We start from the raw sequence: 137,973 nt of genomic DNA on the forward strand, positions 1-137,973 counted from the left end.
AAACTTGCTTAATGTGATTTTTTAAGTAAATTTAGCAATTTTTCCCAAGTGGTCTCTTATCCCCCTACTTTTTTTTCTTTTGCAAGTATATAGAAATTAATTACGTATTTTTTGCTTTAATTAAATTTTGAGTTATAATTTAAACACCTTTGACGGTTTAATGTATTAGCTATTTCGCAACGAAAGGACGGCAATTGAGGAACCGCCCCGGGCTGCAAACTCTGTAGCTACGCCACTGCATATAGCGTAATAAAGGAGATTGAGGTCTAGTGAGTAGAGCGTCCACTCTAAAGATGATATGTCAAAAACAATGCGCCTTGCACCACTCTTGTCTTTTTAGCCGTACGAAATGGTATGGAGTCAAATTGAAATGTCAGTATATTGCTGTGCCGAAGCGCTCTTAGGTCCACAGAAGTACAACAGCTTCTAAAATGTCCTGGTACATTTTTTGATTCCTTTTAAAGCCTTCATCCGCAAAAAAAAAAAAAAAAAAAAAAAAAAAAAAAAAAAATATATATATATATATATATATATATATATATATATATATATATATATATATATATATATATATATATATATATATATATATATATATATATATATATATATATATATATATATATATATATTAATTTGAATTTTTGTCATCTTGAATTCAAATTATGTTTTTCGCAATCACGAGCGTGTGTGTGTTTGTGTAGGTGCATGTGTGTGGGTGCGTGTATATGTGTGTATGCATATGCATGTGTAGCTTATGAGCAGCAAGTGTTATTCGTTTTGCATAGAGCAAGGGACAAAATCCCATAGCAATTCACAGGGAAATGCACTTGCAGTTCAGACCTTTCCCTTAGTGATTTTTACGATTTCGGTCCACCGAAGAAGTTTCTGGCAGGACAGAAGCCAAGAACGCGGTCCGACGGTGATTCCACAGGCAGCCGGAAGAATTCTACGACAAGGGGAATCTCTAATTTAGTGCTGCGATAGGACAAATGTCAGAACTGGTATGGTGAATATGTGGAGAAATAATGTAAGGTACGTAGTACGCTACGTATATTTTTAAATACATGTATGTACCTGTTTTCGGCGAATAAAAAATAGGCGCAAAGACTTTTTGATTTGCTCTCGTATTTTCTAATAAAGTGAGAGACAGAAATAAATAAGACGCTCATTAAACTGAAATTACTTCCATTCGCTGATGCAATATTTGTCCTTTTTTTCGCCGCACCCTGTATACTGCCGTGTTAAGCACAAAAGTGGAATCTACAGTTGAGCTCAAGCTGAGATATTGTGTTTCGAAGTTTGGTTTTCCATACATTCGCGTGTGATTTAGATGTTTTTTTGTTTTTTTTTGAATTTTTTAGCAAAATAGTTCTTGATAAAATGCCCTTTCATTTAATAAGTAAAATACGAAATAGAGAAAAAGTTGGTTATAATAACTCAGTTTTGTTCAAAAGTGTAGGTATGACTACTTTTACTATTGTGCTTAGCACAGCCGTATGCCGTATGAATAAACTGAAACTCCACTTTAAGTTTTGGTTCAGTTTTAGAAACCATTACGCAGTTTTGGTTTGGGGTTTCTGTTGGAAAGAAAATGAAAAACCAATTTAGTTTTGATTTGGACTTAGACTAGGTTGGAAAAAATCAAAACTCAATAGCTTTCATTTTCAAACAGTAAAATTACATTGTGAGGAAGGGAAATCATACTTATTTTTCTTTCAAACAATATCAATCATGTTTGAAAGTCAAAAATTACAATTATTATTTCAAGTTTCAAAGGCAATCTAAAAAAGAAAATGTAATTGTTATGATTGGACACACCTCATCAAAAATTATTAGTTGAACGACGACATGACTTATTTGTAGTGTTTGACCAAGAAAGCTCTCAATTATAAAACAAAGGGTTTTTTTTCCTTCAAATTAAAAAAGATATTTGGATTGCATATATTTTTTAATGCTTAACCCTTTATATGTTCCCAGAAACACAGAGGTATTAAGAAATCCTGTTTTTATTCATAAAAAAAAGTAATTTTTTCCCGAAAAGAACCGGTAAAAAAGCGGTTTTTTTTCCACCACTTCAAAATTTCTGGCAATTTTACATCTCTACTCTAGCGCAAAAGTACATGAAACTTAAAACATACGCTAAAATATAGTTCACTTTTTATTTTTAGTATTTCTTTTTTCTCATTTTTTTTTTCAAAAAAAATATTGAGAAAAAAAAATTTTTTATTGCACAAAACTTACAGATTACTGCCGACACGTGTTTCAGCGTTTCAGGGGACGTCATTTTCAATTTAAAAGAGGTGAGCATTTATAGATGAAAAAACATCCGACAGAAGCTTTTCAGGTCTTTCATCCATAAACTCACTTTGGCAATGAAAAAAGCGTTCCTATTGTACCGGCGAAACACGTTTGCAGTAATCTGTAATAAGACATTCAGGAAAGAGTTCCGATCCCCCTAGAACGTCCCTTAAGAGGGTGCCAACCTTGACTCCCAAAAGGTGCAAAAATAAAAATAAATTTAAAAAAAAAAAAAAAATGAAAAAAAAAAAAAAAAAAAAACCGAAGGCGCTGAAATAAAAAAACGAAGACGCAAGGGGGGGGGGGGAAACCTACGAATACGACACAAAGGCATACCAAATTCTAAAACGCAAAAAAAAAAAAAAAAAAAAAAAAAAAAAACAAGTGCACAGGTTTGAGGGCGCTTAAAATGTAAGAAAAAATAAATAAATAAAAGAAAAAAAAAAGAATCGGAAGCACGCATGTTCGAGGGCGCAAATCAAGTAAAATAAAATAGTATCAAGAAGAAAAAAAGAGTTGATAGCGGATGAAAAAAAAAAAAAAGGCAAAAACAAGGCGCACACGCTCGAGGGCGAAAAAAAAAAAAAAAAAACGAAACAGTTCAGGTTTATTTAAAGGTGAAAAAAAAAACACAGGTGTGCAGGGTACAGAAAAAACCCCGAAGACGTTCAGATTCAAGAGTAGTAAAAAAAAAAAATTAAAAAGAAGAAGAAGAAGAAACAAAGAAAAAAGTAATGTCGCACAGGTTTAAAAGAGCAAAAAAATAAATAAATAAAAAAAAGAAATAAAAAACAGATTAAAATGAAATTAATTTGAATTTTTAAATTTTGAATTCAAATTATGTTTTTCGCAATCACGACAGGACCCTACTCATTGGACTTATTGCCACCAGAAACGACTCCTGTCCCCCCAAGCCTGCCCTTCCTTCTGGGGGTTACGTGTGTATATTTGGGTATTTGTGCGCAGGCGCACGTGCGTGCATGTGTAGGCTGGTGTGTGTGCATAGACCTGTGTGTATGCACTTAGGCGTGTGTGTATGTGTGTAACGGCTTGTGTGTGGGAGTGTGTATGTGCGTAACAATGCGTGTGTGTGAGCGTGCGTGTATGTAGGACATGGACGCCGCCGACCAGGAAAAACGGCTACCGGGGCGCGCCTGTAGAGGTCGGTGGTGCTGCAGAGGCCACTGGTCCAAGCTGAAAAAGGAACCGGAACGCCAAGGACCGTCAAATAAGAACAATAAGCAATCGTGATTGCTCAAAAAAAAAAAAAAAAAAAGGCTCATAGATTTGAGGGCAAAAAAAAAAAAAAAAGAAATTGGAGCACACGTTTGAGGGCCCAAATAAAATAAAATGAAAAATTTCAATAGTGCAAAAAAAAAAAAAAAAGTGCACAGGTTCGAGGCGATATATTAAAAAAAATAAAAATGAAGGCGCTCAGCTTTGAAAGCGCAAGAAAAAAACTAAATCGCACCTACTTAAAGTCGTAAAAAAAAAATTAATTTGAATTCTGAATTCAAATTATGTTTTTCGCAATCACGAACTGCGACAGGACTCTATTTATTGGAGTTATTGTTTCTAGAAACGGCTCCTGCCCCTATTCCTGGGCGGTTACGTGTGCATAGTTGTGTGTGTGTGTGTATAGGCTTGGGTGTGTGCGTAGACCTGTGTGTACGCACGTAGGCGTGTGTGAGTGTATGTGTGTGAAGTCGTGTGTATAGGACATGGACGCCTCCGACCAGGAGCGTCCATGTCCTATACACACGACTCCAGTCCCGACGATAGCTCGGGACTGGAGGAGCCGCGCCTGCAGAGGACGTTGGGCAGTGGTTCCGAGCTGAAAAAGCAAATTCACACACATTTGAGTCAGCTGAAAAAAAAAAGCGAATGCGCAAAAAACAAAAAAACAAAAAAGGGCACGTAGAGGTCGCACAAGGGCGTATCAGCCCACAGGATGATGGGCCAGTTCGCGCTAGAGTCCCTAAATGAAAACGTAGTAGGGACTCGAGTCCGCACCTGTCCCTATACGTCCCTATATAGGGACTCTATACGTCCCTACTCAGTATAGAAGAGTGGTTGATTACTGGCCGCTTCACTGTGACGTCATTTTCTAACCGAGAGAAGTTAGTTTAGCCTTTAAGTTATCATCTTAGTTCATCAGTCACAAAACATCTAAACTTTATGAGATATGTTTTTCGGTTTTCGCGCCAATCCACGAAATTTGTCAACAAAAACAAATGAGCTAATGTTTTTAATCAAAAATTTTTAGCTTTCCAAAAAGTTATATTTAATAATCTCGTAGAAATCATCATTGAAAACTGCTTCTACGAAGAGAATGCGCCCATCATCTTCTCTTGAAAAATGCGTTCCCGAAGAAAAGACTATGTCTAATGTGAATGTGTCAAATGATCTTGTTTCTGGTGAGTTATCACCGTCAAAATCTAAAAGGAAAAAACGTCGCATTGATATGAGTGATTCGATTTCAAAGACAGTTGTTAATGGGGAGAATCAATCCACGTCGAGCAAAGAATTAAAACTTTTTCCTATTTTTATGACTTCACGCAATTCCTCCGAAAAGTCGAATTCCCAAGTTTTGAATAACAAAACTAACTCTTGCACTGTAAACAATGCATCAGACCAGTTATCTTGTGATAGTACTGTAGTGGTGCAGACAAATGCTGGGAACTTACTCCCCAAGCGTAAAAGAGGTCGCCCAAAAAAAGTTATTTCTGAAAACAAAAAAGCAGAAAAGTCGATGGATGACGGTCCTTCGTGCGACATTAATACAGCATCGTCACTCAATAAACGAGGAAAGAGAAATAAATCTAAAGATAACCATGTTGAAACTGAGAGCACAGTAAGAAAAGAGATAGAGACAAAACTGACAGATGCCAGTGTATCTCTTGGTAAGGATACATCAGAGCTACCAAAGAAAAGTAAAAGAGGTCGAAAAAAACTTGTACCTCAAGTCGATTCTGATGAGGCTGTTGGTGAAAATGCCAATTTATCTTCTAAAGGTAATACAGCGGTCCTACTTAAAAAAGGTACAAGAGGTTGTAAGAAACTTGTTTCTATGAGTGGTTCAGATGAGGCAGGCAGTTTATCTTCCAAAACCAATGCCTCTGTATTACTAGAAAAAGGTGAAGGAGTTTATGAGGAACCTCTTTGTAAAAGTGAACCTGGGGAGACAGGAGGCAAAGAAATCTGTTTATCTTCTGAAACAAACGCCTCAGTTCTAATGATAGAAAGTGAAAATGCTTGCAAGGTACTTATTTCTAAAACTGAATCTGATGAGGCAGAAGGTAAAGAAAGTGAATCTTCCAAAATAAATGCTTTAGTTTCACTAAAAAAAGATGAAAGTTCTTGTGAAGAACTTGACTCTAAAAGTGAATCTGAATCTTTTGAGACTGGAGGCAAAGAAGCCGGTTTATGTTCCGAAACAAATGCCTCAGTTCTGCTAAAAGAAAGCAAAAGTGCTTACGAGAAACCTATTTCTAAAAGTGATTCTGAGTCGAAAGAGACGGGAGACAAAGAAGTTGGTTTATCTTCTGAAACAAATGCTTCGGTATTACCAAAAGAAGATGAAAGTGCTTGTGAGAAATATGTTTCTGAAAATGAATTTGAACGTGATGAAACAGGAAGTAAAGAAGTTGTTTTACCTTCCGAAACAAATGCTTCCGTTCTACCAGGAGTAGACGAAAAACTTCTTTCTAAAAGTGAATCTAATGAGGCCAAAAGCAAAAAAACATTGGAAAAGTTAAATGAAAAAGAAATACCGACAAAACAAAAGGATGCCAATTTATCTCTTGAAAAAAATGAAGCAGATTCCAGCTTATCTTGTGAAAAAAATGCATCACGTACCAATTCAATTCCTGAAAACGAGACAACAGATGCCAATACGTCTCCTGAAAATGCATTTGTTCTACCGAAAAAAAGAGGCCGCAAGAAACTTGTTCCTGAAAGCAAATCTAATGATACAGCAAGTCAAGCTGCCAACTTATCTAATGAAAAAACTGCAACAATCGTATCAGTAAAAGGTAAAAGGGGTCGCAAGGAACTTGTTTCTAAAAATGAAACTGTTGTAACAGAAAGCAAAGAAGCATTGACAAAATTAAATGGAAAAGAAGTGTTGGTGGATGAGGATACCGATTTATCTCTTGAAAAAAATGCATTAGTGCTTCCGAAAAAAAGAGGGCGCAAGAAACTTGTTGATGAAAGCAAATCTTGTAAAATAGAAAGTAAGAAACCCTCTGGAAAATTTGATGAAGCTGTCAACTCTGACAGTACGATTACTAAAGTTTGTAGAAAAAATGATGCTCCAGAGATAATGCTACCTGCTGTCAAAACAGATCGCAATAAGTCCTTAGTTGATGCACCAAAATTTTTTCCAATATTTTCTTGCTCTAATAAAGCATCAGAGAAATCTGTTGAATCACCGAAGCAGGTTTCCTCTGCTGAAAATATTGATATTGTGTCCAAAAAAAGGCGAGGAAGAAAGAAGAAAAAGATGACCCATATTATTGAAAGCATACCTGAGCAAAAAGACAATTGTTTGAATTCCACATCCAATATGGATCACAATCTAAATATTGATCATGATTCCGATCTTAATCCCAAGAAAAGACAAAGGAAAAATGAGAACATATCAGACATCTTAGAAGAAAATATTTTATCACATCGTAGATCAAGAAGACTGATGAATGATTCTAAAAATAAAAATCAAGATTTAGAGGAATTAGATTGTGATGAAAAGGTATCAAAGCGCAAGTTAAAGCCTAAATCGAAACAAGCATTAGCCAGTATCAAAAAGGCTAAGAGTATTGTGAATAAGATTAAGCAGCGAAAAGTAAATAGTCCTGTGCCTTTAATGCAAGACTGTCCCTTAATAAAGAAGTCAATTGCTTTAGAAAATAAAGTAAAGAGTAATGCAAAACTATTTCCAATATTTTCTTCACCCTCCTCAGCTGAAAAAGGTAATGTATCTGAAATCATTAAACAGGATGGAACAAACAAGAGTAAAAATAAATGTAAAGACAAAAACCTTAAAACTTCCAGGAAATCAGATGATTCCAATATTGTGAATAGTAAAAAGAAGCTTAAAAAAACCATTAAAGATCAAAAAATAATAGACATTGACTTAAGTGATGATCATGTAGAGGAAATTGAGAATGATGTACTAGTTATTGATACAGATTCATTTGATGATCAGGTGCAGAAAGATAAAAATGATTTGCAAGTTATTGAACTTCCATTTGTTAATTCAACTGTCGATAAAGTTGTTGCAGATGTTCCATTCAAAAAGACAAGTACAAAGATATCTGTTGAACCAGAACTTGTATGTTATCCCACATTTAGCCACTGTAATCCAACTTGCATATATGAAACAGTCGAATCTTTAGGAAAATACATTGACAAAAATAAATGCAATGAATCTGCTGAATTGACTGCATATCACCAAAGCGGATGTTCGGTTGATTCTTCTGAAAACTTAAATCGTGACAATGATCCAACTGGAAATGAAAATATATGTTCAGAAACCACTGGTCTGTGCCCTAAAGATGAAATTAAATGTTTTGAATCCACTGATTTGTGCCCTAAAAATGACGTTAAATGTTCAGAGTCCGCTGTTTCGTCCATGGAAGGTGATGAAGGGCCTCAACAATGTGACAGTTCTGATCTTGAAGATAAAAATTCCAAAAGTAAACCTGTTAACAATTATTTTGACCTTGATGAATCTGGGAAAGGGTCAAAATTTAAATTTGTAAATTCATATAATGCTGCTGATACTGATTATCTAAAAATACCAACCTGGGACAAAACTGCCCATTTGCTCGATGACGAATGTTCAGAACATTTAAATTCCAAAAAGGAGGCTGTCAACATAAATGTTGAGTCAGATTGTGTTTTTGGAAATGAATTAAATCAAAATATCAGTGATAAAAAGCACGAACAGTTGTGGACAGACTTCATGTGTAGTTTTGGTGAGGAGAGCTACTCGAACCAAGTAGTCGTCAATGAAATCAAATCATGGCTATCAGAATGGAAATGCAAATTTAATAAAAATAGCAGGAAAAGTCAAGATGAGGACAGCTCAAGTAGTTTTTCATCCGACAGCTGCGATTCTGATTGTTCATTATCTAATAGTATCATCATTTCTGGTATTCCTGGTAGTGGAAAAACCAGTATGGTATTTTCTCTTGCTCATCAGCTAGGGTTTAAAGTTTTGGAAGTGAACGCATCAACATGTCGTAGTGGTCGTAACATTTCTCTGCGTCTTAAAGAAGCACTCGAATCCTATCACGTGGAAAATATCGAAGTGATGGAGGATGTATCTAAAGAAGAATGCAGAAATGATGCTAGTTCTAAAAGGAAGGATGCGAAAATAAAAGAGCTAGGTTCTGTAACTGCTGAAGGTACTCCCCGGGGCAAATCCAAAAAAAGAACTAAGAAGAAAACTGCAAAAGATTCTGAAACAGATGATGAGGATTGTGGGAAAATCGTTAAAAAGAAAAGGACTAAGAAGAAAATGGATAAAGATTCTGAAATGGAAAATGATGCTTGTTCTGAAGTCTTTGAATGTAATAAGAAAGAAAATATCAAGAATTATTTTAAATTAGATTGTTCTAAAGTTGTAAAACAAGCTCCAAAAAATTTAATGAATTTCTTTGGTCCTGGCAAATCAAAGAAGGCGACAACAACTGAAACCTTGAATTTACCTGATGTTGTTCAGAACGAAAAACTGGAAAAAAATTTATATAAAATATCTAGCTCAACTATTATCCTGTTCGATGATGTTGATGTGATTTTTGAAGAAGATGAAGGCTTTTGGGGTACAGTGAAAGGATTTTTGCAGATATCCAAAAAGCCCGTCATATTCACTGTCAGCCGCAATGTAGAAATTGTGAAAGCCAACCTGAATATGGACATCAAGGTGTTCGATTTGAGTCCAATGCCAGAAAGCGCGACTGTTGAAAAGTTGAAAACCATAACAAAGCAATATGTGGAGTCTTCCACGATAAATTTTCAACTTCTGTTGTCTGAAAGTGCGAATGACTTGAGAAAAAGCATACTCAATGCACAATTTTGGACTAAAAAGTCAGGTCCCACCAGATCATCTAAAAATGTTAAAACTTTTTATCAAAATAGCTTTGTTTTAGGACTATTGGACTTCAAGAGTGACGAAATCAATCGTTTACTTTTCAAAGACTCTTCTTCGAATCTGCCCTCGGTGATCTTGGATTATCACAAAAAAGGTTATGATTTGCTCCATGGTAATTTATTTTCAATATTCAATGTCTTGAATCAGGAGGATATCAAACCGGTTTGGGGGAAGATGCCGAAAATGAAAAAGACTTCCGAAAGTGAAGACCCTTCAATGATGTGGAAGGAAGCTTGCGAGTTATTCAGCGCAAAGAAAAAAGCTCTCCAAAATGGAAGCCCATCTGAGACACTAAAGACTTACGCCACGATTTTAGAGAATTTCAGCTTTGCTGACACCTTTGCAAAGAATCATCTGTCGGCTTCTGAACGTGTCAGAAAGTGGACAGATGGTCTCCCTATTTGTTCGGAATCAACACTGGACGAAAGTATGAATTCAGACATTGTTTCGTTAATACAATTCTTGAACCTTCGTGTAAGTAGAACAAGTGCATTCACAGACAGTTTAAAGGTTTCCACGCAAATGCACTTACAACAATCGGTGAATCAAGAAGGATTATTAAAAAGTCAGACTGAAGAACAGATACTGAATGTGTTGCCTGCTTTGCCTCTCACACAACTTCTGAACAGATCCACAATAACTCTTGATTACCTGAGTACTTTGAAGATAATGTGCAATGAAGAAAAATCAAGACGATCTGCGAGTGCCAAACGCAGTGGACGCTTTTTGCATTACTTTGATTCCATATCATTATACATTGACAAAACTAATCTTTTAAATGAATGAACATTTGATTTTAAATGGATCATTTTTGACATTTTGGAAAAGTTACTTCACTTGGAAAATGGTAATTTTTCAAAGCCTGGAGTGAGGTTACATTTGTATCAAGAGTTGATGCATATCTGTAATGAAACCTGCATGCTTTTTTTTCGAAGGAGCGCGGGGGAAGGGGGAGATATAGAACATACAGTTGACGCCAGTTAGTTGAAACAGTGGTTAATTGCGCAACTGCTTTAAGGAATGAAATTGTCAAAAACTACAAAAATCCAGCTTTATTGAATTAGCGGCATTATGGAACCAAAACTGTTCAGAACAAACATGATTCAAATTAGCAGCGGCCACTGTATACACAAACCTTTGTGAATTTTAGTATTGGAAACCTTTAACACAACTGAATGTAGTCCAAGAAATTTTTAGTGCAGTAAAATACCTTTATAACATCAACCTATAAAAAGCAGTTATTCAGAAGTAAACCATAAGTTTTTCAGTTAAAAATACTTTAGTATGCCTTCCAACATAACAATTCTTTGACAAATTAAATTTTGCAACAGATTTTCATTTTCCCATCTTAATTCAAAGCTTTTAAATGATAATTAGAATACAGAGTAAAGAGTAAAAAAAGAACCAGTTCATTCCTAAAAGTTAGTCTGCATAAAAAAGGTTGTGGCTGTATTCTGAATATTGTTTTCTAAATTTGTGAAATAATCTATATAATCCCAAAACCCATATAACGCAAAGCATCTGTTTCCAAGGTGTGTGTTGTAATAATCTTCTACTGGGCATCAAACTGTCAATCCTGATTCATTGTTGTTTCAAAATCAGTATATAGCTCAAAAATAATTGTTATCTTAAACTTAAATTAAAAGGTAAGAACTGCTTCTAAAAACTGCAAAAAAAAAAAAAAAAAAAAGAGAGAGAGAAAGAAGGCATCAAATTTAATGCCTTTTTTGGGGAGGGAGGAGGGATATTCAGGATTGTATTATATTTTCCTTTGAAGCAATTCACTAAGTAAAACTCTTAATTGTTGGTCTTCATCAGTACTGGCAGCTTCGCCAAATGTTGATATATTATTAAAATTCTGGAGGTACTATTGATTCAAAGAACTCACAATAAAACTTCCCTTCTTCTGAAATCAAATGCAGCATTACTCTGGGCTCCAAAAGAAAAAAAAAATGCTTATTAAATCTTTTTTGTATAAATGTTGTGTAAATAATGGTTAAAAATCTATTTGATATTTTTTTAAAGATAGTTTATCAAGATTTTAATGTCTATAGTTTATATTTTATTGATATTTAATCCATTTTACTTTGATTAGTTTTACAATCACAAAATATTATTTAAAGAGAAGAATCTGGCGGTTATAATCTATCATCATTAAGTACACGTACGTACTTCATCCATTTAAATGATTTTGAAATTGCCTAGTTTTCTCAATGTTATATTGTCTTCAAAAATGATAAAAAATGTTTGATAGATCTCATCAACACCTACTTCAGTTTTAATCTTTTCTGTATCGCACAATGGTTTAGAATGGTTGCAAGGGCAGATCCAGCTTCTCTCTGGTTTTCAAAGTGGTCATAATGAAAACATGAACAGAAATGGGGGGGGGGGGGGGTCATAACCAGGTCTGTGGAGTCAAAGTCAGACTGATTTTGGGGTAGAGGAGTCAGAGTAGGGAGTCAAAGTATTGAAGTTCCAATAGACGGAGTCTATCATTTTTCCTCAAAGTTCGCAACTCTCTCGGTGCTTGCGAAATCTGGTTTTGGTGCAAAAGGGTCAGAGTCGAATGTTCTAAAATTTCTGGAGTCCGTCATTTTCCCTCTTATTCTGCAGCCCTGATCATAAGTGATATTTGGGCACAAATAAAGAGTCTAGAGCTCCCTTCAGGGGATTTAGAGAATTGAAAGTTCTAAAAACACAGCTTCAAGATATCTTCAATTACTTTAAGGGTGTTCATGACTGTTTGGATCTGTATGTTTTGATGGTGGTTTTGCAAGGACCCCATTAGTTCCTTTAAAAAAACATGTACAGTTGCTTAATGGAATTGGTGATTTGCCACAAAAATGTTTTCTAATAAGCGGGATATTCCATTGTCCAGGATCAAAATAACGAATTACAATGATTAGTATATTTAAATTATTATATTAAGTAAGATATTCCTTTAACTAGGCTTGCCAGACGTCCCAGTTTGACCGGGACAGTCCCGGATTTCAGACAAAACTCCATTGTCTCGGTCGGTTTACTTCATGTCCCGGAAAATGATAAATTTGATAAAATATGACCAAAAATGTCTAAAAATAAGAAATTGAAGGATTATTTAGGATAGTTAATTTATCATTTGTAACATAAACATAAAAATTAATATTGGATTAGCTTGTGAAGACTTTTACAACAAGATTAAAAACGGAAAAAGTTCTGGCCAATTGAAATCATATGAAAATAATAATGTACATGAACAAATTTTTTTCCTCATTCAAATATTTTCTACTTAAGTAAGAAATACAAAAATGTTTAAATTTATTTGCTTGTTTCGTAAGTTTTGTTTCACCTCTGGTTTTGGTTCATAGTAAGTAACCATTTATTCATAGCATTGAGAAGAAACTACCCACTAAAATAATAATCTAAAAACCAACCAAGAAAGTGCAATCTTCTAAATACTTGCAGCACTGGAGGGGGGGGGGGGAGGTCCCACTTTTGATGTCCCGGTTGAACATTTCAGAAATCTGGCAAGCCTACCTTTAACCATTATTCTAATAAGCGGGCTCGACTCTTTATATATTGTCTTATTGTAATTTATGCTAATTATGAGATAATTGAGATTTCATCATGTCCTTTGTTGTACAGTTTCCGTCAAAATTTAAAAAAAAAACCTTTTTTTTTTTGAAAGCCAAGTCTAGTTCATTGGGTTACAAAATTCAATATACTGTTAAGCAGTAGCAATATCTAGGAGAGAACTGACTCCTCAACTGTACTCCTACCTTATGAATACAAACTTTTCTTCCACTTATTTTGCTTTTAGCAGTTTTAGAAAAATGTATACATATATTTATCTACATTTTTTTAATTTATAGAATGCATCCATATAATTTCATGCAATTCCCTGACGAAGAAAAAAACCCCTCAACATTGAAGTAAATAATTCATTATCATTAAGTATTTGGTCACTTTTTATATTAAACTAATCTTTCAATAACCTGTAAAATCTACGTATCATTCTTCAACATGATCCCCTCAAAAATGGTAGTCTCTATCTGTCTCTGTAACAGTCTTAAAATCTATATAATGTCTATATATTAGCATACTATATTTGGCAAGCTGATTCGAGGCCAAAGGAATTTGAATTTGATGAATTTTTTTTTTCAGGAAAAGTGCTGTGAGAATTTTTTCTTTAGTTGTAAAATGAGAAAAATAGCAAAAAAAAAAAAAAACCTCCTTCAATTTTGAAACAAGAGGGAAAAAAGATTCATTTGACAATTCACATGTTTTCTAAGTCTACGTGCTTGTTGCACTTATCAGACTTTGGTCAGTTAAACCTAGATCAGTTTTATAAAAATAATTTAAATTATGAATCACGTCATCCATTAATTTTCTGTCATTTTATTACTATACACATATTATGTAATAAAAAAGATTGCATACCGTTTAACATTTTACTAAAGTTTAGGTTATTACGTTCATAGTTTTGTTCCAATTATCGAAGTTAATGATATATTTGTTGATTTGTATATTGTTTTTTCAAATTAAAGCTATTTATTTTAATATATTGTAAAAATATGTTATTTATATGTATCATCATATATAAGAGTATTTCATGTTCTTGCATGGAATTAATGTCAATAAATTTATTTTTACTTTTTAAGAAACTTTTTTCATTTCTGTGTCTATCAATTTTCAGGAACTCTTTCAAACTAATGGTTTGAAATACATTTACGTTTGTCTGCCCAGAAGAAATCTGGGTCCGTTTACGGACCCTTCCCAAAATTCTGATTTACCAAAACAAACCCTTCACAAAGTCATTTATTGATGAAGCAGTATTCAAATCCGAACTGTAATATATTCATTACTTTCAATGTACATTTTGCACCAAGACATTTGATTTTTTGAAATGTTAGTTAAAATTTAAAAAATTGAACCCTGCAAAAATCCTGGAGACTTCTAATATATTTTCTATCAATAAAATAATTATTTTTCTAGTTATTATTTTTACCACTTGTATGTCTTATGAATCAGATTCAAAGTATGTAGATACTTATAAACACTCCCTAGCTAACAAAAATATATCAAAGGTTCTTAGAACAATATTAATATGATTTATAACTGACAAAATTGGCCTTGATTTTTCAAAGAATTTATAGTGCCTTTAAAAATTTTCTGGTGAAAATGCACTCACTAAACCTCTTTATATTACAACTTCAAGTTTTGTGTATTTCTCTCCTATCAGTTTCTTTTATTCTAGTATAAGAATGGAACAGAGAGTTATATTTATTATTGCAAGTCGTTAAAACTTTCATTTTGAGTCAAGTTAGTATGAATGTCATTTTTAATCATAGAAAGTTTTGAAGGGATCAAAACGCCTACCAAAAATAAAGCACATTTGAGTGTCTTTCTGAAAAAAAAAAAAATAAATAAATAAAAGCACCATTACTGTGCATTAAAAAGCATCCCCATTCTTATGTAACGTCTATCACAAGTATTATATATCATTTAAAAATTCATTTTCTAAGCATACCTCAGATTTAAATTAAGGCTTTAATCAAGATTGCACTTGTGGTGTGCAATTTTGTTATTATTGATATCTATTTGTTCTATTATAAATGCTTTTTTTTTGGATGTGGAATAGGATGTATAGTGATGTATATAATTCAAGGGTAGTGCATATTATGCTAGTAATATTTCCAGAAAGGACGAAAGTCGGTAAATTTAATTTGAATGTTGGGTAACTTTTATCATGTGATATAAATTCAGATATAAAATAGAATAACTAAATTCAGTTTCTGTATTTAAGAATTATTTCAGAGAGGTTGTCAGAGAAGATTCCTTGCATTTCTTTGAGCTCTTTGTTTGCTAAAAAAAAAGAAAAATGTTTTTTAATTCTTGGACTCTAAACTTTTCCAATCATCTTCAAGTTGTTCTAAGTTTACATAACCTGTGGTTATTTTACTAAAATAATTAAAAACTTGATGGTTTCAGGGTTTTTTTTTTTTTTTTTTTTAAATCTTTGTGTGTGGAAAAGAAATGCCTTTTTTCCTTGTGGAGGAAAAAAAAATGTCAGTTCAAAATGCAATGCATGATATCAGGTATTTTGTACTTATTGAAGCTGGTTTATTTAGCTGTAGCACTTTTCTTCACTTTTTCATAAAATGATCAGCCATTTCTAAAATTATAAAACTTTTTGGATTTTTAATCTACGTGAATTAGAGCTCAAGTTTTATGTATTTGAATACGTACTAAGTGTGTGCAGTATAACACATGTTAAGTTTAATCATTATTTACGTTATTTGAAGAATGCAATTTTTGCTCAATACTAGCTACAGAAAACATTATTTTGCTAATTCTTTTCACATGAAGAAATTTGGCATGCATGACTTATAAGTACTTGTGAATGTAACAGATAGCAGGTTACGTAAATGAAAAAATATTTTCTGATTTAAAACCTTTTTTTCCAAAAAAGGTGACTAATTCTAGGAAAAATTCTGAATGGATTCATGTAATTTGTTGCAGAATACATTTTATATTATTTTTTTTAAATACAGTACGCATTTAAAAGTTATTTCATTCAATGTGTTGAATCAAAAAGAAATCAAATGCAGGAAAACTAAATGTAAAATAAAATCATTTATTATAAAACAGTTAAAATTGAGAGGTTTTGTCACCTCATGTCAGGTTCCCATTTCAGGGAAATGTATTCTACAATGCCGGAGCTATTAACCGATGCCAGGGCGACGGTTTTCTTTACTTGGTTGCCTAGTCTACCATAGGTCAGGATGTCGATGGCCTGAAACTTGGAGGTTTGCTCAATGCAGACCACAATGTACAGTGCATGATACTTGAAAGGATCACCTGTAATGAAAACCTTACAATGTAAACCACAACTGAATCAATGAGTACGAAAACCAGTCGTCTCCTTCTGTAAAACCCAGCAGATGATTGGTTTTTGGAGTCATTGATTCTAGTCTACCATAGGTCAGGATGTCGATGGCCTGAAACTTGGAGGTTTGCTCAATGCAGACCACAATGTACAGTGCATGATACTTGAAAGGATCACCTGTAATGAAAACCTTACAATGTAAACCACAACTGAATCAATGAGTACGAAAACCAGTCGTCTCCTTCTGTAAAACCCAGCAGATGATTGGTTTTTGGAGTCATTGATTCTAGTCTACCATAGGTCAGGATGTCGATGGCCTGAAACTTGGAGGTTTGCTCAATGCAGACCACAATGTACAGTGCATGATACTTGAAAGGATCACCTGTAATGAAAACCTTACAATGTAAACCACAACTGAATCAATGAGTACGAAAACCAGTCGTCTCCTTCTGTAAAACCCAGCAGATGATTGGTTTTTGGAGTCATTGATTCTAGTCTACCATAGGTCAGGATGTCGATGGCCTGAAACTTGGAGGTTTGCTCAATGCAGACCACAATGTACAGTGCATGATACTTGAAAGGATCACCTGTAATGAAAACCTTACAATGTAAACCACAACTGAATCAATGAGTACGAAAACCAGTCGTCTCCTTCTGTAAAACCCAGCAGATGATTGGTTTTTGGAGTCATTGATTCAGTTACATTATTTCAGGAAAAAGCTTTGCATGACTTGGTGTTTAAGAACACTTTTATAATCTTGTTGGTAACAAGTCAGTCTAACCTAAATTTGGACTTTTTACTTTTCTCTGCAACTCTTGACTTTTTAGGACGAACTGTTAGGAAATACTGTACATGCTTCATGGTACATTACTAGCATGGGCGGATTTATGGGGGGGGGGCGAAGGGGGGCAATGCCCCCCCAGTCTTGGGAGGACTTGATACATAGGAATAATAAACCTTCCAAAATCTTAAAAGAAAAAAATCATGTTTTTTTTCTTTTTTGAATACTTCAGAAGCAAAAATGAAGAGAATAGCGACTATCCTTTTCTGGGGGGGGGGGGGGGGAATCCGTACAATATATTACAAGTAGTAAAGCGATCACTGGGATGCTGAAATGTGTTGAAAACGACTACTTTGAACTGAAAGCTATTAGAGCAAGTATATAAGTGAAAATATCGATTGAACGAGCTATGTATTCAGCTGCAATACTTAAAATAATCTACGATTATTTCAACAAATTAGAAACTGAAACAAAGATTTTAAAAAAAGCGGATTTGCCTATAAACTTAACAAGCTATATAGCTTAGGACACCCGCTTTCTTGAAGGCCTCCAACTCCAGAAAATTTCATGATTTGTTCCTTACCAAAAAAAAAAAAAAAAAAAAAGAAAAAGGGAAGGATTTGAAAAAATAAATTTCATTTTAAAGTGCTTGAAAACCTTGAAAATTTTGGAAAAGTATGGATACAAACCATAAATTTAAACATTTATAACAAATGGGAGGGGATAGATGGTAGAGGAATAAATGCCGAAATATGTTAAATTCAGTTCCTTGCCTCATCCTGCATCAAAAATGTAAAAATCATGGTTCTCACATTTTTGTAACATAGTACTTGAGAGAAATTTTTGTGACTCACATGTTTCACATGTTGAAGTTTATTTAATCCCAAATGCAGTGCAGTATTTTGGAAATTCTTTTGTATTGCTTGCTTCTATCTTACTTCTACTGCATATTGTTAATCTGTTTAGCACGGGGGGGGGGGGGGGGTAAAAAACATCACCTATATACCTTTTTGTTTTCTGCACTGCTTGTAATTAAATAATTTTAATTGTTCCCAAGTCCTTGAAACATATTAGATGAATCTTTGAAATTCCTAAGCAAAGGGTGCATCAATTCGATTTCTTATCAAGTGTATAAATTTATGAATTGTCCAAATGGGCAGCAGGTACTCTCCTGTTATCTATTTTCTAAATCTGTACACCATTTTTTTAAAAGCAGTTTTTACTATTGATCATTTTGTATTTAATTCATTGTTGTATTTGTGGGTGTGTTAAAGGCTTGTCCAAAAACTAATTGAATTGAACCGACAGCCCGATGTAAGCAAATAGCAAAACATAAATCTTATCTTCTCCCTCGCTTTTTCTCTCTGAGGACTGCTGCCACTGTTTTATCCACCCGAAAACAATTTTTATTATGTACTATCGTAATTGGCAAAAGAGTATTTTGCTAATTTTTTTTCAGAGATCTTTGTGGTTCAAATTGCAGAAGGCTTCAAAATGCAGAATTTTATATCTATTTTACAAAAATTCCTACGGGGGAGAAACCCCCGGACCCCTAAATATGAGTATATTCTACTTGGTATATCTAATTGGGTATATTCCCTACTTGAAAGGGACACCATTTCCCATCATGTACTATATGTATAAAACATAGTGGGGGGGGGGGAGGCACTTTGACCTTTTTTGCCACCGACAGAAAAGTTGTCCAGGTCTACAAAAGATACCAAAAAGCTGAAACAGTTTAGGGCCATATTAAGCCTATAAATCCAGTCTTAATTACAACTAACATTGCTCAAAAAAAAAAAAAAAAAAAAAAAATCCTGCCCCCCAGGAATTTAGTCCTAAATCCGCCTATGATTACTAGTAACCCATCGTTAAATCATGCTTGTCGAGAGACAACAAAAAAGCCCAATGTATCTGAAAAATGCGATTTAATCGAAGTCATAAAAGTAACGATTCAAGTATTGTACAACTTGATGACATGTGCAGCTACAAAAAAATTTTTTATCCTCATAATACAGTTTCTTAATGAAAACAAAAGAAAATTAACTTATCAATTGTTGTTTTAAAGTTAAAAAAAAAATATTTCTGATATTTATATACAAATTGAAAGTTTCTGGACAGGATGGACTTGACACTCAACATTGCAAATGATTTTGCTTAACTTGCTAAAGAGGTTCATGGGAAGTTAAATCAACTGATTTAGGTGATACAACATTGTTTTTTGTCACAGTTTGGTTGAAACATTTTTTTTTTCTTTGAAATTTCAGAAATTATTCTTGTGTTTCCAATTTTACAACAAGTATTCACAATTTGCCAAACTCACAACCTGATCTCAAAAGCAGAAAAGTTCCTTTTTTTTTGACTCACCTTTAAGAGGTATAAATAAAATTTATGACTCAGATTTTCAAAGATATTTACAGCAGTTTCGTTTTGAATGATACATCAGAAGCCTCCTGAAACTTCGGTTTTAAACCATATTGCCAATCGTTGCATTTTAATAAATATGCATGTTATGACCAATTTGTCAATCATAAATAGAAAGATTGTTTTTGATGTTAATATCTCAGTGGTGCATATTTACCTTCGTAAGCAAGAAAATCTCCTCCAAACTTGCAGCCCGATGTGATATATAGACCCCTTTCCCAAAGATCTTTAAAAACGGCAAAGCGAAGTTTCTCTTCTTCAGTATTTGGATACCTCCAGTTAACTTCTTCAAGCATCATATTTTTCTTCCAAGGACATTCTATTACAACGACAAGAAAAATAGAAACATAAGAAAAAACTTAGGAAAAAAGAAAAAAAAAGTTTTTTCTGTGAAATGTTACAAAAATTGCTTTCTAGGTCTACAGTAGGAATACTTGAAAGGAAACAAAACTTTTTTATGGAGTCTGTATCAAATAAGTTGATTCAAAAGCCATGAAAAAAATTTTCACTTATCAAAAATAAATAACATGAGTCAGGTGGGTTCATCCCTCCAAGAACAAGGATGCACCCCCAAATACCACAAAGACCCTTTTGAGCTAAGAGTCCACCCCAATAGCCTTACTTGAAATCCATTGTATGTTGATTTAAAATGAAGAATTTAAAATGTTTTAAATTGATAATTAAAAATATATTTTAAAAAGATGATGTTTTTTTTATTAAAATAGTAATTTAAAAAATTTAGATTGAGCGAACTTCATTAAAAAAAACTTTATATTAAATTATCTATGAACATATTATAGGAAATTAAAAACACATACTTTACTTCCAGTGACCACTTAGAATAAGAATTCTAAGACATTATTAAAATCACTCTTAAAGACATGTGTCTAATCATGATAAAACTAAAAAGTTAACATTGAAATAACTTTGAACTAAATTTTCAAGCAGAATATTTATTGCTGCAAGAATAGCAAGTAACTCTGAAAGTATAGAAATAATGTAGCTTTACTTATGTAAATAAGAGACATATTTATATTGTAACGGATCCCGTGCGACTCCAATTTTCTTGAAAGGATGACACAGTTCTTGAGACAAACACAGGAGCTTCATTTACACTATGTACAGGAAAGATCGTTAACAATTGCTAAATTAATCATCAGCAATTAAGCAAACATCAATCAACACCGTAAACTCAACGTTTACACACGTATTTTCATCCAAATACGAAAAACAACACAGCGAAATGCCTCGCAATAAACAATCGAGACTGACTTTTTATCATGCGGGACCGCTATTTTATAGACATCGAAAGAGAACTTTCAAATATTCCACAAGATTCCCGAAAATCGTACACCGTTATTTTTTTTCTTTCCATTCAAATTTTATCATTCAGAAATGAGGGGAACGTATACTTCAGCCGAATGTACGGGGGCTGTATATTCATTACAAGAAACTATTTACAGGTCGCATTGCTATAATAATTTCAGATGAAAGATAATTTAATAAACACCAAATTTAGCTAGATTACGACAAATTAATCATAAAAATAATTACTATTTACAGAATTTGTAACAATATAAAGCAAATTGAAACCTTTTGACATTCATCCAAGCTATTCTCTAATCAAGAACTTAGGTTTTAAAGAATGAATACAGCATTTTAACTATAAAATATTATTACTTATGTACACAAGATAACTCAATTTCAAATAATTTCATTATTTATCAAAAAAAAAAAAAAAAAAAAAAGATAATAAAAATAAATAAATAAAAAAATCTTCGACTACTTTTGTTGCAAACAACTTTGAAAGAAAAAAAATGCTTCATACAATCTGTAGCGATAGCAAATAACAAAATATAATGACGAAAAACCAAGTTGATTTTGATTTAATAATCAGTTTTAGCGATTGAATTAAAAATGTGAAGAAGTAATAATTTTAGAGCTTTAATGATTTTTTCTTGAAATCGTGATTATAGTATGCTATTTACTTCAAGGCAAAGAAGCTAAGGCTTTAATGGACGACTTCTTCTTTGCCTGCAGGGTTGTTTGTTTTATGTAGCATGGAATGCGGGAAAGGAAAATTGAAGCTATGTAAAATAAACAACCCAACCGACACAGAAACAGTATGTGAAAGTGAGTCCTGGTTTATAAGTTAAGGTTCAATACTTTGACATTGAGAGAAAAGATGCACAAATATGAGGCAGTGTATAATTCACATCTCATTAATTTTAATTTTTTAACATAATTGGCGCATAATGTGTAGGGAAATAAGGTACATAATTTTGTAAAGCAAAAAAAAAAAAAAAGATTTTTTCCTTCATTTAATTAATTTTCCCTGAAATTTTGTTATTTTTCCCAATTTTCTCAATATTTCTCTAATCAAAAAAATTCCTTGAATTTTCCTGATTTCCAGGTTCTGTTGCCCCTTGTAGTGCAAAGTTTTGACTCAATGATATTCCGCTGTGAATCTGTTTAGAACATACATAAAACTGTCGTAACCAAATTCCGAGGAAAAAAAAAAAGAAAACATCAAAATAAACAAATAACATTCTTCAAAAACGCCCTTTAGGGGCTCACACACTTCTGCCTGTATCAAATCTCCCAACGCCCCTATCACTTCATTTGCGTTTCCCTTTTTAACAGGGTTCATGATTTTTTTTGATTTAAATCGGATTTTTTTTTGACTTAAATCAGGTTTTTTGGATTTTTTAAAAATATTCAAAAATTTTTAGATAATTATTATTTCACATTTATAAACATAACATGTTTCATACAGTAGATGAATCCATTCAGCTTACTTTTAAAACTAAGATAAGTTCTCTAACTATTAAATACATTTTAAAGATTTATAAATATGTTATAATCTTTACTAATAATAAAGCTGAAAGTCTCTCTGTCCGGAGGATGTCTGGATGTCTGTAGGATGTCTGTGACGCGCATAGCGCCTAAACCGTTGGGCCGATTTTCATGAAATTTGGCACAAAGTTAGTATGTAGCATGGGGGTGTGCACCTCGAAGCGATTTTTCGAAAATTCGATGTGGTTCTTTTTCTATTCCAAATTTAAGAACAAAACTATCATAAGATGGTCGGATAAATTACGAAAAGATCATAACGTGTAACCGTAACATGGGCACAAGCCAATTGGCGAGATACGAAATTATCATAATGTGTAACCGTAACATGAGTACAAGCCAATTGACGAGAAAATTCACAATACATTATTTGTAAATACAGGCGAACCAAAAGACCTTTTAATTTTTCTGTTACGGGCAAAGCCGTGCGGGTACCACTAGTACTTAAATAAAAAGTGATTTTGTTTCATGCTTTGCTTAAAAATAAGGTTTCCATCATCACGTACATTTCAGCGTAAAAGAATACGTTGAGCACCTATTTCTTAGCTATATTAGTGATGGTGTATAAGAAACAATGTAAATTTTTATTTGGTTCTGTACTGAATTGAACTGCAATTTTGGAGTAAAAGCAATATTGCAAGAGTGAAAATCAGAGAGAGGGATCTACGTAGCTTTGGGGGTTGAAGTTAAGACTGTATACTGCAAAGTAGTTAAATTTAAAGCAACATATTCTAAAAATGCAAAATTAATTAATTATTTTGTTAAAAAAAATCAGTTGATTCAAAAAAAAAAAAAATCACTTGGTTTAAATCAATAAACCCTGTTTTTTAAGAAGATGAATAGCAACATTTTCACTACTTAAAGGTTGTTACAACTATTTTTGAGCCATTCTTTTACAACTCACTACAGCAAATATTTTCTTTAATCTTTATAATTGGGGGGTAGTACATTAAAGGAAACATTTTCAACTACTTTTCCTACTTTTAGAGATGTTTAAGAGGAGAATAACTATGTTGCTCCATGCAGGGCCTGATTACAGAATAGGCCAAGTAGGTCGTGGTCTAGGACCCCACTCTTTAGGAGCCCCAAAATGGCTAAAACTGTAAGGTTTGACTACAGAGTGTCCCAAGTGTTTGGCATAGGGCCTTTTGATATCTTTATCGGACCCTGGCTCCATGAATAGGGTGTGAATAGAACCTTGCTGTCTTGGCATATTTTTTAACACTAAAAAATGTATAATGGTAATTCCAGGACCTCAGGTACTTCAGTTTGTTATATAGTGGTAATCTCACAGTAACACATTAAATCAGGGGTGCAAAAGTGGGAGCTGAAGGAAAAGGCAAGGGGTGAGGTAAAGTGTCCATGCTATCAATATTATGTATATAAAGTAAACTCCCAATTATCCACGAAATAGGGGGGGGGGGGCACGGTAAACGTCAACCATGGATATGCGAAAACTGGGGATAATCCGAATAATAGGTAAAAAATTAAATTAGTGTGCACAATAGCTGAAAAATATCACACTCACATATACATTGCTAAAAAAACTGCTACATTACATTTACTAACATTTAGTGTAAAAAATAAATGAAAAAGGTAAAAAAGAACAATAACACAATCATGAGTTTAAAAAACATTTAATGATCATTAAAAAAAATGTGAGAAGACCCACGGATAATCGGATCTTTAATAATCGGAAGCTTACTGTAACAGATATAAAGGTGAGGGTGTCATGAGAAAATTTTAATTTTCAAAGGGTGCCATGAATTGAAAACCTTTGAGAATGTCAGGATTAAGTTATATAAGAAGTTTATGTAAGTTTAATAAATTTAAAAGTACTTCATATCCTATTCCTGATTTAATATTAGTTTTTACATTAAGTATATAATTGCTTGCAAAAAGTAAATTTTAATAATCAAACACATTGTTCAGTAGGTACTATTAGCTTGATATAATTTTATCAAGAACTAATAACAATTATTTCATTAAAATAAAGAGCATTCAATATAAAGAATCACAGAAGTTCACCACACAAATATGAATCAGTCTTACATTTCAAAAACAGTATAAATTATTTAAAAAAAAAAAACTAACACAGCATGGAAATAGGGAAACTGCTGATTTGTGAAGGTAAAGAAAAGTTAATGCATAAAGATCAAGATTGTTTTAGTGCCGTTCAGGGCTCAAAATTTATATTGCCTGTCATGAACCAGACGGGTAAATAAATAATCATGAAATAAGTTTCCATCTAATAAATACATTGTACTTTGAAAAAAAAAATAACCAGTGCCCCTCACATGCTGTACATGCCATATTAGACACGGAAAAAGATTGCACTTCATAAATTTCCTTTTTGCTTTTCATACGCCTATACCACTTATAAACATTTAGCCGCCAAGATTATGAAAAGTCAACACACCCAAATTAGCACATTGTTGTGTGCGTATAATGTCTTCTCATTTATTTATACATAAATTAAATAAACATGGATAATGTAGATATAATTTTTGGATGGACTTATCAGTAGTTTTTGATACATGTATATTTTGCAATGTTTCTATTAATGTACTTTTCATATTTTTTTACATTATTTATATTTATTAATGAGATGTTTTCGCCTGGCATGTAAAACTTTTATTAAGGCAATTTTTTTCTTGACTAACAAGCCTTTAACGATCTTTGAGGTCACAATTTTCATGAACCAAGATTGTTATAATTTGCCAAACTTGCATACTAAGAAACTGTCTTTGAAACTTATACATAAATTTGGTTCAGTGAAAATTCACTTTAAAGTTTACTCTTATGAGTCATTAGCAAGAGCAGGTATTCGAAAAGTCAATGGTCCAGAAACAATGAAATACTTACCAGCAAAAAGTTGCACCATACATTGATCTTTACTGATTTCAGACACCTTGGAAAGCTCTGCTTGAATGATAGTGTCTTTATCAAGGATGATGTCGCTTGTATCCCCTTTTAGGCTCAGTGAGCTTTCACTAGTTCCCTCAGATGTGGATTCAATTTCTACCAAATAACAAACTTTTATTAAACCTCCTTTAACAAAGTTTAGGCTACAGCGCTCTTTTGTTAAAAAAAAATCCAGGGAAAAACTACCATAAAGAAATGACACAATTCACATGAAATAATGATTGATTTCAATAATTTTTCTCAAAAAAGTACATTAATAACAAAGACATGAAGCAGAAAAGTTATTCAATAATGAAGAAATACATAAATGAATTAATATATAGCTTCTTGTTATATAGCACTTTATGAGAGACAACAAAAAAGAGCAAAAGCAATTTAAAGGATCCATTCATACTGGTGAGGAGTTGGCGGTGAGGGAGGGTTCTAGCTGAAGTAGGTATGATGAAAGAGGAAAACAGGGAGGACAGTAGTTTGGCTGATACTTGGCAGCAAACTAGATATCATAGCTTATTAAGGCTGGGGGGTTTTGAGGTTTCTTACCTCCAGGATGAAGATGTACCCCTTTTTGAGTTTAATGTTTTTGGTGGGGAAATTTTATAACAGGATTGTTTTTTAGGAGATTTTGAGGTTACTTGGTCTTTTAAATACTCACAATGATTCCAATGTCTGGTTTCAAGCAATCACACAGAGGCGGATCTACACGTTTAAGGGCCCTTAAAGATGAGCAGAATTACGTAAAATATTTCCCATGTGCCTTTTTGAACCCACTTTGGGCCTCAATATCGTTGGGATCAATTGGTACATTAGCCACATTTTGAGTCTGCCATTGCATTCATTGCTTACATAAACATTTGGGCTACATTGAGATAGAATTATCTAGAGTATTTGAAACATACCTTCTTGAATTTTTGACACTTCCATTTCTTCTGAAACACTTTCGGATGTTTCGGAATGACCCACTGACTTTTTAGATTTAGTCTTTCCTTCCCTCAACTCTAATAGTTTTCTTTTCTTCCCTTCAAAAATTTCGTCTGCTTTCTCTAAAATGGTTTTCTGCCGATTTTCTTTCATCAGGATAATCTAAATGAATACATAGCAAAATAAGATGGTCCGAAAAACATATTACAATTGAAGCAGTTGATTTCAAAATGTAAAATATCTTATACTGCATTTGAATAAACTCAGCAAAACAACAGTGGTGTGAAAAATCAAGAATGGGAAAATTTTTTTGGTCACCAGTGAGGGAGTAGAATCAAACTCATTAGTCACCATTCCTTTTTTCTAGTCACCACTTTTGGTAAACCAAAAAAAAGTAGTTAAACAACAAATTAGCTTTTAAATCTTAACTAAAACATAAAGCTATCAGTTTAAATAGAGGTTTATAAAAGTATGATAACGTTATAATCAAGTGTTAATCATGTAAATAGAAAATTACTTTATTTTTAAGAGAAATGTTTTCTGACAACTTAAAAATGTTATACACACTTACATAACTTATTAACTAAGGACATAAAACCTCCTTAAAATAAGTAAGATAGAAAGACTTTGCTGCAAATTTTATAAGTTTGGTCGTCTGCTCTGGACAGTGTCAGACCACCACAACCTCACAGCTTTTAGTTGCATTAAAGTCTGTTAATTGCACTTAAGTTTGACTTATTTTGAGTGAAAATCGGCAGTATTTTTGTGAGCTGTGAGACGGGAATGGTGAAAATAGTTGTATTGTCTAACATCAAAGGCTTTTGCCACTGTCTAACACAGCAATTTTCAACCTTTCAGGCTTTAAGTTTCGAATACTTACTTGAGGTCATGCTCTCCTCCACCATACCTTGTTAATACAAGTAGGACAATAGGAAACCGAACCTGATTAGGATAACTGAAGCTAGTAATTAAGTAAAAGTCTGGATAATTTCACACATAAAATTTAATATTAGTACACGAAACTAAATTTTGAACATATTATTATTAGAAAATATAAACTCCAAGAAGCAAAAAAAAAAAAAAAAAAAAAAATGATTTTTCAAGAGGTAATCTAGGATCTAGGTTAGGTTGCAAAAAACATCAGTCATTCTCACAACATTAATGAGAGGACTGACATTGTTACTTAATATTCACAAGTGACCACAAAATTGACTAAATCATTATTTGTTTTACTTTTTATTTTATCTTTCATATACTCACAACCCTCTTGATGTCCTTTATCCGCCTCATAGGTGGCTGCGTTCCCTAGGTTGAGAAACCCTGATCTATCCCACAAGTGGGGCTCAGGGTTTCGGCTATGATCGCAACTTTCGCAAAATGCTAAAATACTATTTAAATTACGAAAATGAAGCAAGGCATTTTTGCCTTTTTGCTCAAATAAGAAGAAAAGAAAAATTAAATAAAAACGTTGCACGATCTGAGAATGTGGTGACATGGCCATAGTGAACCATGGAACTATGGCAATAATGAACTTAATCGTATTAATTTTATTTAACATGTTTAAACTACAATCAAATTCAATAATACTTTGTCTTAGTGGGTACTATCTTCTGAGAATAAATGTATTGTTCGTTATTGACATTTAAAAACCAAATGCTAAGTACAATTCTAATTTTTTTATTTTAAAACTGGAAAAAATATTAACTGCTATCTATTCTTTCTTTAAAGATGTCTTGACTGAATATAGAATTTTGCTTTCAACTGGAGATGAAACACATAGAGACAGAAAGATATGCAAACATATTCATTAGTCATTGACATTTTAGCATTTTGCTAAAGTTTATTTCCAAATTTTAGCTTTTTTGCTGAATAACTTTCTAAGTCAGCCTAAACCGTGGGGTGGGGGGGGGTGGGGTGCTTCGTAATTGCTAAACTTGCATATCACTGCGGATGTCCCTTTTCAGTGACCCAACATGCAGTATTGCTCCTTGCAAAGATAATTTGCTGAAGTGAAATTTCTGAAGAAAGAAAGGGCTAATGATAACACAGATGGGGTTAGGAAGCATCACAACCTTGTAAAGGATGACACTAAAACTTTCAGTCACCATTGCATTTTCTACTTAGTCTTCCTGTAGTGAGGGGTGAATGCTAACTTCAATCTTCTAGAGATGTGTCATCTTATTAGGCCCAAGCCAGTTAGTACGTTAAAAATTTCTTACAAAAAGTTAATAACTACATATTGTCTCAATAAATTCTGAGTGATTCTCTTCATAGCAATATTGTATAATTTTAAGAGCTGATTACACTGGCTTGCGCAGTTGACAACGACTGACAGTTAAAGAAACGGGGCTAGTATGAGACTTTTTTTTTTTGAACTCGAGTTGATCTGACACCAAGAGTTTGTGAAAAAAATTTCTAATATCCCGAGGCATCACACATTATTACTTTTTTTTTCTTTTGCAAATAACCAATGGATTGAAACAGACTTAATAAAAATTTTCAGTGCAAGTCCAATATAATGAAACATGGGCGCCCATATGGGGGGGGAGTGGGGGCTCAAGACCTCCCCTCTCCTTAGAAATGAGAACTTCCTTACCTTTAGCATTTTTTTTTTTTTTTTTTTTGCAAAAATGTAAAAATATTTTTTCTTCAGCTATTAATGATTAAGTTATTAAACATGTCAAATTCTAATAACCCTAATCTGTACTGAAATTGGTTTCCATGGGGAAAATATCCTACTAAACCATGGAGAAAATATTTGCCCCCCCCCCCTTAAAATTTTGCATATGGGGGCACATGTAATGAAAATGACTTCTTGCAAGAAGTTTATTACAATGTCAGTATCAAAACGCCTTCTCAAATAGCTTATGCCAGTGATTACAAAATCAAATAGCAACAAGACAAAAAGTGAGGAAAAATTTCTGATCAAGGCTCATGCAAACTTAAAAAAAAAAAAAAAAAAAACGGAAATGCCCAAATAAAAATATATTTTAAATACTTTAAATATATATATTCCTACTGTAACAAAATATTTTCAAAAATTTTATTTGCTAAGCAATAAAGTATGGAGGAATGGCATAAAATTTTTAAAAGTTAAATAATTAATTTTTAGCTTTAGATATTATTTTTAAAAACATAATCAAAAAATAAGGTATATAATATCAAATTATTTATACATAAAAAAAAAAGAGACTGAGGTTTCTGGAGTGATACTTTGAGTGTTTGCAATGGTTTGGAAAATTTGAATGCTTTGAAAAATAAAAAGCAATAATTAATGCACTGAAGACTACATAAACTATGCACAGTGAAAATACTCCTTTAGACTCCCTAATAAATGAAATATAACTATTTTGGAAAGCCACAGAGTTGGGATCAGTAAAATTTGAAACACACCTGCTCTTCACAAAGCTTCTCTCGAAGTTGATAAAAGGAATCCAGAGTTTCAGGATCTGGGCCATTTTGTGGGCTCTGTACCAGTCGAGCAATACCTTGCATATAAATTAGAAAATTCATTAATACATGAAATTATTTAATTTGCTGTTTATCGGAAATTATTACAAAACTTGTTATTTTTTATCTAAAACATGCAGCATGAGAAAATGACTGAAAATGTTTCATGATGTAATTTGAGAACTAAATATGCAGCCTGCATTATAAAAAAATTGAAAAAAAAAAAAAAATCTTGATATGCAATTGTTGTGATCGATTTTAAGAAAGATCTGTAATTATACAGAAGTTTGGTATGACCATTTGAAGCATGCTACGCACTTTTTGTCATTTTATCTAAAAAAAAACAGATATTATTTTATTGACCAGTCTTAATTTTTAACACAAAACTGGCAGCCCGATAGACTTTAAAAAGTTTTAACACATTAACAGTCTAAATTTTATATCATTTGTAAAATATATAAAATCAAAAAGAAGTACAGGATCTGAGTTCTCAATAACTTTTTGAGCTTTTCTTTGCTAGCCAAGCTTGTCCTTCCTGGGACATAGAGGAACAACTGCCAGGCCCCAAAAGAATGCCGCATAAATAGTGCAGCTTTTTCAACATGATTTTAAAAAATATATATTAATGCAGAAACACCATGTTGCATCATAGAAAATATTTTTTTACCTTTTTCAATTAAGAGTTTAGTTTCTTCCGGCATTAATTGCAAGGGGAGCCATTTATTATGCATCTGGAAGGGTTTGTTCGGGTAGCTACCGACGAGAGCTCCGACAATACGATGATCTTTACGCAAAAGATAAATATCTAAAAGAAAAACAATGTCAAAATACTAACACAAAACTGAAAACTCATGTTTTAAAGAATATACCATATGAGGCAGGAAGAAGCAAAGGGATGTTAGTGGACATTTTCAAGTTTTGAGTAAAACCACAGCCTTCTATATATCAGGCCTACATGCTGTATTGTGCAATCGATGTCACGTGACCTCCCAGAGGCGATCAGCGGTACTTTCCCTTTAGTTCAAACAGCATTCGTGAACTAGCTGATGGTTGCAAAACAACTCTGGTAATAGTTAGCAAATTAATAATTATTCGAAAATTCAGTTCGAAATGTTCAGTTTACGTTATCAGCAGTCTCTTAATGGAGACTTGGAATGATGTTCTTTTTTTCTTTCTTTGTATTGTTGTGCTTAACGCTGCAGAAGCCGTTGAGATGCTTTAGTAGTGAAAATTTAACATATTAAATGTTTAACATTTCCGAATATGTTTGGAAGCTACATTTTTTGATCAAAACATGTTTTTAAAAAGGCAAGTCTGATTATCAATGCTTATTCTTTTCTTTTTAAATAGAATCAATAATAAAAAATAAATACTTGTTAAATAATTTTTTAATGATTTTTTCCCTGTAAGTAAAAACTCTTATGTGTGGTTTTTTTCATGTTATGCATTTTCATTACTTTCGATTTTAGAGACGAAGGTTTTTTGCCCCCACTTTGGGTAATAATTATATTTTGTAAATATTGTTTCAAGGAACATTTTAGCATGAATTGTCTGAAGAGTGCAGCTTAGTAGATACAATAGATAGCGGCATTTTAAAAATACCAACTGTTTTATATTTTAAAGCAGCTTCCATTACTGTAAGGTACTGTATTCTGTTACTGTAAGGTACACATTTTTATGTATGGTTTTTTTCATGCTATATATTTTAATTACTTTCGATTTCAGTGACGAAGCTTTTTTGCCCTCAATTTAAGCAATGATTATTTTTTTGTAACTAATGTTTCAAGGAACTTTTTACATAAATTATCTGAAGAGTGCAGTTTAATAGATACATTAGACTGCGGCTCTTTAAAAGGACCAACTGTTTTTAACTTTCAAAGCACCTTTTTTTTGTATAAATATATTTCAAAATGTTGTGGAAAATTTTTAGGAGGACTTCGTATCAAATGAAAATTAATTAAAGCTTTTAACAAATATTGGCGAGCCATGCATTAGAAATACGGTACATTATCATTACAAGTTTTGGTCTCACAACATTTTCTTGATTTTGTGAAATGTAATACAAATGATTTATAAAATACTGTTGTACAGTGATGTTCCCATCAATTTTTCTGAGGGTTTACTCCCAGTAATCCATTACGCACAATTTGTGTATTTGATCAAATGCATAGTATGTCATTAATATGAAAATTTATGAAGCTTGAGGGTATACGCTATATGTCTAAAAAATGTTTGAGAGTATACGGCATATCGAGTATACCCTAAGGGAACACCACACTGTTAAATAACTTAAAAAAAAAAAAAAAAGAATGAGAAGAAGTAATGAAAAAGTAGATAAAAGAAAAATAAAGAAGTTAACTCACAATAAATAGATTCCTAGTAAAAATTCATGATAAATCTATACATTTTTTGTTCTGAAATATATGCATCAGTATTGTCATTATGGTCAGTATGTATCAATTGCTTGGTCTGTTTCATTTGTTCAGATGTTTTGTAATTATTATTGGGTATTATAGCCATTCATTTCTCAAAAATGTATGGTTTTTTTAATGTTTTTAACAGTTAGAAAAATGTCTAAATATAAGTTTTTTATTCCAATTTATATTATTGTTTCATTTGTTTACATTTATATCAAAGAAAATCAGTACTTCTGATAATCATTTGCGAGAAAAATGATTATTAGATTATGAATAACAAATATGCACTTCCCGTTTATCTTAACTCATTTTACAATTTACAGTAAGCAAAATTTATTTCGTACTTTCTTCTACGTTAGGATTTAAATTTCAAGAGTATTTTCTTCATATCCATAAAAATAAATTTTCATTTTCCTTTATTATCTGTATATGTTGCATAATATAATATTTAATGTGTCATATGCATACAGTTTAATTTAATTTACTATTTAAGAACTATTTGTGTCGATATCAAATCTTAAACGATATAAAATTTTAATTGAGAGATGTATCAGAGTACTTCATGTGAAAACCATTTACTTCCTCAATGGATTAAAAAAAAAATCTTAAAATTTTTTATTCACGGTAGAGCTATTATGAGATGTAAACAAACCGCCTTCACTGGCGGTCATGTTGAATGAGTGCGCAGACCTTGTGTTAAGATGGCTGTGGTAAAACACATCTAAAGATTATGCCCTAGGTAGGCTTTCATTGAATTTTTTTCTAAATCATGCTGTACAGCAGCACCTACCAGGGCTACTAGTACTATCTCTTGCTCCAAGACAGAGGAGGGGTTCACCTCGCATTTGTACTGGTTATCTCCAAATTTTTAATTTTGCCACTTACATCCCTTTGCTTCTCACTACCTCCTATGTGCTCTTGAAAACGTTGAAGCAATTTCAACAAGATCAGTTAGTTGAAAAATTGGAAGTCAGAGTAGGGAAAAAAATGTACTTGGCACATTACTGATATTCAAGATCTTAACAAAAAAGAAAAAAAAATCTGGAGCATTTTCAAACTCTAGAAGACTTTATTGTTCACATAAAATCGCTGAAACTTTTCACTATACAGATCAATGAATACAATTTGAGCATTCATTAAGCTCAGTTCATTATCAATCTGATATTCTTTTGCCAACAGAATTAAATATAGCTTCCGATTCTATGCTTATCAGCAACAATTCATTGCAAGTTGAATTTTTAAACAAGAAGTGCTATTCAGAATTAAATAAGTCTGTTTTCTCCTAGACCAACATCGACTTTTGAGCACCTGGCCGATATTCTCTTAATTAGTTAAGACCGGAAAATATATAAATTTAACATTTAAAACTGTTTTCTAAAAACAAAATATACAGCTCTCATTTAATGAAATAGATACATAAAAAATAAATAAATGAACAAATAAAGTAGTAACACATTCTAAACACAATGGAACTAATATTTTTTTTTCCAAAAAAAAAAAAAAATCTTTAATTGTTTTCAAAAAATAAATAAACAAATAAAAAGCATATCGAAACAAGCATGTTCTTTGATTCAAAAAACTGTTTGCAGCTCTTTTGAATAAAAATAAAGTATCCCTAACTTGATTTTCCTCCCGCTGCTAAAAGACTAAAATAAATTAAAATAGTTTAGAATATAAACAAATAAATAAATAAAGATATCTTTAGTAAATAATTTTTCTGAATAATAAAATTATCTGCACATTTCTTTCTGTTAAAAAATAAAACAGTCCAATTTTTTTTTTTTTTTCCCGTAGTCAAAAATAAAATTAATCTTTCAAAACTTAGAATGAAAATAAAAACAATTCATCTCAACAATCATTATTTCACAGTAATACCAGGGTGGCGTGTTGGAGTCAAACTGATTTTAGTGTGAAAGAGTTGAAAACTTTATAACTTCAAGCGTTGGAGCCTGTAATTTTCCCTCTTAGTCAGTATTTCTGCCAGAGTCAGAGTTGTGCTCATTTTGGAGTACAGGTGTACAGGAGTTGGAGTCAGAGTCAAAGGCTCTAAAATTCTGCGAGTTGGAGTCGGGAATTTTCCCTCCAACTCTGCAGCCTTAGTAAAAACATTTGCACTCTGAATTCATTTCATTGTGATTCAGTCATATTTATCGCTCACTGCTTACTTGGGTCAATGTTGAGTCTACGAGATTTGATATTTTGATTTTTGTTTGCAACTTTTTTCTTTTTCTTGAAACCAAAAATTGAGTATTAATTAGAATTTGCACAATTGGTTGGAAGCAAAAAATCAGCTTCCGTGTTTTGTTGACATTAAATGTTTTTGCAATGTTCAAAATATACCCTTATAATAGGAAAATCAAAGCATCTTTTCCATACATAATCTCTATAAAGAGTTTTTGGCAACAAAATTTGTTTGAAACAAACCCACCTTTAAGTTTAGGATTTAAATTAGCTTTAAGTTTCCCAGTAAGAGCTAATGTTAAAATTTTTTAACTTCAAAATCTAACAAAAAAAAGTGTTTAAATAAAAAATTAAAATATGGGAATGATGCTTCCTTGGCAAGATCTTTCAAACAACAACAAAAAAAGTTGTTTGAATTGGAGTATTCACTCAAAACTTGTCTGGGGGGGGGGGAGACAACCCAGGAGACATACATTTTAACACCTGAAAACCTTACTATCCATTTTTTCACATTTATTTGGTTATTTGTTTTATTTTTGACTTTTTTTGTCTTTAGCAATATTTTTATGATGCATTAAGTTTTTTCTCATGTTTCTTTTTCTTTCACTTTTACCGGAAAGTAAGCTAAAAATCGAGAAACATAATTTGACTAAAACATGGAAATTTGATTTCTTCCAATGTTCTGCTTCAAAAATTAAATAAGGGACTTACTTATGCATTTATTTATATATGAGTAGGGGAATGTGGAACAAAGTGAAATGGTGAAATATTTACTTTAAAAGTTTCAAGTGCCTTGAATATTTAGAGTACATTTCCTGTATTTTTACCCACAAAATATTTAAGATGATATAATAATTGCTTCTTTGATACTCTTCGAATTTGCCCCGAGTGATTTATAAAAAAATGCCAAATTGCCTAATATCTGCCAAGTATTGTAACCATTTCTACTCACTGATCTACTAATCACGTGATTATGCTTACTTTGCTCATTATTTTTTCACTTATGACTTGATCGCCACTCTATATTCTATCATATGTGCTTAAGTTTTGGACACTTTTTTCATTTTGCTAGAGTAGAGGGTTGGTAATTTTGCTGATAAAATGGTATTTCAGCCGGGACAATGTAAAAAACTGGCAAAAATGAAAAAAAAAAAAAAAGAGGAAAAAACCCAATTGGAAATAAAGTTGCATTAAATTCTCTTAATTAAGGAATAGTAATGATACAAATAATATAATGTAAATAAAAATTTCAATTATTAACTATATTAATTTATAAATGAAAAAAAAAAAAACTTAATAGCAACAGCAAGAATTTTAAATCTTTGCTACAACATATTAAATTATTTTAATTTATTATGAAGTCCAATTCTTTCCATATTTAAACAAATTTATGTTTGAAATTGGTAAATTTATTAAAGAATGTGAAATGTGTTTTCCTGGCTCCATTAAGATTTTTAAGCTATTGAATTTTGATGGAAGTAATCAAATAACATAGAGACTTTTACGGAATTAAGGACTTATTTTTCCTCACTAAAGGAATACTTTTTTCTCCTTTACTAGGGAGTTAATATCTGAGTAAAGCAATGAAGAAGGACAGAAAAACTAACTTGCATACCTCGAGGTCTATGAGACAATCAATCACCTTTACATTATAAGTTCACACACAGTTCACAATTATTTTCTTAGTCTCAAATACAAATTTTAATTATTGTTTCTATATTAAAAAAAATTGAAAAATACATTTTCAAAACATTTTAACTTTTAAACAATTAAATATTATATTTAATTTAAACTAGAAAATAAATAAGCCAAAGTTGAAATTTTATTAAAGCACATTCAATATTTTTTAATAACTTGCTGAGGAAAAAAAATGTCAGCTAGTAAGTTGTCAGCTAAAATTCTAATTTTTGCCACTTTGGCAAAAATCTATTTTTGTCAGGTAGAAAAAAGTGTTTTTTTTCCATGGTTTTTTTCAGCCATGTCAAAAAACTTGCCAACCTTGGGGCTTATTACCAGCTCTTCGGAAGGGAGTGAGATCGGGAAAAACAGGCGATTTCCCGACGTGTGCACAGTTGGCTTATCACGAGCTATACGGAATCGGGAAAAAAGAACCCGTTTTCGGGTTTTTTACTCATTCGCTTCAGAGGTGGTGAGATCGTGGTGAGATACAGTGAGATGGAACTTTTTCAATATGGCGGACATGTTAGTTTTAGCACGACTTTTGTATTTTGCCATTGCAATCAATTAAAACGTTTTGAACTAACTGGAGAGTCTTACATGTTGAACCCTTTAAAAAAGCAACTTTTTTTATACACATAAAATGAAACAAGGCGCTCTGAAAATAGTTTATAGAACTAACATTATTAACGTAACTAAACCAATGGATTCCCCAGGTCGAACTACATACAATTTTGCTTTTTATGTTACCCTACTTTTCCGTAAAAGTAACTTAAAGATAAAAAAAGAAAGAAAGAAAAAGATTTAAAACATTTAGAACCCTTGAACTAAAACAACTGAGTCCTGCAGCCAAAAATCATCAACGTTATTCGAATATATATGCTTTCAGTTTTAAGCTTCAAGAATTCACAAAAACATAACAATAAAAATGGAAATAACTTTCTACATTTACTTAATATCAACTGACGTGCAAACTGAATGATTTAGTAAACTTAAACAGCTCATTTAATGCATAAACAACTTGAATAGCTAGAGTAGCGTATGATTCACAGGGTTTAACATGTATTTGGGCGGCAAGCTTGTGTTCCTGCGTGGCGCGGTTGTATAAGCACGCGCGTTGTACTGTCCCGATCGACGGTTCGAATCCCACCGTTGGCATGTTTTTTTTAAAAACTCGAATAATTTTTTTTTAAAAATTTTTTAGTATTAATGTTGAGTTTTTTTTCTTTTTCTTTTTATCAACAATCAGATCATAAAATATTTTCTTCCGAATTGAGAATTTGTTATTTTAATGCGATTTGTTCACAAATAGATAACCTTTGAAAATAATTATAAATTTTGCACTAAATTTCTTTTTTAACCTAATGATTTTTAACTATATGAGGAAAAATTGTTGGTGCAATTCGGTTCTGTGATTTTCTTCCTCATACGATATTAAAAACAAATTTGATTGAATTACATAACGCCTAACAGAGAGCACAAACATGATATCGACCAAAACATGTTTTTCCTTCTTCTTTTCGTTTCCTTTCTTTTTTTTTTCCTTTCTTTTTTGTTTTTGAAAAATAGATTTTGTTTTAAGAAAACTACTTCAACTCCAGAAGGATGCTTCTCTCCTTACCGAATGGAAAACAAAGGAATAAATAAATAACTTGAATTAGTCTTGATTTAGAGACAGTCAAATTGTATTTTTTGTAATCAAATTTGAAATAGGATAGGAATACAAAAATGAAAATAAAAAAAACCTTTCGAGGCATAATAAAAATACGTACAAATGTTTTTGTCTATAAAATAAAATTAAAAACGCATAACATTTCTAAAGTAAATAAAATAACTTTAATTAGAATAAGCGCAACAACCATCGAAAAACAAATTAGAAAATGACGTTTGCAAAAGACAAAAATAGTAGAAGTCTATTTACAGGAGAAATACTCACAAATGATAGATTTATCGTGTCGAAAAATTGAATAAATAAAACGAAGAAAAGAATTTATAAGCTACGAAAAGATTTATCGCCTGCAAAAAAAAAGTTAAATTAATGAATGGGGTCCCAAATTTCGCTATTTACGTTCAGTAACACGACGAACCGATGGTTGATTTTCGCAATGATATTAAATCACCGTGACTAGCTATCTGCCAGTCACAAGGACAATAAATTGAAAACATTAAGCCCTAGCAAAGGGAAATCAGCAAGCAATCTTTATTTAAAAAAAAAAAAAAAAATCAGTGTATGCAAGAGGGGAGGGAAAATTCATCAAAATTACTGGCTATTCCATCGAGCAGAAACAGAATACGGAACATACTGCAAAATATATTACATTTTAGTGTAGATATCAATGTGGTTTCGACATTTTTTAAAACCATCGTACGCTAAATTTAAAATGAAATGAATTTAAAGTCTTGTTCATTGAATTTCAAAACAAAGCCGTAACTTTCACATGAAGTAAATTAAATCATGAGAGATATTTTACTAAATAAATCCCTATACATTAATGCAACTTTATAAGCATATCCTAAGTTCATTTTTATTCATACTTATATCTGGGAATGCAAGTTGAATAATACAGGAAGGTTATTTACTGAAGATCTTTGATGCGAGTCTGAAAAAAATGCGATGCTTCCTTTTTTTTTCTTTTTGTTTAATTTTTTGACTTCGTAAAAATTTTTTCGGACATGGAGCTTACAGGAGTAAGCTCTACACTCTAGTTTTATGTCGCAAAATAAGTGAAAAAATTGTAAAACAAACACCCTAATACAAAAAATATGGGTTCTGATGATTTAAAAAATATTTTAGGGGGAGTACCACTGTGAGTCTCTTGACTTAGTCTAAATGTTCACACTTTGGAACCTTGCACCTCTCTAGACCTTCAGAAGAGTATCAATGGCTATTTTTATGCTTCCTTTCCCTCCAAATAAAAATAATGGCTATTAAACTGTCGAAAACGGGAAAAAAAGGGGAGAGGGGGGGGGGGGCACCATTTCTAAAAAAATGGGACATGTAGGGAGAAAACGTTGGTCATATTTGAATTCCGGGGTTCATTTTACATAAGAAGCAGCGAGAATTATATCAGAAGCATTTTGATTTTTTTTTTGTTACACTGTAATTTGGAAAATCTCTTATACTTAGAACAAAGAAAGCTAGTGGCGAATTTAGTTTAATAGCAAAAGTTTTATGTATATATCTGTTTAAAAGAAAAAAATACCATGGGTTGCATACACCTTCAAATATTGAAAATTTTAAACACTTTCTGATAAAATATATCAATTAAATACATTTTAAATTTAAAAAAATCAATTTTTCCATTTTAATTCAAAAGTTTGTTTGTTTTTTTCCCACCGCCGCAAAATTTCCGGAAATTTTGTATCTCTAATTATTTTTGAAATTTCATTAGTTATAAAAACAAATGTTTAACATGTGGTGAAAAAAAAAAGCCACTAGTAAAATTCATAAAATCCGTATGAAACGAGAACGCATAGAAACAACACCATTTCAAATTTTCACGCTGCAATCTCTTATTGGTTCATCTTACACCACGCCTACAAAACGACGTCATATTTTTTTCCCGAACGGCAAGTCTTTCCCACTGTGAGTATGCTTCTCACTTGCAGTTCGTAATACGCCTAACGACTTCGTTCGGAATGAGAAAGGTGAGATTTCTAGCTTCCCGAAGTCGAAGCCGAAGAGCTCGTAATAAGCCCCCTTGTCACAGTAAGATGAAAACTTTTAGAGAACAGGGCTTTTCTGCATCCCAACACACTGTGAGAAGACAACAAAACAGGCTGCTTGAAAATGGGGCCGTCTCATTCAAAACAAGATGTAAGGTCACCTTATACTTACCATCAGCATTCCACAGAAATGCTTTGCCATTGCTGAAACACAACTCTATCATATCTAAAAGAAAAAAAAAGAAAGAAAACAAAGTTTTAAATTTGGCCACATATTAATTATAAAGCATTAAAACTTTACTCACAAAAATACAAATTTGAAAACTGAAATGTCATTTTATCAAAACAAGTTTAATTTGAAGCATGTAATATTTTTTATTTTCATAATTTGCTTGCTGTAAAAGTACTCATTTTCACAAGCCATAATTTTTGCAAAAATGAATATTGGTAGTTTTGTAAGCTGAAAATTTTGCTGATTTTATATGAACAGAACAAAGATACTTAAATACACTTAAGAATTAGTAAAATGGTTATTCCATAAATTTTGTGTAATAAATGTTTTGCACTTATTTCTTATTTAACTAGGCAATAAAACATTAAATTTTGCATAAGTGAAAGATTTTCAAATTTTTTATTATTTTTTGAGGAGGAAAAAAAATTGTCCGGCTCAAATTTTTTGAATTATGACAGGCGTCAATGGCGACTCGTGGGAGGGGCTGGAGGAGGCCCGGGCCCCCTTACTTTTTCAGAATATATTCTTTTTTCATTTTATTCCCCCCCCCCCCTTTTTTGTGCGTACATGATTGAAATTTAAAAAAATGGATTGTACCGTATTTCTCTGCAGATAATCCGCGGATTTTCTGTTTAAAAATTAAAATTAAGGAGGTGCGGATTGTGTGTGTGTTCCCCCCCCCCCCCTCAACAGCAGCGCATTGAACTCCAATATTTGCAGCAGGATTCGCAGAGACCGTGCCCCTGCCTGTATGTTGTTTATTTTACATAGCCTGAATGTTCTTCTTACGCGATTCAGGTTATGTAAAATAAACAGCATGCAGTAAAGGTAGAAGCCTTCATTTGCACAAGACTACTCCGTTTGCTCTTTGTCTTCAAGTAATTAGCGTACAATAAAGTCAATTTGGAGAAGAAATCATTATTTTTTAGATTATTTTAAAATTAGTTTTGAATGTACCTCAAAAGTTAATACTTCTTCACGTTTTTAATTTAGTTGCTAAAATTGTATGTTAAATCAAAATGTCATTTTTTTTTGCATCGTACTATACGCGGATTATAGTATGATATTGTTCTTTTTATCAGGTTGATTTTTGGACTTCAATTTGGAAAAAATTCCAAGGGAGAGGACTCCAGGACCCCTTCCCGTAAAAACTTACAAAGTTTGTCTACAATTGTGTTTTTTTGGAACTGCAATTTCTAAAAATTGGAAGGGGAGGAGAAATTGATTTCTATTTACTTTTCAAAAAAAGAAAAAAGAAAAAGAAAAAAAAATGATCGAGGAGAGTCCCGGAGCTCCATCCCTTACCCTAACGTCAATAAATATGGAGTATGACCTGCGCTAAAAAATTTCATGGAGTCAGCTGTACTGTTCTTTCCCTAACATCAACTAAAATTGCATTTTTAAAACTACAAGTTTCAAAATTGAGAATTTTGAATGAGCAAATCAAATTGATCAGATTTTTTTTCTATTGTGCTACTCCCCTCACCCTAACCTTAAAAGTTATTTTCTAGTTGCGCCATTGTTGTGTGTTGTGTTGTATGTGCGTGTGTGCATTTATCGTTATAAGATTATTTTTTTATTCAAAAAATGTCTTTTCATTGTTACTCAGAAATAATTACTTGTTTTAAATTACTGCTCATGTAGAAATGTGGCAAGTTATCAATAATTTGAAGAAAATAAAAAGAGTTCGATATATTTTTCTTTGTCTGCATAAAAATTCTGAATCTGGCTCATGGTCCTCGGCAGATTCATATGCCAACGACACATATGCCGGGAGTACACCGGCATGTAAATCGCTAAGAATTTTTTTTTACTAATTTTTAATTTTATTTTTAGTTTTTTAAAATTTAGTTTACCTACATTTATTTTATTTATTTTAAAGCGAATATTCCGATGTATTTTCAAATCTTTGTGAAAGTTAATTAATTTATAATTTTTACATATTTCTCTGACCACAATACTTTTGCACTTTTGTAATTTGGTCTTGCTAAAAGTAAAATTAATTTTCCTCATTCAAAATAATTAGTTATTAAAAGATTTAAAATAATGTTACTATTAAATATCTTTGATTAATACTGCTTTTAAAAATTTATTTATTTATTTTGAAAAACCAGGGTGTGAAAGTCCCCCCCCCCTTGCAGGCCCTTACCGGTGCTGCAAGGGAGGCATACTGCACCGCCGGAAAGGGTACTGGATATAAACATGAGACAAATAATTTTCGTTGTGTATTTTGTAGCTTTTCCCTACCTTGTTAATTAAATTTTATTTTTTAATGTCAAGGGGTGAAAGTGCACCACCCTGCCGGCAATCATGGGCATAAACATGATAATATCTTTGGTGATTTACTTAGTAGTTTAAACATTTTGTAGCTTGTCCTGTGTTTAAAATAAATTTAAGTTTATTTTAAAAAGTTTAAATTGAAAACAATATGAAATAAATAAATAAACTGAGCGCGGGGGGGGGGGGGGTGCGAGTGCACCCATGATCTGGCCCCCTCACTTTTTCAAGGAACGAGCCGCCACTGACAGGCGTACTCAAGAAAATAAGTGCTTTTAGTTTTAAAATGGTGACAATGAAATTGGAAGCTCTTTTGAAAATGCACTTAACTCTATATCTCAATACATTTGGATTCACATCTAGTTTTTCTGAATTCTAAGCACATACTGCAGAGAAGTTTATATGATTTTGTTTATTTTGTTTATTTTTTAAAGAGCCTAAACTCTTTTAAACTTGAATATAGAGAAGATCAATATTGAAGTTTGTTAACAGCACACAGGAAAATGTTGCCAACTAATTATTACAAAGACACATAATTTGTACTACTGGACAAAAGTACTGCACGTTTGAGCAGTCTAACATTGTTTCAAGCATAAGACCACTTAAAGTATTGTTTATTTCCATTAATATGATATTTGTTTTTGTGTAAAAATGTTTCATTAGTTTAAAGACAAGACATTATTGAGTTATTGAACACAAGTGATTAATTTTCATATTAAGTTTAATTTAATAAAAAATAAAATATTGAACAAATGTTGAAGTATCAGAAATTGGGATCCATTTTGGCTCCCTTCAAATAAAATCAAATGAAGATACAATTTCAAGTTACTCTGAAGAGAAAAAAAAAAAAAAATGAGTGCAACTAAACCACAAAACATTATGATTTGAAGCTGTCACTCTTTTTTTCATGGACACCACAAGGTTTTGCAACACTTCTTTTGTTATTTCATGGAGACAAAATTTGCTCAATATTTCCTTAAACTTCTTTTCTGCATTTGCATTTCCATTTTAAAAATAATTATTAGTAAATTCTTACTGCACCTTAACACTCTGCCAGGTGCGATATCATGCTGTTTAAGCAAGGACGACACTTCTCAAGCTGATTTCTTTACCTTTATTTAAACATCTCTAGATTAAATTATAATGCTTTACAATAAATCTATTATGATTGAATTTTGCCATTTCAGCTCATAGCCGTATTCATCAGAGCCTATGTGTTAAAGTTCATTGTTGAATTGTATTTTTTATTCACTTTAACAACATGATCACACGCAAGAGGGCAGCACCAGCTGGCATTACTTGTATTCGACGAAAGTTTTTCCGAGCCTGTTACATAATGACGTCAAATGCAAAGGCGTGGTAAACGTCAAGTTTAAATCCCAGGATTATGATTCGTCAAAAGAGGATAGCGTCCTTTGCCATTTTGCAATCTTCGTTTCGTGATTTATCTTGTGAGTTGGTGTGTGCTCTTGAAGCTGCAATGATGTGTGGAGGCGAATTAATTGGCGGGCTATTTTTGCCCTTTAGAAAAAAATGTAAAAAAACTTATATCCCTTTACATCTGAAAATCGTAAAGGATTAGAAACAAATTTTATATTGTGATCATCGTATATTTTAACCCAGAAAATCATCAGTCGATTATTTTTTTTTTCAAATGCCATCATGAGAAAACGTGTGACGAAATATCATCCTTTGGAAGAGTCATCCTGTTACCTGAACTGTATGTGACAATCAACTGAAAACCGACCGCCCCAGCAAAATGTGTTGGATATGCCAGTGAATAATCTCTGACCGAATCGAGAACTGACCGTCCCAGAGAAATACGTTGGTTCTACCAGTGAGCCTACATGTCAGTGGAGCATTTGATCTTCTCAAAGTAAAAACTCATTAGGGTAATAATAAAAAAAGGAAATTTAGTGAAATTTATTGCTCATTACGTTGGGATCGTCGCATCCCTTCGTGTTTTTTCAGTTTAAATTCATCTCTACATTGGTGGAACTGTTTATCGGTCAATATGTGCTCACTGATGGTAATTGATTGGTATTTTATGAAATTATATTTAGTCTCGAGTTTTAAGATTTTATCCTTCGTTAAAATTGTGTTTTAAACGAAGGTTAATAATTATCATTTTATGATATTTTATTGTTTTTTTTATATTTATAATAAATGGCTTGTTACACATTTTTCAATCATTTTGTAGTCACCTTCACAACGCAAATGATAATAATATGAAGTTGAATGGTAAACAAAATGGAATATCCAAGTTTAACATTTTATTTCAAATTTTTTACATTATGTCTTACCAATTTTAACCAAATTTTTTACACTATGTCTCCAACCATACAAGGTACAGTTTTGTGTAGGAACCTTCCTTTTCTCACCATTAGCTGCCCCTAGCATTTCCAGCCGCTTTACTTAACAGGTTCCATACTTCGGACACCTTCAACAACTGCATTTTATCAGTGGCATCATATTTCAATTCAGAAAATTGACTCCTATATTTTAAATTATATTTGCTCTATCAAACGCAGTTGCATCATCACAACGAACCTCTTCTCTCACAAACATTATCAAAGCTCATCTAAAATGCATTTTTAAGACTACAAATTTGAAAAATTTTCGAGGGAAAACTCCCCATACCAATCCCTCCCCCCCCATCATTGAGGGATTATTATACTCATCACTGGTACCATATTGTCAATTTTTAGACCTAGTAGTGCCTTCCTCTTAAACCAAAAAACTGAAACCAATTATCTTTTTCTGTGTTTGAAATAAGTGATCAATTTCATACACCCCTTATATTTTTGACCTCATGACGGCCTTGCAAATAGGTGAATAGGGTAAGTAAAATAAAAAGTGTTCATGTTTTTTTTTTTTTTTTGTCTTTTATGCAATAGCCAACTTAAAATTTTGTCCTAAAAGTATGTAGTTGTTTCCCAATAATGTATAAATTTTATGTTTGTATAGAACACTAAAAACTTTTTTTTTTGTATTTCGTGAGGGGGGGGGGTGACATCACAAATTACCACCTCGGTGTCACCCATGCTAAATACACCATCGATTTATTTAGAGCAAGATTGACCAAGAGGTTGACACTATTTTTGGTTTTACCTTGGAAAACTGATAAATTCCTCGAACTTATAATATTTTAAACCAGTCTTGTAAATAGAAAATACACTTATATTGAGTTTTACAATCTTAAATACCGTATTTTCCTGCACATTATCTGCAGGTCCTAGAATTGAATTGGCCTGAAGAAAAAAATCACTGAATAATGTAAAAGATGTGATATAATACCGGACCGGATAATGTAAATCCGTTGATGTAAAAGAACGAAGTTGTTTTGATTTAACCGTTTACCCGCCAATGTTCCAAAAATGGAACATCATATTTAACTGAAATTTCCCAAGAAATAACGTTAATCTGATTTTCCCAAGAAATAACGTTAAAATAAACAAGTTTTTTTTTAACACAGTTTAGTCTTATTTCAAAGTATTTTTTGATTTCCTGCCAGGGCCTGATTAACACACGGTCCGGCGGGTCCATGGACCTGGGCACCACAAATTTAGGGGCACCAAAATAGCCTAGCCTAAATTCTCATTTTACTTTTTCTCAATTTTAAGGGAGAGGGGGCTCAAAATTTTTTAAAAATCACCTCAAAAACTCATAAAGTTAAAAAAAAATTTATAATGAAAAAATTGCCTATCAGCAGCTGTTCCAGTGAACGTTCCTTTTCATTTTTGAAAAGAATCAAAAATAATTTGAGAAGCTGCATTTCTCAGGATAATTGACAGGTGTTTTCCCTTAATGACCATTGAAAATTCTGTGACATCAAACATAGATTTCGATTATTTGATCGATACATTTGCCTCTGTTAAAGCCAGAAAGAAGCCTTTTTAAAGCTTGATGTCAGAATTAGTAAGATTTTTTTTTTTTTTTGCAGTTTTAAATTGTTTTTTAAGTCTTTTTCGCCTTAAGAGGCAATTTTAACTGTGATTAGTTTGGTGACTATCAAGTGTTTGATATTCAAATCCTAGGTTTCTTTTTAAATGTAGTAATGTTCCTTTAAAATATAGTTTCTAGTATACTAGGCTTCTAGTATGAAACATTGACTTTAAAATTGTGCGGATTTTCTCATGGGGGGGGGGGCACCAAATTCTACAGAGGACCTGGGCACCAGTTTGGCTTGATCGGGCCCTGTTTCCTGCTTGATTGTTTATATATTTTCAATTATTTATTGCAATTTTTCAAAGATGAGTGTTTTTTTAGCTTTTTGCAACTTTTGATTACAAAATTTACCAAAAATTGGCTTTTTCAGAAAATGTGATGATATTTATTATAGTTGTGAAAAATACTTCAATGTATGATTGTAAAATTCTTGTAGAAATGTGCAATGATATTTCCAAAAGGTGTACCCCTTCAAAATAGCATGTTCCAATTTTGGAACATTGGCGCTTTTAGGGAGTCAAATTTCCAAGAAGTAAGTCGTTCGACTTCAAAGGGGAAATTTCATTTTTCGTAATATTTGTTTCTTTTTTCTTCTCACTTTGAATGTACTCTGATGTAGATGTTGGCAAAACTAAGTAAGTTTTTTGAAAGGATATGACGTTTCGTTAGCAAAGAAAATAATAAGTCTACTGTTTGACAGACTATATGGCTCCGAATCCACACCTGCTCGAACAGCTGCATTATCACGTGATAATAAAAAATAATATTAGTGAGCGTTTTATTCTTCATATTTTAAATGCAGTTCAATAATTCGCTAGCTTTGTTTTTGAGCGAAACGAAATTCTGTTTAACGTATACCAACTGTTCATAAATGTTAAAAAATGTCTACAAGATTTCTTACTGTAGAACAAGCTGTGTCTTATTTAGAGACATTGTCAGATTCGGATTTCCAGATGTTGATATATGCCAATTACCTCCTGATGAACCAGGCAATATCACTGAGGAAGAAGACATTCTAGAAGACGAGTTACAACCTATTACACCAATTGATGTATGTGGACAGGTGGACATTTTTTCCGCCAACTCTCGTGAAAATTTAACAAAAAAATCGGAGGAAGAACAAAGTCTGAAATCATTAGATAATAAAATTAAAAAGCGAATGAAAACGGAAAAAAAGAAGTTGGAATTATCAGGAAATAAAAGTAGAAAAAGAATGAAAATGGATTTAACTTGGGAGAAGAAATCTAATTTTCAGAAACTGATTTTGTCAGAAAGTATTGAACCGCTTCGACACCCATTTCCAAATATAGTGGATTTATCTCCAATTGATTTACAGTAAACTCCCGATTATCCGCGGAATAGGGTGGCATAGTAACCGCGGATAAGCGAAAACCGCGGATAATCAGAATAATAATTAAAAAACGATACTACTGTATACAATAGCTAAAAAATATGAATAACACTTACACATACATTTACATTTTTGTTAAAAACATAGCTACATTCCATTTGCTAACATTGAAAGTAAAAAATATACATATGTAAAATCTAAAAACGAACAATAACACGATCAAAAGTTTTAAAAGCATTTAATGACTGTTAAAAAAAATAGTGAAAAGACCCGCGGATAATCCGAGCAGCGGATAACCCGACCGCCGATAATCGGGAGTTTACTGTATTTTTTAAAATTTTACCTTTGCAGTGTGTTGAACACTTAGCAAATATGACAAACTTGTATGCATTACAAAAAGGAGAATCAATAGATGTTGACAGAGATGAAATCCTACAATTTTTTAGTTTGTTGCTATTGAGTGGGTACCATTCCGTTCCTTCTGAAGATATGTATTGGAGCAGTGCAGAAGATACATCTGTGCCAATTGTACCAACAGTTATGCCTCGAAATCATTTTCGAAAAATAAAAAACAACTTTCATTTGATGGACAACCATGAATTAAAACAAAATGACAAACTTGGAAAAGTATACCCTATTTACGAAGAATCGTGTAAAAACCTTCAACAATTTGGTGTATTTCATGAAAAATTGAGCATAGATGAATCTATGGTTCCCTACTACGGTCGGCATTCATTTAAAGTGTTTATTAGAGGAAAACCAATAAGATTCGGCTTCAAAATTTGTATGCTGTGCTCTTCAAGTGGATACCCATATTCCATGAAGATTTATTCAGGCAAAAAAGAAGGATCCCCTGATGTGCAATTAGGATTCGGAGTTGTAAATGATCTATTATCAGTTTTGACTGACACGTCTAAGCATGAAGTTTGAAGTATACTTTGATAACTTTTTTATATCATATGACTAAATTTCTCAGCTATCAAAAAAAGGTGTACGAGCAACAGGAACAATTCGTGGAAACTGAACTGGCCATTGTCTACTGAAATCCAAAAAAGCCCTTTCTAAAGAAGATCGAGGAAATTTTGACTATCGATCTGATGGATCAGTGTACATGTGCAGCTGGAATGATTATGCAGTGATTACAGTAGCATCTAATTATTATACACATGAGCCACTTGCATCTGTAAAACGTTACTCAATGAGCAGAAATGCAAGATAGATGTGCCACAACCTCATCTTATCAAGAGATACAATGAAGGAATGGGGGGTATGGACGTTTTGGATAAACTTTAAGGCAGCTAAAGACCTCATTTGAGGAGTAAAAAATGGTGGTGGAATATTTTTAGTAATGTTCTGAGTATTTCAGTTGTAGCTAGTTGGTTACTTCCTTGTGAGTTACACGAAGTCAAGATGAAGCATTTAGAGTTCCGAAGAGAAATAACAACTCACCTCCTAAGAAAAAAAGTACGAGTGGAAAGTCATCCAGGGCCTCGTTGTCATTTACATAAACAATCAAGAATGTCTGACGGACATTATATTGTATCTGCATCCCAAGGACGTTGTGCGGTGTGCAAAAAAAAAAAAAAAAACGACTAAGAAATGTTTCCATTGCGACAAACGACTTCACCAGCAATGCTTCCTTTCATATCATGGGCATTAGATATTTCTGTATTGGATTTTCTGAATTCTGGTATGTACATAAATGCAATTTAAAATATTATTTTTTCCATAATAAATTATGCTAAGATAAAAACCACATTCAAAACCTCTTAGTTTAAAAAAATTCTTTGAAAAAAAAAAAAAACTTCATGCAAAGCACCAATGTTCCAAAAATGGAACACACTGAAAAACATAGTAAAAAATTTTTTTCTGGAAATTTTATTTTATTTCTGTATTTACTAGACATAAACATAATTTCAAAAAATTACTCAAATTTGATCTTCCGTCAAATGTTCGGCGGTTAAACGGTTAACATACAATTTTTGCAATGAAACTAAACACTTTATGAAGAAGTGATAATTTTTTAGGTATAATCAAAATTGATCTAAAAAATAATGAATTCTTATTGAAATCATGGCAGGCTAATTATACTTAAAGACAAGAAGTCAAGAAAAAAGAAGCAGTCTTAATCTTGCGCAAATAGAGGCTTCTTCCTTGACTGTATGGTTGTTTCTTTGACATAGCCTGAATAGGGGAAGAGGAAATTTCAAGCTATATAAAACAAACAGCCCTACAGTTAGCGCAACAGTCTCTATTGGTGAATCTCGTTGCAAATTGGCATACTGAGGTTCAATGAGTAGGAGTTGAGAAAAAGAGCAGGGATACACACCTTATTAATTTTACTTTTTTAAAGTTACATTTACTCAATCTACAGATAATACACAGGAAAATATGGTAAATAAAACAAGATAATGATTCATATATCTAGAGCTCATGAACCAGATTAGAAGACTAATGAACTACCTGCTGCACTAAACAGTCTGAAGTCTGTAGCGCAAAACTCGAGATTTCCACTGCTATCAGAGTGTTTCACTTTCAATGGTCCAAAATATCTTTTATGTCTCAGGTATCTTCAGTCAAAACCCAGAACAAAGGAATTAATCACTGGACGTTACATCTTTCAGGAAAACCATTGCATAATGAACTGGATTCTGACAGTACACAACAACACATTGACGACCTATGACAAAGAAAGGTGACATCAGAAACTCACGTAAAAAAATAAAATAGCAGAGAAAAAATAATAGTCAGATTAACAGGAATTGGATATGAACCAATTACACGTTTAGAGTTTCTCCTACCACTAAAAACTTGGAATTTTCATTTCTCTTTTTTTTTTTTTTTTTTTGCAAAATAGTGGTTTATACTGTTATGGGAAAGTAAAGGACAGTATCTGCAGAAATGAGTTTTTGAAGGAACCAGTTTTTGTTTCCATACCAATAATAGGGAAATGTTAGAATTTTTTTTTTTTGAGCAATCACGATTGCTTATTGCTTTCATTTGACTGTTTTAATGTCCTATGATTTTATTTTCCCACCAGCACCCTCTGCAGCATCACTGTCGACCGGCCGTCTCACGATGCTGCTCCTCTAGCGAAAACTGTCTCCATGTTGCGTCAATATCCTACACTTACACGCATACATACAAACACATACACACATACATACATATGCCTACACACATACACAAACACAATCACGTACACACACTCAAACACATACATACAGACACCTACACATACACACACCTACACACAACTACCCACACACTCATGCCTGCACACAGACACAAATACATATGCCTATTGCCTACACACACATACACATCCCCCCCCCCACACAAACACTCTTACACACAACTACCCACACACTCATACCTGCACACAGACATAAACACACATGCCTACACACACATACCCCCCTACACACAAACACACATACCCCCCCCCCCACACACACATAAACACACGCCTACATACACACAAACATTCGTGATTGCGAAAAACATAATTTTAATTCAAGAAGCCAAAATTTAAATTAATTTATCTTTTTTTATTATATTTTTTTGTTTTAAGGTGAAACCGAATAAGCAAGCTTATGCAATAAAGCAAATGTACACTAATGGTAAAAAAGGTAAAAAAAATTTAAATTTGCAGATCCTTTTACCTTTCTGTGGCAGCATAGTAAGCACACTTATCTGAGCACTTTTGGGTGTGAATTGGAAAATTTTGATCTTAGTAAAATTTTATCAGTTGATCAAATTTTACAGAGAGTTTGCGGTTTTGTTGTAAGACAAGTAATATTTCTAAAAATCTACTGTGCACAGGGAGCTTTAAGCAAAAGCAAATTATGCACTTTTTAGGGAGAAAACTTGCAGGAAAACAAAAATGAAGTTCAGAAATTAAATGTTTGGATTCATACAATTTTGTGAGAATAAAAACTAGTTTATTTTAACTCTTTGAAAAACAAAAAATCCCTTTGAATTTAACCAATATACAATTTATTACTACAATTTATAACACAATTTTCTAAAATCTGTATAGGATTTGAGAAGCAAACAAAGAAGCTTACTAAAGTTTAGTGTTAGCATAGCAATGAAGTAAGACTAATGAGTTATAAACATAAACTGGACAGAAAGGCCCCAATAGGAGATCACTGTGACCTCCCAAAAAATCGGCAAATTTTGACTAATAATTTGAAAAATTTGAAAAGATAGCATTGCAAATTTTTTTCAATCTTTTTTCAATGATAACTTTATCTAATATGTCTTTCCATTTGATATAGGTACATGTGCACATTTTATCATTCAGAATTTCATTTAGTAAACAGACTTTCCCCTCATTGTAAAGTTTAGGTTTGGACGTCTGATAAATTGGATTACTTTCAAATCATGTTTAATTTTTAACAAATATTAATGATAAGACTTAATAGTCAAAAAAAAAAAAAAAAAAAAAAGAAAAACATATCAGCATTTATTATTTTTATTGAATACAGTAACCCCTTGTTATATCGTGCCTCATTACATCGCTAATTCGGATATATTGCGCTTTCCTTCTGTCCCCTCAAAAATTTCAGGTTTTTAAACTTTCTTCTAAATTTGAGGTCACTTTAGTATTAAAATACTTATAAGTTTCTCAGGAAAATTCTTTAACTTCCCTTTTTTGCCAAAAAAAAAAAAAAAAAGAAACAAGAATGCATTTAATTCTTCTGAATTCACTGCATTTTCAGCTATAACAGCCCAATTATAATATTTAGTGAAATAATGGCTCTTATTTTACCAAAAAAAAAAAAACTTTAGCATATTTTTAATTGTTTTTGTGCTATTAGAAAAATGGCAAGATAATTTTTTTTTGATGCATTATTCAAGAAATCGACCCAATATAAGAAAGAACTACATTTAATGTTAATTCACAAAAAAATACTTGAATATTATTTCAATCATTATTTTTAACAGCCTTGGTTATATTGCATTTTTTTGGATATATCGCTCTTTATAATTGCCTCCCGACAAGCGCAATATAACGAGGGGCTAATGTACTTTGCCGTAGTGAAAACAAAATTTTATTTTTAATTCTCAACTTTTCAAGAGCAAATTTTTAAAATTTGAATAATTATTCAGAGTATGCTTTCAAATTTCAGGCTTTTATCTTATCATTACAAATGAAAATAATTGGAGCTAACCATTAATATAAAGCACATGAAGAATATGCATCAATAAATTTGGGAACAAACGATTGCATTTCAAAAACAAAAGCAAATATGCACATTAAAATCTGCAAATAAATAAATTCATTGAGAAATTTTAACACAAGTAATATTTATATTTACATAATTTTTTCTTTTTGAAAATATAAATTTCAAAATGTTTAACAAATCATAGATTAGAAATCCAGAAAATCCTAGTTTCCAATAGTTCAGCCAAACAGGAAATTTTGGGATACCCCCCCCCCCTAGAATGAGTTGTAAATACAAATTGTAGATCATAATATGGTAGTTTATTTTTATGTGTATAAGAGCGGTTATCAGTGGCATGGCCAGGGGGATCGTTGGTTATACCCCTCCCAGTACGAAACTTAAAATTATATGTATGAACATACATGCAGACCTAAAATTGCGCTTTTCAGCCTTCAAATTCAAAGAATTTCATATGATTCCCCATCCTCCACACACATGAAAAATTTACCACTCTAAGCCACTAGCCGTAACAAACAAAAACTTCGAAAAGTAATTTTCGGCCGCTTGACTGGTTGTGTGCATTTAAGATTCTAACATTTATTTTTTACAATAAAATTATTTAGCTTACAGCCGAACAAAATGAGACAGATAAACAATATCAACTAGAATATAAAATCAACAGAGGAATTGTAGGAGTAGCATTTCAAGAGAAACTAGTTCTAGACTGTGTTAATATATGACACTAAAAATGATAGAGTTAGTGATGAAAACAGAATGTTGAATGAAAAAATAAAAGTTTCTTTCATGTAGGGAGATTGGAGAGAGAATACAATTTTTTGTTTTTTTTAATTTATTTATTTATTTATTTTTTAACTTTAACATTTTTTAACATTAAACAAATTAAAAACATTTAATGATTCTTTTAATTGTTTGGTAGATTGTTGGGAGTTTTTAAATTTTGATGGATTGGCTCTTGTGCCAAGATTTTTAAAAACTCACCACAACCAACAACCAAGTTACAGTAACACCAGGTCTGTCATTTAGAGGGGCCAATTGCAGCCCTCGATTTAGGTAGTAATGCATTCCCATGTACAGGCATGCTTTTTGCTGTTTTTGACATGATATTGGGGATATTTCGATAATTGGGAATCTGGCGCGGTCGTCTCATTTTTGGCGTAAATAATTTTATTTTAGTAACCCGGCTGATTTATAGTAACCCTATGTGAATAGACGTTTCCGATTTCTTTGTTTTAATCTGCAAAGAAAAATACCTCTCGCGCAGGCGCTGGAGCCAAAAACTGACGCCAATGAAGAAAGATCGCCAGGTTCCCAAGTATCGAAATATCCCCACCCGGAAAAATCTGAATGACGGACCAGAACAATTCAGACTAAAAGTGAAACTAAAATAATAATGAATAACATCAACATTAAAGGTTTAATCAGAATATTGAATTTATAAAAAATCACAAAGACAGAATTTGAAAGGAGCATATTAATGATTAAGATTTTTGTGCAGTGGGTAAATTTTGTGCATTTTTCTCTTTTTTTCTAACAATATCTGGGGGATATTTCGATAATTGGGAATCTGGCTATCTTTCTTCATTGGCGTTAATTTTTGGCTCCAGCGCGAGAGGTATTTTTCTTTGCAAATCAAAACAAAGAGATCGGAAATATCTATTCACATAGGGTTACTTTAATCAGCAGGGTTACCAAAATAAAATTATTTACGCCAAAAATGAGACGACCGCGCCAAATTCCCAATTATCGAAATATCCCCAATATCTGCAAACCCGAAATATATTAACACCTAGTCTTCAGGGAAAATAATCAGGATTTTGACAAATATCCCCCACATACGGTAAAATGACAGGACGTTTCAAGAGAGTACGAACTAACAAAAGCCGGGTATATTATGTACCCGGTTTTAGCACTTCATCCAATATATTCATTCGTATACAAAAGACCAGAAACAGAGTGGTTACAATAGTTTCACACTTTGTCTAGGAATGCATTATTTACTTTCATAACAGCCTTGATTAATTTTAAAATTCATTAAGTGTTCATTTCATTTACAAAAAAAAACCCAAAGAAAGAGAAAAACTCGGAGATTGTTTACAATTTAGGGGCTAAAGCGTTGCCAAATAATTAATCGCAAGACAAGGAATTTAAATGAAAATTCTGATTGACACTTTTAAGTCTAATTCACGTTCACTGTAAACAATAAATACGGTTTGAGATCTAAAATTTTTAGAAAAAAAATAATAACAATTTATTGATTGTTAAAAAGGCAAATATTTCCTAGGCAAAAGAAGTGGAAGAAAATTTCATACTCCATGGATTTTGTTCTTTGCCCATAAGTGGCCGAAGTTTAATGGCAACGCTTCATTTATCTTGGCAACAAGTTTATGCTTAAAATTTTGGTCGGCGTGGGGAATTACGTTCCATAATGGGTGAGTTAATAATCTATTATAATCTGATTTTTTAAAGCATTTTATTCATTATATAAATTAGCTTTTGGTTTTTTTCTTTATTCCTAACTTATGTAAGCATCTATTTTGTAGAATTCTGTATTAGTTTGTCCGTGTTAAATTTTTGTTTAGGTTCCACTTTAGTGACTATGTGCGTCAAAATGGATTGAAATCTCATGTTTTTTTATTTTAAAAATAGGTATTTCACGCGACCATTGGCATAAACGAAGGAAAACTGGTGGTAAACGAAAGCCCATTCGTAAGAAGAGGAAGTTCGAATTAGGACGCCCTGCAGCTAATACTAAAGTATGTCTCGTATTATTAATCCTTGTTTAAGCTCTCGTGCCGTTTGTTTATTAGTATTGAACGTTCTATCGTTCATTACTTCACCTGATTGATAACAGCTTAGTGCATGAGGCAAATCCTTTTTCACCATGCCGATAAATTTTGATGCTAGACCTTAATTCTGAAGCTAAGCTATGTCAAAAAAGTTGTATTTTGAACTATCTTATGTCCTAGAACCATGCTAATATTATTTGTTGCTCTATGCTGATATGTATCGGCGAACCCTGATAATGTCCATGATGAATCATTTTAATACCATCTTTCGGGGCTGAGATTTGTGATGCCATTTTTGTTTCTGAAGCTTACCATAGTGCTTGTACTTTTTAAATTGCATAAATTACCCAGTCTTGTATTATCAATCCTTGTTTGAGCTGTTGTGCTATTGTTAATTAGTATTGTACGTTCTATTGTTTATTACTTCACCTGGTTAATAACATAGTTCTTAGTGCATGATGTAAATCATTTTCACCATCTTTCGGCTGATAAATTTTGATGCTAGACATTTTTCTGAAGCTAAAGCTATGTTAAAAAAGTTGTATCTCTTAAAATGTCCTAGAACCATGCTTTTATTTGTTGCTCTATGTTGAAGGCTATAATGTCGGCATGTTCCATGATGAATCATTTTAATACCATCTTTCGGGGCTGAGATTTGTGATGCCATTTTTGTTTCTGAATGTTACTATGGTACCTGTAGTTTTTAAATTGCATAAATTTCCATGTCTCGTATTATCAATCCTTGTATAAGCTGTTGTCCCGTTTGTTGATTATTATTGAACATTCTATTGTTCATTACTTCACCTGGTTGATAACATAGCTCTTAGTGCATGATGCAAATCAATTTCACCATCTTTCGGCTGATAAATTTTGATGCTAGACATTTTTCTGAAGCTAAAGCTATGTTAAAAAAGTTGTATTTTGAACTATCTTATGTCCTAGAACCATGCTTTTATTTATTGCTCTATGTTGAAGGCTTTAATGTCGGCATGTTCCATGATGAATCATTTTAATACCATCTTTCGGGGCTGAGATTTGTGATGCCATTTTTGTTTCTGAATGTTACCATGGTACCTGTAGTTTTTAAATTGCATAAATTTCCATGTCTCGTATTATCAATCCTTGTATAAGCTGTTGTGCCGTTTGTTAATTATTATTGAACATTCTATTGTTTATTACTTCACCTGGTTGATAACATAGCTCTTAGTGTATGATGCAAATCAATTTCACCATCTTTCGGCTGATAAATTTTGATGCTAGATCTTATTCTGAAGCTAAAGCTATGTTTAAAAAAGTTGTATGTTGAACTAATTATGATATCCTAGAACCATGTTATTACAGTAGACCTTCATTTTATGCGGGAGTTACGTTCCACGGAAATGAGTCGTAAATCGAAACCAAGTTAATTGAGACCTAATACTGGTGTTTAAAAATAAGAGTTCGGTTCCATAGATAAAAGAATAATTCTAGTGATTAATTGTACTTATATTGACTTTTAATGCACAATGTGTATGTAGAAAACATGAATTAATTTCATCTTCTGTTTATAAAAGGGAGCTGGCTATTGGCAGTCGTTAAGAATTTTTTCTTTCTAATTCTCTGCAGAGCATTAACGCATCCCTGATCACTTGCATCATTTCCACGATAGAATCTTCATTCGCTAAGAAATCAGAAGGATCATTTCTATTGTCTATTAATGGTTCAAAATTTTCAGTGCAAATGTGTTTGGTTGTGCGTTACCAATGTTGCTATCCTCGTTGGTTTTGGCCTCCTTTGTCACTCCTAAAAACTCTTCTTCCAGTTAGCTCTGAACTGCGGGAGTTTAATAACTTCACTTCTGGAAAAAGCTCTCGAACCATTTGCGTAAAATGTCTCCCGTGGCCCAAGCTCTATTATTAGCATGCCAAAATGCAGTTGATAATGCATAATCTGCAATCTTTAGGAGTTTGGATTTTCAAAAGAGAGAAAAATTTTATCTGTTTGCTTTGCTGCATATGCATAAAACCAAAACTTATCCGCATAAAATAAAGGTGTCAAAGCTTAAACCGCGTAAAATAGACCTGCATGAAACGGGTGTCTACTGTATTATTTCTTGCTCTATGTTGATGGTTATAATGTCCAGGGTTTCAAAATATCATACTATTTTCAAAAATATCTGATGTTTTAATATATATTGAATATTTTGATATTCAGTCGGACCTCCATAGAACGAATTAGTAAATTGCCAGAAAAAAATTCGATATATAGATACAATCTTATTTTATCCGAAAAACCTCCTAAAGTACTGAAATTAAAGCTAATTTTCGTGTAAGAAACCTAATTTATACAAGCATCTGATTAAATGAATGTTAATAATTAAAAAAATGACAGAAATTATTTTTGCGCTTTCGTACATCTTCATTCTTCGGCAATTCACCTTGATCCGCAATATAAGGGAGATTTTCGTTTTGACAGTGTAATCGAGAGAAAAGTAAAAAATCATTCTACCTAACTTGAATGATTTTTACTGAAGCTAAAAAGACTAGGAATAATAATCAACAGAGAAAAGGGATAACTTGAAACTGATTTTACAGTGTTACTGGTTAAAATTAAGATTTGAAATAAACTTGATGGAATTTAAGAACTCTAGAACGGAACAACGACCTATCTACACACCCCTCAACCCCAGATTCCTTGTGAGTTTCGTAGCAACCTTTAGGGAACATAATTTTTTCCCCTAACCTTCATTTTTAATAAGACAAACCGGGGCCCAATACAGGCTGATTTTACTACCGTTTTTCGGTACCTTCACAAAAATCTTATTTTAAAATCGGTATTTTCACAAAAATCAAGTTATAAAATCAGCAGCTTTACAAAACTAACTTTGAAAATCGGCATATTCTAGAAACAATATTAAATAATCGAAAATTTTACAAATATCTGTATTCTAAAATAGAAAACTTGTTTTTCTGTTTAAAACACAGTTTACTCATAAAATGAAATGCTAAGATGATTTAAATGAACAATCGCTTAGGTAACAGCTTTTTCATAGTATTAAACTCATTTTTAGCTGTTTTTCACCAAATTGCAAATACGCAACGTAGCATCAGTTTTGGGGGATGATAATTTCCTGAATTTTACACAGTACAAAGCCTATTGAGCTGAGATACAATGGTAATTTTCCTACCTCTTACCCCTCCCCCCCCCAAGAAAAAAAACGTTAGAAATAATAGTAAACGACATTTGAACCTTTCTAAATACCATTTAAATTGCTCTAATTTTCTTAACAAAAAGTAGAATGTGCCTTTGAAAGATCCCAAACACAATGCTAATAAAAAAAACTTTCACAAAAATAGATTATTGATACAGTACTTTCACAAAAATAGGTAGTGAGAAAAAAATCCTGGATTTGCCCCTGCAATCAGTCTAAAGTAGAAAAAAAATCTACGAATGTCTCGAAAAAAAAATCAATAGAGATTTTTGCGATATATAGAAACAATTTTTCTATGTAATATAGAAATTTACTGGGATTTCGATATATAGAAAATTTTGATATGTGGAAGTTCGATATATGCATATCTGCCAACTCTACTGGTTTTTCCGGGAGATTCATGGATTTTGATCATTTACTAGCTGCGTGCCCAGCGTTGCACGGGCTACTTAAAAATGAAAGAGATGTCCAATTGATGTTTTTGTATTACTCTGACATCAGTTTCTAAAGCGCTAAGGAGTAAATAATTACGCGTAATGCAAGGTTTGCAAAACACCAGTAGAGCATATTTTTGGCAAAAACCTCTTTAACGTTAATCATATTTATCAATAATACAAGTTATGAGTATTTTCAATTAGCACAAAAGATGAAAATATATGCAATTTCAACTATAATATGTGCTCACTTTATGCTGAATTAAATCTGATAATATCTGAAATATTTATGTACAATTACAATCAGCTTTTTACATAAAATGACACACACTTTTTTGTTGATTACGTGAAACTAAAGCGCCAAGACTTATTAAATACCAATAAGCATTAATTTAATATCAAGCCATCAGATTCCAATTAAGCTTTAGTTAAAATCCTTAAAAACAATCTTTTTTGTTCAACTCTGTTTCACTTAAAGAAATCCAAACAATCTTAATTTAACGTGTTCTTTTAACGATACAAACTGTATTGAAAAAATCGAAACAGGAAGGAAAAAGAGATTTATTACAATTCGAAAACTCACCCATGTGACGGAAAAAAGTCCAACAAAATAAACATAATTAGTCGCACATCCTAAATGTACCCAAATATGAGGCCGGTGAATGATAAACTTACACTTCAATCAATAAACATTACTAAAGAAACATTTTTCATATGCTGAAAAGAGTTAAGAACGTTGAATGTGAAAAAATAAGAAAGGACAGACGATAAATGTCCGAATAAAGCAACCAATTTTAAACTAATTAAAAATGAAATTCTAGATGGATACGTTGTTTTAAGATTTGGACAGCAGCCAAAAAAATCTCTTTTGACACAATTATTAGAATTTTATTTGCTCACCCATATGCAAAATAGCAACAGGAAAGAAATAAAAATTCCTGAATAGCGTTATGTTAATTAACATTTTAATTAATATCTCCGCTAATCAAAGTCGTACAATTATGAGATTGGTCCGATTGTTTTCTTTGGAAAATTTCGAATTGATCGGTATCTCGTTTGACTCCCGATTCGCAGTGGTTCTCGAGAAGATCGATCTTCAGACAGACGGACGCGAACAGATTTTAATATTATAGTGGATTTCTCTTGATTGTGTATATGATGTAAAGAACATTTGGTTGCACTGAGAAGGATCATAAGAAATCCATTTTCTTCCCTCAATAACAATGAAAAATCTATCGTAATCATCCACTGGATTTCTTAAACATCTACTGGATTTTTTCCCAGTAGATGTTGGCAGGTAATGTATATGGAGGTTCAACTGTATATCCGATATTTTCAATCAGCAGAAACTGAAGTCTTCAAAATAGTAGATGAATCCTCAAACCACTCTTTATTTTCTTATATTATTATTACAATATGTAGACTTAAAATTAAGGTTTCTTTCATTATTTATATCTAATATTTCATTTTACATTTTTGTCAATTTTAATGGAGCTAATTTAGCATTAGCTGTTTCATTTTTCTTCTGTTAGCTACTTTTACAGTTATAAGGTTCAAAAATAAAAAATATGCATCTGTCACTGCATAGTCATTAGACCTCTCTTTTTTCCTGACCAACATGTTATATTTAACTATGAACTTTTACTATGAATCAAAATTGTAACATTACTGATAATTGAATGAACATAAAATAGAAAAGAATACTTTGCTGCATTAATGATGTATTAATACTCATAAAAATGTAGTAAATAACTTTTGGATTATTTACAATAATAAATGAACAATATTACTATGAATAATGTAATTTTTATATTGAAGATACTGTAGTTGAAAAAATAAATACAAAAATATCAAAATGATATTTTAAAAATATTAGATATATATCATGATATATATTGACTGATATATATCGGTAACCCTGATAATGTCGATGATGAATCATTTTAATACCATCTTTCGGGGCTGAGATTTGTGATGCCATTTTTGTTTCTGAAGCTTGCCATATTATATTTAGTTTTTAAATTGCATAAACTCATTTTAATTTCTATCGTTTCTTGCATTTAAATATGATCAAGTATTGTTTTTGATATTCTTGTAATTAAGTATGTTAGAATAGAGCAAGCAGTGCATTTTTGGGGCCCGTTAAAGATGAACAGAACTACGTAAAGAATTTTTCATGTGTTGTTTTGGTCCCCCTCCACCCCCGATGTCTTGGGGTTCCCTACGCAATTGCGACATGGTAACTTCACCGCAGCACCATCTAACTTTAGCATACATAATTGATATAAATATAGGAGTAGGGGGCAAAGTGTGAAATAGTGGGGCAGAGTAATGATAAACGCTTTTACAGTTTGCTGTGCCACTTATCTGGCAATAGTTTAACTATGTTATTAAACATGCGGTTAATTCTAGCCACAAAATATTTATGAAGACCAAGTTATACGACAATTCAAGCTATATTTTTAAAATTTGTAACTCTTATTACAATATTCTGTGGTATATCCAAGATATTTTTTCTTGTTATTTAATGCTAAAGTTCTTACTAACAGTTCAAGTAGTAACTGAGATCTATTGATGTTTACAGGGGTCAATCCAGGATTTTTTGTCAGGGTCCTGTTTTAGGAATTTTGTGAAAAATAATTTGGAATTTTGTGAAAACTAAAATGGAATTTTGTGAAAACTGAAATGGAATTTTGTGAAAAAAAAAATGCAATTTAGGTTTCGTTTTTTGACAAATCATTGAAGGTACACCGAATAATCGGCAACCGAAAAGTAAACAAATGTATTTCTTATGCATGAAATGAAAGCTACAACATAGTACCACAGACCAAAATAAATTCAAATTGTTTCTTATTAGTTTTATCACATTCATAGTTAATATTTATGTAAGGGAAGACACTCGGTTAAATTTATGCTTTGTTGCTTTTCAATTTTTTGAAAATCTTATGACACACAACATTAGCCCCACTATTACAATTCATTTAAATATGATAGTGACTAGAGAAAAAAGAAAAGAGGGTATAGGTGAAGCTGATGCGCTAGAGTTTTCGCTGGCTTTAAAAAATGTTGATATTTTAATGCACCCTTTTGCATCTGAAGGCTTGAATTTTTTTAAGAAAATAATCCGAATTTCTGGTATTTCCACCCGATTGTGGACGGCCACGCTTCATCGTAGTATCAAATAAAAAAATTAAAAAACTAGCTATAAAGTTTTCATAAGATCACTATAACCTAAATAACTCTTAGTTATAGTTTTAAAAAGATGAGAATTAAATTAAAAATCATTTTTAGTTCATTTATTTGAACAGTTTAAGTTTAAGAATTCAATTGCACGCCGTGCGTTTTTTCTACTACTTGAACTTGTTGTTTGCATAGTGTTGCCAAACTGGAGGTTTCAAAACCGCCAAGAAACATGATCATTCCGACTAGTGAAGTAAAAAAAAATGTCGAAAATCAACTTAAAGTCATATTTTTTATTTTTTAGTAAATTTGAGAGCAAAAATAAAAGCTTTAAACAAAATTAAGATTGCATTCCTAGCTCGATGTTCCAACGTGGCGAGCAAAATAAAACACACCATGCAACAAGGCATCCGCCAACAACTTCCATTTCGTTGCCACACTGCTCGCAGTTCAAAACGAAAACCACCAATAAGCACGCTGCGCACTTGAAATTCCTTCAATCACGGAGAGGCACACGTCATCCTCCCTCCGATACAATCGGATCCGATCCGATCAGCTTTCGTGCGCGCGACTCATTCCGCTCGGAGTGCCTAGGTGATCCGAGGTAGAAAAAACTTTCAGTGACTGCTTTGCGAAATAGATTTTGTGAAAGGTCCGGTTTTAGTTACGGATTTTTGTGAAAGGTCCGTTCATAGGGGTCCGAATTTTGTGAAGAGTCCGTTTTTAGGGTTCGGAATTTTGTGAAGGGTCCGTAAACGGACCGAATTTCTGTCTAGATTGACCCCTGGTTTAATGTAGTATTTATTTGAAGAGGATATTTCTGAGCTTATTGGCAGTGGTCTAAATGTAAACGAAGAAACACCAAACGTTTATTGTTTCTTGTTTTCATTTAGACCACGGCCAATAAGCTCGGAAATGTCTTTCTTCATTTAGACGCCAGGTGTGAAAGCCTTAAGCAGTATTTATTTATGTAATATTAGGCATGTTTTGGTTTTAAATGATTAGTACAATTTGTTAAGTGAATGCGGGCAGGGCAGAATGAAACTCTCTTTACTAATTCAGTAGCTCACATACTTTCTTCTTCATTCACTATTTTGTTATCTTTTTTACTCATTAATTAATTATTTATTATAGAATTTAAGAACATATTCTTAAATGTTATAAAAAAAGTCAAATAGCCAAGATTTCCTGATGATTTTAATTTTGTGTAGAAAAAAAATGCAGTAAGTTTTATTGCCAGGTTTGTTAAGACTTGCCTTTCACATTGCACAATGTCAGTTTAGTTTGTATTTGTTGATACTTTGCTGTTTTCTTTTGCTGTTAAGTTAAAACGTCTTCACATTGAGCAGCTGATCCCCTACCCCTTTTTTAGATGAAATAGGGTGCAGTTTAACCTATACTTGTTTGAAATACACCGTCAGATCAGTCAATTCCAGCCGAGGACTGCAGTTTCGTGCTTCTTCCTTCAGAGGTTTTCCACCTCCAGCTCAGTCACTCCTATGCTGGGCTGATGAGTGCTAATAAGCACAAAACTGCAGTCCTCGGCTGGAATTGACTGAGCTGGCTGTGTATTTCTGCCTTAGCCCTGGCAATAGGGCAGTAACTTACTGACTATACTTGTTTGCCTAGTTTGACATTGCGATGCTCAAAAGAAAAATCAAGGTAACAGATAAAACGTCACTATTTCTAACTACCTACTTGGCAAATTAGAGAAGACCACTGACGGTCTGAGCTGTTATTGGCTGCATTCAGGATCTCAATAAAAATTATAAATACTTCAATTCTGAACATTTCCAATTCTTAAATTATATTTAATCTAACAAATTTAACAAAAATAGTGCCCAATATTGCAGGGGGAGGGAGGTTACATATAGTCTGTCTGTACATATAGTGTCTAGGGCAAATTTTGCACGAAATGGATTCAGTTTATATTTGTCTTCCAAATTTCTGTAACAGTTGTTTCTGAAAATTGTATACATTTCAAATTTACGTGAAGCATTTAAAGTTTTCCAGGGGAGGCAGGGGGTCTGCGATACAAATTACCTACCCGTATGGCACCTGTGCTAGGAATTCCACTGCATGTAACAAACCCCAGAATAACTGCCTTTTTTGTTGCTATTTTGCTCTTTTAATTTTCCTTTTTTTCTGGCATAGGACTATATGATAAACTTACTAGTTCGTCAATATATCTTTCGTCTACTAAAAACGTATAAGTTTCTTACATATTTTGGGAGAAATGAAGGTCTAATTCTTCGAACCTTCATTGTTAAACCAAACTGGATGGACACACTGCTAATTTGACATTAGAGATTAAAACAGCAGAAACTCTGGACCAGTGTCCTTACATTGAGGCAGTATCGATGCGTCCGTTGAGAAAAAAATTCTAAACCGGTTTAACTACTCATAGTGATGGTAAATGTATTGATTTTTTTTGTATTTGTACGTCTAATTCATGATGATTTATCTTACCATCTTTCGGGGCTGAGATTTTTTGATGGCATTTTGTTTCTGATGCTTTGTCACATTAGCTTTTAACTGAAAAATTAATCACTTTATCAGTAATTTTCAGACATTTTAAAATGATTATTTTATTTTACTATCTTTTGGGGCTGAGATATAGTGATGCCATTTTCTTTTCTGATTTTCATTTTTTTTATGAACAAAATACTCAATGTAAGGGATTTGAATACATAAAGCAATGGGGCTCCTGAAATGCATTGCGATGTGCTCCGAAGTGTAAATTCATGGCTGATTGGAAATTCAAATTTTGTTAAAACTGGTCAGTATCAAGTCACGGCATGTACATGATGAATCATTTTAATACCATCTTTCGGGGCTGAGAATTAGTGATGTTGTTTTTACTTCTGATACATGTCATGAGTAAAAATGCTAGATTTCTTTTGATCAATTTAAAATATATTTCTAATACTGTTATCAGTATCTTAATGCCTCTCATGTTTCATTCTGATATATGAAGAAATTAATTTTGCAGTTTTTGTCAACAATGTAACTTCTGCCATGCAGATATTCTATTTTCTGTTTCTTGAATTTCATTTTTAATTTTCATCCCTAATTGTGCTTCAGTAATGTCTGTCATATGTAATATTTGTCATCAATTAATTCATATTCTGTTTTTAGATTGGCCCACAGAGAATTCACTCTGTAAGAACTCGAGGTGGGAATAAAAAATATCGTGCTTTAAGGCTTGATCATGGGAACTTTGCTTGGGCATCTGAACGTAAGTTAATTTTTTAAAAATGAATTAAGTAGCACTTTAATTCAGGGTGGCGACAGGAACTGTGAAAAAAAGTTCCCTGACTTTTCCCTGATTAAGTTCACCAAATTTCCCTGATTTACGTTACCAATGATAATGGTTTTCTTTCTTTGCTCTACTTGAAATCCATTGTATGTTTGTATAAAATGCAGTATTTTAAACGTTTTAAGTTACTCAAAGTTGTAGAACTAAAGAGAAAATAACAAAAAAAAAAAAAAAAAAAACTTTGAGAAACCACTTAGCATAAGAACTTAAGAAACTATTAAAATTACTTTTAAAAACATGTGTATTTATGATAGTTCAAAATAATTTCAATTACTTTTTAGTTCTAAGTTTTCAAACAGTATAATAATTGTTGCAAGAATAACAAGTAATAGTGAAAGAATAAAAGTAATGTAGTTATTCTTATATAACTAATTGACATATTTATGCAAAACAGAGGAAACCATTTGACAAACATTCATAGGGAGCTTTTCTCTAATCAAGGACATAGGTTTTAATGAATGAATACAGCATTTTAACACTAAAAAAATAAAGGTATTTTCTTAAGTACACAAGTTAACTCTTTCAAATGATTTCAGTATGTAACGAGAAAAAATCTTAGATTGCTTTTGTAACAAACAACTTTGAAATGCAAGGGGAAAAGAGGGAAGAAAAAAGCAATTAGTTAATTTTAAAATATATAAAAGAAGAATACAAAACTTGGTAATTAAATTAAAGAATCACTAAAGTCTGAAGAAAAGAAAACTTTTATAATCTGCGGTGACAACAAATAGTATAACGGCAAAAAACAAAGTTTTTTAAATTGAAAGTTCAATTTTAGCAATTAAATTAAAAACACGAAGAAGTAATAACTTTTTAGCTTTTATAGTATTAATTCAAAAACCAAAGATTTCTTGAAATCGTGATTATAATACGCTAATTACTTTGAGACAATGGAATAAAGGCAAGGAGCTAAGGCATAATTGAAGGCTTCCCCTTTGCCTGTATGGTTGTTTATTTTACATAGCATTGAAAGCGTAAAAAGAAATTTCAAGCTATGTAAAATAAACAACCTAACAGACACAGACCACCTATTCATCCTGTGGTTAATAAGTAAGTTTCAATACTTTGACGTTGTGGAAAAAAGATGCACAAATATGCGGCAGTGTATAATCGCACCTCATTAATTTTTTTTTTTTTTGAACAGATAATCGGCAGAAAATGCGTAGGGAATTAAGAGTACTTAATTATGTAAAGCAAAAAAAAAAATTTTTTTTTCTTCAAAAAATCAATTTTCTCTAATTTTGTTATTTTTTCAAAATTCCCTGATATTTCCCTGACTTTTCCCTGATCAATAAAGTTCCCTGACTTTTCCGCAAGAGCTAGTGAGCAATTGTTGCACTTCTGCATAGAAGATAACAGGGTTTGAAATAGGGTTCAATTTCTAGGGGGGAATATCCTCCTTTTCTTCAGATTCCAGGGATGATTTTTTGAATTTGGGGGAGAATTTTTATAAGTTCTGAAAATTTGTGCAGCATTTTTTTATAATTCATTATTTCATTTTTATGTGTCTTCATTTCTAAATTATAATTTTTTAGTATAATATCTACCCCACACACACATTTTCAAATAATTATTCAGTAATTTTGCAATTTTATTTAATTTCATTTTTAATAAAATATTTTACAATAGACCATTTTCTGGATTTAATTATCCGAATGGGGTTCGGTCTCCATTGTTTAGAATAATATATCTACTGCACAGAGACTTTTTTTCTGACGATCAAAAAGTTCAAGTAAAAAATTGCCTATACCTTTCGAAAACGAATTGTCGTTTCCAGCAGCTTTCGGATCGCATTTCGACCGGCGGATCGGAATCAGTTGATGGTGTGGATCGGAACTCGTTGATGTCGGCAGATTGGGATCTGTTGATGTCGAGGGATCGGGCCTTGATCGGAATCAGTTGATTCGGCAGATCGGAATTCGTTGATGCCAGCAAATCGGAATTTGTCGATGTAACATGAATTGCTTTGAATCGACGGACAATTTATTAATTTTTTTCCATCTTCCCAAAGTAAAAATAGATTTTCAATTTTTTTTTATCTTCTCCGTTTTTTCGGTATGGGATTCGTTATCGAGTTTAAGAATTTACAGGGGGAAATCCCACACAGACCTTTGGATTGCGCAGGATTTACCAATTTTGTGTACGTTTTGTGCAATCCCGCACTCTATTTCAAACCCTGAGATAAGAAAAGCTAGCTTTTCATTTGCTTATAATGTTTCTGCTTCAGCTCCAAGTCCTTTCTGCAGTTACACTTCATCTAAGAGAATTGAATTAGTTTTGGCGTAAATTTTGGCCATACAAGATTTTTCTTTGCTGCCTTTGGAGCTCTGAATTTGATTAGCTAGGCTCTTTTGTTATAAAGCTTTTATGCCTTTGTAATAAAAGATGTCAAAAAAGAACAGGTAACTTTCCATGTTTGATTGAAATGTTTTTTGTTTCTCCTTTAGAATGCACTCGTAGAACCCGTATTGTAGATACCGTCTACAATGCCAGCAACAATGAATTGGTACGTACGAAGACACTAGTAAAAAATGGCATCGTCTTGATTGATGCTACGCCCTTTAGGCAATGGTACGAGGCCCATTATGCACTCCCTCTTGGTCGGAAAAAGGGCGCCAAATTGGTAAGTTTTTATTCTGTGGGTATTAAAATGTTTTATTTCTTCTGTAATGATGCAATGAATGAAAATTTTTATGGTTCCTTTAATTTTTAAGGGCTTAAGTAAAGAGTGATGTACCAACCCTAACTCTAGAAATTGACATACAGCATACCTGCCAACTCTACTGGATTTTCCGGGAGACTCCCGGATTTTTGACATTTCTCCCGGTCTCCCGATTTTTATTGAAAATCTCCCGGTTTTTATTAATCTCTAAAAAAAATCCCTCCATTTAGGGATTTTCTTGAAAATGAAAAAAATAAACCCCTTTAAAATAAAATTTTACATCGTTTTAGCGCTTTTACTCCATGGTTTGAAAGTTTCCTACTCAATTTCCAGGGGTCGATCCAGAGCGAAATTGGGGCCGCTTTGCGGCCCCTTCACAAAATTCTGCATAGCAAAAGCGGCCCCATTCACAAAATTCCCCATGGCAAAAGCGGCCCCATTCACAAAATTCCGCGTCGTAAAAGCAGCCCCTTCACAAAAATTTATAAAAAGGCAGCCTTTTCACAATATTTTTTAACCGCAAATGTGTACGCATCTACGCGGAAGCCTACCCCTCTTCTACCTTCCCCCATCTTATCTTTTTGCCTGCTGCGTGAGGTGTTTTTGCTTGAGAGCGTCAGAGGGGGGGGGGGCGAGAGAGGGACGCTTATGATTGGTGGCTAGCGAAAATCCAAGAAAAATGAGCACGTGATAAAGAATGATTTGATGATTTTCTGCTGTTCCACGAGTGCGAAATGAAGACTGACTCATTTCACGCCACGGCAAATTAATCGCCTATATTCTGTTGTTTTGATTTGCTTCAATGACCAAATACTTCTGAATTAAATATTCCTTTGAATCATTGTAACTTTCAATTGTGTCTTAGTTGCACGCATCCTTCCTTTATCCATATTATTTTGCCAAATTATGCACTTTTAATTCTCAAAAGTAGTTGCAAATTGAAACCTTGCCAGTTGCAGATCTTCTAGCTTTTTTTCCTCTTTCTTTCTTTCTTTCTTTTTTTTAAATTTTTTTAAAAATATTCCTGTTTTTTCAATTTGTTCCTATTTCCTTCAGTTTATTTTGAAAAAGTTTAAGGTTCATAGTTGGGGGGGTTATCTTACGGAACGGACGAGCAAAATTTCTAAAAATTATTCCCGAACGAAAGTTAAAAAGAACACTCGAAAATCATATATTTTTTCCTTTTTTAATCAATTGCATAGAAATTCGCATTGAGTACTGGCGCATGCTGATGCAAATCGTATTGTACGGCAATTAATTAAATCCTGTTTAGAGTATGAGTGACTACGCGGGAAACGCCGAACAACCGATTGGCGAAATTCCCTGTAGTTTGTAGTTGATACTGTCCGTTCTCGAAAGCTCACTTGACCCGATTGCATTTAATGAAAAAAAAAAAGGTGTGGATTAGGCCAGGGGGTACCAACTTTTTCTCATATTCTTTAGTTTAAAGCAGCGTTTCTTGATCTTTTTTTTGAATCTCGGACCGGTAGAACTTCGTCAAAAAATTTCACGGACCGGTAGAAATTTTTGTTTTATTTTTTTCACTAAAATAAATTAATCTGTTTTGTCCTTTTTTTTTAAAAAAACAAATGCCAGAAAGAAAACCCTTCTACTTAAAATAAACTTACAAAAGTTAATTGTAAGATTTTTTTTAATAACTTACACACTTTGAATGTAAAAATAAGCGCAGCTAATTTGTGTAAATTTTCATAAGCGAATAAATCTTATAGAGAAACCACAAAAAGGATGCAAAGTAATGGATATATTAATGCATAAAATATCGTATAAAATTAGAAATAAAATTAAAATAAGGAAATTTTATTTTATTGGAAACGGGTATAATTCTTCGAAGACCGGTCAAATTTTCTCGCGGACCGGTGCCTGCGGAGAATTGCTGGTTTAAAATGCATTCTTCATTTTTTCTTTCCTGCTATTTTTCTTGTAGACTGTACGCCAGCGGCGTACGCAGACAAATCAGTTCGGGGGGGGGGGGGGCTGAGCTCGAAAGTCTTTGAGCTGGGGGGGGGGATACTTATGAACTGTAGCTAAGAAAAGTTCATGTATCGCTTTTCTGATATCAATACGAATGTAAGATTTCAAAAATACATCATAAAAAAAAACTTGTTCTTTATTATAATTTTTATAATTAATTTTGAAAATTTCGGGGGGGGGGGGGCTGTAGCCCTATCAGCCCACCCCTGGGTACGCCACTGCTGTACGCGTAAGAGCAAAAGATAACTTCCAAAGTCACGCTAGTTTGAGCGTACAGCATACAGTAAACCAAAAGAATACAGTTTTTTTTTTTGTAGTTGAATTCCTAGATTCCTTCTTTTATTGATAAAATACAATGCCAGCTGAAAAATATCGTCGGTCATTTTATTTAATCTTGCTGTCTTCTTAAAATAAATATGAAACTTCCAGATGAGCAATTTCTGAATTTTTTAACGCATGTCCGCTAATGGTGAGCAACGGGAACAGCGCGCAAAGGAAGTTTTTTTTATTGAGTGGGATTTTATTAAAAAGTGGCGGGAATGGCGTAATCTGCAGACGATAAATTAAAAAAATGTGGTAATTGTATATTATTCCGGTTCGTTTTCTTTCTCAGTATTAATTTTTCTTTTGTAACAGATCGTCTGCGATCTAGGAGCGCAGACGATATTTTTCGTAGTTAGCTTGTTCGCGCCTTCGCGTGTTTAAGAGGACATTTTTTAGGCGCATCAAAGAATAAATTGATATTCTATTCGATTATAATTTGTGTGGGAGCGGATAATGGATAATTTTAGCGGATAATGGAGCGCTGGAGATAGCAGCTGCAATAATCTCAGTTTGGAGAGATTGCTTGTTCGTTGAAAATTATTCTTCAAGAAATTAAAATATGAAACGAGGACGTCCTGCAACGGGAGGTACCTCCCGAAATTGTGCGTATTATGTTAAAAAATTTCGCTCTTCGAACGTTCAGTCCCAAAATATTGTGAATTTCTTCAAGTCAGCAATTAACAACCCCGATAAAATCGCTACCACCACTTCATCATGCAGTAACAGTAACGCAAATGTTCCCGTTTTGGAGGGCTCGGGAAATGCGGTAAAAGATAGTACATCAAATGACAGTGAGGCAGTTCGCGAAAGTATAACGATTTTTGAGCAGAAAATACTGGAAGTGAATCTGGAGCCCAGTGGCAAAAAGTTTTGTAGCTGTCTGCGACAAGCTTTTAGAACTTCATAATCTGTCTGCAAAATTTCGGGAGTGGTTTCAATAAAAAAAATAAACCAGTCCTTTTAAATAATTATTTTTGAAATAAGGCAGGACCCCCCCCCCCCCCCCCAAAGACGATGGTTCACTTCCCCAAATTCTTTGAAGCACTCCCCTCCCAAGAAAGAGACCCCCCCCCCCAAACTGAGACTAAAATCTATCTCAAATTACCTCCTAAAAGTTTCAATGGTGCAATCTAATGACCCCTCACCCCTCTGTCCTTGGTGGGCACCTGACATTTGCAAACATGTGTTGGCTATTGAACAGGGCTTTGTCCAGGATTTTTCACAGGGTCCATTTTATTTGTGAAAAATCAATTCATTTTTTGAAAGTATAAAAATGGCTCATAAAAGAATTTTTTAAAAATTGTTTTAGAATTGCATTTTAGAAGCCTATGATAAACAGTTCATTAATATCTATAGACACAGTTGCAGAAAAACTAAAATTAAACCATCTATTCAGCAGTTAAGTTTTTGACTCAAACAAAAACAGAATTTCGTTTTAAAATGGTGTTTTAATGGACTTTTCATTTATTTGCCTCCATATGAAGCAAAGTTAGGTTGAAAAAAAAGAGTAAAATTTCAATTCTCATATCGGATGCAATCAGATTGCATTTATCAAAATGGAAGCAATAAAAGTATAAAAAAGGTAAATAAAAAAGTTTATTAACATAAAATAATTTTAGAATTACCATTTAACAGGGGTGCATATTGAATTTTATTAATATCACTGACATATTCACCGAAAATTCGGAGTCTTGAAAAAAAAAAAGGATGTGTAAAGGTTTAACACCAGACACTAAATGGCGATAATTTTAAAGCTGGTAACCGTATTTGGCGGGATCGCATTTTCAATGCGATGATATTTTTTTTTTTTTAAAGTTATTAGCGGGAAGAAAAAGTTCTTACACTGAGTTTTTAGAGAACTTTATAACACTGCTAACGATATGATAAAAACAAACGAGCAAAATTATTCACTACGTTAGTTAAGTATCGCTTGCATCATACAAATATGCCGACTTTATTTTTTTGTACACAGAAATATGCGTTATTTTGATTTTAGATTTACTTTCTCAGTAAACAATTTGAAAAAGATCGTTTTGTTTTGGTTTATAAGTTAAGTGCCGCAGGCAGGCAAACAAGAATAATCAGGTGTGTGATCATTCTCTCCCTGCGTCAGCAGTTCATTATGTCCGACAGGTGCGGACAGCTTTTTTTTTTTTTTTTTTGCGGACAATTTTTATTTTTATTTATTTATTTTTTTTTTTTAGCGCGAACAGAACTGTCCGCGATAGGGTTCCGTTATCCGCGACATCGTCGCCGTGTCGCGGCGTTTCTGCCACTGGGATCTGGAGCAACTTCAACTGATGATGATATTGAGATTGAGCCATCAAATAATGATTCAAGCATTGTATTTGAGAGTACAAATGGAAATAAGAAGCATGCAATAAATAAAAAGTACATTGCAAATTATGAAAAGGTGTATAGCTGGCTTTACTATAGTTATTCAACTAAGGGTTTTTTGTGCAAAATATGTTCATCTTTCATGAATGTTAGTGATTTGAACAAACCTTGAGTAAATATTGGAGTTGATATCAAGAAAAGCTGTCACCCTATAGAGTTTTAAAAAAACATGAGTGCAGCAAAAATCACAGAGAGGCTGTCAATATACAAAAATCTGGTGCAAAAGAAGGAATTCTGAAAAAAATCTGAAAGTGAAGAGACTGGATATGAAGCAAAAAAATAAAAAAATAAATAAATAAAATAACAGAAAATTGATTGGTAAGTTTATTCAAATTTTGTACTTATAGTCATGAAGCAATGGGCCATTTTTGAGAATTTTGAATCTCTAGTTAGATTTTTGGGGGTAAATTTAGATGACAATGAAATGAAAAAACATTTGCTAACTTGTGGTAAGAATGCCACGTATTTATCCCACATTTCAGTTCAAAACATTTATCTTTGAAAATACCAAAATTCTGTTGTTTTCAGGAAAATCCTAAATTTTACTTTGATTACGCAATATATATTTAGTATTAATTTGTGTTGAGTTTCGAAATCCAATTCTAAAATAACTTTACTAAAAATAAAACTCTTTTATATGCTGTTTTTATATTTTTATTTCTTTCGAAGATCTTGATTTCCTTACATGCGCCATGGTAAATGAATTTTTCGCATTTTTGATGTTGACTGTACCTTGTTAAGAGGCAAACAAATAAAATTTCTTTATATATTTATTAACATCATTAAATTGCAAAGTTTTAAACGAAATACCTACTCTGTAAGAACGTCAAATGTCAAAAAATTAAACGCTGAATGCTAGTGCAGTATTGTTTTGGGTTTTAATTATTTTTAAGTTTTTCAAACACATACATTCTTCTGTGTTAAGAAATATGTGATATCTTTGAGTCTGTTCATATTGTATTTATTGGGAGTTATCATTACGTTCAGCAGCATGTGCAATTTTCATTGATCTAAAAGTATTTGAGAGGAGCAAACAGTAAATCTGTTGTGAGACTTTCACCTTAAGCAAGTGTGCCTTGCATATGTATATTTGTAAAAAACAACAAATGTAATGTGTGTCAAATTACGAATAAAATGTTAAGGGTCTTACTTCCCCCCTCCCCCAGCGCATTTTCTCTAAGCAGCTTTCAGGTATTCTTCAAGAACTTGCAATCACCCCTGAAACCTGTCTAAGGCTTTTCTATAATGATACGACAGCTAAAAATGCTTTAATATAATCTTTTCCAAGAAAAAAATCACTAGAAGTTCTTTTTTACAAAAATAAAGAAAATTCACAAAAATATTTTGTTTTTTCACAAAAATAAAGAAAATTCACAAAAATATTTTGCTTTTTCACAAAATGGGGACCCAAAAAATAAAACTTGGATCGACCCCTGATTTCAAACTTTAGCACATTGGAATCTGGCAACATCAGTCCTTGTTTACGTTTGCGATCTCGCTTCGCGCACTCATCGCTGAGCCTATGTTGCTTAATTACCACATTTCTTCTTGTACATAAAACGACCGCTATTATCGGGCACTTTGGGCCGAAAAAAGTAAATTAAATCTTGTTGAAGACCTGAAAAAACTTGTCTATGATTAAATTTTTACAGATAATTGAAATTCTTTTTTTCCCTAAATAACTTTTCATTCAAAAAGTATTACTTTAACTTTTATTCTTCCATTTAATATTTTCATTAATTTAACTCTGTGTATATGACTCAAGGCACTTGCATATGATTGCACTTTAAGAGATAATAAAAAAATCCCTATTTTCCCCTCAATAACATGGAAAAAAGTGATATTGCGCTACATTGAAAAAATCTACTGGATTTTTTTCTTTAAATGTTGGCAGGTATGCAGGGACAACCCAAAAGATTTTTCTTTCTACCAATTGTTTAAGAATTTAAAGTGAACGGACCCTTCACAAAAATCCGATCAACCAAAACACAGACCTTTCACAAAATCCTGACCAACGAAAACGAACTGGAGGGATCAATTTATATAAAATCTACTAATTTTGTGAGCGAAAGAAAAAATCGGCCGTCTTGTGATGATCCTGCAAGCGATAAATAACTACTAAGGCCTACTACTAATAAATATAATGCTTGTTGGTTTCTTTGAAAGAAATTAACAGCTGAAAGTCGGTTTAGTTTATAATTTTGCTTCTTTGTTTTATGCGGAGGTGTTGTTGTAAACTTCTCTGAAAAAGCGTCAACCTTTTTCTCTGAATAGGCGTAACTTAAAACTTCATCACCACTTAGCGAGCGTCTGGTGGGGCGATGTTTAATTGTTATTTTGGGAGAGAGTTATGTGGGTTTGATTTTTCGATGCTAAAAAGGATAATTACCGTAAAATCCCGAAAGTAATCCCCCTATCGATTATAGCCCCCCCTTTTTTGTGGAAAGTGAAATCACTTTAAAATCCTGAATATACCCCCCCTTTCACCTGAAAATTTTCCGATCATCTTCATTTGCCACTCCCTCTAAAAAAAGGATAACATTTTCTGCTTTACTTGGAAAGCATTTACAAAGGTTTAGTTTCCCCCTCCATGTGCAGTTTTGCTTTTCTAAAAAAAGAAAGAAAACAATGATTTAAACAAAAAAGAAAAAAAATTGTCTCCATGGTTTATTCCTTCCAAAATGTCTGGACTCCTTTCGATGCAAGGGCGCCTTTTTTTTTTGTTATGTATTGCAAAAGAAATTTGTATGTTTGTACTGCTTTTTATTCAGTTTGGAAGGAGCATTTTTGTTCTGACTACTGAAACTGAACGATCTTCAATACGGCGCCATTTTGAAAACGTGACGCCATTTTGGAAACGTGTTGCATAAAAAGTAGCGCGAAACTTAAAGGTAACCTTTTTTAAAGGAGAAATAATGTAATTGAACAAGTTTAGAATCATCAGAAATGTAAATTTTACTAAATTGAGTAAGAAATTTGTCTGTGTTTGAGTTCACGAACTTTGTAAAGCTCAGTTTTCGAAATTACTATCTTCGTAACGAATTTGCGGTCGTGATTGCGATTTTTGCTTCTATTCTGAAACAAGAACATTAAGGTTTTGCTTCTTTTACTGTAACCTTATTACATTCAGTAATAATGAATTTTCAAGCGATAAATTATAGGGGTTTTGCGAACTTAAGGTGCAAAATCCTTTCTTTCGACATAAAATGGCGCCCTCATGCAATTTATTACTACTAGAAAATTATGACAGATTTTTATTAATTAATTTCTCTCTCTTCATTAATATTAACTTTTATTTACTTATTATTTCTTTTCTGTACTCTAAAATTAATGCTACTTAAAACAATTATTTTTTTTAATTTTTCAGAAAAATCTCGATTATAACTCCCCTCCCCCTTCTGAAATCAACAAGTTTTGTTTTGAAAATAGGGGGGGGGGGAGGTTACTTTCAGGATTTTACGGTAATTTTAAATAAACCTTTATTAATCGTTTTTTCTTTAGATGCCTACATTTTGAAAAGGGCAATCTTTTTACATTCAATATGAGAATCGTATTTTATTCTTTTTTCAAGCTAACTTCCCTTTATTAGGATGCAAATAAATGGATGGTCTCTTGTTTTTTGTAACAATGCTTATTTTAAGTTTTTAAAGCAAAATTCCATTTTCTTTTATGAGTCAAAAATTTAATAAAATATATATATAATTTTTTTTGTAAAGATCACGGAGTTAATAAGTTTCAAACGAAATTCTGTGCTCTTTAGCAATGTCGATATGCTGAACCCCTGCCCGAATTTCTTTGTTACAATTATTTTAAATACTATACATCTAACTTTTCTAGCATAATTTAACGTAATGTAGAATGGTAAATAAATATTGATACTTGAGGGGTGCATCTCCCAGAGAGCGATGCCGCCCTCTCGTACCCCAATACTCGAAAAACATTCAAGAATGATATTCTCAACAGAAAAGAGGGAAAACACTCAACTTTAAGTGTAAAAATTGTAGTTGTGCCATCTCAAAATTCAAAAATTTTGTTTTTACAAAAAAAAAATTTTTCGTGCAAAATTGGATTTTTCACAATAAACGGACCTTGTGAGAAATTCTGGACAGACCCCTGAATTGCCCCCAAAACTGCTGCTAAAAGATCGCGTAATGCAATGTGGCGAAAGACGGCTATAAATGAGTTAAAATACTACAAAAAAGTTGTTACCTAAGCAATTGTTCATATAAATCAGCTTAGCATTTTATTTTATGAGTGAAAATTGTTTTAAACAGAAAAACAAGTTTTCTGTTATTAAATTCAGATTTTTTTGTGTAAGTTTCAATTTCTTTAAATTGATTTAAGATGGCCGATTTTCAAAGTTAGTTTTGTGGAGCACTAGCTGCATCACCCAGCTTTGCATGGTGTCCTTCAAATAAAAGTAATAGTCAAGTGACGCTTGTTCAAAAATCGAAATTAGTGCAAATAAAATCCGTGCTGGACGTTTCTTTTGTTGAAAGTGATATTTTATTGTATTAGTATTTGTTGTAACAGAATTTCACTGTATTTTTCATAGTATTTTTTGTCATTGGTAGAGGTGCAGCGTGTATCAAATATTTGGTTAGAATTCGAAGTGAAATTTCTTGCGAATAATTTGTTTAGGAAATGTCAACTGTATTATTTTAATTTTACACCAAATTGTAATAGAACATTTATTTTGAGAAATGTATATATAGTTCCATTTAACATTGTAAATTAATCTACATTAAGTATAATTGTTTAACTTAATCTGTTTTTGCATTTGGAATAATTTTAATATAGTATTGACTGATTTCGTTAATGTTTATATGCAATTCTGCATAAATAGATAATTAATTTCTTTCCTGATATGTGATTTGATAACTGATAATCACTTCTACTTCAAATGGTGCAACACTTAGAAATATTAAGCTACTCAAAATTTAAGTGTTATTCCTTTTATTTTTAGCTGTAAATTAAAAAAAAAGAAACTAGCAGGTAATTTAAGTGGAATAAAATTGACTCTCAATATTTTAAACTTAATGTTGTGATTGAGTTTCTGGTCAAGGCAATCCCCTTGTCAGTTAATCTGCTGGACTCTAAGCAGTAACTTGTAAACCCCATAAAACTTGAATTAAGACTCCTCCGACTATGCTGACATGTATTCTCGTCAGCCCTAATTCTGGTTACTGTGTTATATTTAAATGAATTTGATAATGAGCAAATAAATGGAATGTCTTAAAATTGAAGAATAATTGAAAAGTAACAAAATTAAAATTTAACATCTGATTTTCTCCTACAATAAAATTACTTTGAATGTAATAAAATTAATACATAGCAATTTGAATTAATTTTGTACTGTGTTGGTACTATATTGTCTTTCATTCAATGTATAAGAAAATGTTGCTTTACCAATTATACTACAGGACAAAAACAAACCTTTTGTATGCATCCTGGAATAAATTTTGGGTTAAAAGAGTTAATTTGCTCTTGTTTTCAAAATACACAAAAGCTCACAAGAGAAAAAGACACCACGCATTGATTTGAAGGTAGTTAAAAGGATAACATTTATTGCACAGGATAATTTTTAAAATACTTTCATTAAAAATGTTTATTTTTCCAAAAACATGTTCCTTTTGCCCTGTAGCTTGAACGTTTCATTTTGCATTTTCAATTGCTTCTTCTACGTCAAAGAGTTATCAACTCTTGTAATAGTTCAGCAGCATTTGGCAAGCATTAACTCAGCCCAATGACCCTGATGTTTGTGTTCCATTGTAAAGATATCTGGTGAAACCTTTCCTCCTGCTTCTTGCTCATAGCTATTTGAGCAAAATATCCTGGAGAAAGTGAACAAGATAAATCAGTTTCAGAACTTCTGTAAGGATTTTGACCAACTGTTTTTGTTCTCGTAACTTGCAAAGTGTTTTTCTCTTCCCCTTCAAATTTTTTTAGCAGAAACTGACCTTCACAATTGTGCATATTTGAAGGGCCATTTAAAATTCTCTTAACCTTAGCTTCAATGTATCTTGGAATTTCCTTCTGAGTATTGAAAAAAAAAAACCTTTTATTCTTAGTGTTCACAATTTTCGTAGTTGAATTGAGTTGAATGCCCTGCAAATTCAGCTTGGGAGGCTCATTTTGGGCTTTTATCTTCCCAAAATTTAAATTTCCAATAGTCCATTTGGTTTTTATGTCGAAAGATTTTCTATCTCGACTAGGGGTCAAAGTGTAGAAGACTAGCAGTGGGACATGCTTCTACCTGCCAGGAAAAAAAAGAGCATGAGTGAGATTCCACAACCCCAGGTGGCTCTACATCTTGAAAACTAGACATGATCTAACTTTTTATATTGATTTTCGTGTTTAGTGCAAGATAAATTATTTCGAAATAGCTATTTTTGGTGCCGGGTGCATTTTCAGTGTTAGGCAGTGAATATTGAAATATTTGGCCGAACCGAAAATTTGGTTTCTGTGCCTCTCTTATCATGGCAGGGTTCATACGTTCCTTACAAACTCCTACTTTTTAAGGAAAAAAATAAGAAAAACTTTTTTTATTCTACAAGACCTCATAGATTTTCTTCTATCGCCAATCCAATATGAGTGATTACATTATACTGAATTTTATCCAAATTTTTTCATCTGATAATACTGGAAATCCGATTTTTTTGTTAGATTTTCTTCCCCACATCCGAAATTTTTTTCCAAATTTTTGACGATCATGTTGAGAATTATTAATATATAACATCTTGTACATTTGTTAAAGTATCATTATAAATTTTGTTTTTGCTTGAATATGATTTCATTTTAATTAATTTTCTTTGCATCCGATATGAGGATCCAATTTTTCTGATTTTGATGATTATTGTGGTTTTTTAGAGGGCAAATCAATGAAATTTCTTTTTATTCCTGTAAAAATCAAAGTTACAATTTTCAAGCCAAATTCTGTCTTCTTATTGAGAGTCAAAAAGTTAAAAAATCTAAATTGCTGGTGGTGTGGGCTTCTCACTGGGTTTTCTTAAAAACTTGGACTTTAAATTAATTTTTGTTTCCTTAAAATCAGTTCAGATTTTTAGATTTCATTTCTTCCATGAACCAGAAAAAAAAAAAACAGCTGTTACAGCATGAAATAACCTGCCTTATTGATGTTGTAGAGGAGAAAAAATTTGAAGGAAAGTCATTTTTATTGTGTTCAACTTATATTAGTGATAACGGAAGAATTTGTTCGAAGGAAGGTGGTAATGGTGCGGGGAAAGGTACAGGTGATAATACCCAAATTAAGAGATAGATGGTTTTATTCATAAGTAGATCTCCCTGTTCAAGGTAAGCAGATATGAGCTTCAACCTTTTGGTTCCAACCCTTTAGTTCTCAGAAGAGCAAGAGGTAGAGAAATTCCTCCCAATTCAGTCCCAAACATTTCTCACCCCTTTGAGAGCTAACAAGCTTCTACATAATGACATTTTTAATGAAGTTCAATAGTAAACCAAGCTTAACTAACAAAATATTTCTTTTAGCCATGATTTTGTATTAACTGTGGCTGTATTAAGAGTTCAACTATATATATATATATATATATATATATATATATACACACATATACATACATGTGTCAAGATTGACTTTGTGTAAGTTGGCAACTGGCATTAATTTTGAATACATTACCACAATAGTCAAATACCACATATTTTCTGATTACTAAGTGCTACAAACAATAAATCTTTAAATATGATGACACCTACAAGTTGCTGGAATTTTAAACATCCTGCACCCCTGATTTTGCTTTCTCAAAGAAATTTCAGTACTATAGTTTTAATGTTTTTGCAGACTGAACAAGAAGAGGCAATTCTCAACAAAAAAAGAAGTAAGAAAACAGAAAAGAAATATAAGGAAAGACAAAAGATGGCCAAAGTTGAACCAACTATGGAAGAACAGTTTATGTCTGGAAGGATATTGGGTAAGATCCCTCGTCTATTGCTTTTTTTCCAATACACACTAGTTTAATTCTTTCACATCTGCTTCATTTTCTGTTAAATCTTTGTACACTATTTTGGCATTGAGATAGGAAATATTTTTTAAAGAGCTATTCTTGTTATCTTAAAATTTATGGGATAGCAATGAGTCTTATGTATAGCTGAAGACTTTTGGCTGCTGACTATGTTAAGGATAACTAATTAGGGAACATTGCAAATGATGAGCTTATTAATTACCATCTTTCGGGGCTGAAATTACTGATGATAGTTTTAGTTCTGATGCACGATAATGTCTCTCTTTTATATTCCCCCTCCTTCTTAAATGTATTTTTATTATTGCTGTACCAATTTCCAAGTATTAGGTTATTTTGCTGTTAAATATTTATGTATTAGTACTTGATAACTTATTGTATTGCTCTTGCTATTTTTCAACTTTATTTTCATATAGCTTATGATATGATTTTTTTCACCATCTTTCGGCTGAGTCATTTTGATGCCAAGATTTTTATTCTGATTGCTGTGTTGCTTATAGATTTAATTATTAGTACTAGTTTGATAATGATGAGCCATTTTTGCAGAGACACGCATTGCTGCTGTGTCATGTGATGCTTTGTCATAGTTACTCTGAAAGCAGACTGCTACTTTTTAATTTAAAATGCCGGATTTGTCGTCTTTAGTCTCAATTCTGTGAGCAGGTTCATGAAATTGGGTTTATGAAACGTAGTGACATGTGGCAAAAGGGGAGGGGGAGATCAAAAATGTTGGGAAAAGGTGACATTATTTATAGACAGCTACTTATATTATCCTTTTAAGGTATTTTTATCACTTGTAGTTATTTCATCACCTTTTGGCTGAGTCATTTTATTGCTATCTTAAGTTGACAGTAATAGTGATAATGATGATCAATCACTGCAGAGACACTGCTTGCTGCTGTGTCATGTGATGCTTTGTCATAGTTACTCTGAAAGCACACTTGCTGTTTTCTTTTCCGAATGCTTGATTTGCTTTAGAAAAGTTTCCTTTTTACTGCATGCTGTAGCATATGTTATTTTTTGCCATCTTTCGACTGAATCATTCTGATGCCCAAATAGTATATCTAATTGCTTTTGTACTGCTTAAAACTTTTAGCAATAGTTGCTGCTTAAGGGGGTCCGGGACACATTTTGAATTTTTTTTTATTATGTACTTTAGAGTTTTGAAATTTTTTGAACTGATTCATCATTTATTTAATAAGCAAAATCATAACATAAATATGAAAAAAAATTATTTTTTTATTTAAATTTAATTAGTTTTTTTCAAAAAAATGGGGTTGCTTTAAATTGCTATAACTCAAAATATTGTTGGTCAATTTTCAATTTTTTTTCAAAAAAGTATGCACAAATATCTAAGCTTTAATTTTTATTCGGCGATTTTAAAAATATTGATTCAATAAAAAATAAAAAATATTTGAAGAAAAATTTCGAAAAATTCAAAGATACTTTTTTTTAAAAAAATCATAATTTTTGAAGTAAAAGTTTTTTTCAAATTCGCCGAATAAAAATTAAAGTAAATTGCTTGAAAAAGATGTGCTCCAAGTTTCATTACTTTATCTTTATCGGTTCCTGACTTATAAGAGTTTGAATGCAAGAAATCGGGAAAAATTGCATCATGGAGAAAAACGCGTTTAAAGTTTTAAAGTTATGTACACATTCGTTAGATGCATGCAACAAAAATAACTATAACTTTCGTTCTAATTAAGGTAGAAACAAGATTCAAACGTCCTCTTAAGCAAAAAAAAGCGGAGCAATTTTTCAAATTATAAAAAAAAAATTGCAAAATTTGAGGATTTTTGTGTCCCGGACCCCCTTAAGTAAGACAATACTGTGTGAGGTGCCGTGCTTGTAACCCGTAGTGTCGCTACGAGGGGTGGGGGTAGTAGTGTAAAATTCCTGAGAATTTACTCAAGGAAATATTTCCAAACTCCATATATTTCCAGGAGTGTATTGGAAGTTAAATTACGGTATAATTAAATTAATGGGAAAAACTTTATTGTTATTTAATGTAGCAAATACAGTAAAACCTGTCTACAACGCTACCATTGGGACCTAAAAAAATATTGTTATAGACAGGTTATCGTTATAGATTATTCATGTTGTCATTTTTCTGGGACGAAGAAAAATATCGTTACAGACAGGTTTATTGTTGTAGACAGTATCATTATACACAGGTTTCACTGTAGTTTTTTAATAATATTTTAATATAAATTCTTTTCTTAAACACAGGCTAAAGTACTTGGTTCTTTGCGTGCAAGATTAAGTCCTGATGCTTATTATAACTGAAATTTTATAGTAACTAGAATACTATACTTTGAGAACAAATAAAGTGTGCAATCTTCATAAGTTCTTCCCAAATATTTGAAGAGAATAACGCAAGTTTTTGTGTCTTTAAAATTGGTAAGACAAATAACTTTGTTGAACTTGGATATCATTTCTTCTGGAAGCTTTGGACACATTTTTAGGTATCGTCCTTTCTGCGTGTGTTTGCGATTCATTTTTGGATTTCCTCTTTTTTGCTCTCTAACCGCTCTCATCCTTATATATGTCAGACCTGCCAACTCTCCCGTTTTTCACGGGAGACTCCCGTTTTTTACTCCATTCTCCCGGTTGTACGTTTGAGTATCCATTTCTCCCTTTTTTTTACTCTTTTCGGGTTTTTTTCTTTTTTTGAAAAATTAAACTTAATTTTTTTCCTTAAAATAGTTACTCACAGCCCTAATAGATGGCGTGACTAGCAGAGCAAACCCGCACTTACGTTCGACGAGCACGACCGGTTAGTTAATCACGTGACAGCTAATGATCATGTGCTCCAATCAACTGCTTAGAATGGTAACGGATGCGGTAACCGGTTGATCATAGAACGCTGCGGTTAGTAACCGGTTACTGACCGTTCGACCGGTGAGGTTCGTCGAACGCAAGGTGAGCGGCAAACATTCGATGGGTGCGTTCGGAGTGTCGACCGAAATGCTTCCGGCGATGGTGTTTTGGTTTAACTCCACGTTCGCACTTCCACTTCTATCTCACGCATGCGCCGTTGCTGTTAACGCGGTATCGTTCAGTTTCAGAGGCATGCTAACTGCGCCGCATGTTTTCATGTTGTTACTTGATCTACCGCGTGCGTTGTAGTTTAACATTCATCTATAGCGATGTCTGAAAAAATGAAATATCTACAAACTTATAAGAGCTATTATGAGTGAATTCTCTTTCATGAAAAAATCAAATAAATACTTGTTATAACAGTATTTTTTACTTATTATAGCATCGTTTAAAATCTCCCTTTTTCTCCCTTAAAGCTTTGACTGGATCTCCCGTTTTTTCTTTTCATAAGGTTTGCAAGTCTGATATGTATCGGTGTTGATTCAGTTTGCTTCTTTGACAGCAAATGATGCAAGAATTTCACCATCTTTCGGCTGAATAATTTTGATGCAATTTCTTTTTGAATCTGATTGCTGTTCATGTATTTTAATTTAAACCGTAGTATACTTTTATAATGATGAGACTTGTTGCATAGATACAATACTTGCTGTTTTGTCACGTGATGCAATGTCATAGTTACTCTGAAAGCATATTTTTTATGTTGAATGTTTATTTTATGGTTGGTAATTTTTATATACCTTTATTAGTTTAATTTTTATTTTAGTCATGCAAATCTATCCAAAGGGAATAAGCTTGCAAACATATGTAATCTTACCTATCTTCATTTTGCTGTAAAAGCACTTATTTTTGTGAGCCTGTCATGATTGCAGAAATGTAGGTAGGACTCACGAAATATTTCAACCACGGTCAGACCTTATACGGTCACCCCTTGGGGCTTTTATGTCAGAATTAAAAAAAAAAATCCTCAGGTGTCCTATGGCTCATAAAATATGTCTCAAGGCATTTATCTCGGAGCGCTTATGTTTGTATCACCGCTTTAATTTTTAGTATTGTACTGTTTTTCTCGCTTTCTATCGTATTCTCGGCAATTTGTACATTATTAGGAGCAATGACTTTTCGACAAAACAAGGTAGTGTATGAAACAAAATGCTTGAAATCAAATCTGTGTGGCTCTGAAACCACAAGAAGATCAGGAAAAAGTGACATTGTAAAGAAATTACGGTATTTAATACCTTTTGACGATATATTTGATACTATATCAAATAGAGTTCTTATTTGATGAGCCAGGGCTTGAGAAAACTGGCCTCATATGTAGTTGACCTGATAACAAGGTCAAAGTGTTGAAAATCGCTAAAGACTAGCAACATAAATTTTTGTCCTGTAAATTGACCTACTTGTAAACTGAACTAGTGTACTTACAATTCACATTTCACCTCAAATATAAGTTAAAGAATGTTAGACAATTTAACAATAATCAAAAGTTATGTATTTTAGTGACTTTTTATGCAGCGCATGATGCAAGTATTTCACCATCTTTCGGCTGAGTTATTTTGATGCCAAAATTTTGAATCTGATTGCTGTGCTGTTTAATTTCGCAATATTTGCATACCTGCCAACCCTTCCGGATTTCCCAGTAGTTTTACGGATTTTCATATCTTTTTCCGGTTATGAGCAAAATCTTCTGGATTTTTCACGTTTTGTAGGAAAAAAATGTATCTTGCCAATTTTAGTGCTAATGACGCTTTTGTGGAGCGCTGCCCAGCGTTTTAGTCCAAGTAGCCGAGGAAAGGTTGCCGTAGGAGAATCGCACGAGAAGACGTGAGGCAAGATTATGACATTACTGAGTGATGCAGCACATGACTTCGAGATCCAATCAAAGCAAGCGTTGCGTCGGGCAACTAGGGGCAGGATTTTGGCGCCAATTGTCTTCTCGATCTCTCAGTTCAAGCTGTTTTTGCTTCGTTCCTTTTTTAAGATGAGTATAAGTAAATGTTATTTCCAAACTTTTAAAGAAAGCAATAGAAGTAATATTTACTAAACGAAAGTAAGTTCAATTGATATGAAATTCATAACTAATATCATATTGTTAAATGTGAAGATGGTAGGTGTCCCGTTTCATTTTATTTTGTGTTAAAATTCTTGTGGATAAAGATGTAAAAAAAATCTTCCAGATTTTTTTTTCTCAGGTTGGCAGGTGTATATTTGTTTCTGATAATGATGAGTCATTACTGCATATATGCAACACTTGCTGTTGTGTCACGTGATGCTTTGTCATAGTTACTCTGAAAGCAGACTGCGTTTTTTTTTTCTAGTATTTGACAGCTTCAATTCTTGTTGAATTTAAGCTTTTCTATGTGAAAATAGTTTACAAAGTAAATTTTGTTTTTCAGCTTGTATATCTTCAAGGCCTGGACAGTGTGGACGGTGTGATGGTTACATCCTAGAAGGAAAAGAACTGGAATTCTATCAAAGAAAAATAAAAGCAAAAAAAGGGAAATAGAAAAATGTATTCTGTATAAAAGAATAAAGTCAAAAAAATTCTTTGTTTTGCATTTAGTTATTTCAGTCACACATTTAGACAGGGTTAGTAAAAAGAAGAGAAATTATCTCTGAATCTTATCTTTTTAAACCAGGATTATCTACTTTTAATTTGTGAAAAAAAAAAAAAAATTGATTATCGAAAAGTGAGGAAGATCTAAGATCTTATGATTAAAAGTGGTCTTTTAGGAGGAGACCATTCACAAAAAATACTTTATCGCCAACGAACTTTTCCCCTAGATCTGTAATCTAATGAGTATAGTAAGAGAAATATTTCGTTGGAATCGGACCATTCACAAAATTCTTCCTCTGAAAAAACGAACCATTTACACGGTTCGTGCTTCCTGAAGAAACTCTTATTTTCATCAAGCAAAATTAAGGTCCCTCAAAAAGTCCTTAATTTTCTGAAAATTTCCTGAATTTTTTAAAAATTATAAAGTTTGGTCCTCATTTTCTTACTTTTCTCATTCCTCCCCTAAAGTCTTCTTCCCCCGCGATATCAGCCGAAAACGTATGTTTGGGAAAAATTGCATGCCTTGTTTGAGATTTCAATCTTTTTGCATCCTGCAAATATTTCAATCAATATATGCTACTTTATCTGCTTATTTTATTCATTATTTCGATAATATATTTTTTCTTAAATTTATTTTGAGAGAAAATGCCCAAGTCCCAGTTTTGGATTGTATTGGAACTTGGCATGGTTACTTTTTATATGTATTTAAGAAAGCATTCAAAATATTTCTGATGCATCTATAACGGTAAGTTCCAATTATTAATAAATATATTTTCAATTCTTGCTGTGAAAAGTATTATCACTCTGTTGTAAATTTTTACTTAACAAGCACATCTCCTTAAAAAATTTCTTATTTTTAATACCTCTAATTCAAACTTTTTTAAATTAAAAAAGATATTTTTCTCTAAAAATTATGAAAATTGATATTAATTAGTGATGCAGCCAAGATTGAACCCTGGCTCCCTACACCCTTTATTATAAGGGCTCGGGTCAGATATTGTTGCCTCTCCTTCAAAATTTAAATAGAAATCAACTTTATGAAATGGTATGTTAATAACAAATGATAAGCTATAACAAAATCATAGTTTAAATATCTTGAAGAAAAGAGATTAGTTATTTTCCTTCAATTTGCTCCGCACTCCAATGTATGCTAAACCATGTGCACCATGGATTAATTACCACCCAATTATTTCAAACATAATAGGGAGAAAAGAATCGTATTATCTTTGAAACTGGTAAATTGGCCATTTTTTGTTGTATTCAGTAATGTTATGGACTCCAGAAGTTATTTTGAACTCGTGATTTTTAAGATTTTTTTTTCATTTTTAATTTCCTGATTTTTGCTCACTGATTCCTGTGATGTATGAAATTTTAGAGTATAGTTCACTGATAATGGGGCATCCACAGTCAATTGCGCCTCTCCCTACGTTTTAGAAACAATATTATGCATTTGTGTATGGGTATATATAACGTATATCAAGTACTTTGCCCTACTACTGGAAAACTTTGAAATGGTGTACCTGAGGTTATCTAATTATTTCCGATGAGTCCTTAAAAAATTTCGAGAGTCCTTAACAAGTCCTTAATTTTCACTTTTAAAAATGAGTATGAACTTCGATTTAATGTTTATTACTCCTCTACCTGAACGAAACATTCAATGTTTGAAAATTTTAGTATTTTAACTTAGTAAAGCCATTTGCATTCTCTCCTGTACAACTCGCTCATTTTAATTTACTCTTAATTTCAACGTTTGGACATCAGTTATTCTTACCATTAGTCTGAACCAGTGTTGGGCATTAATCAACTAAATCCTCTATCGACTAAAGCAGAGGTTCCCAACCGGTGGTTCGTGAACCCCCAGGGGTTCGCGAGGTGCAGGAAGGGGGTTCGCGAAAATTTCGGTGCAATGGCGGATTTTTCCTAGTTTGGTAAAAAATTATAAAATATTCAATTTGCACACATAGTTACTACATTTTTTTTTTAATTTGAAAACGCGCCAGACTCTTGTATTAAGCTCAAAAAAAAAAAAAAAAAACTTTCAGCGGTTTTATAATCTTGGTTAAAAAGAAATTTTCTCATTTTTTTTCGATAGACAACAAAAAGAGATATCCTTCCTTCTTTATTGCAAGGCGCATTGCAGAAACGTTGTATTAAGCTGTGGCGGGGATCACGATGACCTTAAAAAGGCGCCATCGCGTGGAGTCAATCAAACAATATACATAATATACATATGTCGAAAAAAATAAAGAATTCTCAAACGATGCATCATAGGGGTATTATTTCTAATCTGGTTGAAATATAACTCGGGAATTTCCGTCGAATTCAGTCATCGAATAGCAGACATGACAGCAAAAGGCTCCAAACTTAAAATTTGTTACTGGATTTTACCCATCTGTTCGTTTTCAAAAATATATAACATCAGCATGCTCATAGTTCTGGGGAAATAGTTGTTAACAGACGTATTTAGAGATGCTTGAAAACAAGTGATTTTGTTTGCAATTGGTTTTGCTACGTGAACTTGCTACTCTGTTTGTGAAGTTATAATCGTGTTGGTAATTTTTATGATTTAATAACTTTCTGCTGTTATGGATCGATGGTTGAAAACTGGTAGTTGGTTGAGCGACAAATGGACAAGCAGTCAATCGATCAACCCTCAACATCAGCAGTAACTTTCGAATCAACACAGGATATTGAAATAGATAGCTGTAATGAACTGCTGCTTCCCCCGACTAAACAGAAAAGTGAACTAGGGGAGAAAAAAGGAAAAAAGCGAAAATATGACAGTGACTATTTACAAATGGGCTTTTATTTTACTGGAGAAGAGTCTGAACCTAGACCGCTTTGCCTTCTCTGCAACGAAGTTCTAGCGAACAGCAATTTGAAACCGTCACTTCTGAAAAGACACCTCGAAACAAAGCATCCGACACACAAGGACAAACCTATCGAATATTTTAAAAGAAAATTGGAATATAATAAAAAGTGTAGCGTCTCTACGTTCCTGTTAGAATCCAACGAAGATAGTAAAATGGGCCTTGAAGCTTCATATCGAGTCAGTTATAGAATTGCAAGATCTGGACAGCCACATACAATTGCAGAAAAATTAATTGGACCGTGTGCTAAAGATATTGCTAAGTGTATGCTGGGAGAAAAGTCAGCAAAAAAAATTGACCTGGTTCCGCTATCAAACAACACAGTATCACGCAGAATTACTGATTTGGCAAGTAATGTGGAGAAAGAACTTGTGAATAGAATAAAAGAGAATAATTTTGCGATCCAGCTTGATGAGTCGAATGATGTAGCAAACGCTGAAATATTATTTGTCTATGTTTGGTATATTTTTAACGATACAATTAAAGAAGATGTACTATTTGCAAAACCTTTGAAAACCAACACAACTGGAGAAGCAATTTTCGAACTGGTCAACAGTTACTTTGAAGAAAATGGAAAATGGAATAGATTGGTCTTTGTGTGTGGGGGTGTGTGCACGGATGGTGCAAAATCAATGACAGGAACATTTGTGGTGCGAGTAAAGAAGATCAACGAGAAAATTGAATGGACCCATTGCTGCATTCATAGACAAGCATTAGCATGTAAGCGTATTCCCGCAGAATTATCCGCTATTTTGAATGATGCGGTAAAAATTCTAAATTTCATAAAATCACGTGCCACAAACTGCCGTCTATTTCACGCGCTTTGTGAGGAATTGGGAAGCCTTCATGTTACTTTACTTCTTCACACAGAAGTTAGATGGCTTTCCCGTGGCAAAATTTTGACACGCTTATTTGACTTGAAGTCAGAAGTCCAAGCATTTTTTGTTGATCATCCATTTCACTTGTCCACTTGCATATTCGATCCTCTTTGGATGCAAAGGCTTGCATATTTAGCTGACATTTTTTCAAAATTAAATGAATTAAATCTATCCTTGCAAGGTGCAGTTGTTAATATTTTCGTTGTATATGATAAAATTGAAGCTATGGTAAAAAAATTGAATTTCTGGATCCAATGCCTGGAAATGGGTGAGTTTTCTTGTTTCACTTCTCTTAGTAGTTTTTTTTATAAGAAAACTCAATGAAACTTGATGAAAGCGTTAAAAGAAATGTATGTGAACATCTGCAACATTTTGAACTAACTTTTGACGAGTATTTTTCTAATAGGCGTAACGTCCCTCTCTCAAACAACTGGATACGCAATCCTTTTGAAGGAAATCCATGCTTAGAGAACACCCTGACATTACCTGAAAAGGAAATGCTCATCGAGTTTTCCTGTGATAATTCATTGAAAACTACCTTTAAAGAGCTCTCGTTAATTGACTTCTGGCTCAGTGTAAGAAATGACTATACCGTTTTGTCCAAAAAAGCAATTCGAATTTTATTACCATTTTGTACAACATATCTGTGCGAGAAAGGATTTTCCTCCTATACTTATCTCAAAGATAAATACCGAAGCAGATTGAATGCAGAGCCTGATTTAAGACTCAAACTGTCAGACATTGAACCAAACTTTCAGTTTCTTTGTTCCGTCAAACAGCCACAAATATCGCATTAAGGATTTTTTCCCCAATCTAAAGTATGCTTAAAAAATAGTTGGTTTATAAAACTTCTTGTTTATAATTTTTCTTGTAGATGTAGTTTTAACTTTTTATAAATGTTTGCACTTAATGATATTTTATAATTATATTTTTGTTTATATCAATCAAATGCTACAAAAAATGGAAAGCAAATATGCTGTTTTTTTATTGTTTCTTACATGTTACTAATTTCAACATCAGGGGGTTCGCGAACTTTTTTGCCTGTTCCAAGAGGTTCGCAAAAAGAAAAAGGTTGGGAACCGCTGGACTAAAGTAATCCGACTCCCATTTAGTTCAGACTAATACTTTAAAAATTTAATTCAATTGCAGACGAAGATTAACGTTAGTTTAAACTAACTCGTTAGTTGACTAAAAAAACTAATTTAGTTCAGATTAAATTAATCAGATTGAATTTAATCAAACTAATTTAATCAGATTGATTTAGTCAACTAAAGTAATCAGATTAAATTTCGTCAGATTAAAATTTATACTAAATCTAATCAGATTGAAAAATATCTACACTGTTAAAACTACAGATTGCGTTTGGATTCTTCAAGGGGTTCCTTTCTCTTCTCCCCCCCCCCAATGAATATTAAGTAGCTCCTAATGTGTTACGGGGGGGGGACATTGGGGGTTGGGGGGCTTCCCCCCTTACCGATTTAAGACCTTAAAAAATCAATAATATTTAAAAACACCCCCTTTGGTGTTTTTAAATATTATTGATTTTTTAAGGTCCAAACGCAGTTTGCAACATGACCCACACTCCCCCCCCCCCATTTGGTACACAATACTGCTTTTGGTCTTCCTTATCTTTATCTTTACTAATAATAAAGCTGAAAGTCTCTCTGTCGGGAGGATGTCTGGATCTCTGTGACGCGCATAGCGCTTAGACCGTTCGGCCGATTTTCATGAAATTTGGCACAAAGTTAGTTTGTTGCATAGTGGTGTGCACTTCGAAGCGATTTTTCGAAAATTCCATTTTATTTATTTTCTATTAAAATTTTAAGCCCTTTTTCACAATCTTTAATAATAATAAAGCTGAAATTCTCTGTCCGGAGGATGTCTTGATGTCTGGATCTTTGTGACGCGCATAGTGCCTAGACCGTTCGGCCGATTTTCATGAAATTTGACACACAGTTAGTTTGTTGCATAGTGGTGTGCACCTTGAAGCGATTTTCCGAAAATTCGATTTTGTTCTTTTTCTATTCCAATTTTAAGCCCATTCTTCACAGAAATTTAATAAAATGGGAAAGAATTTGTTCTGAAAATTATCTTTCTTTTCTTTACTTCTTTATCTTTCTCCCTTTCCTTTATTTTTAAATAACAAACCTGAAAGTCTCTCTGTATGGATGTTAGGATCTCTGTGACGCGCATAGCACCTAGACCGTTCAGCCGATTTTCATGAAATTTGACACACAATTAGTTTGAAACATGGGGGTGTGCACCTCGAAGCGATTTTTCGAAAATTCCATTTTATTAATTTTCTATTAAAATTTTAAGCCCTTTTTCACAATCTTTAATAATAATAAAGCTGAAATTCTCTGTCCGGAGGATGTCTTGATGTCTGGATCTCTGTGAAGCGCATAGCACCTAGACCGTTCGCCGATTTTCATGAAATTTGACACACTATTAGCTTGAAGCATGGGGGTGTGCACCTCGAAGCGATTTTTCGAAAATTCCATTTTATTAATTTTCTATTAAAATTTTAAGCCCTTTTTCACAATCTTTAATAATAATAAAGCTGAAATTCTCTGTCCGGAGGATGTCTTGATGTCTGGATCTTTGTGACGCGCATAGCGCCTAGACCGTTCGCCGATTTTCATGAAATTTGACACACTATTAGCTTGAAGCATGGGGGTGTGCACCTCGAAGCGATTTTTCAAAAATTCCATTTTATTAATTTTCTATTAAAATTTTAAGCCCTTTTTCACAATCTTTAATAATAATAAAGCTGAAATTCTCTGTCCGGAGGATGTCTGGATCTCTGTGACGCGCATAGCACCTAGACCGTTGAGCCGATTTTCATGAAATTTGACACACAATTAGTTTGAAACATGGGGGTGTGCACCTCGAAGCGATTTTTCGAAAATTCCATTTTATTAATTTTCTATTAAAATTTTAAGCCCTTTTTCACAATCTTTAATAATAATAAAGCTGAAATTCTCTGTCCGGAGGATGTCTAGATGTCTGGATCTTTGTGACGCGAGTCTTTCTCTGTACACGAGTATATTCGGGGTAACAAGTATCTATACACATATTCTCTCGTGTGTTCACGTACATACTCGTTTATACACGCATTTATTTATGTATAAACGCACAAATATGCATATACACATAGAAATACAAATGTACCATTGTACACGAGTATACTCGGGCTAAAAAAAGAACCTAGAAATCTATTCTCGCTTGTACACGAACTTACTCGAATATACACGTATTTTCTCGTATATGCATGCATAAATATGTATATATACGTTTAAATACAAATTTACCTCTGTTCACGAGTATACTCGGATTAACACGTATCCATACGTATATTCCTTTGTGTACACGTATATACTCGTGTATACATGTATTTATTCGTGTATGCACAAATAAATTTGTACATACACTTAGAAATTAAACATATCTCCGTGCACGAATATACTCGGGATAACACGTATTTATACGTATAAACTCGTGTTTACAAATATGTATCGTATATACACATATTTACTTGTGTTCACACGTACTTGTAGGTATATACACGTAGAAATACAAAATTCCTGTATAAACGAATATCGTTGAGTCAACACGTATATACACGTATAGGCACAAAAATACTCGTATATACACGTACTTACTCGTATATACACGTATAACTCGTGTATGCACACATAAATATGTATTTTAACGTACAAGTACAAATGTACCTCTGTACACGAGTATACTCGGGTTAAACACGTATCTATACGCATATTCTCGTGCGTACATGAACATACTCGTATATACTTGTCTTTTCTCGTATATGCACGCATAAAAGTGCATGTACTAGATTAAATACGAATTCACCTCTGTGCACGAGTATACTCGGGTTAACACGTATCTATAAGCATATTCTCGTGTGTACTCGAACATACTTGTATATACACGTACTTTCTCGTATATGCACGCTTAAATATGTATATAAACGTAGAAATACAAATGTACCTCTTTACACGAGTATACTCGGGGTAACACATATCTATACGCATATTCTCATGTGTACACGTATATACACGTATCTTCGCTTGTGTGCACGCATAAATATGTATATACACAATTAAAAGCAAATTTACCTCTGTACACGAGTATACTCGGGGTAACACGTATCTATACGCATAATCGTGTGTACACGTACATACTCGTATATACACGTATTTACTCGTTTATAAACGCATAAAGATGCACATACACGTAGAAATACAAATGTGCCATGTTACACGAGTATACTCGGGTTAAACACGTATCTATAAGACTATTATCATGTGGGCACGTACTTACTCGTATATGCACGTATTTTCTCGTATATGCATGCATCGATATGTAAATACACGTTTAAATAGAAATTTACCTCTGTACACGAGTATACTCGGGGTAACACGTATGTATAAGTATATTCTCGTTTGTACATGAACATACTTGTATATACACGTACCTTCTCGTATATGCACGCTTAAATATGTATATAAACGTAGAAATACAAATGTACCTCTTTACACGAGTATACTCGGTGTAATATTTATTTATACGCATATACTCGTGTGAATACGTACATACTCGTATTCTCTTATATGCACGCATAAATATGTATATACAAAGCAAATTTCTCTGTACACGAGTATATTCGGGGTAACACGTATCTATACGCATAATCGTGTGTACACGTACATACTCGTATATACACGTATTTACTCGCTTATAAACGCATAAATATGCACATACACGTAGAAATACAAATGTGCCATCTTACACGAGTATACTCGGGTTAAACACGTATCTATAAGCCTATTGTCGTGTGTGCACGTACTTACTCGTATATACACGTGTTTTCTCGTATATGCCTGCATAAATATGTATAGACACGTTTAAATAGAAATGTACCTCTTTACACGATTATATTCGGGGTAACACATATCTATAAGCATATTCTCGTGTGTGCACGAACATACTTGTATATACACGTACTTTCTCGTATACGCACGCTGGAATATGACGTAGAAATACAAATGTTCCTTTTTACACGAGTATACTCGTGGTAACACGTATCTAGACTCATATTCTCATGTGTACACGTACATACTCTTATATACACGTACATACTCGTATATACACGTATTTACTGGTGTATGCACACATAAATATGTATATTTACTTAAAATTTCAAATATACCTCCGTACACGAACATACGCGGGATAACACGTTTATATACGTATATACCCGCACGTAGTCGTATGTACACGCATTAACTCGTGTATGCTTGCATAAATATATATATACACGTAGAAATACAAATGTGCCTCTGTTATATTTTACGAATTTAATCTGAATTAAAAAAGTAATGAAATCAATTTGATTACATTTAATTTGATTACTTTTAGTCTGACTAAATTCAATCTGATTAATTTAATCTGAACTAAATCAATCAGAGCTAAATCAGTTTTTTTGAGCAACTAACGAGTTAGTTTAAACTAACGTTAATCTTCGTCTGCAATTGAATTAAATTTTTAAAATATTAGTCTGAACTAAATGGGAGTCAGATTACTTTAGTCAACTAATCAATCAATTACAAATTTAGTTGATTTTTTTAGTTGATGCCCAACACTGGTCTGAACCCAGTTTCTCAGGTTAGTTCAAAAATGTCAATCCTATTGCACTTGAGTTGATTCAAACCATTGGCATTCTTCAATGTTAGCATTTTTTAAAATCAAGTTGTATCTTTGGTTTGTAAAGACGTTGAAAAATTAAATTGATCTTAAACGTTGATGAGAGCAGGGTTGCCACGCACCTGGAAAATATGGAAAACCTGGAACTGTCAGGGAAAATGAAAATTACCTGAAATGGTCGGGGAAATGCAAAAATCATTGTGATTTCTGGAAATGTCGGGGAATTCCTTCTCACTTTTTGCATCTGATGGGTGAAACTGTTGTGTAAAAATGAAAATGTGGAAAATGTCGCAATCCAGATAAGCGAATTTTCCTGATAGTTCAGTTGAGAGGAAGAAAATTCAAGCTCATTTTTAACTACTAAATGTAATAAGGCTGCAATATATATATATATATAAAGCTTTGATTTGTATAATTACATTTTATTTTGCTTCTTTTGAAAAAAAAAAAAAAAAAAAATAATCAAGCCATACTTAGCTGGAAATTACTAGTATTTTCTGCAAAGTACAGTGTGGTCTTACTAGTATTTTAATAGCCTTCATTCTACTTTTTTCTTTCTTTTTCATGAAATGAATTATCATAAAAATTTAAAGTCTCAAAATTTTAGTTCTTATAGATTAAAACTTGTTCTTTAGGAAACATGCCAACATTGAAAGTGACTGCCGAAAATTGCTTAGTACACTGTAAAAAATCTCGGAAAACTCTCTGAATATACAAAAAAGTTTTCCGTAATACACAGATTCGTACGCCCTCAGCAGTTTTCTGCTATAATCAAAAACCTTTCCCGTTTAGCAAGAAAGTAAGAGTCGACGCATGCGCAGCTCACACGGCAGTTTTATAGTCCAGCAGCAAATCCAAACTGAAACTTTCGAAAGCACGCAATGAAAACAAGTGCTGACTCATGTATGCAAAATAACACTCATCAAGGGGATTAGTAGAAGTTTTGTTCCTCGCATGAATTCACTGAAGATAATTTTAAAGTCTTATATTTTCTTGCTTATGCATCGTCATGAGATTGAATTTGAAGCTATGTCACTTATTTTTAAGTACGGAGTGCAACTTGTCGACGCATGCTCGCGTCAGGAATACAATCTGAAATTAAAAACCAAATAACTGCCGAGAGGACGCCATGAAAATTCGTTGCGTCGCATAACTTGTGTAGGTAATTTACTTTTTTCTTGGATACTTTTCTTCTTTCTACCAAATGGGTAATTTTTGTTGGCAGAATTTTATTCTGTCATAAAAATCACCTTTTTGGTGACCAAAGCCTGCAAAAGACCACCACCGACGAATAGGTAAGTCGCTTTGCAACTCTATTACTTTAAAGAGATTTAGTTCATATAAATATCGTTAAAAAAAAATATTTTCCTCAATATCATTTTTTCGTTGTGAACTATTGCAATTTGAAAATATTTTACATTACATAGAACACATATTTAAAGTGCAAGTGTGTCTAGTTTTATTCTGTAAAATTTATGAATTGAAGATTATAAAAAACTTTAAATTAGTGTTATTGTGTACTTTGTTTTTATGTGTCAATCTCAGTTAATATTTGGCTGAACATTTACGTATCAAGCATTATGAATTAAATGTTATAATATGCAAATTGTCAGGTTTGATAGTTCGTCTTTAAGGTAGCATGTTTTCATTCTCTTGTAAACAGTAGCTAGATTGTATGAAGTAAAAAAAAAACTATCTCTTGTAATTAGGAACATAGTGCTTCAGTATTATCCAAATGACGATATCTCTTTAAATATTTGCATTAGCGAAAAGCTTTAAATTAGTTAAATGTGTATTAGTTTCTTTAACAAATAGATACATATATGTATTTAAAAGTGTCTTCATTTTTTTCGTTTTACGAGCCTCAATTTTACCAAAAGCAAAAAAAAAAGACTTAATAAAATAATTTTGTATTTTTAACCATATTTAAGTATTTGACTTATAATTTATATGATACTTTGATTTATAATGTATATGATACTTTGATTTATAATTTATATTATACATGAAATATTATTTATCTCAGCAGAGCTTCATTAGTACGATTTATTTTAGTTGCAATGTACCTGCCCTTAAGGGAAAGAAGCTGCAAATATAACAAACAAGAATTATTTCTCAATAATATATTTTTGTATATATATGAAATACACAAGCAATGAATAGCAATGAGAAAAAGAAAATTAAAAGTAGCAATTATTAGAATAAAGTTGAAAGGTTGAATTCGGAGCTCATCAGCCGTGGAAGAATCGATAAATATGGTCAAAAGTCCAAAAGATATCAAACTATTTACTAAATAGAGAGTGTTTAAGCTCTAATATATGCATTACGTTGGGCCAAACGCACCATATGCTAAACTATATGCAATAAACAAGAGCTTAAACCTAAAATTAAAAGTAGGGTTTTTTTACCTTGGCTAAATTAAGAAACAAGTCCCTATAATTTGTCTTCCTCAGGACAGTACCTACTGCATGCATACTAGTTTAATGTAGGACAGTCAGGAGGAATGAATCAGTGGCAAAAATGGAACAGCTGCATTTGCATGCCAAAATAAAAAGTAATATTATTTCATGTCATTGTTTTAAAAGTGATCATTTTTAAAAAACTATGTTATTAATATACAATGTACATATATGGGGAGAAGACGAGGGGCGTTCATCACGCAGACTGTGCCATTGACATTTTCAGGGGGTTGCTTTTTCAAGGGGGGGGGGGGGGCGCTTCATAGCATTTTATGGGTGCACCATCACTCTTATGGTGGGGGGGGGGGATTCTCGTATATATGAAATGGAATAATCATGTAATAGAGTTCAATGTTTTAATAAATAAAATATATATTGCATTTTGCGCACACTGTAAAAATAAAATCAGTAACCTATTTTGAATAAGTATTTATATTTGTGATGAGCTGGAAAAGGGCAAGAACAGAAGAATCAACCCGAATGGTTCCAGCAGGGGGACTTGGTGTCATATTTAAATTCATCAATTTCTCTGTTGGTACTTTTCGGTACACTTTGTTCGTCAGAGAAATTGACTTGAGGTGAACGAATTCCGGAACGCGAAGGGTAGGTAAGTCCTGTCAAATTTTATCCGAAGATAAAAGCTATCAAGTTTGATACAAGATATGTTTTTAAGTTCTGCATTAAAAATACAATATGTTGATAGTTTTGTCTTGAAAATATTGGGAGAAAAAAGTTTAAGATTGTTTAACAAACAATCCCCACTTTTCAGAAGGTACCCCCACTCCAATTCCCCGATGATTTTGTGATTAGGAATGAAACTACTAGATTATTTCATAATTTTTCAAAAATTTATAATTGTGCATATGTTATGCTGTTAACCATGCTATTTGTCATTAGAAATTCAAAAAAAAAAAAAAAATCCACGAATGATTCTAAAATTGCTTGTATTATTGCTCTTAGATATGAAAGAATTGAAACTGATATGGTATGCAATACTATAATAAAGAATTATATTTTAGAAAAAATCACGGAAAAAGGATTCCGAAATTCTCGGAAACGTTTTTGAAAATTGTTTGGAGAATTCCGAAATACTCGGAAACGTTTTCGAAACTTTCATGAACCACAGCTGCACAGAATACTCAGAAACATTTCTGGAAATTACGGAAAGAGGATTCCGAAATACTCAGAAACGTTTCTGGACATTACAGAAAGAGGATTCCGAAATACTCAGAAACGTTTCTGAAAATTACAGAAAGAGGATTCCGAAATACTCAGACACGTTTCTGGACATTACAGAAAGAGGATTCCGAAATACTCAGAAACGTTTTTGAAACTTTCATGAACCACAGCTGCACGATATACTCAGAAACGTTTCCGGATTTTTTTTTACACTGTATGTGTGAGATTTCAGTCCTTATGCATCCTTCAAACGCTTCCATTTTTCAATGGTTGGAAGTTATTTTATTTAATTTTAGAGTAGAATAACTCTTATTTATTTGTTTTTGCAAACTTTAGCTGTATTGAGTTAACAACATATTTTTTGTAAAAATACTTAATTGTTAAAAAAAAAAAAATCAAATTTTTAGTTCTCTATTTGCTTTTAAAGTTAAGGATTTTGAAAAAAATGAAGTCCATTTTAGAAGATTAGTGTAGTAATTTTCTACTTTCTTAAGTATTAAGAATATAAATTTTAAATTGAATCATCATTGCAAAGAATAATTAGCATATATTTTTATTTTTGAAACAGAATGAACTATGATTTAATGGATCCTTGCTTGCCAAAGAAAGATTTATCCCTTTATCACAATACTGATAATTTTTTCACATGTTAATCAGGCAATGTCGATGTTTTGGAAACATTTAAACTTTTTTTTTTAAATACCAATGTTTTTTAAAAAGATGTCACACCACTTATTGAGTGTAGTATAAACAAGGGCATGTTGGGCGAAAATTTGAAAGAAAAAGTCTTATAGCATTATGGACTGACAGAATGCTGTTATTCATGCTGCAAGGATGGAGCAGACCGCGAAGAGTTCCTATTTTTCCTACTTTTTAGAGCTCTCTCCTTATTTTCCTACTTTTTTTTTCTTTCTTTAGTATAGCACTTCTAATTGTGCGTTGATTCTTATTTTTACAATGCCGCACCGATAATTTTCTGCATGTTTCAATTTTGAAAAGCAAAAAAAAAAAAAAAAAAAAAGTATTACTTACCCGTCAATTAGAAGCTTTAATTAAAGTTAACGGCCGACTGTTCAAAAAGTGCGGGAAAAGCTGAATTTCCTATTCACCAATTTTTCGTATAGAAGATTACAAGGGAAATGGAGCTCTATTTAAACAGAAAGGCAATATAAAACCTTGAACGTAAGGAAGCAAAAAATGGAAAACCTGTACACTACATATTTTTTTGATATTAGTACAAAATAAAAGCGACAGATAACAGACATTTGCAAAAACGGAACACTTCAAAAATAATAGCAGAAACTAACTTTTTTTCATACATAAACATGATTATTGTTTATTTTAAATAGGAAACATGATTATAAAATTTCAGTTTCTTTCCTTGCAAAGAGTGCATTTGCAAAAAAAAAAAAAAAATCTTGGCAAAACCTAGATGTGCAAAACGTTCCCGATTTTTGGAGAAAAATCGGAAATCAATTTAAATGCGAGTTTCCGTTTTTTTTCTTCACATTTTTAAGTTGGGGGGGGGGGGGGGGGGGATAGAGCCACAAGCAAATATGTACTGTATTTCTTTTTCTTTTTAATGGGTATTTTCTAATCTGATATATCATCAATATCGAGCAGTTGCTTCCCCCCCCCCACTCTCAATTTTTGAATGAATATTTTTATTGTATGGAGAGGATTGAGTAAAAATGTTATGTTTACCATGCATGGATTTCTCCTTTTTTTTCCGTGACGAAAATTTTGGAAGAAGAAGGTAAAAAAATCATCAAACCAGTAAAACAATTCAGTAAATTACCGCCCATTAGCCTTCGGTCACTCGTCTGGTCTGCTAATTCTATATTAGCTACCAGTTTGTTTCGCACTCTTGGCTTCCTTAAGAGGTTTTCCATCTCCAGAGCAGTCACTTTCCAATGCCGGGCTGATGAGTGCTAATAAGCACGAAACTGCAGTCCTTTGCTGGAAATGACTGAGCTGGCGGTGTATTTCAGTAAAACAATATTCGTTTTTATTGCTTGATTAAAACTGGCCCGTCATTTTGATTTTTCCCCCGGGTATGGCTAGCGAAAGTTGTACAATGAATGCAAATTTTGTCTGAAAACAACAAAAACCGCACAAACTTGTATAGTTAAGCATTAATTTTCTAAAGCCAGGGAGGGAGGAATTGACGCCACTGAGCCCCTAAATGACGATCCTGAAACAAAAATTTTGTTGAATGCTAAAAATATATATATAACACAATACAAACCCTTTAGTTTACTTATTTCATTATTTATTTAGTTTAATTATTTTATTATAAATTTTATATCCCATCTTTAAGAACAAATTTATTTTAGTTCTGCATTTTCAGTCTTTTTCCTTTTGTTTTTCAAATTCAAACATCTGCACCTGTTTATGCAAGAATGCATTGTCAGCTGCCGATTATTTTTAACCGACTTCAAAAAGGAGGCGGTTATCAGTTCATACCGTATGTATGGTTTTTTTTTTTTTTTGTTTGTTTGTCCACTCACAGCGTCTCACCTAGTGAACCGATTTTGATGATTCTTTTTTTAATGGATAGGGGACGGCTCAGCTTGGGTGCCATTACTTTGTTTGGCCATATTTGATCTTTAGAAAAAAAGTTATGGTCAAAAAACAGTACATTTCATGCAATTTCCCTATTAAATGATTAAATATAAATCCTATTGTTACAAAAGTTTGGTGCCATACAACAGTAACATTAATAGTAATTGTAGTGATAATTTTGAATGAAGGCTTCTCTGAAGCAAGCATCAAGTTTCTTCAGTGTCATTGCTCCATAGTGGGGGGGGGGGGAGAAACCTAACGTGGAAGCGAGGTTTATGCAGTGATTATAATCTGCTTAGCCTTCACAATGCTACTAGGTTAGGTTTGCTTCAACTATATATAGTAGTATTTTTATCGTTATCATCTATGCCAATAACAGATGATCTCGGCTAAGCAAGGAGATACAGGATTTCATAAAAAGCAACTATGCTGTGAAATGTAAATTAGTTAGGGAAAACGTAATATTTAAATGGTTATAATTAAATTAACACACAAATGAATTCCAGGGAGGAGCAAAGACAAATTTTTAGTTTCAATTGCTTCAAGTTTAAGGCATGTTTTAAGTTGTGTTTTTTTTTTTTAGTATGGAGTATTTTTATAAAAAAAATGAGGTGAAGTTATATAATATTTCTGATGTTTCTGAAAATTCTTAAATTTCTGAAATTACTTCTTAATATTTCTGAAATACATTTACACTAAAAAGAAAGAAATATAAAAATTTTGAAAAAAAAAAAATAATAAAATAGAACCGACTTCAAAATTGTTCTAAAAAGTGAAAAATAATTTTATTCTTTAAACACCACCGATAATACTTTTAAACATAATTTTTGAAGTTGGCGCAAAAACGATAGATAAGATCATTCACAGCCATAACTCAACTACAATTATAAATTTAACCAGCACCAGTTTCTTCACTACCACATACATTATGCATTAATGACAGCATATTTGAGTTTGATATAAATGTTTCGTTCCTAACTTAGGATGATTTTCTGAAACAAATATGAACGAAGCATGGTTACACTGGATTTTACTTTTTGTTTTTGCGCCAACTTCAAAAAGTATTATCGATGATGTTTAAAGAATAAAATTATTTTTCACTTTTTAGAGCAATTTTGAAGTCGGTTCTATTTTTTTTTTCAAAATTTTTTTATTAACTAAAACTAAATTAATATTTACTTTTCTTTTTGTATGGCAGTTTATGACAACAGGAGCTGAAAGAGTTAGTATTTTCAAATGATAAATGGATGCTCTCGAAGGAATGTTTTCGTTTTTGACAAAACAAATCCTTAACAAAAATGGTTTTATTGCACCAAAATATGAGTTTTATTATTATTATTGTCATTATTATTATAATAGGGAAGTTGCAACCTATTAAATGTTCCTATTTTGACTATAGGATATTGTTAATTGACCCTCAAACCTAAAAAATTCACCATCGCCGAATTTTAAAACACCGTGATTGATTTTTAATGAATTTTTAAAAATCCACGCGCAAAAGTGCGCTCTTCTGTGAAACGTCACGAGCTTACGTCACAGGGCACTAATGGGCAGCCTTCCGCCGAAGATCCCTTGTTTTCGCTAGGGACATTTTGAGCGCCCTGATATTTTTATTTTTTAGAAATTCAATAATCCTTTTGAACACACTATGGAGGCCGGATTCGTTAAAGCACAATCTAAATAATCTTCCTCAAGTAACATCAATGATGATATTCGAATATTTCCGAGAGGATGAGAGGTTTAATGTTCCAGAAACGCGAGGAGTTAAATGCCAGGAGATAAGCCTTTTACGTTTCGTCTTCGAAGTCGAATGCACGTCCTTCGGTTTCTCCCCTATCGGAAGAGGGCATGACGTCACTTCCTATGCCATTTGACGTCACAAGCGCTTGAACTTTAAAAATTAATTTAAAAGAAACTACTTATCGTATCGCAAATTTTTTTTCACCTATGATGTTCATACATGTTACTCTATCATATAAAAATAAAATTGAAAATTTTCCTATTATTATTATTATAATAATTTTATTTATTTATTTATCTATTTTTTTTCCGATCGATATATTGCATTTTAATCTTTCACACTTAAAGTTTTTATTGCTGTATTGTTGAAAGGTGTTCTTTATTTGGATTTCATTTTCATATTTTTGTATTAAGTATCTTTGTTTCCACCAGTTTATTTTTCATACTGAAAATTGTCAGCTTGTTTCTTTCGTTTTGTTTTTACGACTCGGTCTTTCATTAAATCTCTTTAATACTTCAAATGTACAGTTAGTTTATTTTTGGGACAGTTCCTCTTGACGCGTGTTCAGTCCTATCTCTTCCTATTTTTTCCTACTTTTTCAGTGATTTTTTTCCTACTTTTTAAATTTTTGATTCCTTATTTCCTACTTTTTTTTACCCTTATTTCCTACTCCCCCCTCCCCAAAAAACCACTTCGGGGTCTGATGGAGGGAGACTTAAATCAAATGAGATTTCTTGACACTATACTCAGTTATGCTTGAATGGTCCCTAGCACATATCTTGCAATAGGAAAAAGTTGCTAAGTAAGAAAAAGCGTAAAAGAAAGTGCTAACAAAAAGTTTTAAGCAAAATAAAATGTATGCATTGAAAGGTGAACAAACTTTTTCACAACACAATTGTAGAGATATAAAAATATTAATTTGAAATATCTGGTCTTTCAAAGCATTTGTAATTAAATGTTAAGTTTGTCTTAACTTGACCCAAATTTTGATAACAATTGTCGATAATGTTTTAAAGCATTATTTTGTTAATAAAGTAGGTTTATTTACAGTAAAAATTATATTGTGTCGATATTAAATAACGTAAGTTGACATTCATTATCCTGGAATTTTTTTCTAAAATAGACTGGAAAACCTGGAAATGTCAGGGAATTTCATTCTTGAACTTCTGTGGCAACCCTGTAAGAGGGTTTGCGATAGCGTTAGAATCCCATACTTACCAACTCTACCGTTTTGCTTCCTGATTTCCCATTCTTTAGCATTTTCTCCCGTTATTGGAGTTTTTTTCAATCAATCCTTTAAAAGTTCCACTTTCTTCTCGATGGCATCCTTTTCTAGACATCCACCAATGTCAGGAGAAAATATTTTTTCCAACTAACTCCAGGGCTCGTACGGGTCATGGAAATCCCGGAGAGTCATGGGAAAAAAATGAGTACATTTTTCAGACCTGGAAAAGTCATGGAAGATTGAAATTAGAAGCTAAAAGAGCATTAGAAATTTTGAGTGATTGAACCGTATTGTACATAAAAGCTATTAAAACCATTGAGCTTAACACTAAAAGAGGAGAGCGAACTAATCGGTCCGTTTTTTGCCCAAGCGAGTATGGCAAAAGAATTGCACTTTTAACATTTAAACTCAAGTTTTATCATGTAAAGCCTTTTGCCGTGCATTTTTCAAATCCTTAATATGTTCAAATCGTTGTGGCAAAAGAAACGGTCTTTTGCCATTAAACAAGATGTTTTATAATACAATTGGTTTTGCCAAACTCGCTCGAAATTCAGACCGTGAGCCTCAGTGTAGAAGAATGGGAAGTTCTCTCTCCTCTTAGTGTTATAGCTCAATGATTAAAACGGGGAAATTGAACGATCCCAGAAACAAGTCTGAATTTTGAAATCTCATTGCATCCACTTCTTTACCAGTCGCTCGTCTTTTTTTTGCAATGTGATTTTACTACTTGGACATTACTCATTTTGAATTTATCATTCACAACACTTTTATTTTATACTTGTGGTACCCGCACGGCTTTGCCGTAATAGAAAAATTAAAAAGTCTTTTGGTTCGCCTACATAATTACAAATAATGTATGGTGAATTTTCTCGCGAATTGGCTCGTACCCATGTTTCGGTTCCGCGTTATGATAATTTCGTATCTCGCCAATTGGCTTGTGCCCATGTTACGGTTCCACGTTATGATAGTTTCGTAATTTACTCGCCCATCTTAGATATTTTTGTTTTTAAAATTGGAATAGAAAAAGAACCACATCGAATTTTCGAAAAATCGCTTCGTAGTGCACCCCCCCCCCTCCATGCTACAAACTAACTTAGTACCAAATTTCATGAAAATCGGCCGAACTGTCTAGGCGCTATGCGCGTCACAGAGATCCAGACATCCTCCGGACAGAGAGACTTTCAGCTTTATTATTAGTAATATAATAATAATAAAGTAAAAAAGATTATGTGGTATCAAATTTGCACGTTTTTGATTTCGCCCAGTTTCAAAATGCTTTATCATGGTTTATCTTAAATTGTTGATGGTTTTAGAAAATGAAGATCTTTAGTCAGGCATTGGGATGCAGAAATTGGAAAATTCTAGTACTCTTAAATAGTTGTACTCAACATACGGCCCACAAAACTAATTCCTGCTACTCACTGCAGCGTTCAATGTCAAGAAACAAACACTATGTTCTGGAATTTCTGAAACTATTAATTTATATGTATTTAAAAATGTGCAAATAAATTAACAAGTTGTTATAAATCAGATTTATTCAATACGAAATGTTTTTTTTTTCTTTTTAACAAATATCTGGTTTAGAAACATGAATTTACTAAAGAATGTGGCTTAAAGAACCAAAATACTGTCAGGTTATGTGCATGATTAAATGCACAGTTGACATTAAAGGCAAGTTTGAACCAATTTATTGAAAGTCGGTAATGATTTAACCTTTATCCCATTCATTATCATTCTGCGTGTTTATAAAATTATGAGACATTTAAGCACCATTATATTCCATTCACTGTATTTTAAATTCTAGTAGAGGGGCTATGGTAGAAAATAGAGCCGGAAACTGCATTTTGTGATAAAATCATAAAACTTGGCATGCATGTAAATAATGTCCTTATAAACATTTTTAGAAGGGGAGGCATTTCAACCCCCCCCCAACCTCCTGGTGGCCATTTTTGGTCAAAAATCCAAAACTACTGTTATTTTTTAAAAAACACCAACTTTTTCTTCTTTTGTGAGTTCTATTATGCTTACTAAAGCGTAAAAAGCCATCAAAATGTCTCTTAACCTTGTAAGTTTCATAATAATTTCAAAAACTTTGATTTTTTAAAACAAAACTTCAACTAACTAAAGTCTTGCACATTTCTGGAGGAGTTGTTTGAGAAATGTTTTTTTTATGTATTTTAAAGCACTATGTTAAAGAAAATCAATTCATTTATAGTAGAACCAAATAATCCGAACCCCAGAAATCTGAAACATTAGAAAATAAGAATATATGTTTTAAAATTTACCGATAAAAACCGGTTACAAAGCTAAGAATAACACTAGAAATAAAAAATCATAAACAAAGCTAGTATTTTTTTCGAAATTTGAAACAAACATTTCAATTGTTACTTAAGAATATATACTATACCTTGATTAGTTAAAACGAAATCAATTTTCTGTTTTGGAAAAACAAAAAAGAAAACTTCAAACACTTTTTTCGCAATTTTTTGGAAGTTAGACTCATATTCTGCAGTTTTATAAGTTATATTTGCACTAGCTAAATGGGAGGGGGGGACGGATATTTTGTTCATAGAACACCAAAGTTTATTATTAAGCGCTTTAAAACAAATTTTAAGTTTTTTCTCAGGCGATTTGAAGCGTTTGTTCTATGTTTTAAACGATGTAAGAGGAATAAATTATTAATTACAGCAATAAGAAGTTTAGTGCTATATTAATAAAGATAAAAATATTGTTATTATTAATGAAATTGTTATTTATTGAAATATTATATTACTATTGCAAAAACTACGACTAAAACTACAACAAATCTGAGTAAGTGATATGTACAATGATTATACAGAAGATAAATTTAAAGTGTTTGAATTTATGGTGTACTCTAATTTCTTCCACACTTCCGGTAGTTCCGAGGGACTAGGGGGAGCAAACAATAGCGCTTATCGCAGCCGAAGAGCTCCAGCCATACCTCCTGTTGAGTTTGAGGGGTGAAAGGAATTTGAAAATACCAAGCTGCTTTTCCTGTTCTTTTCTCATTAAGTCCCACTCTTTTAAAAGTTTCTACTATTGAAAATGAAGTTGGCGAATTCTTGGCGTCTTAAAGAGCTGCCCACTCTTAAGCACGGGTGTGTGAAAAGAAAAGAAAGAAAAAAAAAAAAAAAAAGCACGTGTGTCCAGTTTCTACGATTTCAAAATGACGGACGTATCATTCATTCAATCTAACCTATTTAAGACGAAACTGTTTGAAATTTAAAACATATTTACTTGCTACCTATCCTTTTTTTGTTTGAATAAAAAAATTTTCGCTCAAAGAGAGGATTGTGTACCATTATCTGCTCTAAAAGTTTTTGTGTTCGAATTTCAAATGCTAGTGAAAAAGAAAAAAGCTTGCAAAAGTGCTTATAAACTAAATCACAGAATGCTCGAAAACCTGCATTATTTAAAAATTTTAAAATGGCGTATTAGTCACGAAATGTTTTTGACAAAACTTTAACTTTATAACATTTAGGGACTTTAGGGTGGGGGCACAGGGTTCCGAACCTCCCCCTCCCGGGAATAATTTAACAATACCATTAACTATTTTTCAATATACTAGGGAGCTCTGCCCCCCGCTCGCTAACGCTGACCAAGCCCCGAAGGTTGCTTAGCAATCTTATTTGATTCTCAACGATTTAAAACGTCAATTATAAAGAAACAGGTTAAAAATGCATTATGAGCTCTCTTTGGAACAAAAAGCATCCCTTTCACGGGTTTCAAAATAATTTGTACTAATTTGCAGAGCGATAAAGATTAGTAGTAGTGATGTTCCGGATATCCGTATCAGCGGATATCCAAGGGAAAGTAAAGATCCGTATCCGCATCCGCTACTTTTTGACGGATCTTAAACGGATCTTTTCTATTCTAAAAATTCCTAAATATTTGAATAAAAAACTCTCCGTTTAAATAAGGTTTTATTCCCTTTTTAAATTATAAGGTATCATTTCAGAAGCAAATTTATACCACCCGTTGCAAAACCGGAGATATTAATAAAAACCGACTTAACGTTTTTCAGAATTATATTAGTAAAAACTTACCCGCACGTTAAAAATATTGGCCTCAAATTGAAAGAACTAAGTTTTTCTTCATTTGATATTTGTTTGGAACTTCCAAGTTATATGCAGTAAAAGCTATAATCTTGTTAAGGAAATTTTAAATGCAATTCAAAGCCTTTATACGCGTGATCCGTAGCTATTTCATAGTCGATAAGGAGAAAAAGTTCAATGATTAAAAATTTCTATCCGCTGTCAGTTCATATTTGTTAACAATGTGTGTTCTCACCCGCGAAATCCATCTCAATATCAGGTCGGCCCTCTGGGACATGTTTTTTTTTTTTAATTTTTAGTTTAATATTAGTTTCCGTTATTTCTTTGGGGTTTCTATTATTCTTCATTTTGGTTTTTCTAGGCATTCTACAAAAAAAGTGAGACTAAATTTTCTATTTACTGTTTGTAAAGGTGTTCCTGGCTCTGTTATTCTGTCGGTCGGAGTAAGTTGGGTGGAATTGGCCAGCGCTGCATTTATGCTGAAATAAAATGCGAAAAATTATTTCTAGCCTGTCCAGTAGCAGCTTTACACTCTTGCTCCAGTATCTTACATCTACCGAGCAAGCTAGAAACAACTTTTTATATTCTATTTAAGCATTAATGCTGCGTTGACCCATTCCTTCCAACTCTCCCTCAATTTTAACGGAGATTTCTTTAAAGAGTAAATCATAGTCTTGATTATATTTTCGCCGTAGATGACATTTTTTTAAGAAGCAGTGTTATTATTCTGACGGGAATACCTTCCGTAACAAATTAAATACTTGGATAGTTTAATTGGGTAAAACAAATTGAGATCCGTATCCGTGGATCTTGACACTAACGATCCGTATCCGTATCCGCGGATCTACCTTTTTGACGATCTGGCACTTCACTAGTTAGGAGGCTCCTGCGCATTGCAAAATTGCAGTTGTATACGTTTGAAAAATCGCATTCATAATCATAATCTCTAGTAATATATTTTGCTCCTTAGCTCGGCGCTTGAATTGAGTTGAGCCTAAGATTTTCCGTTAAAATCACAACCTTAAAATTTGGGACTAAGAAAGAAGAAACAAACGAATCCAAAGGACGTAACTATGGCAACGCCAAGTAAAGCATCAATAATTTGAATGGAAATGAGATTTTTCGAACTTGATAAAAACTGCTTGTAACTTTTTCTTCTTTGGAGCTAGAAGCTAAGTTTTTCGACCATAGGTCGTGTTACATCTGGAGTAAAAAAAACCACTAATTCCAATGGTGTCCAAAAAAAAAAATATCTGTGCGACAATTCCTTCACTTTTTACTGATAAATTTAATGAAGAAAGTAGTGCCTAAGTTTTAGCTTAGCCTAAACAAATTCGAGCTAAAAACAATAACTAGCGCCGTAATTACGTTAGAGCATTGAAACAAATTGCGTAGCACGCGGAAAATTCTACCCTTTCCAACGATATATAACATTTATATATACAAGTATTTTTTTCACCCTTTTAATAGGCAATAATAGGCGATTTACGCAAAGTTTGAGCTAAAAAAATTAATTACAGAAAAACTAATTAGAATTTTAAAAAACAAAACCGTAGGAGCAAACCACCGGAGCGGGACTCGAAGTAATTTCGTACAAAATTTCAAGGCTGTAGGTGTGTAGGTGCTATAGGGTCTCCTTGACGCTGTCCCGACACAGACTTTCTTTCAAAATTTTCTTTGATCTTACTTTTTTTTTTTAATATAAAGAGATTTCTTCATAACATTACTCACAATTTTAAATTATTTCTTTTAAAACACACACACCTACGCAAGAAACAAATTTCAATAAAATTACGTTGGTTTGCTATCAGAGTAATATTGCAGTCGGCAGTGAATCTAAAAGAATACATAAGACTTGCGAATTTCGAAGTCAAGGGTAGATAGTTTCACGATTTGTTTATTAATTCTTCATTAATTCTTTAGTAAATGAAAAAAAAAAAGATAATTCCTTTTTATATATAAAGGGTGTCCCAAAATTGACGCAAGATTTGAATTTGCCACAATTTTTGCTGTGAATTGTTGGCAGCCATGGAAAAAGAACAATTTGACAGCTGGGAGTTTAGGCTTAGTAAAAATGGAGTGTTATGCTATTATACAGCCAGCGAAACAATTCAATCACTGCATAAGGAATTTTCTGTTCGTGTACTCTCTCGTTTCGGTGATGTACCCTAGATCGTGTGATTTTACATCATTAGACTTCTCCCTATGGGGTTATTTGAAGTCAAACGTCTATGTCAGCAATCCCACAACCACCTGCGCATTACCTAATTGCGATATCGAGCGATAATAACAGTAAACTGCTTGACCCGCCCAAACTTTCATTATTTTTCAAATACTTGTTCCATAATGAAAACGCATTATAGAATCGAAAACGCTCCATTTGTAATAACCCTATTCTAGCTTGCAAGTTAACTTGTCAGTGACGTCATTACGCGCGGAGGAAAAACACTGAGCGAAAAGACCGCCTGTAGGTTTGTAAGGAGGATCTCCGATAAGACACCGCACTCGCAGTTGCCTGCTTGGCGAATTAATCCGCTTTGGCATACTTCACACGGAACTGATTTTTATGTTAGAGTCGAGCCCGTACATGGAATCGCAGTTTTACGGGATAAAAATGAGAAATAAAAATGTTTGGTACGCTCGGCAGAAGAAGGGGGGGGGGACTTATTAAGCAGGATCTACTTTCAGTCGAGAAACCAATCAGCGGTATGACAGAATAGCAACTGATTTTCATTTTATTGAATAAGAAATGCTCCCCCCCCCCCACCACTTTATAAAAAACGGTATTTAATTCAAGTATTTTGTTCTAAAAATTATTTCCTCTTCTCAGAAATATAAAAGTCGTTACTGGTAGAGATTATTACTTTTTTTTAATTTCAAAAAAAGCCTGACAAATTTTCTCAAAAACAATCGTAATGCATTAAAATTTACTCAAAAAAAGAAACCTAGGTAAGCAATGTGACTAATGTTCTTACGCTATGAGAAAAACTTGCAAAATGTACTTCATAAACTTTCTACATAAATTTATTATGTGATCAAGTATGTTACACTACAGAGAATGAATAATGATTACGGGCCGTAAAAATGATTTGTGACGGGTCCCAAAATTTCTGTGCGTGTCCCGGTCTTCATACATACAATCAAGGGATCAGGCAGCCGTGAGCAGAATTTACGCTGTCGTCTACAGTGCTGGCCAAATTATTAGACTAAAGAGTTTTTTTTTTTTGTTTTTTGTACACTATTTGTACTAAAATACTATTTATTTTACTGTTAAAGTACAGTACATACTTTACACTGTTTAATGTTTGCAGGTGGCAGCACTGTCTGTTTTGTTTATGTTCTTTGTCTATCTACCTACCAGGAACATAACCTCAATCAGCTTAAACAGTTCACTAGTTCTTTTTATTTGTGTGTTCTGTTATATTTAAAGTTAGTTTCAGGTAATTAGTGAGTATGTGTATGTGAGTATATATAATAGTTAGTACAAACAATTTTTTACCCCCTTTTTTAAAAAGTTAAGAAATGGTGTAAACCTTGTGAAAAGTATGCCAAAAAGACTTAAAATGCTCATCAAGAAGAAAGGAGTGCATACTAAATATTAGACAATTATTTCACTATTCGTTAATGTGTGTATAGTTATGTAATCAATAAAGAACTTGCTTTTAAAACAGTCTTAGTCTAATAATTTGGCCATCACTGTAGTTTCATTGAGTTGTTGAAAATTTTCCTGCTTGAAGCAAAAATCAGGGGTGCCCATCTCCCCCCCCCCCCAAAGTAAGGGTATGTAGAGATTTTTTCAATCCCCTCGATAAAGGAAAAAGAAAGCAAAAAAATTATTGGGGGGAAAAAGTGTCTTTTTTTTATGCGCGTGCCTCGGAGAGGCGGGGGGGGGGGGGGGGGGGGGGTCCGTGGAGGTCTGGAGTTTGGGCACCTCTGATCTAAGCTCTTAAGCTTCAAACAAGCTGAATTCACTGGCGCCGACAATTTTAGAGATGTGACGTCCTGCGCTCTGTTTATTTATTCGTTATCGAAGAAGAGTAGGAAGGATTACAGGGTGGCGACAGGAACTGTGAAAAAAAAGTTCCCTGACTTTTCCCTGATTTCCCTGATTAGGTTCATCAAATTTCCCTGATTTACGTTACCAATGATAATGGTTTCCTTTCTTTGCTCTACTTGAAATCTATTGTATGTTTGTATAAAATGCAGTATTTTAAATGTTTGAAGTTGTTGAACTAAAGATATAATTTTGAAAAGATGCTATTCTTTTAATAAAATGGTAAAAAGAAAAACATATCAAGTCAATTTTCTTGGGGGGAAAAAAAACTACAAAACAGTATATTAAATTTTTTCATATGGAAAGTTATATAAAATTTAAAAAAAAAACTTCACTTCCAGTAACCACTTAGCATAAGAATTTTAAGAAACTATTAAAATCACTCTTAAAAACATATGTGTATTTATGATAGAACTAAAAAGTAATTGAAATTATTTTGAGCTAAATTTCCCAACAGTATAATAATTGTTGCAAGAATAACAAGTAATAGTGAAATAATAGAAGTAATGTAGTCTTATATAACTAATAGTCTTATATAACTAATTGACATATTTATGCAAAACAGATGAAACCTTTTGACATCCATTCATAGGGAGCTTTTCTCTAATCAAGAACATAGGTTTTAATGAATGAATACAGCATTTTAACAATAAAAAATAAAGATATTTACTAAAGTGCACAAGTTAACTCTATTTCAAATGATTTGGGTATGTATCGAAAAAAGTCTTAGGTTGCTTTTGTAACAAACAGCTTTGAAATGCAAGGGGGGAAAAAAGCAACTGGTTAATTTCAAAATGTATAAAAGAAGAATACAACTTGGTTTTAAAATAAAAAAATCATTTAAGCCTGAAGAAAAAAAAACCTTTATAATCCGCGGTGACAGCAAATAGTATAACGACCAAAAACAAAGTTTTTTTTGATTCAAAGTTCAATTTTAGCAATTACATTAAAAACGCGAAGAAGTAATAACTTTTAAGCTTTTATCGGTATTAATTCAAAAAACAAAGATTTCTTCTTGAAATCTTGATTACAATACGCTTATTACTTCGTGACAATGGAATAAAGGCAAAGGAGCTAAGGCATTAATGACGGTTTCCTCTTTGCCTGTAGGATAGTTTATTTTACGTAGTATTGAAAGCGTGAAAGCAAACTTCAAGTTAGGTAAAATAAACAACTTTACAGACACAGAAACAATCTTAGAACGTTCATCCTGTGGTTAATAAGTAAGATGCAATACTTTGATGTTGAGGAAAAAAGATTCAAATATGCGGCAGTGTAGAATCGAACCTCATTAATTTTAACTTTTTTTTTTGAACAGATAATTGGCGGAAAATGCGCACTGAATTAGGGTACTTAATTTTGCAAAGCAAAAAAAAAAAAAAAAAAAATTCATAAAATCAATTTTCCCTGATTTTTTGTTATTTTTTTCGAAATTCCCTGATATTTCCCTGACTTTTCCATGATTAAAAAAGTTCCCTGACTTTTCCATGATTAAAAAAGTTCCCTGACTTTTCCCTGATCTCCCTGATCTGTCGTCACTCTGGATTATTTCAATTTTGGATTCAAGGGGAGATCGAGGTTTTTTCTTTTCTTTTTTTTTTTTTGCTTTCCGAGTCTAGTTGCATTATTAATAAGAGTTGAAATGCGTTGAAAGTAACTAAAATACCGGCAAAAGATAATATTACAAAGTTAAACTGCACAAATATGGAGTTCACTGCGGTTTGGGGTCAAAATGTCGCCGGCCTAAAATGTCGCTTGCCCAAAATGTCGCCAGTCTAAAATGTCGTCGGGACAAAATGTCACTGGTTCAAAATGACGCCAGTCTAGGAGGTTGCCGGTTCAAAATTCGCTCATTCAGTCGGTAAGAAAAATGTAAATGCACAACAATGCCGTTAAACATCAAATTTGCGAATAAATGGTAACTGCCTTAAATGAATGTCTCCATTAAAAATGGGACTGAGAGAAATGAGTTTCTTGATAAATTCTAAAAACTTTATGCCGTTTTGTTTCGTAACTATTGGCTGTTTTTAAGCAAATAAATATAGAAGACAAGCAAACGCACTTTTCATTTTTTACGTTACCTTATTTCTTGTGAATCGGTATCTACCAACTGTAAAAAGTTCTGACGGCGATCAGTTCAGACGCTCGCAGTGTTGCCAGATGGTCAAATCCAGATTTCCCCAATTCCCTTTCAACTTTTCCCCAAAAAGCGATGTTTTCTACCAAAAATCCCCAAATGCAAAAATTATTTTTCCACTAATTTTTTCATAAAATGAATCGACTTCCTCTAATATTTTTGTCTCTTGAAAAATTTTTTTTTCCCCAAATAGCCAAATTTTCTTATAAAATTCCCCAACTTTTTTTTTCTTCATATTTTCGCTTTTTTTTGTCTTCTTTATCTTTATCTTTTTTTATCTTTACTCATGATAAAGCTGAAAGTCTCTCTGTCTGGATATCTCTCTGTCCGGATCTCTTTCTGTCTGTCAGGATCTCTAACGCGCATATAGCGCCAAGACCGTTCGGCTGATTTTCATGAAATTTGGCAAAGAATTAGTTTGTAGCATGGGGGTGTGCACCTTTAAGCGATTTTTCGAAAATTTGATTTTGTTCTTTTTCTATTCCAATTTTAAGAACATTTTCCCGAGCAAAATTATCATAAGATGGACGAGTAAATTACCAAGTTATCATAACGTGGAACCGTAACGTGGGCAAGCCAATTGGCGAGAAATTCATCATGCATTATTTGTAAATATACAGGGAGACCAAATGACCTTTTAATTTTCTACTACGGGCAAAGCCGTGCGAGTGCCACTAGTCATAAATACAAGCGCCTGACCCGAGAGATAAGAAATAACCAAATATTTTTTTTCTACTCGCATTTACTACTCGGCTTCTGTTTGTATATTTAAACTATGATTTTTGTATATATTTATCCAAGAACACTCTTCATCACACTTATTTTTACCTGTTTCACGTATCAACTAGTTACTCACGCAGAACACTAATGCGAATTCCATAGCATAATATTCCACATAATGCGAAATGCGAATTCCATAAAGTTGAGCAAAGCTAACCCCAACGCTGTTAGATACAAACAATGTTCCCACTACTATATAGCCTAGCCACTACTTCTTGACGCGAATTTAAATACGAAAAAAAACTTTTTTCCCCCGAGGTTTTTTTTCCCCAGGTTTTCTCCAAGGAAAAAATTTTTCCCCAAAGAATTCCCCTCAAAACCCATTTCCCCAAAATTTCCCCAGAGAGCACTAGATTTCCCCAAAATGGGGAAATTTCCCCCAATCTGGCAACACTGGACGCTCGCTGCATTGTTTTGAACTTTTCTTCAAGAATAGTACTTGTGTATGTTTCCAATTTTTTGCTGCCATTCTACCTAAAAACCTGTAGTAAGAATTCGAACGATACCCGCGAGTACCCATGATTTAGGGCTGAGTGTTTTTTTGCGCCAATTGGTTCAAGATAGTGGAGCAACTTAACGTTTTCATCAATATGCGTGACTGATATTTCTCAAGAATGATGCCCGGAATCAAATAAAATGATAGGATGCAGCAGGTGGACAGATGTCGGAGTCAACAACATCATAGGGTGGAGCAATCGAATGTTTTTTCCCTTTCCTTTTTATCATTTGTGACTGATATATCTCAAGAAGTAATACAAGGATTCAGAAAAAATTTGGTCTACAGGTATATCTTAAATGGCGAGTTGCTTATTTATTTTTGACTTCAATCATCCCAAAAGGATGGCGCACAGAATAAATTTCCTCGTTTTATGTGACTGCTATATCTCAAGAAGTAATGCAAGGATTCATAAAAAAAAAAGGTGGTATTCAAGTGAAACTAAACAAAAACAGGCATTGTTTCCGTTCTAAGTTGATTTTCGTTATCGTTTGCATTAGTAAGTGTAATTAAATAAACGATGAAAAATAAATTAAATTTAAATATATCACTCAAGAGAGAGAGAGAGAGAGAGAGAGAGAGAGGACTATTTTATATATCAGTGCTACAGGGTCGGAGGGAAAATGGCTGACTCTTGCCCTGGGAATTTTGGAGTATTCGATTCCAACTCCTTCACCCCAAAATCAGATTGACACCTTTTCCAACACTAAAAACAACTCAGACGCGCTGCTGGAAAAGAATGAGCTACTAATGTGTCCAACATCTGCAAGTAACATATTTTGCAAATAACAGGCATGTTTTTCGCTAAAACTCAGTAACCTTCCTGAAAATATTCTGGCATCTTTCTGAAGAATTCAGTAATTTAACCGATTGAAGCCATTTGTGTCTTTGGAACCTTTAGAGCAGTGCTTCTCAACCGGTGTGCCTTGGCACACTGGTGTGCCGCGACAAGGTCCTTGGTGTGTCCCGGTATTTTGTGCTGGAAAGTCCTTATATATTATTTCTGTAGCCTGTTTTTTGTTTCTACGCGAGATCTTCCTCAATTCTTGATCGATTTACACACTTTATTTTAAAGCTTATCGTGCAGGCTACTGACGAAAAATAGACTCACGATCTACAAACTGTTTTCTCTGTCAAAAAAACCTGTTTTAAAGAACCAGAATGAGGTTTTCGGTTAAATTTATAACTTTAACTTGCAGTGTGCCCGACAGAGCTGAATGGCTTGATTGGCAGATCGTTCGACTGGGAACCAGTAAAAATGTGTGTTCGGGCCCACGTCCGGACAATCTGCATCAAAAAATTAGAGAAATATCAGGCATTACATGAACACTCAATAACAATGAATAACAAATATGAGGGAATAGAATAAAAGAGATGGAAGCACTCCGTGCTGTTGTGAAAACTTGATGCAACATGGAGCTAAATTGATTCTTTATTGTAAGGCTTTTTTTTTTTGCTTTTAAAGCTTTGGCTCCGGTAAGAAAATTAAAGCATAATGTAAGCGAAAATAGAAGTATCTGGTTTAAGATTTCAGACTACAACGCAATTGTTTTTCGTTCAGAAAAAAATAATAAACCGTATATTAAAATATAGATTCTTCTAATGAGTTTTTGACTCTTTGTACAAATAAAAAAATACGACCTCAATTGGAAGGGTAAAATATCTATTTTTTCTTCTTTTTGCAAAAAAAAAAAAAAAAAACCCTAACACATTTTTACTACATTCGAAAAGCTATGCTTAAAAAAGAACTTAGTTCAAATTATTTTGTATTTCAACCGTGCTGTTAAGTTATGAACACGTGCTGCCATCTAAACTATAACGGTTCAAGCAGCCTGCGATGATAAATTGTGAAAATTTTCAGAAATAAAAGCACTTCTCTCTTCAATATCTTATACATTATTTATATGGATTATTTTTCTGTTAGTAAGCGAGATCTTTCTTATCTCTTGAAGAAATTCTCCCCTCATTTTAAACCTTATTATGCCGGCTAATGACAAAAAATGGTCTTACGGTCTAAAACTTAAGTTTTCGGAAACTCCCCTTGCTGTTACAAAACCTTGATGCAGCGTGTAGTACTTATGCAATTTTTTTTAAAGCAAAGTTCTAATACAATTTTCCAATTTTTTGCTTCGCTTTCGGCAAGAAAAAAAATTAAAATTAACCTGTGTTTTTTTTTAATAAAGCTTAAAAGCACTGGACTTAGTTGTTCGGTTAAATTGATAATTTTTTTTCCGTAGAGCCTGCGGCTATAAACTATCTGAACTTCGGTCAAGCTCGGGCTGTCCGACATAATAGCAAATTTACATTAATATTACACATTACATGTACTCCTAACATACAACAGATAACACACGTAATAAAATAAATGCAGTGGAAATCCTACTTGGTGTTTCGACTCCTTTATGCAGGCTACAGTTATCATTCAGATAAGTTAATGTTAATCGAAGGCTGTTCTTCCTTTTTTTTTAAAGCTTTGTCTTCGTCCAGACCAATAAGCATAATGTAAGCATAAAAAATAATTAGATTTACCTCAAGGGAATCCTTTTTGGGCAGAAAAACATTTTCATTGTATGCTGAAATGTAGATTTTTTAATAGCAGTGCCCGACATTTTGTACAAATGAGAATTGCCAAATTGAAACTACGAGTTGCACTCGGTAAACCTTTAAACCTTTAATTATTTATTCGAATACGATACAAAACATTAAAACTATTATCAACTTCATTAGTAAGAAACTCCTCTACTCCTCTGCTTTCGGCTGAAAAAAAAAAAAAAAAAGTCCACGTTCGAAAAATTACACTTAAAAAACGGACTAAATTCAACTGGCTTTGGTTTTGAATTTTAAGTGTTCAATTAAAAGAAAAACATGTGCGGGCATTTACGCCGTAATGGTCAAAGCAGCCTGCTATGGGAAATTGTTCAATATTCAAAAATAAAAACGCTTATTTTCAATCGAATTTATTACTTCTCTAGAATGTTTGTTTCAATCGCTACGTGAGATCTTCCTCATTCTTTAATCAAATGACGTGTTTTATGAATAATATTAAATCGTATCATGCTGGCTAATGACAAAACATAGACGCATGATTTAATTTTTTTTTCGGCAAAAAGCTTTTTTTGCTGTTTTTTTATTACGCATTACGTTAATGAATGACGTCAATGAATAGCATTCGAAGAGGAAAATATAATTCCCCGCACTCCCTTTAGAGCCTTTCTTGAAGAGCGGTGTAATGTTAGCCAGCTTCCAGTCCTCTGGCACTGTCCCCGAGTTATAAGACGCATTGAAAATATTTACGATTACATCTGCTAATTCCTCCGCACATTCAACTAAAATTTTTGGATAAATATTATCTGGTCCCGGAGCCTTAGTCTCTTTAATTTTTTTTAAATGAAGTAAAACGTCATCCCTGGAAAATACAAATTCCTCAAGCGGTACTATAGCTTGTGTCTTGTTAGTGTCAACTGTTGAGATACAGTTATCGTTAAAAACACTCGAAAAAAAGTTATTAAGAACATTAGCAATATCACTATCGTCCTGAATTAAAATTCCGTGCTCATCAACCAGTGGCCCAATATGACTATTTCGAACTTTCCCCGAATTAGCGTATGCAAAAAACCTCTTGGGATTCCTGTTTATGTTATCTGCTAGTCTTTCCTCCAACTCTCTTTTCTGAATCCATACCAAATACTTAAATTTACGCCTTGCCTTACAATATTGGAGCCTATCTGCACTGAAACCAGTTTCTCTAATCCTATGAAAAGCGGCTTGCTTGTAATTTAGAGCGTCTTTAGTTTCCCTGGAGAACCACATTGGCCAAATTTTAGTGTTGACACCCTTTCTCATAAAGGGAACATGATCTCCAACCGTTTTCGATAGATTTTCCTTAAACTCTGCCCACTGAAGATTCACATCGCTATTGCCCAATCCAGAAGAAACACATACATAACGCACGTGCATAATGAAACGACCCAGTCCAGTTGAAAATGACCTTTCGGTCAAATTCTATTTGAAATTGACCTTTCTATCAACATATTCCAGTTAAAGAGAAGTTCCGTCTAGATCTAAACGAGCCTACTTTCCCGTATACCAACTTCGACTTTTTAATTATCTAATCGATATTCTATAAATAGCTGAGACTGCGAATTATGCCAAACATAACTTTTTAACAATTTTAGCTGATTTCTAGAAACAAAATATTCCTTGCTCATCTAAAGAAATACCTACGTAAAAAAAAGGAAAATAAAGATAATAAGTGCATTAAAATAAGTACGTAATATCAAAAAAACCTTTATTTCCCCTCCCCCATCGCCAAAAATAGTTTCGAAAATGAATAAATGTACTTCAAAAAGAAAATATAAAACAATAAAATGTAAACTTAAAGAAATAATTTTCATCATCAAAGAAAAGAAAAAAAATTAAAAAAAAAATCGAAATATTCTAAAAACGCAGTCTTAGTGTGATGTTAGGGGGGAGGCAAAATTTTCAAAGTGTTATAAACATGATTGTAGGCCATCTTTAGTAACGTTCGGGGACATGCAGGTTTTTGAAATCAAAGTTAAAAAAATGCAATTTTAGACGACTTTTTTTTATGGTTAAAGAAGGACTTTTCGCAAACTCCCTTCCCAAAATTTTTCGAAATTAAAGTCATAAAAACGAAATTTAAGACGATCTTTAATGATGTTTTTTTTTAAAGGAGGAGGGGGGGGGGGTGCTTATGTGACCTGAAAACCATTAATGCCTGTAATTAATTTTTTCTACATGGTATTAAAATACTGATCTAGCTTCTGAGAATGAAAATAGAAAGCAGTGAAAACTTGTACCCCCCATTCTATATTGTTCACATCTTAGTTAGCTTTGTCAGCAACATAAGGCTGAAAACGTCATTAAAACTAATACATAAAATGCTTAGTAATTCTACCACGGTGTGTTTTTTACATTAACCTAATCATATTAAATTACTAATAAATTTTTCATGATTTTCTATGTATTTAATGAGTATGTTGGTGTTCGGAATGTTATCCGCAACTGAATAAATGTTTTTGAAAAGTATTTTTATTCTCCAAAAATACAGCTTCCAAATTCTTATAAAGATAAATAAAAAAAAATATTTCTATTGTGAAAACTTTCTGAAGACATCAGAAAGCCTTCTGTATTTTTGTTTTCTTATCAATCTTAAATGACGGTATTAGTAATCTGGAAATTTTGTATTTGGATGAAATTTTGCTTTTTAATTTCATCCACATTGATGTTTTTTTCCCCTTCTGAAATGTAATTGTACACCCCACCCCCCTTTAAAAGTAAAATCTAATTAAGTTAAACCTTGAATGAACACAAACGATTAGTAACCATGGCGACGAAAATTTGACTTCTTAGTAAACATTAAAACACCGAGCTAGAGTTATTCTTGTCATCATGACAATCTGAAAAATCAGAGCAACATCAGCTTTGGTCAAGTAAGGATAATAAGCATTCGCAATTGCTCAAAAAAAAAAAAAAAAAATTCTGGAAGAATAAATATTGTCCTGAATTTTAGTTGTTTTCCAAAAATGATAGCGCTGTTGGAAAAATAATATTTAAGCAACGTACTTAAAAAAATATAAAACATATTTTTTAATTGTAAAGACTATTTGTACAAGCTTGATTCGCTCCGAAAAGCATGGAATAGCACAAGTACATGATTTCTTGATTAAAACACTCAAAACCTGCAGTTAATCACAATATCGATATATTTAAGCTATTTCCAAAACAGCTAATTAAAAATAAGTATTTTAACTTAATTTTTTTTTATTCATTGTTTCTGGAAATAAATAAAAACTTGTGGTAAAACGCAGGAATTATGACACATAATGTAAGCTAGGAAATAGTCTTTAATAAAAATAAAATTATTAACAATTCGCATTGCTGCGCTGGAAAATAAAAATTATGCTATTTTGTTTCTCACGTAATGTTTTAAAAACTGTATAATATCGTACATGTCTTAAAAGAAGGAGTAATATTGCGACCCCATAAGAAACGTTTCACGATTCTATTTGGGGTCAAATTATGTATCGTTTTCCTCCTTAGGAAGTTTTCCAAAGAGAAATACAGTAAAATCCTATTACAAAGTATACTAATGCAACGAAATACTTGTTTCAACCAAATAAATTTCTAGTCCCGATTCTGAAATTCGATGAATTTTACTGTATATTATGAATTACATGTTCAATGTGTATCTACCTTCTAAAGAAATTAGACGAGTCTGGCTCTTAAAGACACAAATAATTTTCAAAAACGTTTGTTGAGCTGTGGAAAGTACTTTATGTGTGTACATTTGTAGTAACATAAAACACATGTAAAACGATGCAAAATACCTAGTATCTGGAATACGATTTAATCTATATATAAAAATATTTTTCTACTGGAAGGGAAAAATGTCAACTTTTCGCATTCGACAACATTGTAACAATGTTCATTATATTGTTAATAAACAATTTGACTCCGAAATATCCCTTTGAAATCTATTTCTTTTCAAACCACAAATTTGAAAAAAAGCAGATGTTGCTAATTTAACAGCTAATAGCACGCATCTGCATAGATTCACTTTCAAAAGCACTTGAATCTTCAAGAAAGCCTTTAGTCCAGTCAATGAACACATTGTAGCGTACATGGATGCGATAATTTTTGACTTTAGAATATTGTTGGGGGTAGTTAGTAAGTAAACATACTAAAAGTCCCCAACCCTGGGGGGGTGAGCTAAAGGTAGGAGGAAGGGGGGAAGAAAATTTTGGGGTTTTTTCGAGAAAATGTAGGAAACGGTGGGAAAAATGCGCTTAAAATAAAAATTCAAGCTAAATAAATTTACTATGAAACAGTTTCTACACATATGGTTCAAATTTCCATTAATTTTCCCGGTATATGTTATGAAAAATCGATGATTTTCGGAAAAATTATCTCTTTTTGTCAAACATTTGCTCCTAGTGCCTCTCAAGATCAATATTCATGAAAATTGTCAACGACGAAGTTGTAGAGCTTTAAATTTCCTTCAATTTGATATGCTATTTTGCTGTATTTTATTCAACCAATCAAAAGTGACAGAATTTCAAACACGCACTTTCATGACAAAAAATGGAACTTTTGCCATTCACAAATTTCAAACCGACTCGAAAGGATCGCGCACTTCCTCTTTCTTCAATGAATTCGACAATCCTGATTTACAATAAAGAAGTATTTGTGGATTACTACAACTCAAATCATGTTTAAGGGTTGGGGGGGGGGGGGGGGGATAGTAAAATTGGAGGGAATAAGGGGGAGGGAAAGAGTAAGAAGTGTGACATCAGGCATTTATTAATATGAATATGTGTATAAAAGTTAGTTTATGAAAAGTACTTTGTGACAAATGGGGAGGGGGTCAAAATGTTGAGAAAAAGTGTAACATCATTTATGAACAGTCCCTGACCAAGAAATCGGACGAAGATTTGCAGAACTACGTTTATACAGTATGAATTAGCTCCATACCCATTGCATTGTTTAACGAAAGTGAACTGAGGAAGTGCAGAAAGCCAGCATTTCCTCAGCAAGAAATTTCTTAAAAGTAATTGATAAGTAAATATACTGAAAGTCCCCGACGCTGGGGGAGGGGGAGGGAAGTTAAAGGTGAGAAGGAAGAGCGAAATTTTTTGGTTTTCGATTATATCTCGGAAACGGCAGGAAAAATATGTTCCGAACAAAAGTAAAAGTTAACTAAATTTATTGTGAAATTGTTTTTATACATATACAGTTTGAGTAAAAACTTTAAGGCCAGTATAATTTTCTTTGAAAAAAGGAAAATAAAATTAAAGGGATTTTAATATTATTGTATTATTAATCATTAATGTTCATTGGTAAGAAATGACGCAACGGACAGGATTTGTTAAGCATGCAATAACCAGAAAAGCAGTGGTTTATTCAAAGTTAGCATTTCAGCTTGAGTAAAAACTTTAAGGCCACTAGTATTTTTAAAAAACTGCAAGTACTTATACCGTAATAAATGTCACCTCAGTTAACAAGATTGTGGAAACTTTTCAACTTGCAGTTTTGTAATCAATTTCTTCAAAGTTTTTGTCCTACTTGTGACGATATTGTAAGGTAAAACGTTTAACTGTTCAAGAAAGAGGGCATATTGAAGCTTTTTCTACAACAAGGATAAGTAGGCGTAATATTGCGAAAAAATAGGAAGACCGAAGATTGAAGTCAACATTTTTGTTTGATTTAAACACAATTAAGGTAAAAAGAAAACCCGGGTAAACTTCAAGCTTTATCCTCGCGTCATAGAAGAAGAGTTTGGGAATTATTACATTACCTGAAAAGTACTCAACCAGGAAACTTATTCAGACGATAGGTTTAAATGTTTGTCAAAAACTATATATAACACAATTACAAGGTTTGGAAATTTTATTAATGCTGTAAAACTGCTTAAACCTCATTTATTGGAAATGCACAATATAGAGCGTTTCAACTTTAGCTTGGAAATCATGACCTGGGATAACCAATGAATACAAATAATTTTTTCTAACGAAAATAAGTGGAGTATGGATGGACCAAACGGACGGAAGTACTATTGGCATGATTTACGAAAAGAAAAAAAAGATTCTACAAGCGCCAATTAGATGGAGGCTCTGTCAGAACTTGAGAGTGCTTTGTTTACAATGGTGTGTGCTCAGTTGCGTTTGTTTCAGGTAAAATGAACTCACAAGCATATCAAAATGTCCCCCCAAGTCATCTTTTACCAAATGCTGAATTTATTGCTGGAGAAAATTGAAAATATCAGCAAAACAATGCATCTATCCATCGATTAACAGTGCAAAAAATAGGCTCCAAGTAAACAATGTTGAAACTTTGAAATGGCCAACTAAGTCTCCAGATCTTAACCCGATAGAGAACTTATTGGGTGACTTAGCAAGAAGAGTTTATGCAAAGGAGAGACATTTTACTTCATCAGTTGAGCTGAAATCTACCATCAAAGATGAATGGTAAAAAATACATCCCGAATTTTGTCAATAACTAGTTTCATTCATGAAAACAAGAATATTTGAAGGAATGGCTGCCACACAAGCTTATAAATGTTAGAATTTTTGTCCTCATATGCTTTTTTTTATGTTGGTCTTAAAGATTTTACTCAGGTTCAAATATTGATTAGTAATATTTTCTGATAATGAAACACTTACAATTAAATTGTTTGGCCTTTTTTACTTGTATTTAAGGTTAATATTTATCACTCATATGACTTTTTGATCCTAAGATTAAGGTGTGTCCAATTTCTCTAAAATATGTACTGGACTTAAAGTTTTTACTCAGACTGTATGTCACATTTTCAGTGTTATTTTAGGCACGCGTTCTTAAAAACCAATACTTTTCGAAAAAAAAAATATCTCGTTCTTTTTGTCTCAGAGTGTCTGTGCCACGCAGGTGCTCAAGGGATCTTGTGTAGCAATCATGTGACAAGGACCCTGACGGTTTTCTGCGTCTTGAAAATCCACCAGCTGAACACTTGAACTGCAGATTCAAACCTGATACCAAAGAAAGACAAAGCCTGTGCCCAATCACAGCGACACCCAGCTGACAAGCAATCAAAAACTATGAAGTTCTACTCAAATTCATTACTCTTATTGAAATGAATATGTGACGCTATAGCTGGATATTGAAAATTTTTATAATAGAAATAAGGTAAATGTAAATGACCGGCAGCACCTTTTTGTAATTATAGTTTTTATTACATTATTATTAATCATATTTTGAAAGTGTTTATATGGAACATGGACTGACAGTAATTACAAAATGAAAATATCATATTAAAGGTGACATCTTGGTTCAATTCTGAGACGGAAGGGTCATGTCAACAGCAGTGGAAAAGTTGTTCTTAGAAATTGGTAGTGTATTGATGTCATCGTCGTCCCCTTCGTCCTGGATAAATATTTTGATTCCGTTGTTGCAACTGCCCGTGCAATGCAAGCTTGCGACAGAGTAGTCTAACGATGATTTTCTACAAGTGACCGCCTGTGTCACTTGTAGAAAAGCAATCTCTCAAAATCATCTTCCAGATTCCGTCAGGAGCAACATCCGATTCCGAGAGTTTCAGCGCAAGTTTAGTCATTCTTCCTTCCCCAAACCCCCAATCCGGTACTTCACCATTAAGTTCCTAGCTACAGGTTAACTTGGGTGGTACGGCAGAGTTAGAGATCAGTCTTGATGTTTGCAGCTACTTTCATAAATGATCTGTAACGGAACTCATTGAGGGACTTTTCTGTGGCTAGAGCACCATACCATGAGAGATAGATTTGACCCCAGCAGCCTCAATGGATTCTGGGGAAGAAGAATTGTTGATATATACCTTAGATACATGTTGTATGATTTTAGATTTCTGGCAGAATGTTGTGATCAGTTGAGGATTTGCCTATCAAGAGGACAACCAGGAGGACTTCCTCTCAAATGATAGCTACCGAAGAATTTTGCCATTTGATGATAGCCGTCTTCGCAATATCAACGTCAACATCACCTAAAGCTCGGAGCGTATTTGTCTCGTTTTTCAGCAGCTTCATCATTAGCGGATTTATCAGCTGACTGTCATTATGAAAGTTGGGCAGAAACCTTCTTGTTTGACCGTCATTTCATTTTTCTAACTGACGTTGATGTCCATATGGTTTATACAGTCGTCTCTTTTTGCCTAACAGTTTTGTAGACGAAGTATCCTTAATAACAACAAATTCAGATTTAATTAAATCAATGTCGTTATCAATTTCCTTAAACAGTATTATATGTATAGTGCTGACTTTCTGCACGTCCTCAGTCCACCAATTCATACTGCATATACCTAATTTTGCAAATCCTCGGTAATGTCATACTTTTTTTCAACATTTTTAACCTTCTCCTCCTTCCTTCCCCTTCCCTTTGTCACAAAGTTCGTTTTACAAACTACTTTTCATAAACATATCCGTATTAAAAAATGCATGATGTCACACTTCTTACTCTTTCCCTCCCCCTTCTCACAAAGTCAATTTTACGATTCCCCCCCCCCCCCCCAACCCTTAAACATGATTTGAATTGTAGTAGTTCACAAATACTTCTTTATTGTCCATCAGGATTGTCGAATTCATTGAAGAAAGAGGAAGTGCGCGATCCTTTCGAGTCGGTTTGAAATTTGTGTATGGCAAGTGTTCCATTTTTTTGTCATGAAAGTGCGTGTTTGAAATTCTGTCACTTTTGATTGGTTGAATAAAATACAGCAAAATAGCATATCAAATTGAAGGAAATTTAAAGCTCTACAACTTTATAACTGACAATGTTCGTGAATATTGATCTTGAGAGGCACTAGGAGCAAATGTTTGACAAAAAGAGAGAATTTTTCCGAAAATCATCGATTTTTCATTACATATACCCGGAAAATTAATGGAAATTTGACACATATGTGTAGAAACAGTTTCATAGTAAATTTATTTACCTTGTATTTTTATTTTAAACGCATTTTTTCCAGCGTTTCCTACATTTTCTCGAAAAACCCAAAATTTTCTTCCCCCCTCCCTCCCACCTTTAGCTCACCCACCAGGGTTGGGGACTTTTAGTATGTTTACTTACTAACTTCCCACCAACAATATTCTGAAGTCAAAAATTATCGCATATTCCATGCACGCTACACCCCTGTTTTGAGCACTCATTGACTGGACTACTTAGGAAAAGAGGAAAGAAGAAAGAACGTCCAGCGAAGGTCATTGAGGGGAACTAATGAGAGAGTATAGTGCCTAGAAAGAGGCACTATACCCTCTTTCTAGGCACTATAGAGAGGGTAAGAAATCTTACACCCCATTAGCTCTCACCCCTCAAAAAAGGGAGGTTACTGTGGTAGGCGGGGGCGAATGCAAAACGTGAACGTATTTTGCAATTTTTCAATAGTTAGAACCCGATATTTGTTTGAAAAATGGTCGCATTATTTCAAACAAGATGTCAAAAGAGAGCTGGAAATATTTTGCGTGTCAGGGCGTTCTTAAAATTTCGATAGCACGAGTTGCAAATGTCTTACAGAGCGAAATGTCCAACAGTACCTCTTTTTCGAAGAAATTCATTTTTTCTCGATTTTTAAAAAGTCGGAGAATGGACACATCAAAAAAGTAAAAACTAAAAGACACAGACATAGTCTTAAAAAATACTCAGAAAAAAAATTGATCCGAAAACTTCACAGGAATTTGTAAAACAAGCTCCAACTTTCCCTGTAGGTTAACATTAGATCCGAATCTTTCAGACTCTCAGTGAAGAGCATCCTTAAATGTTAAAATTGTGCTTTCACCTGCTGCCATAGATACTGGAAGAGTGGGTAGTATTAATAGTAGAAAATTTGAAATTTAAGTCAAAAATCGTAATTTTAGGCAATTTTTGGTAATGATGCAGGAAAGGGAATTTGGGGTGTCCTTCCATAAGTTTTTCAACATTGAAGTCACTTTTAAACTATCTTTGGTGATATTAGGAGGTCAGTAGCTTCTTCCGGATTTTTTTCGAAATGTAAGTGTTTAATAGTGAGAAAGAGGTGCTTTATGACTGATCTTGGAAAAATTTCGAAGTTGAATCTTAAAGGCACAATTTCAGGCGACAAATAAAATTATTCCTATATAGGCTAACCCTGATGGGTAATAAAGCTCAGATAAGTATACGAAAGTAAAAGTAAATTTATTTTTAATTTTGGGAACGCGTTTTTATCGATTTTTTAAGTGACAAATTTGAAAGATGTGGAATGAAAACTTGCAAGTCTCAAGGAGCCCCTGAGAGAGCTTCGTGGAACCCCGGGGTTCCACGGAACACAATTTAAGAAACGCTGCTTTAGAGTGAAAATGCAAACGAATCATACCAATAAGAATTTTTTCACTGAAAAAAAAAACAAACAAAAAACGAGCTGCCGAGTCGGAGTCGATTTGATTTTGAGGAAAATGAGTAAGGAGTCAAAGGTTTTAAATTCAAAGACTCAGAGTCAGAGACGATCATTTTCGCTCTAAGTCCGTAACTCTGCCAATGTTTTCGGAGTCGGAGTCAGAATTATTTTGGGGTAAAGGAGTCGGAGTCAAAGACTTTAAAATTTCATTAGTCGGAGGCAGTCATTTTCTCTCAAAGTCTTAATTTGCGCTTCTTAGCCAGAGTCGGAGTTCGACTAAGTTTTGCGATTCAGGAATCGGAGTCGGGAGTTGGTCATAAGAGCTATTTCCGACAAAGTTTGTTTGAAGCAAATCCGCTGTTAAGTTTTGATTTTTATTTTCCCCCATTGGCGCTAATGTTATGGGGTTTGAACTGTTCAAAACTGAACGTAAATCAAGAACAAATCAAAAAGATATTTTCTATACCGTAAACTGGGGCTACTTGATCCTCCAGGGACTACTTGAACCCACGAGAAAAAAGTGTTTAAAATCCGTCCTGGTCCTATAAAACTAAATTTCTAGACTTAAAAAACCTTTTCCATGACAGGTAGCAGTACTAGGCAGAGGCTGGAGCATGAAACAAAGTTACTGCTATTCCCGCCTTATTTTCATTGAGGTTATGATTGCAAGTTGTCTAAACAGTTGTTTTTAGTGTCTGCAAACTTTCACATGTAAGTTCATGGAAACATCTGGTATCAGCAAGGTAAAGATAAGTTTTATGTTTACATTCTATCTTCTATACATATAATAAAATAAGATGTGTGTGTGTGTGTGTGTGTGTGTGTGTGTGTGGCGCGCATCCCGGGGAAAACGGTAAGGCCTAGAAAGATGAAATTTGGTATACTGGTGCAGTTTTTGCTGAAGATGTGCACCTCGGGCTTCGATTTTTGATATTTTAATTAGAAAAAAAGTTATTTTAAGTGGGTGGGTGGTTTTATGCGTTTTTTTTTGCACTTTTTAGTATTTTTTACCTCACAGACCCCGAACCAATCGCACCACACAAATATTTTTTGTACTATAGTGTAGAAAATTTAATTTTAAATAGGATGAAGGAAAAATTTTTGAAGATAGAGCAATTTTTGTATTTTTTATAAATTTTTGAAAAAACCTTTATTTCGCATTTTTTTCTGGGTTTAGTTTTTTTCGAAACCCATCCTGCAAAAAGTATTGTGCCCTCAATTCCAAAATTTTAGTTGGTAATAGTAAAAACATTCCGCCCCCTTCAGAAGAAAAAAAGTTTTTAAAAATACGCAAAAGTTTTTTTTTTTACATTTTTTTAAATGCAGAACACGACGCGACCTGTAAGCATTGCCGGCTAAGTTCCGCACTTCCTCATCACGTGACCTAACTGAAATCGTTTGCTTTCTGTTCACTTTTTTTTTTTTTTTAACGTTCAGAGATTTCTTAGATCTTTATTTTTCCAACTTTTTTTTTTCTGGACTGTTTGCTACATTTATTTTTGGTCAAATATTTTTTGCGCATTTTAATTCAATAAAAGCGGTGATTTTTTTTTAACTTTTGCAAGCGCTTCTTTTTGGGACACTACCAGGGAACATTAGAGCCTTTTTTTACGTGTAATTTTAAGTAAATAAATAATGCCCGCGGTTTTTTAGCATGATTTTTGTAGGGATTGGTGGTTGTGTTTGGGTAGATAGAGAGATGATATTAAGTGGGCAAAAAATGTTTTTTTTTTTTTTACATATAAAGGATTGTTAATTACTATCAGAGGTAGATATGCTTGGATCGTATAGATAGATAGATAGAGAGAAAGAAAGGTGGACAAATATAGAGGTGGATACAGTAGATGGGACAGTAAGAAATAGAGGAACTTCAACGGGGGATCAATAGCCCTCCCCCCTCACACACCATGACTTTGAAAAAAACAATGCTTTCACATAAAAGTGGAAATGCTTTTTTGTTATTTTCCGACAAAATTTGCATGAAGAGTATGCCTTTTGTGCCTCTCCTCCCCTCCCCCCCCAGGACGTTTTTCCAAGGTAATATCGCTGTTTTTTCTAAACATTCGATTTTGGTTTATCAGACGGACCGCATCGGGACGGGATCATTTTAGTCCCAGTCATACTTTTGCAAACTGCAGGTACCAGAGAGATACCATTTTTTGTGCTATTTTAAAAAATAAGTAAGCGCGCTTTTTTTTGCCATGATTTTCTTTTTGTTAGGGAATAAGGTTGGAGGTTAGATAAAAATAAATAGAGATAGAAATTGCCATCAAGAGGTAAATTTGCATGGATCTGGAGAATGATAAATCTACAGGTCGATAGACACCGAGAGACAGACAGGCCCGTTATTTAAAGAAAAACAACGGGGGGGGGGGGGGTTTCAAAGCCCTCCCACCCGCTACTACGATTTGAAAATATAATTCCTAACGACGGAACTGGAGATATATCTAGAAAATATTTTATTCAAACTACTAATGTTATAGATAGATATAGATTGATTGATACTGCCACGAAATTTATTTAAGCAGCCGCCGAAGGCGGCAACATTGGCGTAAAAAGGCGAATGATAATATTGATACATAAAGAAAAACATTGATTAATACCGTCACTAAATTGTCCAAGCAGCCGCCGAAGGCGGCAACCCTGGCGCAAAAAGGCGGACCAGCTGGTCGCCGAAGGCGGCTAGTTTGTTAATAAAACACAGTGTTTTAAGGTTATTGCCGTATAATTAACACAGTAACTAATATAAGTTAGTAAAAGTGCACTGGTTTAAGCGTTTAAGCAGCCCAGACCACATTTCATCACTGCATTATGATAAGGAGAGTTTGTAATCTTTATCTTTACTAATAATAATCTGTCCGGAGGATGTCTGGATGTCTGTAGGATGTCTGGCTGTCTGTAGGATGTCTGTGACGCGTATAGCGCCTAGACCGTTCGGACGATTTTCATGAAATTTCGCACAAAGTTAGTTTGTAGCATGGGGGTGTGCACCTCGAAGCGATTTTTCGAAAATTCGATTTTGTTCTTTTTCTATTCCAATTTTAAGCCCATTTTTCACAGAAATTTGATGAAATGGGAAAGAATCTTTATCTTTATCTTCTTGACTAATAATAAAGCTGAAAGTTTCTCTGTCCGGAGGATGTCTGGATGTCTAGATGTCTGTAGGATGTCTGTGACGCACATAGCGCCTAAACCGTTCGACCGATTTTCATTAAATTTGGCACAAAGTTAGTATGTTGCATGAGGGTGTGCACCTCGAAGCGATTTTTCGAAAATTCGATATGGTTCTTTTTCTATTCCAATTTTAAGAAAAAAAATATTATAAGATGGACGAGTAAATTACGAAATTATCATAACGTGGGACCGTAACATGGGCAGAAGCCAATTGGCGAGATACGAAATTATCATAACGTGGAACCGTAAGATGGGTACAAGCCAACTGGCGAGAAAATTCTCCATACATTATTTGTAAATATACAGGCGAACCAAAAGACCTTTTGATTTTTCTATTACGGGCAAAGCCGTGCGGGTATCACTAGTTTTTAAAATAAAGAGGTTAGCTACTATTTATATCCGATAACTTGCAGATCTGGTGATAAAAAGGGTCCGAAAGTAAAAGAGAAACCGTTGAAGTAGGAAATATGCGGATTATTAAGAGGAAAAAAATACAATTGTGTCCCGATTCAATTAATTCCGAAGAAATGTCTTAGAGAGTAGCATCAGCCCATTTTGAGTTATCAGTTCGAAAAAGGAAATTAAACGATTGTTCACAAAACAAGCCTGGGCATCCTGTAGTATTTGTAGCGAGGAAGAGCAGGTATTAAATAATATCAGAGAAAATAAATCCACCCAAGCCATTAAAGAGAGCAATTTTCATTCTTTTTAATGTTTAAATAATGAACATTTCAACTGGTTTTAGCTGTAGTTAAGATTATATTTCTATTTGAGGAATTATGTTTGCCAAAAAATATTTTTTTTTTATGAATGTATGTTGATTTTATATTAATTTATATAAATAATTTCCAATTTATATAAATACTTTGCTCACTAGAATGTATGTTTTGAGTTTTCTTTCAAAATCCTTCAAAAATTTGGTCCTTCTTGATACCACCACCTGTTTTACAGCTTTTCCGCTGAGTGAGAGCAAGTAGCCCCAGCGCGGAGCTACTTGAACCCAATTTTTAAAAAATAGAAAAACAAATATAAAGAGTTAAAATTGTTGTTTAAAAAGGCTTAAGGTGGTAGCAGAACGTTTCGAAAGTGGTAAAAACATGGTTATCAGTGCACATTATGGGTTTGGCCAAACAATCAGTGTAAAACTCGCAAAAAATACGAAATTTCGGGTCCAACTAGCCTCAGTTTACGGTGCATATTCTTCATGTAGAGCTTTTTCCAACGAAGTTTGAAGAAAATTCACCTCTTAGTGCGGGATTTGTATTTGCCTTATATTTCGCCGCAGGCGCGAATGTTAAAAGTTTTTGAACTGTTCAAAATTGCACGAAAAATTGTTCGACTCAAAAAATAAAATATTGGAATGACGTGTCTTCGACGAGACCTTCCCAAAGGAAAAAAAAAAGTTCGAACCGAGTTATTCACTCAAACGTTATTCGGGGGGGGGGGGGGGGAATGTAGGGAGACGAAAGGTAGTCACATTTTCCCCATCTCATTACTCTCCTTTCCAATTTTTTATTCCCCGATAGTTAATTAATTATTTTATTTATTTTTTACTTTTCTTTCTCTTTTTAACAATATTTTAAAGATTCATTAAGCCTTCTTTCATGCGTTTTTTTCTTTTTTATCTTACTTTTTTTGTGAAAGTAGGCTAAACAATAGTTAAAATAGTCAAATCATAAATGGGATGCATGCATTTATATAAATATATGGGTAGTTACACACACATACATTAAATGAAAATGTATTAAAATACTTAAACATTAAACTAACTGACATTAATATTATACACTAAATCTGTTCGGTGCATACATTCATAATATCGATGACGAAAGTAGCAAATAAGTTTTTGGTGTACAGGGAAATTAAGTTATTTAATAGATTGCATAAAAAGTTAATTATTTTTATGTGGGATACTAAACAAAAAAGAAACATTCATCAAGTGCAAGTAATTATACATTTCGGAATACATAATAATTGTGATTGAAATTTCAAGATTTTCAATTTTTTCCTTGCCGGAAAAAAAAAAAACCTATTCCCATCTCTAAAAGGTGACATAGCCTACTTTATAATTGATAATGAACGGCATTAAAATGCTGTGTGTTTTGAAAAAGAAAAAACTTCGAAAAAATCAAAAATAAATTTAAAATGTAGAAAATTCAAGATGATAGATCAACTTAAATAGAAGTTATTTAATTTGGATGCTACTATTTTAGATACAGAACACCGGCTTCACATGCATAAATCAGTCCTGTCGCCATTGCCAATGGGGGGGGGGGAAGAGAATGAAATATTGAGTGCCTATGCATTAACTATCAAAATTCATTTTTAAAATGACATTTTCCAGACCTAAACGTTAAAAATTCACTCGCAGTTAGAAATTGGTTGGTTTTTGAAACTGGCAATACACTACCAATGTATGAAATGAATGTACTGTCGAACTCTTAAAAACGATCGCCAAGGAGGTCGCGATATTTGCTCGTTAAAACCAAGTGCTCGTAAAAAACAAGTTTGTGAAAAAATCGCAGAAATTCATAATAGTTTTTTTCCTTTCTTCTTCTTAAACACTGTTATCGCATTTAATTACTTCGCTTAGAATTGTCTGAATGTCTCTTTCCTATGTCGTTGTTTCTGAGGAATACACATATACACACATATATGATTTTAAAAAGATTTTTTTACTCCACAAATTAAAAAAAAAAAAAAATGCTGTCATCGCTTGTTCTCAGGACTTTTGATTTATCACTAACTTTCGGCTAACTTAGGAATGTTAAAGAAAATCATCAAAACAAGATAAGCTGAGCTGGAAATAAATAGCAATTGTATGGCTCACTAAAATACTGCTCGCTTTAAACGGGGTTTGCTCACAAAAAGCGAGATATGCCCCAACACACTTAACATTGTACCAACCAACCAACCATTCTGATTACGTCGCTTAATCCGGGTTCTCGTTAAATCAGGGCTCGTTATAAGCGATTTCGACTGAATCAAATGAAATACACTTACCAGGAAATGGTGGTGAGGAAGACCCCTCGTCACTCAAACACCGCTTGCAGACTTTCGATTTTGGCAAGGTACGAAGGAAGTAACACATTTTCCACAACTCTTTCTTTTCCATGTATAGGAAATAAAATAAAATTTGAACCTAATTGGAAGCGGCTGGAACTCAATTGTGTGGGATTATAAAATATGAGAATATGTAAGCGAGGTGAACCCGGAAATTACGTTATCGGATATCTGATAATGGCAACTGGGAACCACGGGAATTTTAATCCTTGGATTGGAGCGTCGGATAGTCTGTGTGCTGGCGCCACTCTGTCTACTTAAGCTTCAAACATGCGAAATGGCTTTCGTTGGGGAGAAGAAAGAGAAAAAGTTTCTTTCCGGATCGTTTGTAGTGATCAAGCCTATGGTCGCGTGCACAGGCCGAAGAGAAGGCCCCCGGGGCGTAGGGGGGCTCCGCTCCGCGCGGTCGCTGCGCCCCCCGTCCGCCCCGGGGGCCTTCTCTTCGGCCTGTGCACGCGACCATAGGCTTGATGATCAGCGGTTGCATACGCAGGGGTGTTTTACCCGCTAGGGTGGTTCGAAAAATACATGTAAAAAAAACAAACAATATTTTTAGACTTGCGGATAGCAATATACTGGAAGAATTTTAGCTTCCTATTTCAACTGGAAGAAGGTGCTCAACCCCCTCCCCCAAACTTCTATAGTATGGGGGTTAAAAAATACATCGAACTGAAAAAACAATGCTACATCTTATAATATACGCTAGAAATATGCATATACATTGCAATAAAATAATTATTTACTAAAGAACAGCTGGGGAAATTAAATATTTCTCAATTTGTGGCATTTTCTATGATACGGCTAATGTTAAATTAAGGGATCATTGAGCACCGTCTTAAAATTTGAATAAGAAGCTAAAACTTTTACTGCATAACACTATTAGTAAGTGTGGAAAAAAAAAAAAGGGGGTGTCCTGGATCCCAGCTGGCTGAAAAAAAGTTCTCTTGAACCACCCTAGTGCCCCCCCCCCCCTTCGAGCAAAGGCGAACCCATAAATATCGCGGAGCCCCCCCCCCAAAATCAAGCCCTCCCTAAAAAAAAGAAAACTACCCCTCAAAACACCCCCCCCTAAAAATTTCAATGGCGCAGTCTGGGACATGACCCCCCCCCCCCGCAGGTGGGCACCCTTGGCATACGAGGGATATCACGAACCCAAATGCACCCCCGTACCCCTTCGAAATGAGTTAAAACGTCGAAAAATTCAAGAGTAAAATTTTTCGGATTTCATTGCAAAGGAAGTGATTTCTTTAGTGAATGTTGTTAAAGAAAATGTACTTTAAATTATCCGAATCTTTTTTTTTTCTTTACTCCTGAGACAAACCAAAACATGGTAGTTATAAATACACATTGTTGTGTATGCTGGCGAACTAGGGTTATTTCTGTATACGCGTAGCCCGAGGCGAGTTTCGGGATTTTTTTTTCTTGGCCCAAAATTAAAATTTCGATCAGTTGAAAGTTAAATGACCCCTGAAACGAACTCGCTTCTTTTACCTGGTAGTTTGGAAAACGAGTCGAAAAGATGCAGTATACAAATAGTTATTAAGAACAACTTTAATATTGATCAAGTACGATAATTTATGCGTTTCGGTGCTATAGGGAATCCCTTTTCCAGTGGAAAAAAGAAAATAAATGCAAAAAAAAAACACCTCACGAATTAAAAAAAAACTGCTGTCGAGAGACAAAATAATGATATAAAACGTGTATAATGACGTCAGTGTACGAAAAGTGTTAAGAATGGGAACTTTACTTATAAAAGATATAAATTTCGAAACCCAGAAAATTTGTTGTTTTTTTTTTCGTGATTTTTGATTTTGGTAGAGAAAGCTTAGCACAAATAACGTAATAGTATGGGAAGAAAGAGCGTAATTTTCTGCGACTGATATATTATTTGTAATTCACTTAAGCGTATTAGGAAGGAAGAATTTTTGATTCTACCCCCTTGATTTTGTTTTTGCGACTATATTTCTTTACCCTTGTTTCCCATGTAATATTAATACTTGTATTTCATATTTTTTTTCGAAAAAAAAAAATATGTAAATCTAAATTATTGTGATGTTATAGTATAGTGTACTAGGTGAAAAATGATTTTTTTCCCCCGGATAATAATGACTGTTATGAAAAGAAAGAGAAAGAAGGTTAAAGGATGTCGGTGTATATTTGTGTACCTAACCGGGCGTTTGTTTTTTCTATGTACGCACAAGACAGGGCGAAATCGGGAAATCGGCCGGTCTTATGCATACTTATTTTGTACCAGTGCAGTCAATGTTTGGCTGCCCTGATAACTGTGTGGTGCATTTAGCGTTACCCAGCCCACACCACGAGGAGGCGCACCACATTATGAGCCATATTTTTTT

General features: G+C 33.0%; 3 protein-coding genes across 3 annotated transcripts; 2 read left to right on the forward strand and 1 right to left on the reverse strand.

The window, feature by feature from the left end:
- The first annotated feature begins 5,053 nt into the window (after positions 1–5,053).
- Positions 5,054–13,614, forward strand: LOC129227932 (ATPase family AAA domain-containing protein 5-like). Its single transcript, XM_054862552.1, has 3 exons — positions 5,054–6,505; positions 6,719–9,569; positions 13,601–13,614. Exons 1-3 carry the CDS (start codon positions 5,054–5,056, stop codon positions 13,612–13,614), a joined length of 4,317 nt encoding a protein of 1,438 aa, XP_054718527.1.
- A 2,487-nt stretch (positions 13,615–16,101) lies between these two features.
- LOC129228041 (tRNA-splicing endonuclease subunit Sen34-like) lies at positions 16,102–54,723 on the reverse strand. The gene is made up of 9 exons (XM_054862671.1): positions 54,620–54,723; positions 49,890–50,106; positions 39,791–39,844; positions 30,345–30,482; positions 29,621–29,715; positions 26,206–26,389; positions 25,250–25,405; positions 19,689–19,850; positions 16,102–16,297 (listed from the first exon to the last, which is right to left on the reverse strand). The coding sequence occupies exons 3-9, from the start codon at positions 39,840–39,842 to the stop codon at positions 16,107–16,109; spliced, it is 978 nt and encodes a 325-aa protein (XP_054718646.1). The 5' UTR covers positions 39,843–39,844; positions 49,890–50,106; positions 54,620–54,723; the 3' UTR covers positions 16,102–16,106.
- A 237-nt stretch (positions 54,724–54,960) lies between these two features.
- On the forward strand, positions 54,961–86,320 carry LOC129227434 (40S ribosomal protein S8). The gene is made up of 6 exons (XM_054861992.1): positions 54,961–55,050; positions 55,268–55,374; positions 65,350–65,449; positions 67,978–68,153; positions 80,722–80,851; positions 86,170–86,320. The coding sequence occupies exons 1-6, from the start codon at positions 55,047–55,049 to the stop codon at positions 86,277–86,279; spliced, it is 627 nt and encodes a 208-aa protein (XP_054717967.1). The 5' UTR covers positions 54,961–55,046; the 3' UTR covers positions 86,280–86,320.
- Positions 86,321–137,973: the final 51,653 nt, after the last annotated feature.

This window comes from Uloborus diversus, chromosome 8 (genome assembly GCF_026930045.1).
Source record: "Uloborus diversus isolate 005 chromosome 8, Udiv.v.3.1, whole genome shotgun sequence".
Taxonomy (NCBI): Eukaryota; Metazoa; Arthropoda; class Arachnida; order Araneae; family Uloboridae; genus Uloborus; species Uloborus diversus.

Bases quoted from the DNA above. Each gene is read 5' to 3' on its own strand.
- LOC129228041 (XM_054862671.1), bottom strand. From the start codon at position 39,842: ATGATAGAGTTGTGTTTCAGCAATGGCAAAGCATTTCTGTGGAATGCT. The intron at 30,483-39,790 runs GTAAGTATAAGG...TTTTTCTTTTAG, and splicing joins ATTTCTGTGGAATGCTGATG to ATATTTATCTTTTGCGTAAA. The intron at 25,406-26,205 runs GTATGTTTCAAA...GTTATTTGGTAG, and splicing joins AGTGTCAAAAATTCAAGAAG to AAATTGAATCCACATCTGAG.
- LOC129227932 (XM_054862552.1), top strand. From the start codon at position 5,054: ATGGATGACGGTCCTTCGTGCGACATTAATACAGCATCGTCACTCAAT. The intron at 6,506-6,718 runs GTTGATGAAAGC...AAAGCATCAGAG, and splicing joins AAAGAGGGCGCAAGAAACTT to AAATCTGTTGAATCACCGAA.
- LOC129227434 (XM_054861992.1), top strand. The intron at 55,375-65,349 runs GTATGTCTCGTA...TTCTGTTTTTAG, and splicing joins GCCCTGCAGCTAATACTAAA to ATTGGCCCACAGAGAATTCA. The intron at 65,450-67,977 runs GTAAGTTAATTT...TTTCTCCTTTAG, and splicing joins CTTTGCTTGGGCATCTGAAC to AATGCACTCGTAGAACCCGT.